Genomic DNA, 142,730 nt, shown 5'->3' with positions numbered 1-142,730 from the left:
CCCAGTGAGACACACTGTCTCAGGGAAGGAGCCTTTCCAGAATAGGTTTCATCCAGTCTATTCAGTCTTTTTAGAAATGAATCTGCTCCCAAGCTTTGTAAGTCTCCCTTTGAAATATTCGCCAGCCACCACCAGGAACTTTAGCCACCCAATCCACATCAGCACTCTTATAGCACACTACTATTTATATTGCTTCTTCTTTTAAGGGCAAAGTTTTCCATCAGGAATTGAGAAAAGAAAAGGTCTTTTTTTTTTTTTTCCAGAGCATCAAGTTAACTCTTACTCAGATACTTTCAAAAGTGAAAAAAAAAAAGGAAAAGGAAAAAAATAAAAAAAATTCAAGCAGAAAGCTAAAAATCTGTTTCATATTATGTCTGGTTTTATTGTTTCCCATTTCCCTCTCGTGATCAAAACTAGATATGACATGGGAAACCAGTGCCCTTTAACGGATTGGGTAAGAATTTAACTTCCAGCAACAGAGCCAGCATTGAAGATCATAGTCTTAACATTTAAAACCATTTCTGCTTTTCTTTTGTTCTGATTGAAGACGACATGAAAACAGAGTGAGAATAGATTTTAAATAAGACATCTTAAGCCAAAGCAGGCCATAAGTGATGAGATAGTAAATGTGTCTTGATTTCAAGCATGCTTTTTACATCAATACGATTTTCCTCCTCCATAGCCAAGAGGTTTTCTGCTAAACGTTAAGTCTATAGGTTGCAGAACAGGTTATTTATTCTAATTATGAAGAGACTTACAGATTTCTTCCCTGCTAACAATTACCACCCTCAGGGAAGAGCTACAAAACATATCTGGATGAGCTGGTCCTAAGTAGCAAAAATATATGTGTGTCTTATCCAAAGCCTTAAAAACAACAGTAGCAGTAAAATCCATTACAAACTAATGAGGAGTGACAAATGTATTAGCTCAACAAATAGCAGAGATTATTAGTGTCTTTTTGCTAGTCAAGAGCAGTAGTGCAGTTATACATGAGTTATCAGCATTGATATTCTCTTAATAAACACTGAAATTGAAGCCTAGCTACAGCCAAAAATAGGTATCTGTGTTTCTGATAGAGGTAGTTAAGAGCAGGCTTATTCCTCCCATATCAGAAATATGCTGATTTCCTAGCTGGCACCAATGGGGCAGGGACAGAGAAGGAAGCAGCAAGCAGCTGTGCTAAGATGCTGCCTAGCTGCCAAGGCAGCCGGGGAGCAATAACCTCATATACTTATCCAGGGATGGAACAGAGCTGGAGCTATCAATTCCACAGAAGCAATAAATGAGTGCAGAGCACGCCAGGGCTGTGCGAGTGCACTTGCTGCATGGTTGTCCCTATGCAGAAAGGGGCAGGGAAAAAGGACCTGCCTCCCCAGAGGGGAGGTTGTGCAGACCACTACCATGATCCCTCATCACAAAGCTACAGATATTTTTTCTCTGCTCTTCCCACTAGTCTAAGATGATGAATATGGAAAGAAAGCTCACCCCAAGGTACTTCTGCATATACCACAAGCACAACTGTTTTGAAGCTGGCAAGTGCTGGCCAGGCTCGGAGGGCTTTAAATTGTTTTAGTTTCATTCTAGAAAACTGGAAAAGGATTACAACAATCTTGTCAGTCACCTGGACAACGCTAATAGCTGCTATCATTCGTTTGGTGTTGATTTTTAATTGAAGCGATTTCACCTTAAGTTAGGGTTCAGTTCTCAGTCTGAACTGGAGTTACCACACCAGTTCAGCCCTGCCCCTTTGGCTACCTATAAAAGAGGTGGGTATAAAGTCACCCTGCTCTGTCTTGACGTTGCTGGTGGGGACACGCATGTGACCGTAGGAACATCATCCAAAGATCTTTTCAGACAACTACCAAGAATGTAAATGCATCCTAATTTTTATCCCCCAAATGGTCAGCCTTTAATTTCCAAGATCATTTCCAATTTTAAGTTCAGAAAACGGAATAAGGTTTCCGCAAGTGACAGCCAAGAGCAGCGCTAGCGCAGGCCTGCTTCAGGCTTTTAGCGAGAAGTGACACAGTCCCAGGAAATCCTTAATTGAAGCTGACAATGTGCAAAGAGCTGCTCTGGAAAGTGTCAGAGACATGGAAATAAACAAAGTATATTAAAAAATAATAATAAAAATCAAACTCCATGGCAAATCACAACAAAAGAAACTCCCCCGAGCCAAGTCCATCCTTGGAATAACATGAAATACTTGCTGGGCCCATGCCAAGGATGTCTTGGCTCCCTGTGCCCAGGGACATTAAGGCAACATGAGGGCAACAGATTCAAAGGACCTCTAATTTCCTGCCTGTTCCTCAGCTGCCCCTGCTATGAAATTATGGGATGCTGTAATAAATGGAGCCCCTCTGCCCCTCCATCAGGAGCTATTTGGCTCTCTTTCCATTAAACTGACACTCCTCATTAAAACTGTGACTTCAGGAAAAAAGTAAAAAAAAAAGGCATGAAGCAATCTGCTGCAGTGACTGCTTTCTGGCAGAGCTGCTCTTGTAAACTTCTCCCCAGTGGCTCCCTACCCCCAGAAAAATGTTCAGGACATGGATTTGAGAGATGCGAAACTGATTGTGGTGTTCCACCAGGTCACAAAGGAATTGTACAAGAAATAATTCCCCCGTGCTGTATTTTCTTATGTCTGTAATGACTGATTACGTCTTCGTCTTCAGCTTTGCATACCCTGTAGCTTTCATGAATTCCCTAGAAGGTTCTCAAGTCTGGCTTATGCTGGTCCTTGTTCCGCTCACAGTCTGTTCTATGAGTTTTAATCTATAAACCAGCTCAGCCTGGATTTGCGCTTTGTGGAAATACAAACGTTTCAAGCTGGTTTGAGAGGGACAGTTGGACTTTCTTCAATCCTTGCTGTTTCCCCCCAGTAAAATCTTTGAAAGCTAGCCTCAGCTGTGCCAGATTGGTGGCTGGGGGGGCTCAGGAGGACTGTGTTATCTCCTGCTGCAGGCTGACGAGCTCTGTATATAACACTTGCAGTCCCACCATCTGTTTTGGTGGCTTTCTCCAGTATGCTGATGTTGGCTGTTTTATCACTTGAGACAAGGCTGAAGGGCTGTATCTCAAAGCCTCTTCACAAGGGAGAACTATGAGTTACCCTCACAAGGTTTTTTTTTTTTATTTTTCTTTCTTATTTCTATCTTCTGGATATAGATTCTGTGTATTGAAATGTGAATGTCATCTCTTACATTGCTTGTGTTAACAAGGTAAGTGAGACTATTCGTTTTGCTCTATAGTATTGTTTAATCTTCTACTGCCTTGCTTGGATCCCTTCATGCAAGTCATTAATCTCTAATCCAAAACCATAATAATTCCGGGGATCCTGGTGAATATTGTTGGTATTTAACAACCCTATTATGCTTTATTATTGTTACTCCTTGGTACTGTGGTTCTTGTTAGCGCTGGTCATTAAAGGAGTTACAGGTTATGGCAATGCACTTCAAAGGTTAGCTTCCTGATATGGAGTTTCCTTTTTGTCTTTAAAAACCTGCCTGAGCTGACTTCTGCTGTATCAACAAAACACAGTTAAACTTATACAGGTTTTCTTTCAAGCTTACTCAAGAGAGCATCTCTTTGCTACGTTATACCTTCTATTTAACAACTTCCTAAGTAAAAGTGAGAAAAGCAACCAGCTTTTACAATGCAGTCTCTAGGATGTACTGTGACACCACCAGGCCCACAGGAAAACCAGAAATGTTCAGAGGGAAATTCCCTGAGGAGCTTGTGGAGGCATATTATCCTTGTACTGAGAGACTTGCGTTCTTTTCTCTTTGTGAATGAGGGTGACACCTTAGACTTTCTCTCCACTTGCAATTCAGGGCAATCATTTTAATCTATTTCACGAGAGTTGCAGTTCTCTGAGGTGCCACCTCTGCCCTTGAGCGTTGCTGTGTCACTCGGTGCTCAGCTATATTGATCTGCTTCTGTAGCTAACAGCAGGGCATGAGGAAAAAAGCATTTTTTATGGAGGAGAGGTATAACATCCTCTTCCCACCTTGCCTGTCTGCAGCCTGGAACTGTTGACCTCCAGGGCAGGCTCATTTGTGCTGCTCCCCTCTTCTAGAAGCAGAGCGAGAGCTTGGAGGCCAAATAAATAAGGAAGTGTTAGCCAGGCCTGTAATGATGTCTGCTCAGCATGCAGTGATAGTACTAAACCCAGGTAACATACTAGCTTCACTGAGCAGGTGATGGAGGCTACTGTGGAAAATGTGTTATCAGCTGATGGCGTGTTTTAACTTACAGTAAATTATAGGCTCTTGTTTTACTGAAAAATGGAAGCATAGTGGAAACAAAAGAAAGCATTAAACTAACTGGAGACAGAGTGGAAGGATCAATCATCCTTCTAATCACTAGGGGAGATTAAAACACTTTTTTCTCTTACAGCTGTGTGCACGGGGAGCAATTCTCTAACAGTCAACAGCAGAGTGCTTGAAAATCTGCAAAAAGAGTAATAAGATATCATATGTAAAAATAATGGAAGGCTTACCTTAAGATAACTTGCCTATCTGGAATATAATAACGAGCAGACTCATACAGTTTTCAAAGGTAACAAGTTTCTCACGGATTAGAGAACCTTTCAAGTTAATCTTGTATCTCACTTGAGGTATCTGTAACGAGGGGTTACGTGCTGTTTCTGACATGTTTCTGCAAAACAGTGGACTGAGGAGATCTTTGATTTGTTCTGCTGATAAATTCATGTCTTCCTTTGCTGAAGATGCACCAGAAGTCATGACAAGTCACAGAAAACTTGTTCATACGATTTCTGGCACAAAAGGAGTCCTGTGAGTGAAACCAAGTTAACGTAAGAGGAAACAACTGTCCAACTTTCTTTATTTAGTTGGAGATATCTCGGGAGTTTGCCAATGTATATTTAGATTACTTGCAAACCTGTTACATCTGCATTTGCCCTTGGTTTCATTTTCTTGGCCAGGATGATGAAGCTGATAAAACAAAGCAATTGTGGTGTCATAAACTTTCTAATTTGTCTATAATATTTAAAAAAATAATCCTTTTCCCCCTTTGTAAACAGGATTGTAGCTATATTAATGTATTTGAAACTGAATGGAGATTGGAGGATGAAAGTAATCAATTACAGATCTGGCTTCCTTTCCTTCCTCCCCTTTAAATGATTTTATTTTCCTGTGAAATGGAAATAGAACAAGCTATGTCTTTGGGACTTCAGCCATGTGTACTCTGTTTTGCCCTGTGCAGAATCTTTCTCTCAATAAATAGTTTAATTTTCGTCAGTCCTTATCTCCGTGCTTCTGCAATGGTTAAGTAGAACAGGAGATAGGGATCATCACCTTAGGTCACATGGATGGGGTATCAGAATATCCTAAAATGATGAGGTATGTGATGGGGAACCAGCATAAAGCATGATGTTAAAGATTAAAGTTTTTTTTTTTTGCAGTGGCTGTAAGGACAGATAGAGGGCAGGTGTGTTAGAAGCCTTTTTCACTGAAAGGCTTAAATCTCTACAGTTCTGGAGTTTTTTTCTGCATTTAGCTGGGATACCTAACAGATCATCTCCCTCATTTAATTCTGGATAACCACTTAAACTTCGCAGAAACTTTGCATTCACACTGGTAATCAAGAAGTATCCTCGGTTTCTAACTGATGGAAACAGTCGTGCTATGTTGTTTTGGGGTTCGGGGGTAGCACTAAGGACTGTGCTACTAGAAAAATCTTTTGCTGATAAAATTGGTAGTAATGACGAAATCATTTTTTCTCTTCTGAGACTAAGAAAGGTTTGGGAGTCTCTAGTTTCCTGTAGCAATAAAAACATCATCTGGAGGCCTAGACACTACTTAGAAGGAAAAAGAGTGGCAAAGTAATATCTTTTAATCTGAGGTAAATACAGCAAGGACATCTTTCGCTTAGTAATGGACCCTGACAGGGTTTTTGCTTTGCTTAGGACAGCCAGTTCTGGTGGTTAATCCTACCACTATCCCAAAGTAGCATTGTGAACAGCATCCTACAATGTTCTACTATGTTTTTCCAAGGGGATTTGGAATATATTCTGCTTGAATTTAAATGAGCTAAGAAGTGTGCATTTTTTTCCCTGTCAGGAAGCACACTTTTTCACCCCTTTACATCCCTAGCATGGGGTAATCTGAATAATCTGTTAATTGACTGAATAATCTGCGAGTACAATTTTATGGGCCAACAGTTAAGTCCTCACATATAAATTGATTTATTATGAGCAGCAGTGACCAAAGTAGTGAGTTTCTACACAAGAATGAGGGCATCTTTATTCTTCAGGCATACAACATATTTGAGCTTGTGTGCAGCAGTACAGCTTGCCAAGAGCATAAAGGAACAGACCAGCAAAATTTAGCACTTGATAAAGATTGCACTGATAAAAACCAGCAAAAGCAGTGAAACCCAGGAACTTCTTATCCTACAGATTATCAAAACAAAATTCATCTTATAAAACTAGCTAAGGAGTTGCATACTTTTTGGCTCCATCGGGTGCTAGATATGGAGGCTTAGACTTGGAAATGATCAAATAGTGTATTGGTCTATCTGGATCCAATTCAGGGTTTTAATCCCACATCCAGGTCCTTCTCCACTGATAATCTAAATTAAAATGAGTTTAGATTGCATGTAACAATTCACCTAAAATTGCATGATTAATGCCTCTCCTTTCCCTGGAGGAGTTCAAGTACTGGTGCATATTGTTACAGGACGAGATATTGTTGTACAGCCAGGTATTTCCTGCAAGGCTTTCCTTTCTCACTTTAATTCACTCTTTTCCTTTCCCTCAAACCTCAGTGATAGATTCTGGCAGGAATTTTCCTTTTTTTTTTAGAAGTAACTTCCTTTCCTAGAAATTCTGGCAATAGAAGACACAAATATCCACTCTTGTTTATTGGTATAAAAGTTAACTTGTCAATCTATGTCCTAATGTCTTTTAGGAACTCGTAGTACTACTTCTGTATGCTGTTTTCAGGCTATTTCTGGAGTCAGTATTTCCATTCTCTGTGGAGAGCCAAGAAGCAGAACAAAAGTTCAGGTCTATGTTAATTACCAAGTCTGAGGGAAGAAAGGTTTAGATACAGGATGTTTGCTTCTTCCCCACAGAAATTTTCTCTATTTATATACTTGCGTTCAAGAGCAACCTAATGGTTTTAGAATGGAGACTTGGTCCTTGCCCGGAAAGTACATCTGGTGTTAAATATGGCCCCAAAAAAGTAGGGCACTAATGAATGAAAAGGGAGAATGCAATGAAGTGATAGGATGACTATATTGGTGTAGCTGTACGGGTAGGTAGATATGTGCTATTTGTCTTGATTACTTGTAATCAACACAATTCATATAATATGAGAATAGGCTCATTCTGTTGACTGGCATCTCATAAAGCCACAAGCCTTTAAGTGAAGCTTTTTAAAAAAAAATAATTCCATTATTTTGTATATATCTCTCTCTTCATCTGAGAAGAGCACTTATTAAACTCTCACACAAAGCAATCTCCAGCTAAATTCCCAACACTCATTTATGGTGCAATCAACAACATTCTTCAAATTTGCTGCATTGGTCTCAAGGTTTAAAAAAAAAAAAGATAAGCTGTTTGGCATAATTCTACAGTGATCATACTCTATTTCTCCAAGAAAACAAATTTGTTTCTGAAGCATATGCTTAGGGTAATAATGTAAGGTTTGATCTATTTAATTCCATCTTGCATCTTAAAGCTCCATCTCCATTTTAGAATGGAAATGTCATTTTTTTGAGGAGGATACACTACTACAGTGATTCACAACAACAACAAAAAGATCTCAGACAAATCACTTAAGTTTATATAAAAATTGTGCATGAAGATGACTGAAAGGGCATCTCGGCACAAGTTGATCTCAGTCTGCTCACTACAGCTGGGGGGGTCAGTAAATATTTTCCAGGAGCTATGGTGCCTTCTTCCATCTTGTTTGTCTAATTGTCTATAATCCTGGATTGCTGATATTCTGAGGCTACTTTACCTAGATTGCTATATGGAACACTTTAACAGTGGTATTTTAAAAAATAACAGGTAAAAACAATGTTCTCGAGAGCAACAGAAGATACTTCTGTTTTACTAAGTGTGGGCTGGCTTTCCCAAGGTGTATTTTCCTATAATGTGTAACTGCACACTTAGTGCTGGAGAGAACACAGAGTTCACAGCCTTGCTTTCAGGCAGACTCACTGCAGTTTAACATGCTGCACAAGCTGTTCCCTATTGTTCTGTGGCAATATTTTGGCATGCGTTCAGCTGAGACTCCCAGATTCACACGAAGCATTTAAACAAGTGGCCCAGTTTTCGAAGTGCTTGACTGCAAATTTAAGCACCTAATTTAACTGTCTTCAGGGAAAATATATATATATTTGATGAAAACCAGTGCAGAACTTTTTTTTTAAAAAAAGCACCTTCACTACCTGCTTTCCAAGGTTATCCTGAAAGCTTCTATGTGGCACATGCTACAGCTCTAGGCTCCTGGAACCCTACCAAAAAGTATTATGTTCCTGACCGTATCTTGACTTGCAGGGAAAAATGCAGCCCTGTTTTAGTAAAGAGATGAGTTCTGGTTATGCTGCACCTGATCACTTAGCTTATTGCTACGGCCGCGCTGGACTGGGTGTCTGTGCTTGTGTTGTGCCAGCCCTTTCTTGCAGTGCAGCAGGAGTCAGGACTTTGTCTCCTGCAATACACCAAAAGAGCACCGCGGAGGGGAAAGCTGTTACGTTGCTTCAGGTGATGCACGTGAACAGCAGTAGTGTCTTGGCAAATTCTTTCTGTGGCCTGTTAGTGCTTCATAACTAATGACTGCAAGTGCAGTGCTCAGAGGAAGGATCCTGATACCTGGCTCTGTCATCCCACCAGGAAACAGAAGTCAGCCCTAATCTACTTGATGCCAGAACCCTGCAGCCTCACCCGGGGCAGACCTCCAGGTGTTTTGGGGACCAGGGTGATTCTCCTGTGTCCAGCCCTGTATCGCAGCTCCTCTGAGCAGCCAGATGGGTTGCAGCCCCAACAGCCTGCTGGCTGGTTCCTTTCAAACAGCCCATCATTTCTGCTGCATCCAATGCATCTCTGCAGTGCGAAATAAAGCTTCCCAAAGTCTTTGTACTCTTCTTTCAGGCTTGATAAAGACCCCACCTGCCAATTCCTTTACCTGTGGAAAATTCTAAAAAAAATCAGTGTCTTGGGTGTTTTCTAGACCACACTGTCAGCTTTGGGAGTGTCAGAAATCACTGTAACAAGGGAAAGAAAGTGCTTTTAGGCAGCAAATCACTGAAGCTGCCTTCCCCCTGCAAACATGATGAACTGGTCTCTTAAATACAGTTCCAAATCCCTTGATCTGATGGGATTTACTGGCCTTACCCAGAAAGCAGAGAGTGTGAAGCCAGGCAATGACCAGGGAGCAGAGGAAACTGCCTCAACTGCTCTGTATTAAGCAGGCTGGGGGGAGAGTGGGCAAAGGAGGTGGTGGCAAAAGGAACTTGCTTTCTAAAGTGCAGCCTGATGACAGATTTCTGCACAGCTGCTGTCAAGGGTGGATATGTTATAAAACAAACAAAAAAAAAAAACTTCCCTGAATGGACAGTTAATGAGGCAACCCAGTAGTTTTTGCTTGGTTTATTTTTGGCATCCCTGTGACTCAATGACAGATGTGTAACACTTCAGATTCACTTCCCTCATGCTAACATTACACCCGTGATCCCTTGTGTCCGTCCCCTATCAGCACAGGAGCAGCTAGGGCCAGGCCTGTGTTTGTGTTGCTTCCCCGAAACTGTGTGATTAATTCTGTACTTCAGAGAATTGAGTTTCAAAAGCCTTGAGCTAAGTGACGAGGAGGCAGGGGAAGTGTGGAGCTGAGGGATTTTTTGTAACAGATTATGATTTACTTTCCTGTTCCAGCAAGTGGAAACCCACACTGCTTCCCTGTGCTGTCTGTCTCAGAAAGGTACGTGTGCTATTCTCATGAGGACAAGCTTCCATTGTCTTACTCTGGGGCAACTTCACTGCTTATAAATAGGAACAGATGCTTCACTTGGAGCAATGAAGAACAGGTGTGGAGAACGAAATTATTTCCTCCTGCTTTAGTATTGTTTCCCTTCCTTCACACTAGCTTCTCTGTGAAGATAATCCACTTCCCTGCTGCCCAGCCACTCAGGCTGGAGTGGTGGCTGTGGGGTGTGCTCCCTCCCATGTAAGCTGCCCCGGAACATCTGGATTTAACAGTCCTGTTCTCCCCAGTGCCCAGCGGTACAAAACAGATGACTTTTTTGCAGCTGTAAGAAGGTGGCAGTGAGGGAACCTGAGTCAGTACGCTTGATTATGCAAAAGGTGTCAAGGCACAGTCGGGTTTCCTTATGCTGATAGATTTGCGCTACTTTCAGTGTAGATAGCTGCAGCTGCTGGCTCTGAGAGCAGCTGTGGCTTAGCTGGAAAGTGGGTGTTCATTTTCAGAGGGATTCCTGGGCTTCGGTACTGCAGTTCGTCGTCTAGTTAGAGGCTGCTTGTTTACTCAGTGTTCACCAGTACATTTTGAAATGATATAGAAATGGTCCTGCTGTGTTCTGTGTTAATGGACTTTATTCCTTCATGGGGAGCGGCTGTAATGGTCATGAGATCACACAAATAGTATTAGTGTTCTCACATACAGAAAGTGGGGAAGGTATAAATGACTGGTATGAATGTTTGTTACCAGAGGAAGACTTCAAGTTAACTTGAATTAAATAACTGCAAAATTGTAGGGACAAGACACTAAGTTGAACAATACTATTTTATTTGGGAGATTACCCTGTTACATGACTGTTACTGTCTGTGCTTTGTGCGTACCCTTTGATCGCTTTTCTTAAACAAAACCAGAAGGCTAAAAGGACAGGCACTTAGAGCATATATGACAACCCTGTACTGCTGTAAACAGCAGGATGTTTTTCTGTCATCCTGTTCTGAAGTTAAATGCTTAATATTTCTAATACTGAAGGCGTCCTCAGTCCTCCTGATTCTGAAATGGCCTTTTGTGAAGTGAACTGTGCTATTTCTTTTTACACCACGACTGTTCTTAAAGCCAGACTCCAGCGTTTCGTTACTATGTAACTTCAACTGTGCTCTTGCTTGTGCCTGATAACTTAGTTATTTCTCTGGAATTAAAAAGGAACCTACTCCATTAAAGTAAAGGTGCTGACATGCACAGGACTCGTTTGCAAGACAATACACAGGCACCCAACAGCTTAGCTTTTTAGATCTTCCAAATCAATTCTGGTACCATCCTAGAAGTGCTGTGCTTTCTAAAATGACTGAGGTCTCAGTTCATACTTGGCTGACACTATTGCTGTTGCAGTCAGCTTTCCGAAGCTGTGGGAGGTACACTTCAATTACTTTCTTACCTGATCTGAAGTCACTCTCCTCAGCTCCACTATGCTATGACTGCCTTTGAATCCTGGTCAATAATATGCCTGTGTAGTACTTCTTGTCAAGGTCTTCATTGTGTCTGTCTTGGTATTTTCCAGCATGCAATCTTATCTCTTTTAAGAGCTATGGGAGGGAGCAATTTTTGCAGAAGTGCTTGGAAGCCTTTTTCTGTGTCCATAGAAAATACTATCTTTACTGGTAGTTCCAGCGTGGCATATCAGAAAATGACAAAAATCATCATCTTTAGGGAAGAATAAGGAGGAAAAGCCTGCAGGCTTTTTGTATTAGGCTACACAGAAGGTAGTACAGCTTAGCTTGCCTTGCCATGAGATGCTGGGCTGCAGACAGGCAAAACATGCTGGTACTCTGGGTTAGCAAATGAGAAGTCTTTCAAGTAAGTAGATGACATTTTTAATGGGGATGGGAGGGTGTCAAATCAAGATTCATGTTCATGTTGACCAACTGATATGGTAGTGAATGAGAGCTTAATCTAAGTGAGGAGAAGGAAACTACTGTGAGCAAAGGCAATGTGCATTTTTGAGAGCAACATGAGACCTCTTGGCTTGCACTGCTTCCAAGAAATAGTGAAGTTACTTGACGTACTATTTTCTCTAAAGCTATGCTAGTGATGATTAGTACAGTGTTCACTTTTTGCATTGAAGCTTCTAGAATATGAAGAGAAGAAATAACTTTACTGATGTTGGTGGTTATTAGAAATGTTCATGGCTTGGGAGATCTGAATACTGTAATCTCTTAAAAGTCAAACTCAATGCTTCCATAAAATTTTCTTATTACTATGTCTGGGTACAAGACTAATGATACAAGATATCAGTTTCAATGCCCAGAAAGTTCCTGGATTAGTATTTAACTTCTGTCTATTTTGCTCATTGCCTAACTTCTGTTGTAAAGTATACAACTGTTCAATTAATACCAAAACACGGGCATCAATATTCTCTTTGAGCCACTTGTAAAATTGGTACAAAGATGTGCCTTTCAAATGAATGCTTCTTTCCACAGCATGAGGCATCTTCATGAGATGTCACACCCATTGCTGGCGGCCTGCAGCTCACTGCATGAACGCTTCTGCTGAGACAAGACATTCTTATGTGAGGTACTTAAAATCAAACCAGCGTCGTCTCCAAGTTAAGTAAGGTTAGCTGAAGAAAAACAATAAAATATTTTATTGTTCAATAAAACTACATATTAGAGCATAGCCTTGGAGTTTGATTGCAGGTAAGCTTGTAGAAAACATTTCTTCAGCCTGGAGGCATCTTTGATTTGAGATTGAGATCCTCCCGGCCTACTCCATCTCCAGTAGAAAGCTTGCAAAATTTTGGCCACCAAAGTTATCCTGTTTCAGAACTGGCACTACTCAAACCTTAATTATTTAATTTGCTTCAGTTTTGGACTCTAGAGTAGACTGCTTTTGATGTGAAGGGATAAGCTGTCTTTGCTCAAAAGGAAGTGAAGCCACAGACATCCTGGGAATAGCACCAAAACCTTAGCATCCCTTGGAGGAATGTCTTCCTCCTTACAAGTGAGATTCCCGATGGAGCACCAGGGTGCCACAGGGGCCAGCTGCTCTCTAAGGGATGGGGAGCAAGGAGATGAGGCAGCTGGCAGGGCAGGGGCCTTGGCCACCCCACAGAACCTGAGCAAGGCAAGCCCTGGGGTGGTAAGGGGTCAGGTGAGAGCCCTGTCACCATGCGCATCCTTGGTGATAAGGCAGGGTGAAGGTCTAGCTGGGAAGCCAGTCCACAGTGGTAGGGTCCATGGCTGGGCTCAGGCTGTGACAAGAGCTGGAAGGGAGTAAAGGCCTGGTCAATGCCATTAAGGCCCGTTGGTGCACCTGGGGCCTTGCGGGTGCAAAAATTACTTTTCTGTCTTGGAAAGCTTTGAAATGGTTGATGTGTGTCTATGCTGGAGGATGGGGGATGTTCTCAGGGTTTCTAACAGTGAGACCTAACAACACAATGACTGAGGAATTGTTTGATGAGAAATTGAAAGGGAAGCTTTGCCACAGTGCTGACTTCAATGACCAGCAGTAATGACTTCAGAACAAGAAAGCAAAAAATGCAGTTGCTTGTTTAGCAGTGAATAGGAAAGTGCTTAGCAAGAGACTGCTGTAAGAAACTCATTTTACCTTTAGCTGGGTAGCAACTGCCAAGTTCTGAATTACAGATGGGAAAGGCACTGGAGATAAGAAAAAGCAAGCTTAGTGAAACGCATGATGTCCAAATGACTAACTACTATACGCTTTCAAATAGTTATCACAGTAATTTCTGCATGGCTATAGTGTATGTGAAACAGCATTGCAAAAGGATTCAACTCCATAAGGACACAGTGAACCAAGAGTCTAGCAGTCTTTCTGGTGATAATTAGTTGTGGGTTGGACTATGCAGTGCTGTACTGAGCTTGCATTGGGACACTCCCGCCAGCTCTGCGACCTGGTGGGTAGTCATCTACCTACTACAGTCCTGTTTCAAATGAACTCTCTTGATTATCCCCCGTGTAGTACAATGAGAGATGTGTCAGAGTTGGAATAAGAATTTGGGGTTCCTAATATGTAGCCTTGTGATCTCTGAAGATCTAGTGTGCTTTTTGCTTCAGTATTGCAGAATAAGTAGAAAGCGCTGGGTCCAATGGCTGAGAAGTTAGAGCTATTAGTGGAGCTGAAAGACTGCATGGATGCCCAGTGTAATTTCTGTAGGCTGCAGAAGTAGCTAGATTGACTGGAAGAATAGCTGCTTGCAGGGTATGCCTTGTCAGGGAACTGTGGAAGTTGCAAGGGTATGAAAGTACATGGAAGACAGGCACCAGAGAACTTCTGCGGGTGCACCAGATGAATAGTGACTTAAGACATCTGTTCTGGCTGAGAAAAAGCTTTGTAAGTGTTAAGACTTCAGGGCCATGGGAAGAAAATGTGAATGGGTGCAGTAGGACTGTGTATGTGTGAAGTTCCACATGTATAACACTTTATGGGGGCATCCATATGACCTGCACTGCACTAGCAGCATGGCCTGGAGAGGTTATGGTTCAGCTCTGTTACCTGCAGGAAGCAGGGACTGCACAGGCTGTAGAGAGGAGAGTACTTCTGTAGGAGGCAGTACTTCTGACCTCCAAATGCAGGGGCTGCAGGAGAAGGAAATGGAAACCAGGTGGCTTTCATGTTCCGAAGTATGCTCTTTGACCTCTGCTGCCTGCCTAAGAGGTGAACTGGGTGCTTCGTTTCCACCTTACATGTGGGACTAGTTCTTCCTCGAATTCAGTGCTGGGGCTCATTCTCCTGCCATTGGAGTAGAAGCAGCAAGGGAAGGACATCGTACTCTGCAACCTTGCTTGCTCACGTGGCAGCTGGGAATAGCTTGGCCTTTGATATCTGTATGCTATGTAACAGACACAAAGGAGAAACATAACTAGAGCTTACAGTGAGCGTGAACACAAGGCAAAAGCTGACCCATCAAAAGAGTTTGAATGTGTTATATTGTTGGCTAGCTCTTCCAAAGGAGCCTAATTGCTCGCATTGCTCTTCCCCACCACACCCTTAGAAATAAGTGCAATATTTTATTTCCAAGGACAGTGTACTTCCTTGACTTCTTGTATTCTTCAGGTTTGTCACTTTGTTTTATTACTCCTGTCACTATAATTTCCCTTGTTCCCATTCTGGACTACAAAGTTCCAAGGAGCGTTTTGGGTTATACTCAATCGGTGCAGCCAAATCCTTATGCAGCCCCTTCTGTTAAAGTTATTGGTGCTCATTCTCACCACTTTCCAGCTTTTAACTATTCCTTGTCAGGATTACTTTTATTAGCTAAAGCTAATAAAGCTTTCCAGCAAGCATGGTTTCACTCAATCCGCAACCAATGTTTTTGTTTCAGTATCTGTACTTTCCCTACTGAAAGGGCAGAGGCATTGGAAGAGAAATGCTGATGCTTTGGCTTGGTTTCAGGGCTTCTGAGCAGAAAGTCTTAACAGTGGGATTCTGCTGTATTGGTGAGAACAGGTTTTGGTATTCTGGAAGTGGGATTCCTGTCATCTATTCCTGGAGACAAAGTGCTTTTCTTACAGTGTAGACAGAAGTGCTCAGCTTCTACCTGTTCCTACATCTTGTTCTGACCTTGAACGTGTTTACTTATATTTATCTTATTGCAAGATTTTAATGATTTAATGATCTTCCTTGAGAGTAACGTAATTCTTCTAAAGCACAGCAGCACTGCAAAATAGATAGATGCATTATATACTATAAAATCTACCAATGCTAATTACTTCTGTCCAAAAGGCAGCTGAGGAAACTGCACACGAGTATTTTTGTCTCATGACTGCAGTAAAGACTGGTCAGATTGTGTCACAGTTACGTCACTTGAGATACCAAGGCTGTAGAAGACATGAGCAGTAAGTCTGAAGTTGCTGCTGAAGTGCAGAACTGTCAAGGAGAATAAAAGCTAACATATATACTAGATTCTTAAAAGAAGAGGTGCAGGTTCTTCACTGAAACTGATCTTATTTAATCAATGGGACCCCCATCCACCTACAGGTTGTTGAAAGCAATAGAAATGTCAGTTTCCTCTCTGGAAGGAAAAGCTCTTGCATCTTGGTGCACCAAGTTTGCTCCAAGGTGCCTGAAGACACGTTTATAAGTTACTGAGTTCTAAATCGGTGTTATGCTGACAGAAATTTCATGGCTGCTATCTTATTCTCCACAGATATTGAGGTGAAGAATGTTATAGCACCACTGTACTTGGCACGCCTATATTAAAACAACACTTTTATCTATAGCCAATAAATGTCAATATCTTCATGACCTCCAGATTTAGACTATTGACCCTACACACCTTAACATTTAATTAAATCAATTTACTGTTGAACTTATGAGAAGTCCAAGTGACTGGGAAGATCAGACAGGGAAAGCATTATCCATTCTTGAACCTGAAGCGATAGGTGAACCCACAAAATGTTTCTGTTACAAGCTGCTCAGTTGCGGACCTCCTTTGAGCTTGGACAAATTGTAGAACATAACCTTTCAGGATTTCAACAATGTCTAATGTTTACATGGAAATCTGTCAGACTACCATACACTGAGAAACTGGGCAGACACCTCTAGGTGTTAATATAAGTAATGCGATGTTTTGCTGTGTTGTAGACAGGTTACTTAAATAGCAGTAATCAGCCTAATCTGGCAGGCTATCACTTGATAATGCATTTTCTATATTGTCTTTTGATAGCAAGTAAGTGCAGTTACTGCATTGCATATGCAAGCTTGTTTGAGCAAGGAAAATGCCACGTATTCTACAGTTGTGAACAAGATCTTTTATGTACATAAAAATAATTATTTTTAACTGCTTTGCTAACTTATTACCAGGTTCTCCCTCTGCTGTACACTTGACAGGAATGTCTCCATAACTGTTATCTGTGCTCAGCTGCCTTGCAATTGTGCTGGGATATTGCAATTATACATTCTCCCTTGGGAGAACTATTGTAACAGTGCTTCCTGGTCCATATCTAAGGCAAAATTAGCTTTACATAACCCTAATTGTTCAGATCTTTGATTTTAAGATAGGATGTACCCTGGGTAGATATCTGGGTATTTACAATACCTGTTTTTACATATTCTTTAAAGTGTGAGTTTTTGATCATAAAACCGCAGTGTCTTTCTGTTCTCATTTCCAAAGTGCCATATTGTCCCAGCTTGCAAAGACGACTGGCAGGAAATTTTCCCTTCCCGTTCAGTTTTCAGCTTTCCTTTGGCTGGAGGAGGACATAACAGGAATAGGATAATACAGTTTCTTGTACTACAGCCAGAAATTTGTGTTGGGGCAGATGAGAGCTGGGTACCATTTGCTTGTGGGGCTTGGGCAGACTTCTAGCTGGAGGGTATTGCTGTCCAAAGGGGAGGAAGCTGTCTGAGTAGAGGTGAATGCCAGAGTGGTAGACAAACTGTGTTCTCCCTACTTAAAAAAAAAAAAAGCTCATGGCTGCTGATTAGTAGTACTGCTCCTCTGTAAAAGTGAGAGGGCTCTAGATCATAGGGGTACAAGAGATTTGAGCACCCCATTGCCCTGGTCTGTGTTGTACGTTCCTCTTGAATGCTGCCTTCTCTCCTGTGCTGTTACTAGCTGAGGGGCATGATATTAACTTTGAATCCAAATTTAAGGGTAGCAAGAAAGTATTCCAGAAGCAGAGGCTTGAATTTGTACAGGTGTTACCATGCTAAAGCTCTAATGCTTATTTTTATGTACTTTGGGCCTCTTACAGCACAGTAGCTAGAGATATCTGGAGGACGCAGGAAGACATCCTACATGGTGCAAAGAAAGATATATACTTACTGTCAAGTCAGCTTTTCTGTACTGTCTAAGTTAGGTAATATTCATATAGTACAAACTTCTACTGGAATCTACTGGAAAGTTATATTAAATTGTCTCATACTTGATTGCATCCTTTAAATCTAGACTACATTTTTTTAATGTTTAATTTAGAGTATGTCCTGCTCCTTCTTAGATATTTTTGAATTAAAGGTCAGTATTATTGCTAATGCAGGTTAGCCTTATAAAACTGAAAGGTAGCCATACTGTCTTACATGAAAGTTCAGGAAGAGCTTCTGCAGCTGTGACACCAAGAAATATAGAGGGAATGGTAGGCTTAGATGAAAAATTAGACTTTTTAATCTGCTCTGTAATTTGCTGCTGGCAACAATTGGATGGGAGATAATTATTAACAAGATTAATGCAGTAAAGATTATAACTACTTGGATTTTTTCACTCTTTCCCTATCATGACAACCTTTAACCAACTTTTCTTGTTGAAGACCAGTTCAGTTAATAGGAAAGGTCCAGGAAGTATTCCAAGGCATGGTCCTGTTTCTTTTGTCAGTCCACTTCCTTCCTTATAACAAATTTTTCCAGCCTAAGGCAGAGCTCACCTGGCACAGGGACAAGGCCTCTTATTGTCGATAGTGATCTAAAATGCTGGAAACCTGATCATAGTGGCATGACAGGGTCAGAGAACAAATGACAAGTAAACATTCTTGTTTGTGTTTCCAGGGCCCTCAGTGAAAAATGTTCTCTGTATCTTCAGAGGGGTTATTAGCAGCTGCTCAGTTTCCACGTCTTCAGCAGGTATCCCAGAGCTAATGAAATCCTGGTGGATCCACTGAAACAAGAAGTGCTGTAACTTTGCTAGGAAAGAGGATGGTCGTCTAAGCACTGACGATCCAACAACTGGTGCTTTGTCACTGATTTTTTTTTCCCAAGAAGGCCAAAAATTCAATGACAACAATCACATTGGCTTTGAGAGAGTCAAGAAACCTTTGTTCTGACAGGTGTGTATACCAAATATTCAAGCGGCTTCAGCTGGGGAAGTCTTTTGTGTCTGAAACTTATGTTCCTCCTAAAAAGGAGAATTTTAGCACCATGTTCAAAAATAGCTCTTCCTTGTGTCACTAGTCGTAAGTTCAGGTGCAAGGTAAGGAGTTCTCTTCTTGTCATGCATGTGGAAAGAGGTACTGAGAAGCAAGATCTCAAGTTGCCTTGCCTTCTCATCATGGGTCTGAAGCAGAAAAGGGTCTGGACAACAAGTTTTCATCTTTATAGAGTTTTAAAGTCTCTCTAAATTCAGATCATGGGGTTTTTCTAAGCACGTTCTTTTTACTTGTTTCATCACCTTCTATGATTCCAATATTCTTTACCTTGGTGATAAATCTTCCTTATCTCTCTTAACCTCTGGCCCTTAAACAGGTTTTGTTAGTCTTATGAGGTTTTTAAGATTCAAAGGTTTGAGTAGTTATCAAAACACTCCATCCTTGCAACGAACTCTATAAGCAGGCCCTTTTTAATATGACCTTAATCAGGAAACTTCAGAGAGTATAGTATTAATCATAGGCCACCTAATGTTGGTGTGTTTCTAAGGAGCTCTCAGCCTTCAGGCTGGGACAGGATGTGTAATTCTTCCTATTCTCACTAATAATGGTGACCCAGTTAGGTTATTTGAGAAGGGGGTTTGTTGCTACCTCAGTAGTATCTACTTAGGGTAGTAGATATGGTGGTCTGATTTCTTGATGTGACAGAATATTTTACTACCTGGAAATAGGACTTCATCAAAACAAAAAATGGGAGTAGTCCAGAAGCTTTTTATTGTTGAAATGCCAGGAATCCTTCGTTCTGCCAAGGGGCCTGACGGGTTCTTGTGTATCCCCTGTAATTGTTAGCTGAAGCTGGTTTGACACTGGGTTCCCTGACAGCGCAGAGGCAGAAGTGGTTAATGCTGTGTCCACTACTAATCTACACCTGATGCTCATGTATTAAATGAGCATCTGAAAGGTCTGTTATTGTAATAATAGAAGCACTATTTCTAACACTCAGTGTGTGGAGTTCATCACCTTCTCTTGTGAACTGGTCTTCAGGCTCCCACGAAGACAGCAAGCCTCGTTAATCTGCAGCCACACAAAAGAGATGAGAATTTTCCTAAAATGGTCCAGAAAACACAAGATGCTGTTTTCACAGATAATGCTTTCCTTCAGACTGACAGCGAGCATGGCCTCAGGTAACCCAGTCTGGTGTACAGTGCTGGTGACACTGACATTTTCTGACAGTCTGTAGGGCAACATATAACTATGGGAGCGCTTGTGGATGCAGCCAGCTTCCTGGAGGCAGATTAATAAGAGTGATTAGCAATAATTCTTGTGGCCACAATTAAGAAGGAAGGCACTGAGGTTTTTCCTTACTGCTCTTGCAGAACAGAACTGTCAGATATTTTATGGTCAGTACGCTTCTAATTGTACGTATCTTGCTGTAATTATAACATAAATATTCCCACATGAATATTTAGGAAACGGCTTTCCTGTGGTATTGTACGGCATTTACATAATTATCACTGCAATTCTTGGCAGATTCAAACTGTCGAGTGTATTTACATTGCAGTGGAAAAGTATTTACTGATCCATACAAATGTTACATTTGCATCTGTAACAAAATACATACCTCGTCAGTTTGCTAATGAGCAAAATTATACATCTGGTTAAAGGAACTTTATCAGAGGCAGAGTTGGCATTTCCCATTTACCATTACTACATGGATACACTTCTTTCCCCCCTGGAATTTCAGTCAACTGTGAGAACATGTTATCGAGGAAATAAAGTGGTGCCAGAATTTATATGAAGTATTAAACTCCAGGCTTCTGAGCTGTTGACTTATAATAGTCACTGCCTCATTTGGCTGGCCAACTAACAAGCACAGCACTAATATTGGATTCAGAACTAGGGGAACAAAATTAACGGAACGTTGTCCTGGCTTTTAAAGGACTGAACATTTGGGGCCTCAGTACCAGTGGGGAGGTGCCGAGTGCCTGACAGGGTTTGGTACCAGAGCGCTCAGCTCGCCATTGCAACTACTAAATCCCTGACTGATGGAACTGGGTGCAAACCTGCAAGCAGGCTGTGCAAAGCCCCTCAGGTCCAGTTACTGAATGAACCAGCACTGCTCCGAAGCTGGCTTTGAGGGACCGTAACCTCAAACCTGGCAAATATGGTAGAGCACGAGTCCAGCTAGGTTTGGTATGTCTGGTTTGGAGCTGGCTGTGCTAGCTCTCAGCTCGTTGCGTGCAGAGCAATTCAGCGTCTTTGCCCTGTGTTTGCGTTAAGTGAATGCAAGAGGAATCCAAAGGACTTGGCTCCCTATCAGCCTAAATAGGGGACTTCTGGCTGCAACTCAGCGTTGTTCTGCTAGGTGCAGAAGAAAAATGATGCACTCTAGGACTCCTCATGCTAATTCCTCTGCTTTCTTTTACAATGCAGAAGTGTAAAGTGTTTGAATATTAGGGGGTCAGGTTCCAGCTACCATGGGGCTGCAATAGAAAAGACAAATGCTTTAAGATACGTTAGGTTCTTTGTCTTTGGACGTTTCCAGGTGTGTGTGTGTGAAATTCTGGACTTGTCCCTTGAATTAGAAAAGCTACAGGTTTACTTGTCATACAACTGAACTTGACATTCCTGTTAGCAGGAGCTGGGCTGCTACTGCATCAATATCTGTGAGACCTGAAATAAAACCAGCACTGCATCCACCTGAACCGATGACCCTGCTTAGTCCCAGACTACTTGCTTTACTGATTGTCTTAAGACATTTATATGATGATTCCAGTTGGATAGGTCAAAGATAGTTATCAAAATGTCTTGTCCTACTGATATGGGAAGTGTGACAGAAGTCGGGTACGAATGCTTCTTTGACATTAAGCTGCCTGAGGAAAAACATACTTTAGATCTAGGGTTTTACTTTATACCACTGTCTGCAGTAGACTGAGGTGTTTGATCATTTCAGTTTCACTCTCTACAATTTAAAACAATGCTTGTAAGTATTTTTCCACATTCCTAACACTAGTCTTCAAACTAACAACAAACTTAAAATGTCCAAGAATTGAATAACTGAAGAATGCTCTTCTATTAGAGAAGGATGAAGCTGCTTCTTGACCCCAAACTCTCAAGTTCCTTCTGTGGCTCTTCCCTTTAATAAATGCAGTTGCTTTATTCAAGCCATTAAAAGCCTGAATGAATAATTAGAACTTTTCTACACAGGAATTAATTATGTTTATCTTTTTTTAATCTATGGAGAATCGCAGAATTTTCTTCCTGTCTTGGGTAACCAGGCTTTTAAATACTCTTGATACTTGCACACTACTCCACTATGTATGTATATATATTTACTTTTAAATTGTGTCCATGCAATTGTGTATAATAGGAATTGTCTCTGAAACATTTCTCTGGGGTTAATACTTTTCATCTGTGGGCATATTCACGTGAGGAGCCTATTTTATTGATGTTTTAAAACAAAAGTTCTTCCTTCAGAACTCTTTTTTTAATACAGGTGCTGTTTATGTCTGTATTTGCCAGTGGCCTTAGGTTTATGTAATTTGGATGTGTGTTTAAGTTAGATTGACCTAACCTTTATGATCTTGATCTGAGTTTAAGAAATATTAAGGGGGACTCAGTGTTTTGGTTTGTCCTCTGAAACCCTGTGGCTAAGTCTCCTCTGCATTTCCTCCCCTTTTTATAAAAATGTCATATTTCACTTATCTGTTTAACAAATGGGAACACATCTTTGGCGTTTCAGGTGTTTTTTCTTTTACATCAGTGTCTTGGGGCTTTGGGGAAGGCCTTTTCTAAAATCTGCCCCACACGATTTTGTGCTGAGCACGTTCTGTAGATTCTCTGGCTCACAGGCTACAGGGCCACTGAGGTAGAGTATCCCCATCTACAACTTTTCTGATTGGCATATGAAGCTAGAGATGAAGTGTAACGATGAGCTCTGCACAGCAGACTGTCTGCAAAGGTTGACAATTGTCTTTGGTCTTTGGGTGGGAGGCTGAGCGTGACCTGAGGACAGATGAGATGTGGCAGGGCACAGACATAGGTGCACACAGTAAGTTTGTCAAAAACATGTAGCTGTTGCTGTCTGAAACCTTTGAAGTAAACCTTCTGATTTGGTTGTGCTTGATTTATATTAGAGCAGTCTAAGGACACGGAAGAAGAATTTCAGGTGTTCAGGGCTTTTCTTATGATCCTGAACTACAATCCTACAGTGATATGCTATTGAAGAAATTTTAGGAGTCAAAATCCTTGACTTTCTTTTACTTAGTTTTTCTTTTGGTTCATGTTCAGGGTCGATATTAATTCCACCCAGTGTCTAGACCCCAAAACAGTAGATATGGGATGAAGCTAAATTTTAAGAGGAGGAAAGTAGAAAGTAATTTCAGAAAACCCATGTTCGAGAATTAAATTGCTCACCCGTGCTCTGGGAAATGAAGTTATGCTAAGGTTACAGAGCGAGGTTTGGCTTAATTGACTGTGTTCTAATTTTCCCTCACCCTTTGGTTGTAGAAATCTGTCTCAGTTTGGATGCCTACAACATCAAGCCAGGCATGGTCTGCAGTATGAGAGCAGTGAAAGCTTGCTAACGGAGCCATGTGGTGTGCAGAACTGTGTGTATATTGTTTTTGTCCCTCTTAACCGGAGTTACAAACAACCAGGCTGCATGCAGTTCTTTTTAGGAAATATGGTTGAACATCCTTAGGTGGATGTTTTTTCCTTTCCCATTAGTTGTTTGAACGACACATTTGAAGAATTGAATGGCATCAAAGTATAGGTAAGGTCTATACTGAAAAACATATAAGCTTCTAAGTTCAATTATCCTTTTCCTCCTTTCTGAAGTAACTTATTTTTTTCTGGATAAGTTCATATTTTTTCAAGAAGGGCTACTTGTAGAAAACGAAGAGCTCAAGCTTAGATTACTAATACACTATTATCATGCTTGAGATGCTGTTGTACTTGTACTAATAAATTGTCAAAATACTTAGTATTTCTATTTCTAAATATTTTTATTTCTATGTTGCAGTCATAATAAATGAACGTAAATCTGGAGATGTGCAATCTTCTGAGTTTTCAAGTTAATGTCGTATGCATGTGCATGTAACACTTTGTTAGTGTTCAGAGGGATTCTAACTTGTGGTACAAAATAGCAAACTTCTACAAAAATTTGTCAGGGAGCAGCCTATACAAGTGTCTCAAGCATCCTGAAGTAGTTCAAATTTGTTTACAAAATCCCTAACTACAGAAAATGCAAGAACAAAATGATCTGAAAGTAGCAAGTAATGACTTTGAGCTTAAGTCCAATGATTATTATGCCTCTGTCAATGAATGAAATGCATATAATCTTCTGAAAGTGGAGCAATTACATCTTACATCATGGAGCACGTTCAGTTACCATTGTCAATTAATTCCACAGCATCTTTCTCACTGCTGCTTAATTTCATGAAGGCAGTTATTTAAGTTTCCTAGCTTCTCAGCTGTTCAAAGTACTCAATGGAAACAGCAGACATAGTTATTTGTTCATTTTATTGCAATAAGCCAGCCATGTACCCCAAAGACAAGCAGGTTCAATCACCTTTTCAACAGGATGAAAAAACTTTCCCACTTGTTGGAGCACGTGGGAGTACAGCAGTATACTAGCACGAGAACAAATCCCGTATTGTCAGTGTGTGCTGCAGGAGTGCAGTGCGTGGCCACTCTGCTGCCTGGAAGGAAAGCAATTAATGCCTTCATAATCTCACACTTCTTACTGCTTTTATTTTTTACAGCAGCCAAAATTATGACTGGGATGTTATTGTGATGAAATCATGCAGGCATAATATGGCTATGCAGTAATACGATATTTACAAGGTAATTCAGGCCCTGCTGATGAATTACTAATTTAAAATGTCAGCAGGAATGCACCCCTGCTGTGAGGTGGGGGCCACCTCTTGCATATGTTGCTGCATTAAATTTAGTTTTCTCCTCTCCCTGCCTCCCTCTAAAATGGCAGGATGCCTTTGAATTCCCCTCAAATAGGCATTGCGATGAAGACTTGGAGGTGAACGTTGCTGGGTTTTGTTTCTTGAGGCCTGGAGAGCACTGGAGCACCAGCCATCCTTCCTTCAAATGCAGCCAGTAGCTTTAAAGTGCTGCCCAAGGTGACGCTGCTGGACCTCAGCACTGGGGACTGCGCCAAGTGGGACATGCTGAACTACTGTCACCCTGGCCCTTCTGCCAGCTCCTGAGCCTCCAGGCATCGTGGTGGGCTGGGAATGGCAGGTCTTCTGCCCTCTCTCCCCTCGCTGACTGCTCGTCCTCTCTTGCTTCCTATGCACACAGCACCTGGAGCCTTCCACAGCCTGAACTTCTGCTTCTCCATGGCAAAGCCCATGGCACAGGCAGCCTCACAGCTGCTGCTTAAGAAAAGCAGCTGCTTGGTGCAGTGTGAGCTCTGCTATGGCAGTGTGGATGTGCACCAAGTGCAAGAGATCCCACAAAGTGGGACCAAGATTGGGAAAGGCGCACGTGCGTTTATACAAAGGCTACGACTTACCCTAGTGCAGTCCGAAACCGACTCTGTGCTGTCATCGGTTTGGGTTATTCAAGAGTTCTCCACATGTGGATATTTCTATGTTCTTGTCAGGGCTGTGAAAACCTGGATGTCCTTCTCAGCTGCCAGTAACCCAAACACAATCCCAGCTACTGAGATGTGCTTGCTGCTAAACGCTTCCTCACAGGCAGCGAAGCTAGCTTTGTCCGAACTTGCTCTCTGGAGATGTCAAATTCTTCCAGAGTGCGCTTGTCAAATCCGTTACAGACTCTGCATTACATGTGCAGGCATATGTGTGCTTCTGTCCTGACATGGACTGACTTTGACCTGCAAGTGGCAGTATATGGCTTAAAATGCTTCTCTTCCTTGGCGCTCTCTCTTCTGGCTCAATGACATCTGGAGGTGAGGATAATCGGAGCTCTGACTGCATCCTACTTGCTACCAGAGTCAGTCTCAGATAATCTTCTTGTCTGAACGGTGTCATACAGCTTCCTATTATTCCTAATACTGCTCAAGCGTAGGAAAAGACTTTGAATTGCTTTCTTTTCTCAAGTTGTTTTAAAGCTGATTTACATAGCAGTCAGACTTCTTTCTGCATCTTTTGAAGACTTTCATTTACCTGTGTGAACTTAGCTATGCAGTACTACTTCAAACTGCTATAATGCCTGGGTCTCACCATAAATAGGCATTGACAAATAAGTACATTCAGGCGACAAAAAACTTAATTTGCACATGTGATATCCTTTGCAAAGCTGACGTTAACTTTTTTGTTAGGAGAATAAATTTTTTGCAACACCTTTAACACATTTCTAATGCTTCCCAAGTCCCTCTGCTGACCCATCTTGACTGTGACCTGATTTAATCAGGTCCCATGGCAATGCACTGACTAAGCAGATGACATTGCTTCCTATTTTTGAGATCTTGACCATAATGTGTGGCTGCTCTTCTGTGCGAACTTGCTGAAATAGTAGTGCTCAGGACTGAGACTTGTGACAAGGGACAGAAAATGGAATTGGTGTAAGCACTGCACAGGTGTTGGTGTCACTGCCTTCTCCAGCTCCCAAGGTTGCTTATTCCCCATGGGGGCAGCCCCATCTTCAGGCAGGATAGATAGATGACTGCCCAAATTGCCAGAAGGGATAAATACTTTTGTACGGTGGATTCTGCCAAAGATTTCTTATCTTGTGTGATTTCTTATCACATGATGTGGTTCAAGTTCACCTGTGCAAAGGTCAAGAACAGAAGATTGGCTTTCTCAGCTTCCTCAGCCTGGTTTGTTTATATGTTGGTTCTCACCCGAAGCTTGAAAAATAGCCAGTGACCCCCTACAAACCTGTGTTTTGCAGATGGAGTGAGGAGGTGTAGGTTATACATCCTGGCTCTTGTTCTGCTGTCTCACTGTGAGTCCCCCTAGGACTGAACGGCAATCATAAGCAGTGCTCTTTTGTTTCCCATCCTCCCTCTGTTTTACCATGTAAAGGTGCCATGCTTCAGCCTTGTCAGCTGCAAGCCTGGTGCTTTTTCACAGTCTTTAAAAATAAATCTTAAAAGAAACTCTTCTGTTCTGTTTGGCTATAAAGGACACAAAGTTTCATATATAGCACATCATGCATAAAAATAATTGCTGCAACTGCAGTGTACAAGTACTTATTGTTCTGAGGTAAAATCAAGAAGTGTCACAAGTGAAAAATATTGCTCTGGGAACAGAAGTCCTTGCTTTAAGGAGCAGAGGAAAACAGCTATATCAGTGGAAAGCCAGAACACAGAGGGTTTTATATATGTCAGCCTTTTTATGGTACTCATCAGAATCCCTTCAGTACCTCATAAATATGAATTAATTTATGCTCATAACTCTTCTGTGAGGTATGGAAATATCCTTCTCTTCTGTTCAGAGAAGGAAAATGGGCCAAGGAAAGATCAAATGATTTGCCCAACGTTACAAAGATGACCTGTAGTAGAGCAGAATTTAAATGCAGATTTCAGGAGGCCCAGGCCACTTTTGGCCTCAAAACAGTCTTTGTCTTCATGATGATTGCTGGTATCTATCATGCAGGGAGGGGGAAGGCCCTACTTTCAGGAGGATACAGGCAGGTTTTGAATGAACCATGGTGACGAAGATGAATTGCTACATCTGGAATCTCCGAGATTTGGAGGTGTTTGTATGCTAGCAATGCCTCAGTGGGGTAACTTCAGATTCAGCTGTGTTCGCAAGGTAACAAGATTTTGAAAAGTAAATTACAATATTCCATAAATAATAGGAATTACAGATGAAGAAGGAAATCACAAGCTTAGGGTTTTTTTTAGGCTTTTCAAATGTACATCTGAACTTCAAAGCGTTTGAGAATGCCCTATTTTTAGCACTGTGGGTCTTCATCTCCCGTCAGTTTTATGGTCCTCTATTTTGGAGATGATGTAAAATGCATTCTTCACTCAGTTTGCTGACGGCTCCATTCCTGTGCTGGTCCTGCCTAAACCTTCATGCTCTGAGCACAGCAAGGATGACCCCGAAGTGTTGAGATTTGCAGGATTACTAATGATTTGCAGAATTACTAATGTTTCTGGTTTAACTTTCTCCAGGCACACCAAATGTTTTCAAGTGAGGGAAGACCTACCTTGTGCTGGGTAGAAAGCAGCTGATGAGAGTCTTGAGTTATCAATGCACCGTCAGTGCTCTGAGGGCAATTAGACACAGCTGTGGGGACAGGGAAGATGTTTTGGAAGGTGCCTTGTGCCACCTGCAAAGCCAGTGGTACAGCCCTGAACTTTTACAGTAAGCAACCGGCCAGTATCAGGGTGCTAGCACAGCCTGGAAGAAGCTCAGTGTGCATCCAGTTGTGTGATGATTAAATACACTGTATCTCAGTATATCCACTTGGAAATAGCTTTAAAACGAGACCCTGTGCTTGCTGGCCTGTTTCCTGAGCATTTCTTTCACTTTGAACTTTTTCTACCCCTTCTCTATCACAATGTTAAATCCTGTTCCTTTGCCCAGTTTCCTAACTGGAAAGTGGGTCTTGAGACCCTGTGTAGGGCTTCTGAGCTGGTTGCTTTCACCTCAGCCCCACCTCTTTGGTGTCCTAATCTGGAACGTAATGATTTAGTTTTAAGACTTCTGGGATGTACGCCCCTGTAAAGGAGGAAGCCCTCAGGGTGATATCGCCGTGGAAATTAAGTTGCTGGAAAGGTGGGGGAGAACATATGTATGTGTTACAGTGACCGGTGATGTCTGCGAGCAAGGGGGCGAATGTCATACCTGCAGAGTTGGTGTCACCATAACAAAACACTTCCTCCCGTAGGCCCTGTCCCCCACGGAGAGGTGCTGTGGGAATTCACCCCTCCAGCCTGTTGCAGGGCTCACGAGCGGTCCCTGTACAGCTGCACCCAGCGGTGCTGCCTGAGCACGGCTGAAACAAGCCTCAGCTGCTACATGCTTCCTTCTCTGACCTCTTTCTCCCAGGCATGTGTACTATGTCACATCACGTAACGCCCCGTTTGATGCTCCCTGCATAAAAGCTTTTGCTTTCTGTCACCCAGAGTGATGATAGCCTACAGGTACTTCTCGCGTGTGTCTGTGTGTGGCGAGAGGCTGAGAGATTAGGAAATCTAACAGAGCTGCCTGTTGTCCCGCAGTAACACAGAGCAAAGCCGTGCGGTGTCTGCTTGTTTCTGCACCCAGCCTACTGTTATCTGTCAGTCCAGGAGGCAGAAGGTACATTTTTAAAGTACTTTTTTCCACTGAAACCTGACAATCCAGGCTCCTGCTTGAAGATGGGGTTGCTGTGCTCAGCACCCAAGCAGAAACCTGTTTGGAAAACACGAGGCATGGGGGCATCTGGCTGATTTCTTGCGGCACCAGTTACTCAGAACTCATAATAATTATGTAAGGAGCAGGGTAGTTCTAATCCCACTGTGCCTTGGCTTTTTTCTCTGACCATCTGCGAACAGAAGTGTATCTGCCCTTGGCACCAAGCGAGGGAGGATTTATCAGGCGGTGGAGAATACACAAAATGGCCCAAGAATGGGGAGAAGGGAATAAAGGCGCTCTGCTGTCGGCATCCGTGGGGAGGGCGGGAGGAGAAATCCACCTTCTCCCAGGGCAAGAAGATTGTGGGCACAATGAGCTGTGGCTTTCCCTTTCTAGAGCGTGACCAGCCTGGAGGAATAAAGTCTTAAGGAGTCTTAATGACATCTAAAGTTGCAAGGGCAAAGTGGAAACGGAAGAAGAAAAATTAGGTGGAGAGAAAGAGGAAAATGCGTTCTAACAATGTGGAGCTTAGCAGACATCTACATGATGGAAAGAGGAAATTAATGAAAGATATGCAAACAAAATAAATGAGGAAGAAAAGGCTCATGATAGGCCTGTAAAGAAGAGTGAAACCAGAAAATCAGTGCCTCCCTTAAATGTTTTTGGAAGCTTTCTTGTCTTAATTCAGTTCCATATGCTTTGTGCTGATCCCATCTTTAGAGCTGATGGCTTATGCCTTTCTACCAAGCGTTTTTTCTCAGCTGTGCTAACAAGTTTTTTTTTTAAGGCAGGAATGCAGTGCTGTGTTTAACACAGAAAATGGAAAGGCCTGCTTTAAAGACTCCAGATCTTCTTGAGACTCCTGCCTTTGAAAAGCCGTTTGTTCCAAGATACAGACTATCGAAGGACAATAAACTAAGGCCAACTGTTTGCTGTTTGTGGCAGGTTTTATAGCCACGAGTAGATATAGGCCTATTTGCTGAGAAGCAAGAACTGCTGCTCAGGCTCTTTTTCAGCAAAAATAGGCTTCCTTACAGTTTGTGCCACAGCGCTGCCCTGCAAAAGGCATAAATAAAAACTGGGCAGTAACAGATACACTCTACGTGCTTTTTTAAAAAGTCTTAAATTCTGCTTTAAAGCTCTTCTGAGCATCCCGTGTGTATATCCAAATACAGGGGAAGCATTTGAAATGCACCAGACTGAAGTGCCTTACCACTGACGCTAAATTTACAGTCAAGGAAGATACAAGCATGCTGTGTATGTATGTCTGCTGTCAATTTGGCATCTGCTGATGTATTTTTCTGACTTGTTTCTTCTTTTGAGCTCCGAACCATTGCTCCCCCACATTGCAAGTGACAACTTAAACACTGAGGATCCTGTCTGTGCTCCTAAATAAGCACAGGCCCTGTTTCCATTTCCCTACCGCTGCTAAATTCAGTGGGATACATTTCAGAAGAGGATAGCTCTCCCAGCTGCAGCCTGCAACCTGACTCCACAAAAAGCTCTGCTATCGAACCTGAGCATGCCTAAACTGGTACCTTTGACTGTTTAAATGCAGGGTAGGATTTTTGACTGGATGGATAAAAGTTTTTAAAGAAGCAGGTGGAAACATGACAAAGTAGGAAAATTGTTTAACAATTTTCTTTCAGGGTTTAGGGTCAAATCCTCCTACCCTTGCTTCTGCTGAACAACACCAATTAGCTTCCCTGGTGTTCCCCTAGCAGCGTATGAGGAGAAAGTGAGGATGTAAAAGTCACGCTGCTACATCGTTTTGCACTAAGAGGTGCTGCTTCAGCACGAACAATGACAGCAAGTTGTAAAATCTTGTGTCTCTTCTGATGCTGGGAACCCTGAGATGACACAGCATCAGGCCAACCTGTGCCTAGGGCCCAGCATGCTGCGTGGACTTCCCATTTGGGATGAGGTTTGCCTGCGCTCTGTGCTTCAGAGTTTTTACAGGACTTTCTTAGAAGTAACACATGCAGCTTCCTTTGAAGGTAGAGCCAATGATGTGCTGGTGGCATCATGACCAGTGCCAAGTGGGTGCCACCTCCAGGCTTTTCCCTTGTCCTTAACTGATTGTATTTAAGTGTAAGGGACGTGTGCAGGACATCACAAATCTGAAGTCCAAGCAATACATCCTCAGATCTACTGTTAACACAAATCGCAATCCCCTCAATGTACCATAGGCTGGTTAGGACAGCTATATATGTTCAGCAGTCCTAAGTAGATGCAAGACATGCCCAGGGGGAAGTCATATCCAATTCTGGACAAAATTTGTAAGTGGCTTAGCTTTTGTGGAGTCTTCTGGGTAAAGAGCTGCAATTGCAAGAGGAGTATTTTCCTATCCTTCACTCTAGCTGTGTGTTGGTGAGAAGTCCCATTTGGCCAAGAATATGAAATGCAAAACATCCTGTTGGTCTCTTTTTTTCTCTCCCACTGCTGTGCAAGCACCCATCATAAGGCTAAAATCTGGGCTGCGCCGAGGCAGGTGGTAAAATGCCTATTGACTTTAACAGAGTCTGGGTTATACTTCAAAAATAAACTGCACAGCTATGCAATAAACAAATTCAATGTCCCAGATGCAAACTTGTAAACTGGTTTAAATTTGCATTACTCTGCATTTATAGCAGTACTATGGGAGTACAAATTATTCCAGTGTTTCCTATATATTGTTGATAAACAGACGCCAAACTAAATCCACCTAAACCCCAGAACTAGGGGCACGCAATTCAATTATCAATCGTGTGCAAAATGTGCAAGCTGCCAGAAGTAGCTTCAACCAAATGTGTGCCCAGAGGCTCAGTAATGGATACAGTGTTTTGATTCCTAGTTTGGTTCTGCAGCGCTGCCTATGCTTTCCTTACGCGTACATCCTTGACTTACATTCCTGCATAATTGTAGGCTCATTTCTTTGTTCCTAAAATACTTAGGAGGGAAAGTAAAGGGAAAAGTAAAATCATTGTCTAATTTTGTATGAGCAGAAGGTTTTTTGGCATAGATCTACAGTGAAACAGGCATTATTGACAGCTTTGTCAAATTTCCCATATGGACAGTTTATCCTGATTTCCAGGCAGTTACAAATAATGGGAATGAAAGATCTCTGCAGCTTGTCTGACAAGGCTGAAACAAGAAACATGTATATGGCTTACTTTGGAGAGCTTATAATTTATGGGGCCATTGTCTTGCTTTCCCAAGGAACTGACAGGTTTTCTTTCACCGCAAACCAGCTCAGGCTGATTTGGGACCACCACAAAGTGACTTTCATGAATGAGCACATGGTGCAGCCCAAGGAAAGCTTGCAATGTCAGGGAGGATGGAGCAAAGCTTTATGTTCAGAATGTGTTCAACACAGTCTTTCACCTGGTTTTGCTGTCCTACAGTCTCATTTTCAATGCACGGTAAAAGCGGCTCTAAGGAAAGGGAAGCTTGCCAGCTCGACTAGACATCTTTTATATGGTGAAGATGGCTGTGGCAGTGAAAATCTGTTTATTAAAATCTCTGAGTGTGTGTAATTATAGAGTACTGTGTGATGAATAAAGATGAAGTTGGGCACAAAGTAAATGGTCTTTTAGAGACTTTGCGTCTGCAGTAACTGTTAGATTCCTGGAAAGCTTCCTGGCTCACATGGATAATATATGAACAAAACGGACTTCCATTGATGACAAAAAAAATGGCAAAATTACACATGACCGAATCCAATGAACATATTCACCAGAGTGATTATTACTATTATTTTTATGTGATGAGGTTCGCATCATGTATTTTTTGTTTGCACTTCTCTGCTAGTGAACTCAATAGGGGCAGGAACAAGAATCTGCTGATAACTGATCTGTGTTGTAATTGTGTTGGGTCTGGTTTATGTCTAATGATAAGATTCCTGTGTTTATGTAATTCAGACACCTGAAAAGAAAAATGGGAGTTTGGAGCTGCAAGAACTGAGATTTGCACAAGAAGGGAGTTTCACTTTCTGCTGATTCATAGAAAATAATAGGGATGAGGGTTGAGAGGTTATCTAGTCCATCCTCCTAAATCAGTGTAGGCCCAATGTGTTTTGCCCAGCTGCTGTGGATTTGGGAGCAAATGAAGAGCATTTGCATACTCAGAGGCCGCTAACATGGAACTTCTTCAGTGCTCTTCTTTCAGGCTGCTGCAGTGGTCTCTTCTACACTGGCCCTCCTAAGTTTTCCTTCTTCCTCTATAATGTTTATTTAGGGAGAAAAAGGTCTAAAAATACCTTCTGTCCCTGGAAAAAAAAAATCCACTGTTGATGTTTTCACTGAAAACTGATGCAAAATCTTAGATTTCTGCATCTTTAGTCAGTAAGTTTACACCTGGATATTGGACCGGTGCATTTATGGAATGTCACAACTCAGTGCCCTTGCTAGTTGTCTTTAAGATTAGCTGTTTTTTGCTACGATAACTGGGTGGTTTTTTTTGTTTTTGTTTTTGTTTTTTTAATCTTCATTTGACACACAAGTTCTCAGTGAAGCTCAAGCTCATGCCTCACTAGTGTAAGAATAGAATAGTTCAGTTGGAAGGGACCTTCAGAGATCATCTAGTCCAAATGCAAAATGCAAGGGTACCTTGTAAGCTTTAGGCCCTATTAGAAAGGCCCACCTCCCAATGATATCAGTAGGATGTGTTTGCTGATTGTCAGGAACGTTCTCTCTGGAAGAAAAGCTCTGAAGTAGTAATGTTTGCTGCTTAATTTTAGAGAGATGTTTGAAGTATGTAGGTCAGGTGTAGACGAATAAGATGAGACGTTCTCTTGCATTTCTCTCTGACTAGACATGTTTTGTCTATTGTTTTTTCTGAAAGAAATTTTGCAAATCAAGCAACTGTAAAAAACTTAATCTTATTTTCCAGGTAGCTGTATCCCTTCTAGACCTATTACAATTGTGCTGAATCAATTGAGTTGCTGTAATTAATAGTCTGAAATTACCCCATGTTCATGATACTGCTCATTTCTTTGCTTCACCTCTCAACTGGTCTCGTATTGGAGATATCTGTCTTGTCTGCGTAGGTATGACACCATCAGAAGCAGTTGTTCACCAACACAAAATATGATTTATTTTGAACTGGAACTCCTAGAAAATTCTATGAAAACTAAAAACAGCTCTAGTAAATAACAGTAATATTTCCTTTTATACCTGTAGTCAAGGTCTCCTCTTACTCCTTACAAACCTCCTCTTGGAGCTCTTCTTCCAGTGGCCTGTGATCTCACAACCACTAGCAACCATTTTTGGTCATGCTTTCTGTCCACTGAAAATGGAGTATTCTTCATTGACACAGAAGGATGTGGTACAACCATTTTGGGGCTGCCCTGCTCTTATGTCTCCTCATTGTGAAGCTTAACTTTTCTCAGTGGCACCTCTTAAGGCTTAGCCAGGATTCTCTGCTGGCAATAAAAGCCCTGGCTTCTGCTAGGCTTCTTTCTGAAACCACTTCAATTGTCACAAAAAAAATCTCATTCAGATATCTGAAAGCCTTCTTGTCAGATTGCTAAAAGGCAAACAGTGATGTGGATCTCCAGAGCTCAACCACTGGTTGTTGCTCATCCACCCGACTATCTTGATGAGCTGTGCCTAACTGATGTCTGCAGATAGAACTAGTGACCTCTGTAGCACATGTGAAAATAACGATCTTTTCTTCTTCCTCAGAAGTACAAGTAGCTTAGAGATGTAAACGTTATTTTAAAAGTCATTAAAAATATTGGGAATTAACCGACCTGGTTTTTCATTTAAAAAATAATGTTCTTTAAAAAAAAAAAGTTGGAGCAAATCTATCAGTCTCATGCTCCTGTTGTGCAACATTACACCATTACACTTTCCATCTTATCCCTTTCCACATCAACAGCAACCACCAAGTGTGTAATCCTTAATGGATATGAGGAACTTCTCCCTTTCAGAGTCTGAAATTTGCTCGCAAGGAACTGGAATTAAATTCTCATCCACTAAGTGTTCTGTCTGTTAAAATAATTCGGTTTTCATCTAGCCTTAAGATTAACTTCTCAAGTGTATCATCTTCAGGAGAGATAAGGCTTTGATGTCAAAGCAGTAAGTGATGAATCTCTCTTGCAAAGCTAATGTGCATTTCCAGAACTCTTTGGGTTTTCCTTAATTTTTAACAACATGTTTAATGTGTGCCCTTTTATTTCTCTTCCCTAAAATTTTGTATGTCTTTGCTGGTGTTAATTTCTTTCTTGTCTTTTCTTCACTTTTTGCTTCTTTGAGGAAATCAATTCTCAAATTTTTAATTAATTCTCCTAGCACTGTCATTATAATTGGCATGACCTTTGCGGTTTTACAGTTTGGGCTGATCTAATTGGCCAAGTGACACCCTCCTCATGTTTACTGAATTCCTCTCCTGACTGTAAAACCCCATTTGTTTTGTCTGGATGACAGAGTTCTCTCAGCTGCAGTCTTTGAAATTGTTTCAGAAGACCTTTTTCTTTCTTATCACTCTCCTCTTTCTTTCAAAATAAATTGTATTAATTAGTTTTTAAATCAGAAGTTTAAGGATCTCTGTGTAGTCTCATTCTTATCTTTAAGTTCTTTACACTGAGGCTGTCCTCAATTAGGTTGTGATAGCTATTTATATCACTCCTGAATGTTCATCTCCAATTATGAATCTGTACAAAAGGCCAAGTCTGAATTTACACGGAACATACTTCAGCAGCTCTCATAATATAAATGACTGAAACATGATTAAAGAAACTAAAAGAGACCTGTGAAGGCAATTTAAGGTTCAGCTGAAGTCATTTAAGTTACTGAGGCTCTATTAAAATGGCAAAATCAGAATTTGATGGCAGAGTGGGGATTTTATCTTAAATTTGGAATCGTTAACTATTGGTCTGTAGATATCTTTTCTGTAATACTGAAAAAGAAATAAAAGCAGATCTCAACATCATTGCACCTAGTTAACAAAAATGGTTTGGTTCATACATGCAATTGTAAATTTTACAGTTTGGCTTGGGAATGGATTTTCTCCAGTTACCTAAGCTGGAAAAATCCCGTCTGTCTTTTTTCTCCCAGCTAAGTACCCATAAACCTCAGGTGACCTTCACATGGTCAGTGTTTTTGTCATAAAACATTTATTTTTAGTTGAAAATCTTGTTTGTAAATGTGGTGTAAATGAATGGCATGATATATCTGATGTAATAACTCTCTAGATAAAAGGTAGATTCAATCAATAGATGGAACACGTGAAACCAAGGTAAATATGTAAATGGAATGGAGGATAGTAAACCGATCCTTGGATTTCACTCTTGTATAAAGTATTTATATGGTATCTTTTCTTTGGATTCTATAAATAGCGTGCATTTATGTGTTGGTGTGACACCCAAGGATGGCCTACAAAGCGGCACTTCCTCCCTTCCATAAATGAACTGAAGATGGTTGATAGGTGTTCAAACCCTGTCATTGCTCTATGTGCTTAACCCACAGCTGCTCTTCCCTTGTCGATTTGTTTAATAGTGTGGAATAAGTACGTTTTCTTCAGTCAGATCCCGTGATGGATGTTGTTTTCAGGATTCCTATAGGAATCTGGAAATACCTACTGCACTGAGGGCTACGGAGAATTTTAAGCCAAAACCTGCTAATTTCTGGACCCTGATTTCTCGTGGGCACAGTTTAGGATCTGATGCTCAGCTATGTCAAATATGGGGGACCAGTGAAATACCTGTGGACATAATGTGCAGCAGTACCTGACTGCAAGCTCAGAGTTGTAATTTTGGCTATAACATCAAAATTGTGCTTCACTCTTCGTTCAGCATTTTCTGATTTCTCTCCCTTTTTGAGAGCCGCGTGTGTGTGTTTCCTTGATTAGGCACAGGGTGAGGAAATGGATCTAACTGAAGTTGTAGTAACTGGGTATCCCCAACCTACATGGCTGCATTCCCATACCTTGTGTCAGTGGGATTATGCCCGTGACAAATTGAATGCGAGTTTAACAAACATAGCCCTACTATAGAGATGTCCTGTGTAAAGCTGAAAATCTCTTCCCCTAGTTCATTAAACCACCTCCATGCTGACGAGTAGTTCAACGACGGTTTTTTCCATTTGTAAATGTTAGCTTCTTGCTTTAAAATTTCTCATCTCTAATATATCTAAACTGTAGGTCTAGTCTGCAGCCCAGAGGGAATTGTACAATAACACCCTTTAAACACTGCAGTGCCTTCCCTCTAAGTGCTAGCGTTCTGGAGTGGTTCTCTTGTGCGGGCTTCTGCAAAGACTGGGATGTTTTCTCCAGCACTTTTCCGTAGGTCACAGAATCTCTCCACTGCTCTCCTGCTGAACAAGACCATGCCAGGGTCTGGGATCAAAGAGGAGCAGCCCAGGATCTTTACATTTACGGTCAGGATTGCAATTGAGCTTAATGCCCACCTTGCTGTGACTGATGTCCTGTCAGCAGTTAAATGTAGCTTTCCTCCTGGCTTGTATAAACACTTAGTAAGGAAGGCATCCCAAAAGGAGACGCACTAGCAAAAGGTTTGAGGAATCCTGCTTTGGAGTTTGTACAGAAAACGAGACTGAGTTTCCTGAAAACGGGTCAAGTGCTCAGTATAAACTTGAAATCTCCAAATAGACTCATACAGATGAAGAATCTGATGTTGACTGTGAATTTATTGAAGTGGGTTAAAAATAAATCCGCAGGATCTGTCTGAAATATCCTGACTGCAAATGCCTATTCTGAAGGCACTACTCGTATATTTTCCCTTTCCCTGTGAAGATCTACACTTGTTTTGATTTACTACGATTGGAGCAGCAGACTAGACCAGCACACTCTGAGTTCTCTTGCAAGCTTTTTGGGACTTCTCATTCTTTCACTAGTTTACAAGTCAAGCAGGAAGCTTTCGTTAATAGTCATTATCAGTCTACCCTCCACCCTTTGTTTTCCCTGCCATCAAACAGCACAGAGCTGAGGGAAAGAAATTAAGTGCAGGCCATAATTGTGTCTCTCTTTCCATTACCTTTCAATTATCTTTCAAGTCTTTAGCATGAAAAGGAAAAGAGGGTTGTGAGACTGAGGGGAACTGGGAAGAGTTGTCCCCTTTCGCTTGGTGAAAGCAAGAGAAGCAGGTGAGATGTAACATGTATCCAGCACACCATTAGCAATTCCCATTTAGCAGCATCCTTGAGCTTGGAAGCCACTGTTTTCATTTTGTACTTACACCTGCAGTTGATTCACAACTCCTATCGAGTACCACCTTGAAAAATAAATCCTTTTCTATTCCTCTAGTGGTGCATTTGATTTCTTTCCCTTTCTTTGGGCTGAGTTTATTTAAAGCTTTCTGAGCATTGAATCTCTAGTATGTGAGTAGCCTCGGGCAGTCCAATCTATCAGGAAGAGCGAGCACCTCCAGATAATTTATTGTGTTTCTCAGATGGCATATATGCAAAAGCAGGCTGTGAAAAATATCACTGCATAAAGAGGTCATATAATTGTGTTTATCATAAAGAGGGCAGCGTGCTATGTACTCTTAATTGCCACTTCCACTGTGGTATCTTGGCACACAGATCTCTTTCTTTTCAGCAGTACTACTTGTTTGCTAGAACAGAACCTCCCAGGCAGGTAAATGGTGGTGTCACCACCACAGCAACCTCCTAGGCATTTTGTAGGTGCAGGGTTGGGGCAGGATTTCAAGCTACTGCATTTAGCCACTTGTGTTTCCTGTGCTGTGAATAGCTGTGTTGCTGGAAATGGCTAATACACAGTGAGTGTATTTGTCCGTAGTGCCTTTTTGCATGAAGCTCTCTTCAGATTTTTGGGGGTCTGCCTCTGTGTGGCTCAATGCAAACCAGAACATCAGGATTTGCAAAGTGCGTTACAGCTGAAAGCTGCGTGTAGGTGTTAAGTATTAGTAGTTCTGCATTTTCTGTAGTATCAGCATAGCGCGATCACTCCTCTGGCTCTCGTCATTTATCTGAAGCAGGCAAAAAAAAAAAAAAAAAGCAATATCTAAGAAAAGTAAGCTGAGAGCAAACCGTGCCACATGGGAGCCAATTTCAGACCATTTTCCTTTAGAAATAACTGCAGCAAAATTCTTCTTTCTGTATTTGCCTGAAACAGGAGGTGAGGCTGCACGGTGCTGAGCTTTCTGCTCTTTCACATCCAACTCCCTATTGGAAAAATAACACAAGTGTTTGGTGCAGTGGGATGAGCTCGAGCAATGCCCCTTAACAGAAGAAAGCCACTCTCTCCTAACAGCAACCGAGTTTCAGCTCACTTAGAGCTTCAAGGAACTCCTGGGAGCATCGATCCTGTGTTGTCTTCCCTCCCTGGACGTTGCCTTCACAGAGAGGTTTGGCTCTCTTTACCTACTTATTTCCTTTGGGGCACCTCGTGCAACATACTGGGAGGACACCAGAAACAAAATATTTAATTAACTCGTCTCCCTAGGACTGTTGAGGAGGTAAAGATTCTCTGAGTGGCGTTTTGCTGAATGAGATCAGTCAGAAGCAGACACATGTCCCCACCAAGGTAGCCAGGGCAACCCGTGCCATGTCCTTGTGTACAATATTGGTGACCTCCTCTCTCTCTCGGTTGCCACCAAGGCTCGGATCAGCTATGACCTCAGGAATCCCCCTAAACCTCTCTAAGTGGGATCCAAGTTAGCCAAACCCAAGAAGTCGCTGTTCAGGGTAAGAGCTGCCCATCCTGTACCTCCTGTCTGCAATTGCTTCTCCTGGTAAGGAGCACTCCTCCGGCTTCTTTCTTCAGGGTGCCTCATTGCAGGACTGCATCCTGTCCACGTCCCAAAAGGGCTCACTGAGGACAAGTGGTCTCTCAGAGTGGAGACCTTCCTGGTGACTTTGAACCTGCAGCTGAATCCACAGGGGCCGCTGTCCTCTGTTACAACTGAATAAATGAAGCTATTAAACCTTAAGGTTTGTTTTGTGAGTGATGAGAAATGGGGATGCATTTTTGGCTGCTGCCACAGCTGTTGTCCTTATTCAGTTGTTGACTCTTCCCTACAACTTACTTGAGATTTGCTCTTTATAATTTTTTTTTTTTTTGGCACCACTGAATGTGAAAGCCTGAGATTTATTTTTTGTTTGGTTTGGTGGTTGTTGCTGTTGTTTTGTTTTCTTTTAACTTGATAGTAGGTAGAGAAGGATTATTTTACCATTTGGTCATCTTAAACCAATTTCTTAAAGTTTCTCACTTTTAAAGCATGCCTTTTTAAAATTAAAAAATAATAATAATTCATTCCACTCGCTATTGAATCTTAATTTATTCAGCTGGGATTAGATCTCATTAAAGTACCCCAAAGATATTGACTGTGCTTTTGTCCATAAAGAATAGTTCCCCTTCTCTTAAAATATAATCACGTAGTGCTTATTTGCAAAAGGAACTTAAATTGCACACTGGGTGGATTCTTCTGGACTAACAGAGAAAGATTTTGGATTTCTGCAGGTGAAATAACACTGCACCCAAGTATATATTTTAGTCTGGGAACACAAGCTGAGTAAGAATAATAGGTATTTTTTCCACAGATAATGGGAATTCAAATTTAATTAAATAAAACCAAGAAAGAATTGCTAACTGCAATACGCAACATTAAATTATGAACGCGTCTGATAAGGATACATAATATTCTGGAGCATCCTTGCAATTTGCAGCTATCTAAACAGTCATTTCGTTATCAAGAGGGCTAAGCAAGGTAAAGAGAGGTGACACAGGAGCAAAAAGCTTAAGGAGAAGAGAGTAAAGGTGAAAAGAGTGAGGAGAGGAAAGTGAGTTTGGCAGCAGCAAGACTGAAGCAGAGGGAAGGAGGCCTTGACCGATTCAGCAGCTCAAAAAACCCATGCTCAAGCTGTGAAAAGCAGCCTGGTGTTGGCATCAGCAGCACACTTCAAAGACAGAGGGCAGAAAACAGAGAAGCTGTGGTGGCTCATCCCTTGCCAAGGCCAGGCTGAGGGGCTGCCCTTCCACTCACTGTAACGCTGGTTCTCTTAAGTCTCACCAGGCTAATGCAGATTTTTATTTTTTATTTTTACTGAAGCTTACGGTGAAAATAGGTCATTCCAGGAAGCACCTAGTTGTCTCACGAGCTGAAAAATTATTTTTGGATCCCAAAACTCTCAGAGTTTTCAAAGAGCGGCTGGGAGACAAACTGCAGTACGTGATCAGCTTTGACGTTGTCAGAGCTTTCTTCTTTATCAACATCTTTGAAAACCTTATTTACAAAGGAGTAGTAAAAGTTAATGTTCGATGCGTGGCTTGAATTTCAGTGCTGTCAGAGTGCTCCTTTTTTTAGCAGGCTTGCAGCTACGTCTCAAGCACGAGCATCAAAGATTCCAGGCAAGTGCCAGAAAGCAGATAATCAAAACACTTATCAGGGTCTTCCGTGGGCTCTGCGGGGGCAGGCACAGCTCCTCCTCGCCTCTCGAGCCAGCGAGATCCTTCTCCCTCCCACCCCCTGTCCTGTCTGCTTTGGGGCAGTGGCTGTCCCTTATCGTGTCCGTCTGGTGTCCTGTGCCGTGGGACTGCTGGAGGGCTAAGGGTGATACTGCTAACTGCGGGCATCTGGAGCTTTGGAGGGAGTCAGGGCAAGTGAGCAAACTTCAGATATATAGCACTTTCGTTTAGATGCATTATCACCTCTTATCTCTAAGCTATATTTAATCTAAAGGCCTCTCTGCCTTATCTGCTGCCAAATAAAAAAGGAGTCCAGATATTCTGGCAAGGTTTATAGACGGGGTGTAGAATAAAATCCAAATAAATACAGGCAGAAAAGGCTAGAGACAGCATATTGCTAGCCCCTTTTTGATTAAGTTGTTTTACTCGAGAAAACGGTTTATTTTAGGTCATTCCATCTTTTCTCTGCCTGTTGGGGGGCAGAGCTGCAGGCAGGCAGTGCTACTCATAAATGCCATGCTCCTCCTTCCACTAAATTAGCCGAAAGGCAGTGTTTCTGTCGGGCAAGTTCAACAGAAGAACGTTAGTAATTTAGATGGTATCGAAACATCCAGCACGATTGCAGGACCCTTAGCACTGACTTCTTGGCTCACTCGCATAAATCTGTAGGCTTTGTTCTGCTCCTGCATACCATGCCCGTGACTGCCCCACGTCTTCACTGCCTGCTGCTACTGCTCGGTACAAGCAGCAGAGCAGTACCCTTTTGGTCAGAACTGGATTTCCGAATTGAAAACCATCCCTCGAGAAGATTCAGCCATCTGAAAGGGCCATGAGTACGTCCCTTAGTAGTCATGAGATGCTGCTGGGAAGAAATGCAATCCCCACAACTTAAAGCCCAATGTTGGTCACCAGGGAGGGCAGCAGGTCTCTGTTAGCAGAAATTCAAGCAAGACAGGGAGAAACAACACTAAATTTTTTCCACACTTTCTCATTGTTGGTGTTTTTTTTTTAATAGGTCTCCGTAGATTTGATATAGCGTAGATGCTGGAATCACCCGTGCCTTTAGCCCGTCCTGTAAACCTGCCCAAGGAAACAGAGCAGAGCAGATGTAACTCTTCATACATCTCGCACTTGGTTGCCTGATAGTAAATAGAGTTTGCCACCTATTGTTATCTGATTACATAAAGCAAGGTTGGTAGTACTGCTAGGCACTGATTTAAGGCTGAGATATTCAAGGTCACTGATCTACCCCTTACTTACACAGCCTGTCAAGTGCTGAGGCATATTTATGGGGAAGTGGGGGAGGAAGTTTGTGCTTTTCCAGTGACTCTCTCAGACTGTCGGTCAAGGAGCTTTGAACACAAAAATAGTTTGATTTTATTTTTAATCTCATTCATTTCTGCTACTCCAGAAATGTTTGTTTCTCAGATAAGCTTTTGAAACAAGCAGTCAGACGGAGGGGGGGACCTGAGGGGTTTGCAGTGGTTTGAGGACATGGACCTTGCAGGCTCCCTTCGTTCACGCTGATCAAACACTGGTTCAAACTTCTGTTGTACTTTGTAGATTTTTATTTTTTTTTATTGAAATGAGACCTGAAAGTTGCTTTGCCAAACATCTTCATGTCCTGGGAAGAGCAAATGCACCTCTTTCCTAATCCTGGATAAAATGTTATCATAAGCGTTTCTGGAGGGTTTTTGTTGTTATTTTCAAGAAGAAAAAGATTGATAGGCAATTTCTAAATGGAAAAAGCTTGCTGAGTCAGATAAGTCCTGAAGCCAAGTTCTGTAATGGAAGTAGGAGATACAATAATTTCCAAAGTATTACTGTTTTATTCCATAATTGACAGCCCCATGCACATTGGCGAGACTTACCTCTCCCACTGGGACTATATAGTAAGAGTTAGGGGCTGGTTCTGTCAGGACAGGGGAGGAGGAGTTAGGGCAGCAAAATGCCTTTGTATACTTGAAGCAAGATGTAAACATCCAACTGACCTAAAGCAAAGAAGGTACCTTCTTATCTTGCAAAGCATATTCACTCTGGGAAAAGAAACAAAGCATCACTGATTTAATTTTAACTAAAAATATTTAACTAATAGTTATTTTCACTCCACTTAAAACATTGCAGAAGGCATTGGAATAAATTGGCATTTACCTGTACCTAGTACACAGTGATCTAATACAATATCCTTCGGCTTCATACAGTATCCAGCTGTATACTGGGATTAATTTCACCGTGCAACGTGGGAAGAGAAAAGTGGGTAACAATTCCGGCAATGCATTTTCTCTTTCGTTATTTGGTCTTTTCCATATATTTTTTCTTCAGTTCTTCTTCTTCAGTTGCCCCCCTGTTCTGTCTTAAACACACACAAGCAAGTATTGGGATCAGCTCCAAAATGCCTCTCTGTAGTTAGCGCTAATTTCGTGAGCCAGCCATCATTGATTTGGGAGCATCCGGCTATAATCAGCACCAGCGCTCCTGGGCACAGTTATGTGCACCGTCCTGCTGGAGCAGCTAATTCAGCTCTGGCACCAGTTCTGACTTTGTTAAATTCAGCTGTGGGCTGTGACTGTGAAAAAACCCTTATTTCTGAGCACAAGTTTTAGCAGAGCGTCTATCCTGCGACGTTCATTTTACATCTTTTTTCTGGCGATGGGAGTGGAACTGGGCCAACAACAACAGAACTCAGCTTTTTGTTGAAGAAGTTGCCGTAAGTGGAGGAGTAAAGTGCTGGGCATACAAACTTCTAAATAAGTAATGAAATGTGCTTGTATGACACGGTCCCGACAGCAGGTAAGGAGAGAATGGGGTCTCCTGCAACATGTTTGAGGCACAGGCAGAGCCCCGTGACTCGGCTTCCTCGCTGCACTGGAAAGGCAGGACAAGTCCTTGGTAGATGCAGGGTATTATTCTCCCTATGTGCCTCGACAGCTCCAAAGGGAAATTCAGCATGTTGTACATGGAAGCTTCTGCCCAGGTGACAGTGCTCTCTCCTACCTACGCAGACAGAAGATGTCAGCGTTATGTTGTGTAACTGGCACCGTGTTTTTCCCATACAGCTTCTGCCAAGGCAAAGTTGTTACTCATCTGTAGAGTAAAACTGTAACTCAGGGGTCTTCATCCCCTTAGACTGCTTGAGGCTTCTTGCTGAAAATGAAGTATGCAGTCTGTATGGGCATGGGCATATGACTGCTGGTGATACCAAGTGTCCAGAGGCAAACACCAGGCAGGCTTTTAGTTGGTAGCTGCCTCCAGTTGCCATTAACAAGTAGATGAAAGGACCAGCTGGAGTCTTACCAGTGCTCAAAAACCAAAGGCAGCCACACAGTGACATTTCCATGAGCCGCCCTGTTTCCAGCAAAATGATTTTTCATGTTGGTTCCGCCGTGCAGACTTCCAGCAAGGTGCCTCAGCCCAGCCTGCACAATGGAAAGAAGAGGTCTTGCAGTAGGGATTGATGCTGAGATGATCACTGACCACGAGCAGAAAAGTTGATTGCCATACAGTCATATGAGAGAGAGCAATCTAATTCAGGAATTAATTCTTAGTTAGGCATCCCGCTTACTTACAACTCTGAAGTGGCTCTACACTGAAATATGCAGTAGTTCAAAAGTAGCCAGCCCCTGTCTCATCTGATCCAAATTCTCCTAGTGTAGGATGTCTCTTTTTTCCAGACTGAAAGTTGAACAGCAGCCTGATTTCTTTGTAAGTTACTCAGGAGTCTCAAAATTTCTCTGACAGTTTAGCACGATCTGTAAATGGTTGTGCTGCATGTGAATGGCTGTTTGTAACAGGAAAAAAAACGCGTGGACAGTGGGATGGTTTGGAATTCGAGCAGACAGGTTACGGCAGTTCTATTTATTTTAAAAAGGGATTTTCTCCTTTTCATTTGGAAAGCCCCCTCTCTTCACCTAGCACCACGTATGCCAAGGCCAGCCTAGGAGTGAATCCCAGCCCCTTCCTGTTCTGCTCGCAGCCCTCATGACTGCAAACAGTACTTTGGCCTCTGCTAAGGACAGGTTTTTAAAGCACTACAATGGATCATTTTGGGAAATGGCCAGCAGAAGTTCCTGTGCGTGCATGCAGGGGCTCGGAGCAGATGTCACCAGTCTGGGAATGCTGCTGGCGTCCACCCGAGCGCTGCGTGGGGAGCAGGCTTCTGCTCTGTCCTTTTGCAAGCCTCGGAGCAGGGGCTGAAGGAGCTGCGCTGCAGTGCTGTGCCCTCCCAGGCTGCCTCTCCCTGCACACACGCAGCACCACTTGCATAACCAACGCACAAGTGACCACCAGATGGCCTTCACGGAAGCAAGGAGATAAGGTCAAGGGTTTTCTTTCCAATTCGTGGGTAGACACTGCTTCCAGTCCTGTATAATCAGATTCCCTGCGCACCAGCTGACTTCCTAAAGCATAATACAATTGACGAGTAGAAAATTGTCTATGTTATTATCCTCAGAGCACTCCAAAGGTAAGCAGCAGTCCCTGGTATTCTCATGGTACAGAGGCAGGACAGGGACGTGAATTGTTAGGCAGAGACGCTCGCCGTTCACGCTGCTCTGCAGGGCAGTGGTGTCCCCAGCTGGATCAGGTGGGCTTTGTTAGCCACAGAGCAGATAACGACCCAGCCACGATGTGCTGCAGAGCGTGTCTGAAGAAGCTGGACGAGTTATGGAGCGGTGGCTTCAAGCTGGGATTGACGCTGCAGCAATAAAACCGCTGCAACGGGAGCTAAGCTAAAGGGTTTCTACCTGAGGAGTGTCTGCACTCCTCTGCTGAGGCAGCGGTGCCTGCCCGAGTGGAGCAGTGATAAAAACCCAGCTCATCTGTCTTGTCAGGAGCTAACCATCGAGCTGTGCAACAGCCGGCACTGGCGGTGTTAAATCCGGCCCTTCCTGTGCCATCCCCTCAGGTCTGCAGAGTCTCGGCTTCTTCTCTGCTCCCACCTCACCTTCACTCTGCTGCAGCCCAGGGCCATCGGTCTGTGTGTATGCGCCCAGGAACGATCCTTGTCTGTCTTCTTCCTCAATGCCAACGGGTTGGCAGCTACCTTAAAACCGTCAGAGAACCACAGCAAAGGGCAGACTTGGAAACACGCAAGTAAATTCAGTCCATTTGTCGACTTCAATTAGATGGCAGAAATAGTCCTCAGCTCCTCTTCCAGGTTCAGGGAAAAGCCAGACCGAAATACCAATGGATTTTTCCTTTCACCTACAACAGAGACTTGGGAAATGCTCCTGTAAGTCTATAAGCATGGGCCATACCTTTCATTGAAGTAGATCACCACCGGTTTCCTGCCTTTGCCAGAAACACGCCACGTTGCACACTGCGCAGATGAGTAGCAGCACTTCTGAGCACACACGTGCATGTAAAACCACCACATCACAACAATGCTTGCTGATTACTGCGCCGTGCACACGCTCCTGTGCCTTTCAGTCCTCTGGTTCCAGCCTCTACAGACTGCGATAATGCTGTTTGCTGAATTAAACGCTGCTTTACCCAATCCCTTAATACATTTTAGAAAATGAATAACAAAAGCATTAAGCGCTTAGTTCAGAATTAGTCGGCATTTGTGATAGCTGTGGAAACTGCTCCCGATTCAGGAGGATGAAAGCACCAAGCCATGGGGACCAGCTGAAGCAGAGCTCTTCTCCTGGCTGGGGGAAGTTCACTGATCCACACGAGGGAGCATTTTTAGCTTCCCAGCAGCAGGTTTAGGTTAAAGCATTAGACCCTATACCTTTGAGCAGTGGTGTTTTCTGCAAGCACAAAGCCTACAGGTCAAGCTCTAGCAAGGCAGTCATGGGATGTGGCCCCATTGAATATTTCCCCCCAAAGAAAGTGGGGGCAGAGGGCTACGGGGGAGCAGCCAGTGGTCCCTGCAGAGCCTGGAAGAGAAATGGGGGAGGAAATGTGGGCATCCCACACCCAGAAAACCACCATCACAGCAAAGGAAAGGTGCTTCAGGAGACAAGGTGTTTCTACGATATTTCCTGCTACATGGGTTGAGAACTCAAACCCAAATCTTGACTATTAAGTGAATAAAGGTGGGGCTCCTAACAGGGACTTCGGGATCAGCTGGATTCAGAGGTCAGATCTGCTTAATTCTGGGCTATCACTGATTGCTGCCTCATAGGGTGCAATAAGGGTCTGGGTTAATAAAGCCTAGAACAGGGTCTTTAATTAAATGTTGCATTTTGCTAGGGGGCAGGTCAAAGCATTGTAGGTATTTGTACTCTTTTTCAGCTCAACCTAGAGCCCCGTTTTGGCACAAAACCAATATTGTCGTCCCAAGATGGGGCCAGTCTCTCAGATACTGGTTACAAGAGGACATCCCTCATTCAGTTCTTTGGCCAGCCAGGAAATTGCACTTTCGGTGTCTGACCTAGCCACAGCTCTCCCTCGTTTCTTTTCCCTCTCCCAGCCAAGTTTCAATTAGTGCATCATGGGCAGAGACCCAGGGTGGAAAACACAGGGGGACTGCTGGATGCAGTGGTCCTTGGGAGGCAGCACAGAAAGAACTGAGGAGAAGATGAGGAGGTTTTGCAGCTCGTGTTCACACAGGTGCACAGAAGCCTGTTCCTGCTTGCAGTAGCTGCAGTTGTTCCTGCTAACAAATCTCAGCTGAAACGGCCTGATTTTACAATTGACAAAGGCTGCTTGTGCAGTGTCTGATGGTTGAAATAGACCTAGTTTGGATAATTTTTTCTTCATTTTAGTGCACTATATATTTTGTGAAGGCATCCCCTGTAAATCTCCGTTTTGTAAGACTGTTTTAAAACACGCTTAAGCTCCATGAAAAAAAAAATCTGTTTTAATTACATGATCAATTTCTTCCTTTAGTATGCCTTTTTTTTGCATGCTGCAGACCTCTCTTTCTACCCCATTATCTTCACGGGAGGGTAAAGAGTAGCACTATTACTGCTCCAGGATTAGGGTTCTATAAATAAAGCATATAGTGAGAATTACCACATCTAAATAGGATTAGCATTATTTTTCCACTGATTTTTTAGGTGGATTATTTTTGTATAATTTATTCTCACCCATAGAAGCAAAACAGCTTCAAGCTTCTCATCCTCTTCTCGCCTTCCCCTGCCTGCTGAACGTTGTCTTGACGCAGAAGTCCCTGGATAAGGCCAGAGGCCAGGTCATACATGAAATGGGATCTGGGTCTTTATTTATTTATTTATTTATTTAATCACTGGCCAGGCCATCAGCAGAGGGAACAGGCTACTTGCCTTGTACCCAGCTCTGCAGATGGATGTTTTACGTAGTGTGGCTGGAATCCTTCACTCATTTAAAATCCAGGCTGGTGGGAATCCATTTGGGATGCTCCAAAGAGGAACCTCCCCTGGAGACAAGGACCACAACCAGGTCCTGTCTCACCACCCAAGAGGAGCAGCCCCTTGGAGCGGGTGTCTCTGCCTTTCACACTGCAGGTCACTTCCCCAGGAAGGAGGCATGGGGGCTCTCTGCTTTGTGAAAGGCCCAAACCGAAGGGGATTTTGGAAGATGCCTGTCCCGTCCCTGTGGAGGACACCTGTGTGAGCCGCACTTGCCAGTATGCAGACAAGTGAAATGCTAGTTTGCTTGTTCTGAGAGGATTAGTCCCAAAAGAGGATTGCAGATGCAGTGGGGATACTGCTGCTTCCAGGGGCAGGTGGCAGCTGGGGAAATCTTGAGGGCACCTGCCTGAAACGTACGGTACCACAGGTTCATTAGTGCCACTGTGTCCCCTGGCAGATCCGAGACATTCCAGAGAAAAGCTTTGTTAAACATTTCTGTTAAAGTGAGAGAAAGAAACTGCTCGGCTTTCTGAGGACCCAGGAGTTTTAAATGAGCTGGTTGAAGAGCTGGGTATTTCTAAGATGGATTTTAAATAGCTCTTTAGACAAAGGAGGAATCTCTGGAGCCGTGCCAATACTTACAAACAGAAGATGGTATGCCCCAGATGCTTTCAACTGCTATGTCTCATTCTGACATTAATTCTGGGTAAAATATTTTCAATGAGATACAATAAAACAAATGGAGGGGGGAATTAATGGATTTATAATTATTACTTATTACTATTTATTAAACAGCTTCAGTGGGTGCTCTCACATTTGAAACAGATTGCTAGAGAGACTATCAGCTGGGGTATCGCTGAGGATATGTTGTGCTTAGACAGCCGGTAAGGATTTGACTACATCTTACACGATGTTGTGAATAAAAGATAAGAATGCTACAAAAATCCCCCTAGCACACGTTAAAAATAAGATAGCTAACAGCTCTTCAGTCGTGGCCATGGAGCAGGTAGCTGTGAGCAAGGGTCTGTGTCTCCAGCGTAGTCGGCTGGTGTCTGCTTCATGGCCACGTGCACGTGGGCTATAGATGTATGTCTATAACGGTATGTATTATTACGGATATAACGCCACCAATATGATTGGGATGGCAGCAGGGTTGGGCTTAAAAGTCGTAAGGAGCAATGTGGTTCTCCGGATAAAGTAAGAATAAGCTAAACAATATAGTCATGAGCTGAAGTTTATTACACGCATATATAATCTGGGCGCAATTTAGACAAAAACCGTGAGGGGAGGAAATCTTCCTGCTCCCCAGGCAGTGGTGTCTCTGTGAAGGACTGGAAGCAACAGTGGGTAATCTGAGCTTGTCCTTGACAGGGCAGTCTGTAATGCAGCCCTTGGAGGTACAAACACCGGTAGCTCCAGCAGCGATGGCGTGAGGATATTGTCTGTGTGCCTGGCACTGGAGAGAGCATTAGTGGGAAACTGCGTCCGCTTCTCTCACCCACCATTCAAAAAGGATATTGGCAAGCTGAAACAGGTTCAGAGAAGAGCTATGAGGACAATTAGAAAGCTGGAAAATAATTATTACGGGCAGAAAATCCTGAATCCAGGAGCTAGTATCTATCTCATCAAATGAAAGCTAAAGGGTGAGTTATGGGCAGTTCATAAGAACCTACTGGGGAGGAAAGCTTTGGTAATGGTTCCGTACTGCAGTCTTGAAGCCAGAAAAATGGGAGTAGAAATAAGACAGAATTTAACAGTGAAGTTAAAGTTTATGGCAGCAAACTGTAAAACAGTTTTATTTTTGTTGTTGTTTTGTTTTGTTTTTCTTATAGCCACACTTAAATGAGAATCAAGATGGGGGAGTGCTGCCCAGCGGTCATCCCTGCTGGCCTCAGGAGCTACGCATCTCAGAAAACTACCAGCAGTATCTCAAACAATACGTGAGTTAAAATTGCATGATCATTCGCACGCTGATAAATACAGGCATTGGGTCAGGGCCTTACATAAAATCAGTTCTTTCCCCTGCTTTGAAAGTTGAGGAAATTGTTCTACGCTTCTCGCGTGTGTATAGAAAATAGGCACCTTTCCAGCACGCTGCCTGCTTTGTGGGATATAAGAAGGTTCGGGTGTCTGAGAACAACATGAAAAAGGAGGTGGAAAGGATTGGTTGGGCAAATAACATGGGTAAGGACTGGGGCAACAGAAGTAGCAGAGAAGCTGAGTAACTTCCTGCTACCCAGAGAGGTCTGAGAGAAGTGAAGATTTTCACAAATATGCAAAAGTGAAACGAATCCTAAAAGGAAAACAAATGAGGGAGGGATTTGTGTTAAACATCTTTTTACACAGGTGTCCTCATTCATGAGAGAGTAAGGGAAACTGCAGATGATCTGGATGTATAAGAAGCTGCCATGGAGGCAATAGAAAAGAAGAGACAAAAAGGCTGTAGAGGATACAACATGCACATAGAATAACTGTGAGATTTGCAGAGAAAATATGTAAATTACCTCATTGAGGCAGAGGGAAAGATGGAAATAATCCAAAGGAAGGGAGAACTCTACAGAGCGGTTAGGCTGCGAGATAAGAAATGTGCAAAGATGGGAGCACAGAGCAAGTGACACGAGCCTGTGGTGTGATATAGAGGTTTTAATACTGGCAATAGCTCGGGATTTCAGGTGTAGAAACACAAGCTGAGGGGCTAGGCTCTACCTCTAGGAGGTCCGCTGCACATTCCCAGGCACAGCATCTGCTTTTCTCTTCTGCTTTCCTGGGTACAGAGATACTTCTAGCACGTCATCAGCCCTGCGAGCTGAAATAGCAGCAATACACGGCACACTTGGAGAGACTGAAATGAGTCTCATAGGGCTACTCTCACCCAGACGTGGGTCAAAAGACATTTGGATCAGAATTTAGCTGGGGTATTCTGGTATTTCACTGGCTTTATCTGAGCTGACCTTTGAAGTGATTGTATGAAAACTGATGAGGATTTGTCTGAGACATCTTGCTGGAAGTTTGGGGCTGAAACTGGGGGAAAATGAGCCCAAAAGTGATCTGGAAACCTGGGTGTTGCTTGGCTGCCAGACAGGGGATTCCTCTAGAAAACTTCTAGTGATATTTGTACCAGCCTTGATGAAGCACCAGTAAAATGTGCAACAAAGGAAATCTTTCAGATGCAGGGAGATGGATTGGATGACCTACTAGGCTTTTTCCATCTTTAACTTGTGATGACTTTATGAAAGCACTTTGTCAGCTCCTCACTAACTACTGTGTACTTAGCTCTGATCAGTCCTGTCAGATTGCTGTTTGGGAGGTTAGATTTAGCTATAAATTCCTGTCTGAGTCTCTCTGAAATCCAAAAATAGAATAGTTGAGAATGTATGAGCTGAGTTATGGATCAAATGTGTCACTGCAGGAACCAAGGACAAAATGTGTGACATTAAACTGATGTCAAAGAAAAAGCCTCTACTTGACTATTTCTCTGCTCGTGGAGTACATTTTTTCAAGCACAGAGCTCTGTCAAGACATTAGCTAATTAATCCTCACAGGATGTCAGTAGATCGTTATTTACACCTCCATTTTCAGACAGAAGAAGCAAGTTTAGAGAATTCTTCCATGTTAAAACTGGAACGAGGAGCACGAACATCTTGCCTGTTGCCCCATGCTGAAGTCTCCAGTCCATACTGCCACCTAATGCCTGTCTAATATATGTGAGGAAGTGCAGCAGGTGCTTTGTTAGGAAAATGAATGAAGTAGATATCTTCTAACTATTCGCAGTGTTTACTAGTTTAAAAATATATGATATATAGAATGAAAAAGAAATTTTAAAAAAAAAAAAGAAAGAAAGAAAAAGAACAAGAACAGGTGATATAAGTCTGATTGTATTTGCATGGGAGGAATTTCTCCTGTTGTTTGTAAGAGGTTGCAGCCAGCCTTCCCGTGCTGGTCTGGTGCAGATGTGCCCCCGAGCAGCTCCGTGCACAGCCCAGGCTCTTCCCTGCCTTTCTGAACATCGCTGATGTACCACCCTGATACCTGCTGGCTGGGGCTGGCAAGGGTTTCCTCATCACTCAAGGGGCTGCATGACTGATGTTCCCCACCACGGCCAAGGTAAGCATCAGGTCATGAGCTCCTCCTTTCTGCCAGAGGGGGAAACAAGGCCAGCCTGTGAATCTCGAGTCATTTTGGAGACCTCAGGAGCCCAGGCACCTCAAGCCATCACTTGTGATTACAACAGCTGCTTTGCCTGACGTGCTGATAAGGCCACAGACTTGTCACGGGACCGCAATGTTGAAATGCTGCTCCTTCCGTAGCAGTAGCTTCTATCGCATCATCAGTCACAATGTCATCAGTTTTCAAATCTGCCACACACAGTTACGGTCTCTATTATTCACAGATTCAGCTGTAGCACAGCAAAAATGAGAGCGACACGGGCCCCCCGTATTGCCTCTAAATTGCGTGCAGCTGCTGAAGCAGCCGGATGCATCCACACTGGTGCTAGACCAGCAGCAGATAGCTCACAGCCACCAACTGGACATCTGCAAGACACCAGTGTCCTCGAAATAAAGAGATGTGACATACTTGTTGCACTGAGTTACCATTAGAGTTCACTCTCGTTACACACCTACGCTCTGCAATAGCTAAGGAAACATGCTTGTAACTACAGTATGCAATTAGGGGGTGCCCAGAGGCAGTAAAAAGCAATCACACCTCTTTTTTCTCAAGTTCTGTAGCGGCTAGAATATTCCATTAACAGTAATATTTGCATGTTCTTGTTACTCACTCAGCAATTTCCCCGTGACTATTAGATTTTATTAGTATTAGTTTAATAAATCCTGGTAGTTTGTTGTCCAGGGAGCGCGAGCAGCTTTGCCACTGAAAGAAAATAACAAGGAAAAATAAATCACTTCGTCATCTTGTTACCATTGCTATGGAGGTGAAATTCTATTTTCCTCTGGTTGATTAACCTTTAATGGTGGAAAAATCAAGACTATACAAGCAGTGTATGTTTTTAAATACAATATACTGAATGTAGGGCTTTGCTGACAAGCAGGGAAGCCTTTCATAATGAAAGCCAAGCTTTTACCATGGGAGAATATTTCTGATTGCCTTTCTGGCCATCACTCATAAATCTCTTCCTAATGTAATTAGGGATTCATCCAAAATCAGAAATCTATGCGGAGAAATGCAATCCTATGCCGTTGAGGATTTGGAGATTTCACAGTTTGGTTTTGCCCTAATTCTCGAGGAAAGCCAAACCACTCTGAGTCCCCGCTGTTGGCACTGAAGATATCCTTACCCTTGACTAACGTAGGCTGCATAGCAGGTTCTGCTCGAGCCTTCAGCCGTGGAAGTCCCCAGAATTTTTGCCCACCTGTCAGGGATGTGTATGCCAGGCAGACTAGTTTCCCTGGCATCTTTTTTCCCCAGAGAAGAGAGCTGCCAAGTGACTGGGAAGTGGGGCAGGCAGCAAACCTGCCTGAGAGATCTTTTTTTCCTCCTTCCTAAATTTCGCTGGCACAGACACACATTTGCAAAGCATTTCATGTTCAGTTAATTCAGCATTGTGTAGTGAAAAAAAAGGATTTTTTCTGCTCTGCCCTCCCCCCACTGGTTTTAATCTTACCAGAAAACAGCTGCAATTACTGATTATGAACTTTCATTAGAAAATGTCAAAGAAAAATTCGAAGCCTAATTTTTTAAAGGTAATGACTGCAAACTTTCCCACTGGAATGTTCTTACACCAAGAAATTAGGTTATTTCCCTGTTTCAGTGTCGTTTGAAATAGGCCAAATCCAGTTCTGGAGGAAGTAACTGTATTGCAGGAGAACTCAGGCTTGTGATTGCCAGTCGTGTTTTTCCAGGACAGCTTTGTATGATGACGATGACAATAATAATTAACAATAATAACAATAACAATCATAATAATAAAATCTTAACTCTGGATGGCAGTCCCATTATATTACCTTATATTACTATTTCTCAGTAATATAAGAGCACCTAAGAAAAAATAGCCCCTACCTCTGAAAACGCAGAACAAAGCAAAACTACAGCCCCCTCCAAAAAAAAGGGCAGAGAGAGGGCAGGAAAGCAGATGGAAGTTCTTGCTCAGGATGATGTGTAAAGCCAGGTGACTGCTCATGGCCAGTAGCCGTGTCCAGATTTTCTGTATCCTGTGTCAGGCTTTGTTGGCAGGATGTCGCTCTAGGGGCAGTAAGCACACCGCAGAGGTAGGGAAGAGTGGTTTAAAATCCTTTACCCTGACCCTCACTACCACACCGAAATGGAAATGAGCACAGGCACCACTGTCTTCTCCTTATCTGTTGCCTTCAGCCTTGTCCCCGCTGCCACCTGAGTTTGAGAAGTCCCTGCTGATTGCCAGCACCCAGCCGTGCCTCGGAGAGCCGCGCTGATGGAGACGGCGTGCTGCTCTTCTGCTGCCGCCTTTCCGAGTGCGCTCCCAACGAGCCAATTAAAGCAGACAGGATGGGTACCAAAGGGAAAAATTAATATTATTCTTCAGCCGCCACTTCGTTAAGGAACCCCAGCGCCTGTCTTCTGTCAGAACCACTGCGAGGTTTTTGCAAATGTGGCAGTGCGTAAATTGTGTCTGCGCGACTGCAGCTACCTTTGCTCCCGGAGCGGCACAGAGCATGCTGCTAGCTCGCTTGGTAAGTGTAACACGGGCATAAGTGAGGGTCACAATAAATTCAGAGATGCTGAAATTAGAGCACGGACTTTTTACAATCTTAATGGTGCTGCCATCCTCCACACTTTCTTGGCTGACATCCTCCTTTGCCAATTATTCCCATTCAGTTGTTCACTGCTAGACCCGAGGCAGGCTGAATTCACGAAGAAGCAAAATGCTGTCTTTGCCGAAGAGCACAGACCCGATTTCTTGCTTGCATAGTCAGGTAGCTACAGGAGTCGCTAATACATTGCGACTTCACTATGCTAAAAGTCACAGATATATTCCTCAGGAGAATATCCTTTACCTATAAGACAGTTTACTTATGTGTCCAGGATCATTTAGCACGAGGGTTACGTGCTGGGCTTGATCATTTTATCACCAGATTCATGTTGATGCTGTATTTGTATAAAGGGGTTACTACGCTTTTTTGCTTTGTTTCTAAAAAACAGTCCGTAGTAGTGTGATTTATGGAAATGGCAACATTGGTGTGTAGCCCCTTCCTCTCCCCACTGAGCAGAAGGTGGGGCAGAAGGTATTTGGGGCTGTAATTTCTACCAAGGCCTGTAATTGTTTCTGTTTTTTGCTTATGGGTAGATTAGAAAGAACATGTACTTCTACACCTGACAGAAGAAACTGAGATCAAATGATTGATCTCCTTTTTAGTGACATTGCTGCAACTACGTTACCTAGGAATGCAAAGGTAGTAGACACTGAAAATGGATCAGAACTTTTCCCAGGATGCCTTAATGAAATTGGGAACAAAATAGGCACAGAAAATAGGCACAAAAATAACCACACTGATTGTCCCTTGCAAAGCCACTCACAAGGATCAGAGCACAGTGCAAAGCGCAGGAGAAGGGAGGGCTTGTGACAGCGACAAGCTGATGAGCCTCGATCACATCAGAGAAGTTTCTTGGGATGTCCAGGTCATTTTAGAGGAAAGCAACAGGGAAAATGTTTCCATTATAGGTCATTGGTTTAAAGGTATATAATCCCAAACACCGGTGACCAAAACATATCACTGCCTGTCACGCACTACCAAAAACCGGCAAGAGCTGGCAGCCCAGCTCTGATGATGAGATGAACGCCCAGCTCCCAGACATCCGTGACTGGACTTCATTGCAGCGTCAAGCAAGCATTTGTGATTGGAAACTGAACTGAACTAGAGGCCAGTACGATGGCGCACATTACCTTCGCTACTTCTTTTCTGGAGATAGAGGACAGGCCTTCGGTCCTGAAGTCAGAAGTTCTCGAGGACACCTCACCACCTCGTTGAACGGGAACTGCGGGTGCAATAGGAGTGGAAGGAAGAAGTCCATTTCATTTGCAAGAGTGCAAGAAATCTGGCTGTTAAGAATAACACACACAGACTTTTACAAAACAAGTAAAAACACGCTTTCTGTTCCAAAATTCAAAAGCCAGTCTGGGTTTTGTCTGAAGTGCTGAAATTCAGGATATACTGACCAATTCCATCAGGGTCCAGCTATGAATGAAACGGAATGCACTTGCTTCCATCCGCATTTAATGGAATTTGGGTGCCCATTAAAGCTATTCCTTGCTTAAGCTCCTGTGTTCAGTGGAGAACAAGGTGGTTCCTCCCACAAGCTGGCACCTCCACCAGCAACACCCTGCTGTGGAAATTTGGCTTTCTGCTCTTCAGACAGAGACAAAGAAGCTGCCTGTGGCAGAGCTGCACGGGAGGGCGCTGTATTGCTCAGCTAGTCACGTAAGGTGCTGGGATCATTGCTGGCGTGCTCCAGTGCACACCTCACAAATTGCAGCTGTGCCTGCACACAGGTTTAATTAGGTGCGTACAGGACAGCGCAAATATCTCAGCGCTGGCTCTGCCAGTACCTATTCCCAGCTCTCTGACGTGGAGAGAAAGAGTAAGAGGGTTCATTTTCATAAATGGGAGCAGATGAGCCAGAAAGGCCAGCAACAGCTAAAGCTGGTCAGTGCTTCCCATGTTAATATCTGCAGTGCAGCTTGAATGCTTCAAGGTAGTAGCAGGGACCGGAGCCACGCACAGGTGGTAGGGAAGACAGGAGAGGGGAGCCGGCAATGGCACAGGGAGCCCAGGACAGGCACTGGGAGCAGAGCCAGGGAATGGCTGGGTGGCCCAGAGGAGAACAGCTGGGGGCTTCCTCCCCTGTCAAAAGGCTGGCAGGGTGACTGAGTTTTCAGTTCAGGGGCAAATCAGGAAATAAAGATTGAAATGGGCTTGTAGCTGATCTACAACAGCCTTTCGTTCCTTTCTTATTTTTTCTTTTTTTTTTTCTATAAAAAAATGAAAAAAAGAAAAAAAGAAAGAAAAAGAAAACACTTTTCAAAATGAAAACGCTAAACCTTTATGTTTCAAAGGTGCTGAGATGAAATGTTGGATTTTCCTAAAATATGTTAAATGGGGGCAGACGGGAGCATGGGATCCAACCTAATAACTGAATTCAGCTGGACGCATGTGGCTCAGACTGTCTCGGACTGAGTGCTCTATTACATTTAGCTGCATTTGCTAACAAAATTTCATCCAGGCTTGCTCTTTTTTTTTTGTTTAATAATTGAAGTTTATGGTACAAGTGTGCTCATAATGTAGTCTAGATAGGTCCCACATATTTTTGCCTGCCTTTAATGCTACTTCTATAATTCCATAAATTTGCATGCCTTTTATTTTTTATTCCTTACTACTGAAAAAAAAAAAAAAAGATTTCTGATCTGAAATAATTTTTGCTTTTTAAGAAAACAAGTTATGAAAATGACAAGTTGCATGTTTGAAGACTTGATTTTGGTAAAGACAGATGGCTTTTAAAAATGTTAGTACTGGCCTTGGTCAAATTAGACAAGTCAAAATCACCTGGGCCTTTGGTACCAGAAGATCACTGAAATACTCTACCTAAGGAGTAGAAGTGTGCTTATAATCTATAAAACAGGATTTGACCTTGAAGTATCTTCTGCAGGTAAGGTCCTTATGCCACTTCTGTTTACGTAGTATTTGAATAAAAGAGATATCAACCAACAGATGACGGCTTCAGCTCCCTAACATCTGACTCAGGTCACCATTTGCTAGCCAGGTTCTGGAAACGTGAGGAGAGTGAAGTAACAGATGCTGGATCAAGGTGGTGATTATTATGGCCAGCAGGAGGACACAGGCTAAAGATATGCTATGAAAGTCAGAAACCTCCATTTCTGTAATCATTGTGTACTTTTATTCAGTCTTCCCTGCAGCTTGAGCTACTGCACAGGTTTTTGTACAGAGGGTTTGTCCTGCTAGAAAAATAGGGTGATGACCTTCCAGGCTGAAATTGCAGGTGAATGCCTTCTGAAAAGCAGTAGCAAAACTGTCGTTAGTTTCAGCTGTCAAAAATGAAAGGCATGTCTATGGTAAATTCTGATTTATGTACGTAAATGCATCACTGAATTCATCTCTGGAACTCCTTTATCTCAGTGTTATAAACAGGTTACAATATACAAAATATTATTTTATCGCACACTACACTGTATTTAACAAAATACCTCGGAAATGCATTATATTAAAGATAAGTGTTGTTTACCTTTAATAAGGTGTATCATAAAGTAAGATGCATGTTTGTTTATCACACAGGTATAGAAAAGAAATTGATCTCTTCCCTTAAGTATTTCTGTACATCAATGCTGACAGAGCTGAATGAATATAGTTGTTTAAACAGTCTCCCAGGAATAATTCCACTTTTCCTTTGGTCTCCTTTCTCTCCTCTCTTCATGGATCTTTAGTAGCTGCTGCTGCTGGTGGTCTTTGCTTTCAAACCCTGAGCATAGGTTCCTCTGTGAAGAAGACACGGGTGAGGAGTTTTGCCATAGATTTCACAAAGGGGTTGATTTCATTCCAGATCTTCTTTCTGGCCACCGCAACACAAGAGTGAGGGTTGGACGACAAAGCCTGGGGGCTTCTGTGGAAATTCAGGTCTTTACTGTAAATGCACTTAGGTAGAGTGTTTCACAGGATATTTCCAAAGGTCCACCCGGGCGATACAAGCCACAAGTAGTCTCACAGCCAATTGGACCACTTTGCCTGAAACTGAGAACGATGAAGATCTCCTCTGAGCAGCGCTGATCCCAGCAAGTGCATTAAACCTTTGAGGTTTAATGCAGCCCTTGTTAAAGCCAGGCATTAATGTCACTGGAGTTACACCAAGAATGTATTTAGCCCAATGTACTCACAAAAATTTGTGGTGCAGAAGTACAAAATGCCAAGCGTGTTTGAAAGGTTCTGGGGCATGCGTGTGCAGATGGGTAGAAAGATGTGATTTCTTTCTGCTCTGTTTGGTATTTGTTGTGTTGGTTTTGTTGTTGTTGTTTGTTTTTAATCTGGAGTAATAATTTAATCTAGAGTGTGTAGTTCTGTTTGTCATCTTCATTTCCTACCTATTCCAATATCAAGGCTTGCTAGTTTGGAGTGAATTGAAAGTTGACAGGTGTCAGATCAACAAATCAGGAAATGGAATGAAACGGGAAGGGAAGGGATCCTAGAATACTGTCACTGTCTGAGAACTAAAGAACAAATACGGAAAATATATTTGTTTCCTATTTTTCTGAGTGAATCTTATCAACTGGGACCTATGTAAGCTGTGGGACTGATAAGCTTCCAAGTCTGTTTATCTAGGCAGCATCCACAGCATAGACACGTGTAGCACCAGCTTCAGGGCTCCAGAGGGGACGCTTTAGACTGTCCATAGAAAGTTGGTCTGGAAGCTTTCACTTATGCTAGGATGTTATTAATGCTATTAACATGGGGGGATTTTCCAGTATCAGCCTGCAATCAGATCAAAATCTGTCCCATCGCTGTGCATGGACCCTATAAATTGTGAGTGTGCATGAGTATTAACTGCTATGGAGCAGCTTTTCTGTAATGAGAAGTCTCCTCTCGGAAATGCTAAACTGTTCTGAGATAAATTCAAGGTGATCCACACCCCTTCTTGTGGGAGCAGAAGCTATCCCCAATTGCACATTATGTGCATCAATAAAGGCAACTCAGAGAGAGAAAGCCAGTAACACGTTTTATTATTCATTTTGGTCCCTAGGAGGTCTTTGCAAAACTATCTAATGAAAACGTGACTTGGCATGCTTGCACTGGATGTGAATTTGAAATCCTTCCTTAGAGCCCTTCCCAACATTGCTGTCAGCAGAGGAAAAGACTTTCGGGGGGTCCCAACAGAGGGGCTCAGCTGGAGGAAAATGCCCATCTCCGCCATCCTCCACACAGCTGAAGCGCTTGCACCAAAGTAAAAGCCAACCCTGGTGACTCCGGCCCTTAACCCGAATCTGTCTCTCACGAGCAAACTGGCTTCGTGAAGGACATCTCTTGGCCTACCGCCCTGCTCCCGGCCCGCCATTTTCTACGGCTGGGCCTAGGCCTGCTTTGGTGCCTGGCCCTTCCTCTGCTCCCTCCTCAGCTCCGCGGGCTCCAGCAGGGGGCACAGCCACCCAGCTCAGCGGCTGGGGCTGCCTGGTTCCCAACCCACCTCAGGGATTTCTGTTTTTCACTGAGAAAAATTAAAAACATCAGTTTTGACCTCGGTGGCTCGGCCACCCCCCCCGCCAGCTCCCAGAGGGGCACACGGGCTCTGCCCCTTTCTCCTCCATCAGTCCCTGTGGCACCTCAGAGGGGCTCAAGCAGAAGGGGAAACCTTTTGAAACGGTGTGTGCAGGGACATTGGCACACAACCTTCGTACAGGCACAGATCGGGAGACATGCCCTCCTTACTCAGGGAGCCATTCCTCCTGCAGTGCCTCCCAACGCTCACTTTAATGGTCGTCCCCCCCCCAGCAGGGCTCTGCCTCTGCAGCATGATTAAAAGCCTTGAGTTTTCTCTGTGTGTCTCAGTAGATAATCACGGTAAGCACAACACTGACATTATGCAACATGGTAGTAATTAACACCTTGCTGCAGTGCCTTGGCATCTAGATCTTTCTTCACTGATGACCGCAATCACAGACAAGCATATAGACTATTAACAATACGTGTATGACACTTCGTAATTTTGTGGACAATGCATGTAGCAGATAGGCAACATTATAGTTATGCTTTGTACCTCCATACCAAAAGGAAACATAACAATTGCCTTTGGAGGCTTTCCAAACTTTTAAAACTCGATAATGAATTTAGTCTCACTATATCTGTTGGTAGTTTTGGTTTTCAGAGAAAAACTGAAGCAGAGAAATACCAGAATTGTCCTGGAAACTTTACCATCAACCCATTTAGAGTCAATGAATGCAAATCTTCATTTCTCAGTTTTGTGGAATAATCATATATTGTACTTGTACTTGTCTGAAGTCTGACTGAAGTCCAGCAAATATTCTGATGATTTCAGTAATTAAGAACTCTGACCTTTGGAGCTTGGGCCATGGTCTTCTAGGTACAAAATTCATGCTCGTGAAGCAACTGATAAAGTCATTTTCCTTTCTGTGTGGTGTTGGTTTGAACAGGTGAGGTGCTCAGATAAGAAATGTGTGTATTCGCCATCCTTTCCTCAGGGAGCTAGTGAAGAACCCTGGGCAGACATTGAAAGACTCTTCCTTTCTCAGCTCCTCTTGGTGATCAGTGGTCATGCCTGACCTCTGCATGTTCAAACCTTCCTTTGACAATCATGATGATTATCAGAGTGATAATCTGATAATTGTGATCATGCTGGCAAACTCTTCTCTCATTTTTTTATTGTCCTGGAAAGGGGAGAAGGAAATGACTGGAAAAATGAGTACAGGGTCAAAGACAGTGATATATTTCTATGCATTTCTGTAGGAAGGTAGTTCTTATCCCTGGAAAGATTTTTTCCCACTGTCTACAACTAGATAGGTGGGGAAAAAAACTAGATTGCGGAGGAAACAAAAACAACAAAAAAATAAATAGATAAAAACAGCAGTTGCACATTTTATCATCCTTTCTTCATATTCAATAGTATTTAAACAGTTGTATTCACATCCCACCTTATGCCCGTAGGACAATTTATGGCTTAATCCATAATACTAGAACTCTGAAAACCCTGCTTTCCAAATCAGGATCACTTGCAACAGGGCCCTCTCTCACACTGAGTGCAGGTCAGTCAAGCCAAGCAAAGCCAATCTTACCTCCTAGTTGGAATAGTTGCCCCAGGGCTAATCTGTTTCAAGCACCCTGCTCTTACTAGTGGGAAGTTGTTTCTGCTGTAAATTTATGCTACTGCAGACTTATCCTTGGGCAACACCAGGCCGATGCAATTCACTTCACAAGCTGTTTACTTAATTTTTTTAGGTGACTTATCCCCTTTAATGAGCTGAATCAGCTCATGGAGGGACCAGGGGAGTGTCAGAGGTGGGGGAGCAGGGCCGGTGCGTGACCAACAGGAGAGCAGGCAGCAGAAACTCCCCTTCTGTGGCAACAAGGCTGGCTCAGCCCTTCCACCCAGGCAGTCTTCTCCTGCTGGTGTGGCAATCCATCGGGGTGCAGAGAGCAGGATGACCTGTTATTTCGGAACACTCCCCAGGTAGCATTCATCCTTCACATGACCGGCAGCCTCCAGAAGAGTCATTCCTGTGGCACCTCTGGTGGAACGCGAACCACTTTTGGTAGGCAGGCATTGCTCTCGTACCCAAACGTAGAGGTCTGCTTCCAGAGGTCGGTGGGCTAGGGCAGCCAGCACACCCCTGGGGCTGGCAGAATGCAAGATTCAGAGGAACAGCTGCAGGAGGCCGGGTGGGATGCTGGAGGACATCTCAAAGGGTGCTATGAGACACCCATGTCTCTGAAAGTGCCTTAAGCCCAAAGTGACTGATATGACAGCTCTGACACAGCACAGCTCCATCTACACTGATAAAACTGCCTGGGAGATCGGGTAGTACCGCGCTGGAGTAGAAGTGGCAGCGCCCACCCACAGACTTCCCTGTGCCTCTGTAATAGTAACAATAGAGTGAATGTGCAACTGGGTACAAACGCTTCCTCTTGACCCCAATGACTTCCCACAAAAATTCTGGCAGTTATCATCTTAATTTGCTCTTATTTCTTCATGTCTAATGCTAACACAGACTTTTTTTTTTTTCTTTTTTTCCAGTGCCAACAAAAAGTACTTCTGAGGCCAAAAAATACCTGTATGGTTCAGAAGATGTTCAAAGATATATTTAAAAATTAAAGGCAGACCTTTGAAATGAGATTCTCTGTGCAACTACTTTGCTATACAACTACTTTTCTCTGTGACTTTTCTTTCCTGTACTCTAAAGAGCACATAACTCTAAATTGCAAAGTAAAGTTCTTTTATAGACTATTTTTGCACAGATTCCAGATGGCACAGAGCAAGTGACTTTGCTATGTAAAGCTAAAGATTTTAAAGGAGGTGACTATAAAGATATACTCAGCTTTCGTACCCCCTTCATCACTGACTGTAGGATTAGGCTAACCGATGAAGCAGAAGAACAAGAGAAAAGCTTAGCAATCACTTCTCTTTCAGTTTTGGAGCAGCAGCCTAGCCATCTTTTTTTTCTTTTTTTTTTACTTTTTTTTTTTGGGGGGGGGGGGGTCACTAAAATGGAATATAATCAATATTTGTACTGTTAAACATTACATTGTTATATAGAAGTGCGAGACCTTCTTTTTCCCCCTTTCAAATCAGTGAGCCTTTGTGCATACCTGTATGCTCTCATCAGCCCCATCAGAGAGATTATGCAGCATAACTGATGGCTGAGTCCTGTCCTTCGTTGTTAATGGTCTCTGCATGGGATTTGTGTAGCACATACGTATTTGATTTAATAACAAGTAAGTAATAGTAATATTAACCATAACAGTTAAGTAGTAATTACCAGGAATTAATCCTGTTATTGCTTTCCTGCTGAGGGATTCCAGGTGATGGCTCTCATCTTTTAATGGACAGCAAGTGGGCTGAGCACTATTTCCAGATGCCATTACTGCCTCCGTTGCCTCAGACAGCAAGCACTGCAACGCATTCTGGCCCTGTTGAGGTCAGCAGGACTTTCTGGGACCACTGCGAGATACAGCACAAAAACCCATAGCAGAATCAAGTTCTCTATGTACTACAAGCTGTGATAGTTGGGATAGAGCCTGTGAGCAGTTTGGCAATACCACTGTTGCGTATTATTTTTTTTTTTTATGGAAGGGAGTGTAGAGAGCTGATTTATTCAGGAGAGATAGCAATATCAGTTATGCTGGCTCTGGAAGCAGATAAACCTGTACAGAGCAGAAGTAGGTGAAGAGTCCAAGCCTGCTCGATGAAACCTTCCTAATCACTGTTGGCAGACAAGCTCTGTGCTAGAGACTGAAACCGTGCAGAGAAAAACCCAACCACAAGATTTTCAGGATGCCCTGCATTTTGATATGCAGCCTCTCCATCCAAGCACCAGGCAGCCTTTTTTGATCTCTTTTGAAAATTGTGCAAGACGCAATAAAAAAGCTTTCAAGAAGTTTAGAGTGTGAGAAAGTAGGGGAAGTTAAGGCTGAGGTACACACACTCGTCAGTGCCTTTGTATCTCTCCTCACTCGTCACCCAAAATATGCACATGCCTACCCATAAATACACACATACAATAACAGCACCGATCACTTGAAGCAGTCCCTTCTGCTTCTGTGACTTTATTGTACTGCTGTGTAAGAATGAATTAGTCTTTAGAGCATGGTTGCACAGAACCCACTATTTCAACCACCCTTCCCATTTTTAACCTAAGAAAATTAAAAAGTAATATGTAGGAATGTCAAGCAAACACGTGTATTGCCATCCAGCACCAAGCACCATAAAACCTGATTCCTCTTCCAACCTTTTCTGTAGACTCAGCATGCAGACTTAGGTGGTCCAGCACAGGTACCTAGCTACAGGCTTCTGTGCTCACGTCCTTTTTGTCTTTCGCTGCTCTATCTCGCCTCCTTCCCTTAAAAAATAGATCATTTTTGTTGACCTCTTAGCAAGGAAGAGGAATTTATTTTCTCTAAAATCTACTGGTAGCATCAAACCCAGGAGTCCAGAGAGGAAAGTAAGCTTTCGGTGGTGTTCTCTCCCTGGCTTGTAGAGATGAAACACTACAGATATATTTCCAGAAAATGTAGAAAAAAAAGAAATAAATCATGCCTTTTGCCTATGAATGAATACCATCTGGGGCATCCTCAGAACTGCTACTAGTGTATGGAAAGATGGGAAATACAAATTTTGTGATTTAAATGGAAATGGCTGTAATGTGGGAGGTCTTGCCATTGGACTGCATTTTATGCACAAGACTTTGCAGGCTTTGTAACCACAAAAGGTTTTCCACTTCTTGCCACAGAACCGTGGCCCGTAGCTTAAGCACGAATTGAAAAATGCTTCTGCTGCTTGTGACTGAAGAAAATACTGAGGGTGGGGACTGAGAAGGTGAACCGTGTGAAGACGCTGCTATAATTGCCCTGCTTGTAACCACAGAGAGATGCTATCTGGCCAAGCCAAGCCATTGCCGTGGCCATCAGGAGGGGCAGATTTCTCTCTGAGCCACCCAAGAGAGCTGCACCCTGGAGTTGCTGCCTGGCCCTTAAGCTGCAGTTTACCCGTCTGTCTTCATTTCTCTTGTAACTGGCACGAGCTGCATTAATATTAAAAATATTGCAGGTGAGATTAGAGCTTGGTGGTTTCAGAGCAGTCAGGTGGTTTTTAAGTATGTGATCAAGCTGTTGTCTTTGACGACTGTAGCACAACAGAACAGGAGTATGTTGGGACATGGGTTATTTTATAGATCTGAAGGATGACGCAATAATTCTGCTTTAAATTCCTTTACGACATTTTAATTCTGGTTGGGGCTAACTAATGGTTTATTACGAGCTAATGCTGCCCAAGTGCAGCAGTTTATTCACGGGATTTGCTCAGCCTCACCACAGCCTCCATCCAAGCAACTTTCCAGCTGTCAGTGGCTGAGTCCAGGCGTAATGCAGTGGCACAACACTAACCCGATTTGCAGGCCTGCTTTGAGAGAGAGACTTGGGCTGACGATAAACAGCCCTTGGCCATTCTTTTGTTTATTCCCTGGCACTTGATGAAAGCTTTCATTTTGTTTCGTAGGACCGGTCAGGACCGGCTAGTAGTCCTAGGGAGGCCTCCCTTCTTCGTTCTTGACACCAGCTGCCATTACCTTCATACAAGAGCACCACTGATTTTTCTTCTAGATTATGGGGTACGCAGGAACCCCCAGTTTTCCATGGCTTCCATTATTTGCACGTTGTTTTGCTTTCAAGTGGAAAGGAATTAAATCCTTTAATTGATGCAGCTGGAAAAAAGCTTTAAACGCACAGGCCTCCTTCAAGTTTTTGTTTGTTTTAGTAATTGATGCTATGCTTAAATCACGATGCCATCTCTCATTGCCACTTACTATACCTTATGTTGACTTGTCAGCAATATAGCACCTCATTTCCCAGCAGCTGCTAAGAGTTTAGTCCAGACTTAGCTATACATCGGTACGGCAAACTATTCAAAATTGCTCCTTACAGCAATAGAAGCCTAATGGTTTCTGTAATAATTTAACACTATGACAGGGAGGAAAAAGTATTTGCTTAGTAATGGGAATGATGATGGTAAGGTGCCCAACCTGATTAGACAGTTCTTTGTAAATCCTGAATGATTCAGGATTATTCAACCAACTTGCATTATTCAACCAAAGGGTCTTGGGCAAAATGGAAATGGCATTAATGTCTATCCGGTATAAAACGCAGCATTTAGCTGCTACGCATTTTGTACAGCCTTAGGAGGCACACTGAATGAGGGGAATAAAAAGTCATTCTTGAAAAATGGCTATTTACTAAATGAGACAAGGAACCCATAGAAAAAAAAATACAAGTATGTACATGAACGTGTGCAGAAGGACTGACTAAGGTTGTGTGTTGTCTGTCTTTTGAACGTTTCATTTTGAAACTTTATATTCTCTCCACATCCCTTCTCATGCAAGGTATTTACAAGTTTCACTTCTAGGTACTGCTTTCATGTGAGAAGTAATTAAATTACTTTAAAAAATGGTACGTAAAAGTTATATTTCCCTAAAATAGACTATATATTTTTGTTTACTGTTTTCAAATACAGCTGATATAAGCAACTAGAAGCAGGGCTTACAAACTCCTCAAGGCCATGGAGGTTTTTATACCTTCTTCCAGTATCCGTGAATATTTGTAAATGCTGGTGAGCTGAGGTGTTAACTTCCAGATAGCCATGTGGTAGGAGGATCTCTCAGGTAGCCCATACGGGACTGGGACAGCAAGGGAAGAAGGACTCACTGCAGATTGCTTGACCTAAGTAGAAGTCCTGTGAACTATGGCAAACCTGGAGAAATCCCTGCTGTGCTTTTGAGGCTCTTCTGAATCTCAGTGGAGTTTGGCATTTTGTGGCTCTGTTTCCTGAAATGGCAGCAGCTGATTTTCCAGCACTGCTGGGACTTGAATGTCAGTGCTCCCGAACAAGCCCCAAACACCACACGGATCCTCTGCCAAGCCTGGACAGCAGCTGGTGTCCTGGAGATGCTCCTTCCAGGCAGAAATTGCAGGCGCATTACAGCCTTCAGCTTAGCTCTGTTACATCTTGCCAGCTCTTACATGGACTTTGGGAAACCTTTGGCAAGGGAGAAGGTCTTACTCAAAGCTTCTGGCTAATCTTACACTTTGGGGTTGCTGAAGTCCTTCGATGCACTCTGGGAACTTTGCATACAGGGTACTTCTGTTCTGAACAACTGTTTTCTTGGGGGAGAAACCCCAAACCATCAACTTCAACCCAACAGATACTCATGTAATAATCAGATGGGATAAGCCATTAAGCCACTCAAGTTTCTAAAGCAAAATATTTTGGACTTGCAAAAAGGGGATGTTGATATTTTTTCTCTCAAATTAAAATTTCTGGTAACTCCAGAAATTCAGTCCAGTTTAATCACTTTTTCAGAATAAGCCTTTCTGCTGTAAATGTGGAAATATATTTTCCTTGTAAACAACTAAAAGGACCTGTATGGGGGTTTATTTTGGGCAAAAAGTAGAAGCGTGGCACTGCTGCTGTCTCACAAAGTAAACAAAACAAACAAACAAACAAAAACAAAACAAAACAAAACAAAACAAAAAAACTAATAAATAGGCTTGACTCAAGAATTATTGGACAAGGTTTTGTAAGAAATCAGGAGGGTTTATTACATCCTTTGGATCTATTCATCAAGATTGCCTGCCTGATTATAAAATGTGAGTTTAAGCTTGCTAAAAGAAAGGTATGGATTTGCTGCAACAACTCTATTTTTAGACAAAAGAAACATATTTTGCTGCTCATAGGAATAAGTTTACATAATACCCAAATATTCTCTCAAAGCTGGGGTCCAGATTTGCTTGTTTAAGAGTCACTCCATCTAAGGAACCTGAAGGTGCACAAGTCCATGGGACCTGATGAGATGAATCCGTGGGTCCTGAGGGAACTGGCAGGTGAAGTTGCTAAGACACTGTCCATCATATTTAAGAAGTTGTGGCAGTCTGGTGAAGTTCCCACTGACTGGAAGAGGGGGAAGCATAACCCCTATTTTTAAACAGTGAAAAAAAAGGAAGACCTGGGGAGCTACAGGCCAGTCAGTCTCACCTCTGTGCCTGGCAAGATGATGGAGCAGACAAGATGATGGAGCAGATCCTCCTGGAAACTATGCTAAGGCACATGGAAAACAAAGAGGTGATTGGTGATAGCCAGCATGGCTTCACAAAGGGCAGATCAGGCCTGACAAATCTGGGGGCCTTCTACAACAGGGTTACAGCATTGCTGGATAGGGGAAGTGAAACTGACATCAGCTACCTGGACTTGCACAAAGTCCAGGTATTGTGCACTGTCCTGCACAATATCCTTGTCTCTAAATTGAAGGCACATGGTTTTGATGGATGGACCTCTTGGTGGGTAAGGAATCGGCTGGATGGTTACACTCAAATTTTTGCGGTTAACGGCTCAATGTCCAAGTGGAGACTGGTGATGAGTGGTGTTCCTCAGAGGTTGGTTTTGGGACTGGTGCTGTTTAACATCTTTGTTGGTGACACGGGCAGTGGGATCAAGTGTACCCTCAACAAGTTGGCCGATGACACCAAGCTGTATGGTGAAGTCAACATGCTGGAGGGAAGGGATGCCAGCCAGAGGGAACTGGGCAGGCTTGAGAGGTGGGCCTGTGCAAACCTCACGAGGTTCAACAAGGCCAACGGCGAGGTCCTGCATCTGGGCTGGAGCAATCCCAAGCACAAGTACAGGCTGAGCATGGTTTGAGAGCAGCTCTGAGAAAGACTTGGGGGTGTTGCTTGACAAGAAGCTCAATAAACGTGTGCTTGCAGCCCAGAAGGCCTGGTCTGATGTAAGGTGCTCCTGCCCAAGGCAGGGGGTTGCAACTAGGTGATCCTTAAGGTCCCCTCCAACCCAAAGCCTTCTGTGATTCCATGATTCCATGATTCTTGACGAAAGAGCGTTAACGTACACCAGCATTTGTTGTATCGCAAATGAACTTCTCCACATATCTCTAGTAAAAATATTATTCAGACGCATGAGTAATATCACCTGCAGCCTTTCGTGGTGCCTGCCCTTGGAGTAAGCACAGGCACACACTGTGATGAGGGCACTGCCACCCCACTGTTCAGCTGGAGGTGGCATTTCTCCTCCACCATGATGGCAAGGAGCAGTCCCATGTCTCAGAGCCCGAGCATTGCAGCTGTAGGAGCGCTTCACCCTGTGCTTCCAAACATCCACAAAATGTTGTCCATGGCTGCCCTGGAGATGTCTCTCTCCTTCTTCCCTCCCTGTCCACCGAAGCTGCCTGCTGGTGGACATCTGGAAGACCAACGTGGTCCTTTAGGGGCAGGTCGTTTGGAGCAGGAGTGCAAACGAATGCAGCTTTACCCAAACCCTGCTCCAACAGCCAGTTCGGTGGCTGTGGAAAGCTGATGTGAAGCTGTCCTGAAAACTCCTCCAGCTCTCTGAGCTTCCCTTCTCTGTCTGGAAAACAAGAATTCCCCCTTGGTCGCGTCTATACAGACAGTAATCTCTTTGAGGACAGGACTGCTGGACCTTGGTTCGTTGAGGGCCTCTGGGTGCAGTAGTAATAAATAATAATTTAACACCGCCTTGGTGTTTCAGTATGAGCTGTGTGTTTTGTATAAAACCCAAGTCAGATGATGTGATAAACACAGTCCACATTAGGAAAGAAGAGTTCTAATTGTCAGGGGAAAAAAAAAAAAAAGCCAAAAAAACATGACTGACAAGCATGATAGTCAAGATGCAGACATCCTGAACATCAAACCGGCTAGCTGTTGATATCCCACAACTTGAGGGCTCCAACTCATTTTTTGTCTCAGTGCTTGGGCGATGTCACGCACCTCCATGTCAATGAGAAGTGAAGTCTACGAGACTCAAGAGTGTGCTGGGCTGTGCCGGCTCTGCGCATTTATGGCTGGCTTTCTGGGCACAAAGGCTGCAATCCTTCTGCCTTCGGACTGCAAACCCAGTGGGGTCCCAGTGGGGACCGCTATTTTAGCCCAGCTCTTACAGTAAAACATGCCCAGGGTGCTGGAGGAGCTCAGCTGGAGACACCAGCATGTGGCAGATGAGGCAGGAAAGACAAAATTAAGGACACGTTGTGTGCCCTGTGAGGAAAATTAAGGACACATAAACACATTGCGTGCCCTACGAGGAGCTGAGTGGGAGATGGCTCTGCGCTTAGGGTCTCCCTGAGGCGAGGGTCCACGCTCCACAGGCCCCATTGACCTGACGGCATCCAAAAGCAGGGCTGGGGGCCCGCAGGACGTCGCCCACCCCAGGGGCAACCCCGTCCCTTGCAGAGCAGGTGCATGATGAACGGAGACGCGAGAAGGGCAGGGGGCTGGATTTTATTTTGGGGAGCTTTATTATTATTTTGGGGGTTGGGGGGGGGGGGGGGGGGGGGGCACGTGCTGCTTAACCTCATCCCGTGCTTTTTGATTTCAGGGTGTGAGGGGGTGTCTCGGGGGGGGGGGGTGAGGGGGTGTCTCGCCGTTTGGGTAGGGGGGTGAGGGGGTGTCTCGCCGTCTCCCCGGCTCTTTGGGCCGGGGGCTCGGGGGGGTGCCGGCGGCGGGGGGCGGGCGTCCCGGGCGGTGTCTGTGGTGGCGGCGGGCGGGCACTAAGACCGCGCCGCCCCCGGGCGCTGCGCGGCGGCTGCAGAAGAGGAGGAGACCGGCGGGCCCGGGCGGAGAGGCGCGGAGCCGTGCCGAGCCGAGCCGTGCCGTGCCGAGCCGTGCCATGCCAAAGCCGGGGTACCGCTGAGGCGGGGCGGGCCAGGCCAGAGGCGGGGGCTCCCCGGCGGGGGCCCGGCTCCCGAGGAGGAGGCAGGAGGAGGCAGCATTTCGGCGCGGGGAGCGGCTGCGCAGCCACCGGGCCAATGAACATGTCCGTGTTGACTTTGCAGGAATACGAATTCGAGAAGCAGTTCAACGAGCATGAGGCCATCCAGTGGATGCAGGAGAACTGGTGAGTGGCGAGCGGGCGCGCCGCGCGGCCCCGAGGCGCCGTGCGCGGCCCCGCGGCCGCCGCTAACCTGCCCCGACCCTGCCGGGCACGCGGTGGCGGTGTGCCGGCCTCCCCCTGCCTCCTCATCCTCACCCTCACCCTCATCCTTATCCCCCTCTTCATCCCCCCTTATCCCCCTCTTCATCCCCCCTTATCCCCCTCTTCATCCCCTCTCCCCCTCCTCTTCATCCCCTCTCCTTCTCCACCTTCTCCTCCTCCTCTCCATCCTTTCTCCTCCTCTACCTCCTCCTCTCCGTCCCCTCTCCTCCTCTACCTCCTCCTCTCCATCCCCTCTCCTCCTCCTCTCCATCCCCTCTCCTCCTCCTCTCCATCCCCTCTCCTCCTCTACCTCCTCCTCTCCATCCCCTCTCCTCCTCCTCTCCATCCCCTCTCCTCCTCTACCTCCTCCTCTCCGTCCCCTCTCCTCCTCCTCTCCATCCCCTCTCCCCCCAGCCCCTCCTCAAACTTCATTTGCAGCCAGCCCCCATTAACTTTCCCTGCATGGGGAGCCCCGGGGTGGCAGACGGACTGACGGACGCTTGCAGGTGGACACAGCCCTGCCTCGCTGTCCTGCTGTCACCCCCCGCGCTGGGGACCTGGCACCCCACCGTGGGCACGGGCGGTGCCGGAGGGTCCCAGGCGGGGACTTGAGGGCATCCTGCCCGTATTTCGCTAGGGTGGTTTGGATTTTTTGAGGGTAGGCTAAAGGGAACGGCCACCAAAGTGCTCCATTGGCCCGCGGGTGAGCTCAGTAGGTGGCGAGGGGTACCCAGCCTCGCTGGTGTTTTGGGAGGAATGAGGGCACGTAGATGTGTATGGGCTGGGAGTGCTGGATGCTTCCCAGTTTGTCCGTGTTCCGGGAGAAAACTGGTGTCAGAATAGGGCAAACGGGTAAAAGAGGATGGAGGGGGCGATATCTGAGCGTGTGTATTAGCTGGGTAATAACCCAGGAGAGATGCAGTTTAGATTAAAGAACACGACTAGGAACCAGGACTCCCATGTTATCTTTGGGCTCTCCTGCACCTCATTATGTGACCTTGAGAAAATTACATAACCTCTCCTGGGCCTCAGTTTCCCCAGCTGGGAGAGACCATGGGGGTAATAATGCTGAAATGCCCTCCTGGGGCGCTTCGATGACTTAGGTAGTGTTTGCGGAGGGCCTGGAGGACGTCGAGCACTATATAAATGCTAAGCAGTGCTATTAAAGCCTCCCTCACTGTCTCATTTGCTGCAGAGGTTAGCCAGCTGGGACTCCAATAACGTGAGGCTCCCACTTTCTGGGTTCAGAGGAGGAGACCATCAGCTTTGTGCTTCTGCTGTACAGCTAAAGAGGCACGACGGTCTGTGCACACATGCTTTGCAGTCTAGTTTTGCCTTCTGTAAGGGAACCGGTGAATTAGTATGTTTCATTCACCTGAAAGTAAAGAAGAGCAACCTGCCTGTGGCCCAGGAAGGTTTCTGCAAGTGATGTGGTGCTGTGCCCATTGAGGTCTCTGTAATAGCGCTCTTTTCCTGAAAATGCAGGTGAAGCTTCTTCCGAGTTTCAAGTTAAGTTGTGCGTTTTTATCTTAAGGAAACTTACTCGCTCAATGGAACAGGTCCTGTTCCAGCAGCTGATATTATAGGGGAAAACTAGCTGGTAACATGCAGTGGCTAAGGGCCTTGCAAGAAGGCTTTTCTGCATTGTTTCAGGATGACACTGTACGTTTGCCTGCACTGGCGTCGATGGCAGTCCTTGGCTTCTTGGCTTTGTAGGCATAACTTTAATGTATGCATCATTAACATAAGATGAGGTTCCTAAGTAGTAATTTATAGGGATAAACACAGCTGTTTGCTCTTTGGACTGGAAGATGGACTAGGTGGTCTAGCTTCAAAGAATACTGTGCAAGATTTTGTTCTGTAATAGTCATTTAAATTAGAATGCAATGCATCACCCTGACATGGAGGTAAACAAATTCTATAGGTGTGGCATTTGTTATTTTGCTTCTGTCGTAGAAAAATTTCTTGATATCTTACAAAGCCCCCCAAAAAAAGGTCTGTAGCACGGTAGGGGTGACAAAGCGGCCCTAGGTGTTGAACGTGTCTTCTGAATTTTGAGGAGCATCTTCGGAGCCTGACTACATCACGTATGAAGACATAGCCCAGATTTAGGCAGGACATTAATCCCTTTATGTACCCTCTGGGTTCTGGGCTGCTTAAATACTCACAAGCCCTTTTAATTATATCTGAGTGAGCCAAGAGCTGGAAAAGCTTGAACGCGAAGCCCGGGGTTAGCAGCGTGCCCCTAGGTACCAGCAGGGTTGGTCTGGGTGGATTATGGTGCAAGGAATGAAATGGCTGCTTCTCGTCGGCCAAAGCTGAACCTCCTTTGCCTCCATCCAGCCTGCTCCGATCTCCGTGGCTCCATGGGGCAAATGAACATCCTGCATACCAGATATGCCACCGATGGCTGGTACGTGAGCTTTCCTCAGCACTCCTTAGTGCCAGGGTTGGTTTCCTCACTCCGACATCTTCCTCTGGAAATGTTCTCTCTGAAGCCTGCATGAATGTGGCCCCTCTGATGGCGGAGAGGTCTCGTAGCAGTAAATGAGGTCCTCCTTGCTTGGAATCGCGTGTCCTCCTTCCGCTTCATGGAGGCTCTCGTCCTGCAGCGTGTATCGCGCAGGGACCTCTTTAGGGCTTGGGCCTAAATCAGCAGGCCGCCGTCCTGGCACTGAGGGAAAAGGGACAGCCCATGCCCCAGTGCTTCGAAGCAGATGGGTTTTGTGCCTCCCTCAGTGCTCACCTTGACATATGCCTGTCCCCGGTGTGGAGGCAGGAGTTGCGGAGCGATGCCAGAGGCTGCAGGGGCGACCCCGCCGCCTGCTGCTCTCTCAGGGTAGGCACCACGGGTCGCTTCTCTTCCCCAAGCGAGTGGTGACCGCTTTTGAGGAGGCTAAAGATCCGACGGGTCCGTTTACTCCCATCGAGCTCCTTACACGTCACGTTGTGGGGAGTCTGTTTGCCTGCGTCTGCCTGCAGTGCCATCAGATAGATAGCTCTTAATGGAAGGTACAGCACCTCGCTGATCTTATCGCGCTCGCCTTGTGGGAGTTGTGATTTCAGTAAGATCAGGATTAAGTCAGGCGTTTATTAAAATAATTGCTTAAAACGAATTCTCAGATCAAACTCTCCCAGCACCTCCTCCCAAACTTCTTCAAAGAGGGATGAAGCAAATCATCTGCAGATGGATTTTTGTTTATTTTTCCTCATCGAACTACCGCACGAGGGGGAATGCAGCTCCAGCCCCCTCGCTTCTTGGGAATAAATAAATTATCATTTTTTGCAGGAAATTCACGGCTCCGGCGGGCGTACAGCGAGCGGGCTGGCAGCGCCGCGGTCCCAGCTCCCAGCTGCAGGCCGTGAGGTGGCAAAAAGCGGCCGGCGGCGACAGAAAGCGGGTGGCGGGAGCCGTGAGCGCCGGGGTCCCCCCGCGTCGCGCCGCAGAGCGCCAGGTCGGGGTATGGGCACCGGGTGACAGTTGTTCCTGTTATAATTGTCTGGCCAATAATAATTATCTTCAGATGTCTGCTGACGAGGGGCTCGCCAATGGGGAGGCAGGAGGCCTGTGCTGACTGCGCCGAGATTATCTGTCCGAGGTGACGTCACGCGAGGGCTTGCCGAAAATCGCAGAAACTTTTCCTCTGCTGCTGCTCTGCCGGCTGCGGCAGAGCCCCGGGGATGCTGTCCCGAGCGCTCGGGTGCCCTCGGGATGCCGGGTGCTCCCTTTCCCTTTTCTCTCCTCTTCCTTTAACCCTTGGCGGCCAGCAGCGTGCTCTCAGGTGGCAGCAGGAGCAGGATGAAAGCCCTGCTTGGCTGTTCCCCAAGGATGTCGTGGGGCTGAGCTACAAAAAGTGCCTGTTTTCGTTAATGAACCTTTGGGAAAGAGTGAAGCACTGTGAAAAGCCAGTAGTTGGGTTTTTTTTATTATTATTGTTATTTTTTAAAAGCACTGGCAACTCAAACAGGACTGTGAAATTAACTCTGTGAGTCTTAGATTAGTATAAATATTTGCGTGTTTAAAAAACCCCACACCCTAGTGCAGTAAGTTGTTTTTAACCTCTTGTTGTCTGAAACTTTCGTTTGGCAAGAGTCAGTGAGTGCCTCTGATTCTGGGAGAAATTCATGTGTTGTTGTAATTCTCTTTCCAGTCAAGACTGAAAATAGACGTGGAAGAGCAGAGGGTCAGCTAATTTGGATTTGAAGATGTGCTTGCCTTTCAATAATTCACGTAGGCACCGTCGTTCTGGACAGGTTTGTTTCCTAAATGCAGAACAAGCTTCTTTCATCCACTTAAGCTACTCTTGCCTCATGCAAAAATCAAGAATGAGAGGCTGTGCCTGTCTCTCTCTCCAGGCATATGTGTGTGGCAGCCAAAAACTGATGTAAATTACTTTTTTTTTATTTTCCCTGAGTGCTTTCTAAATGCCAGGGGAGGATACAGAGGGATGCTGCAGTCACCCTGTCCTTCTCTTGTGTGCCACAGCGAGGACGCAAAGGGCAGATGATTAGCTGCTCCTGACCATGGAAGCTGTTTTACTTGAGCAAGTGCAGTCAGCTTGAGAACGCAGCCCACCTTTACGTTTATTGCAGTGCCCAAAGGGGCTTTTTGCTGTTCTTACGTGCAAACTGGCTATAAAGCTGACAGGCTGAAGGATTTCTAAGGGTCCTCCTTGCAGTACAGAGCAGCATGGGTGCCACAGGAATTAGAGAATACCTGCTTCTTCATGTTTCCTCCATCCCTTCCTGAGCAAAAGGCCAATGTACTGCAGTATCGCAGCACTCTGCCGCCCTGAAAGCACAAGGACGGAGCCAGTGGGGAGTAGCGGTACACGTCATTTCAGAGTTCAGATGATCCAGTGTTTTCTGTGTGTTTGCTTGGAGAGAGAGAAAAAAAAAAAGCAGAAGGGATGGCAGCACAAAAATGTCATCCTCAAGATAAATACGTTGGTGTCTTCTGGATTCAGTCTGCCACTGAAATGTAGGCGGTGGCCCTTCACTCGCTCACCCTGTCCCTAGAGTTTGAGCATGTCTCTCGTCATGTGGCTTCGTGAAATTTTAAGCCTCTGGGAGTGAAGACATCTCTTCTACTTTGTGTGTGAAACGCTGTGTGCTCGTGGGAATAACAAACTTGTAAGAATGGCCAGCATGAAGTAATTTAGGAGATTGTCATCATTTTCAAAAGTGAATATGAACATTTAGGAACACTTTCATTAAGGCAGAGATGTAGGATGCTGAATTACTTCGGCGTTTTTGAAAATGCAACTGGCATCCTCAACTAGGCACACGTTTTGGCAGCAGAGAGAGCAAGTGGTGTCAAGAGTCCCGGGAGTGAGGGTGCTTTTTGTGGGTGGGCAAAGGAGCAGCAGGAAGAAGCTGATCTCCCCTGGGACTGAGATGCAGAGTCCTCCCTATCTCCTCTAAATGTCTTAGCCCTGATGTAATGTGGAGAATCTCTCCCTGTGGAAGAGACTGTTTGCACCTTTATGGATATTTCTGTTGGCTTGCAGATACAGGCACGCTTGCGGAGACAGACAGACGGACCGACCAACCTTTGGCCAGACAGACAGAAAGAACCAGCCTTTGGCCTTTGCTGTTAAAGTCTGTGCAGAGTTGGAGGAGGAGGCACCCTGCACACTGGTGCGAGACTCTCCCAAGGCGTAGCTTCACAAGGATGGGCAAAGGCACAAGCTGATGTCAGCTTCCAAGGGTCCTTCTGTGCCCCAGGCATAGGCAGTGGGAGCACAAAGCCCTTGCTTAGCCCCGATTGTCCTTCCACTTTGAGAAGACAGCAGTTCACGTGAATGCAGGTGACCTGCTGTTGGCAGTTCTGCTCTTATGTTGTATGTGCGTGCCTTTGGGCTCTTCCCAGACATTGCAACAGCATCCCTTTCCTGACTTTCCTTTTCCAGTCACACGTTGGTCATGTGCTGCTGTTGTTTAGGTTCGTGTGTACTTTTCTACTGTTAGTTTTTATGAGACAGAGACTACCTTGCAGCCTAGAAATCTTCAGAAAATGTTGTCTCTAACAGCAGTGAATAAAATTTAATTGGGGGCAGCTCCATACTTGCCTTTCCTAGCTGGCACAGCGAGGTTTAACTGTAGGCTGGTAAGAGAAGCACCTCAGGCAGGCTACAGTAATTCGTTAGATCCTGATCTTCCAATGAACTCTGTACTGGTAGACATTGCCTTCTAACGTCTGGGGCTCAGGTTAAGCAGGAGATTGCTGTGTGTAACTCATTGCACGGCTAGGGCTCTTGATTGCTCCATTTGCTGCTGCACCTCATATAACTGGCCTCCTCCCAGACTGAAGTGTTGAAAACACAGTCAGCTTCATGTCCAGGGCATCTGTTGCTCCTTAAAAACTAAAGCCTGGTCACGTGCCTGCTGGTCTCAGCGGCGTGAGGTCTGGCCAGTTACTGAACTCACAAATGGATGCTCTGCCTTTGGACTCTTCTCCACGGCAGCCTGTAGGAGTACCGGGGCTAAAGGGATGCTTTGCACCTGTTCGTGCTTTATGTCCGTACTTTCTGCCCCTTGCTCAAGTGTCTCTCCCAAGCCCTTCTCAGCTGACTTTGATCTGCTGACTCTGCGCAATAAGTACAGAGATTAAAAAGGGGCGGTGGAAGTTTTGTAAGGGAAGAAGCTGTAGTGCTTCTCTTTTTGTGAGTGTGTTAGCACCGGCAGGCTGGTTCCCCTGCTGCCCTAGGGGTGCGGGTAAGCGGGACAGACCGGCAGTGAACGCGGAGACCCCTCTGCTTCAGGCTTTGTTAATGTGCAGGAGGTGCAGAGCTGGGATTTCTCTTTTTGCTGCGGGGGTAAACTTTATGAGTGCGTATGGAAGTTTCTGCAGCTTTGAGAGTGATTTTGTATCACGGGGTCCGCTGGGGGCCCACAAGGCAAGATGACAGAAAACACTATTTTGAAAGCTGAATCAAGAGAGAGTTTAGATGCTTTTTTAATGGATTTTAGAAGAGGTTAAAATACATTATTATTTTAAAATGTAAATTGGCATTGGCTGAAATGTAAAATAAACTCTTTAATGACTCAGGCTATCAACATGCGAGCTATTAGAGCAACCACATTACCCATGTACTGCTACCCAATGCTTTTTTTTCTTGCAAACAGTTTTGTCAGCCCAATTGAGTCTTGTCTCGAGCCAGAGCAGAAAGATTTTGCGTTTATTCTGTACCGACGCAGTGCCTAGCGCACATCCCTGACCGAAGCCTCCCGGCACTGCTGGTGCTGCAAGTCCTGCTGTCCCCACTCCCGTACGTTCGTGTCACAGCATAGCATCCCCTGGGCTTGCCACGGGACGCCGGTGCAGGGACAGGCAGGTTAGTGGCATCCCAGCCAGCAGCAGGGTGGGTGGTGGCACGGGTGATCGCACCCAGGCTAATTCAAGGAAGAAAGTATCACTCCACTCGGGAGCTTGGCCAAAGTGGTAACGCGCATTGCTTTGTGATCCCAAGCAGCAGTGCCACATGACACTGCCTTTCCCTGTGCCTCTTGTAGTGTGCCCCATTGCAAATCTTCAATTTCAGCCCTTGTTGACTGTTGTGGGGGCAGCAATATTACCTTTTGATTGCCATAAGGCTTAGTTGTGGACCAGGAGCACGGTGAAAGGACTCCAAAAGCAGTCTGACGTCAATCTGGCCGCAGAGGTGGCCAAGGTGTTGCAGAGCAGACTGCCGTGAAGTGATGAAATGATGGGCAGATCTTGGACGTGCCAAGCAATCTTTGACCTTCTGTGGGGAGGGCTGCTGTTTGGAGTGGGGAGGAGGAGGAGATAACACAAGTCAGCAGTTTGCCTCACGCCAGGGATCTTGGGGCTTTGCAGAGGACATGCCGTGGTTTGTGCACAGAGCAGCACGCAGGGCAGTGAGGCATGGCATGCTCAGTGCATCTCTGAGGACACAGAGAAGCTGGCTTCAAACTGAGCATAGCTGTAGTCATCTTGCACAAGCCAGGCATCCCTTACCCAGGAACAGTGCTTCGGAAAGCGCCTCAGTCCCGTGGTTTCAGTGGAAGTCAGGCACTTCTGTCATCTCTTTGCTCTTTGTGCCTCAGCTCCTCAGCTGTAAAATGGGGAGCAATTCCTTTCTGGGGATGTTCAAAATTATTATTATTTTTTTTTTTCATTTTTTTTTTTTTTTAACCATCTTACAAGGAGGTCCTGAGGTGGTAAGACCCATATGAGTAATTACATGACAAGAATTTAGAAACCATGACTGTTTTATGCTAATACTATGCAGCTTTACACTTGTCCTAGCACTGAAGAATGCTCCATTCTTGGCAGGGCTGTGGGGCAAAGTTTGTCTCCTTGATCATGGTAACCAAGGAGTAAGCAGAGCTGAGCTAATACCGGAGGGAAGGCAGTTTATTGTTACCGTGGGATTAAACTGCAAAAGTACAGACCACTCTTAATTGCAAATTTGTGGAAGGAATCGTCCTTCAGATAGTCCTATAAAACTTCAGACTATTCAACATCCTCTGATGGTAGCTTTTAAATAGAATTTTTAAAATTTGCTAGTAATTAGTTCCAGCCTATGAAACCTGCAAATGGAGTGAAAAATGAATTGACTATCATCCACGATCATGAGCTCCTCAAATTGAATGCGTTGATTATGATATCTGGTGGCCTCAGTTACCGCTGGACATGAAATCTGTAGTCAGTCCTGAGCATTATTAAGGACGAATATTTGCCCTGTGTGTATTGAGCCGTCGGTCAAATAAATACACCTAGAAAGAACAATCCTAGGGGTTTCCAATTAACATTTTAAGAGAAAGAAACAATGGGCCAAATTCATGTCAGTAAAAACACCAGGATGGTATTACTGAGGAGTCTGATCCTCTGGGTAATAAAAATGTCTGGTTTTCTTTTTTCTTTTTCTTTTTTTCTTTTTCATTTACAGCTGTTAAGAGGTACTTAGGATGGTAATAAAATCCCCTCGGTATAAACAAAAGCGGGATGCCAAAGTTGTTGCACTGTCCCATTCAGATAGCGGTTTTATTAACAAATCTTTACAAAGTCTGGCTTCTTTCTTCTGTAGCTTTCCTTTTAGCTTTAATTGGGAATTTTCCCTCTAGGTCTCCTGTTCCCTCGTGCATCTGCTGAATGCAGGACTTCTGTAAACATTAATGGGAGTTTTGTGGTTTTGAGCGTACGACATACCCAGGCAGCTGAAAGCCTTGGATTTTCTTCCTTTTTGCTCTCCCTGCAGGGGCTGGCTATCCACCTCTTTTTTCGCATCTTTGCAGGTCACAACCAAGAGAGGCGTTGTTGTTAGCTGAGAAATCTGTGGACACCTTAGGTTCGGATTCCTCGCTTTGTGTTTCTTCATTGCCCCTTGGATTGACAGCTGGTGATTTCACCGCGTTTCCTAGTTAGAAGCCGAAATCACACGGTCGTGTTAAGCGAACCACTGATTTGGGTACACAACATTGATTGTGGACCCCTGATGAAACAAGTTATTCAAGAGCCAGTTATTTTGTGAGAGCATTGCCCCGTTACATTTTTTCATGAGGTACAGCTGTTGTCCACCATCTAAAGCAGGATACTGACCCGGTTCAACCTTTTGTCTCTTGGTCACCTCTGTGCTTAAATACCCTTTTTTGACCTCATGCATGATAAAAAAAATACTATTTTTGGTACCACTCACGCCAGAACTGTCTGGGAGTGACATTCCCTTTTGCAATGGTTCTGTGTACACAAACCATCAGTTTGTTTTGTTAAATCATTATTTGTTGTTTCAGAGCTCTGTAAATACCGTGGAGTTAAATATATTATTTTTTTTTAATCTTGCTTGTGTTCGCAGTTGATGCCAATCATACTGCCTTTATGCTGCCATATTTCTAGGTATCTGATGCTAACTGAGATGCCCATTGTCCAAGGCACTGCCCAGGTTTGCTACCTTCTGATGGAGTTGCTTGGTCCTTGACTTCTGGAATAGATCAATACCAAAAGAAGAAGCCTGCTTGTTTGTGGCTTTGCTGAGCCTGCCTCATATTTCATTATGAAAGGCAGCTCTCTTTTACAAACCACATTCCAGCAACCAGCTGGAAAAGTCCTGAATAAAGTCTGTAGTAAAACTTCTGTTGGCTTCAGTGTAAGAGAGAGAGAGATCCTAAACTTGTGTGTGTTGGATAAATGTAATATAGCATCTGGTATGTAAAATTATCGTGACAATGTACATATGTTTAAATACTCATTACTGTAAGTGGAATAATTGGAAAAGATGCTAGAAGGACTTGAAGAGAAAAGAGTTTGTATCTACGTTTAGTAAAAATGCACACCAGGCTGGTAAAATGGGCAATCCAGGGAGAAATAGTAATTATAACAGCCAACATCATTTTATTGCACGGTGAACAAGCAGAGCTCTTCCCTGTGCCATCTGCAGTAGCGTGCCCTTGACCAAGAAAGAAAACAGACTAGGGTAAGAAAAACAGGATCTGTTAGCATCTCTCGTGTATTGACAGCGTAGCTGGGAGCACAGATTTCCATCTTAGGCTCTCCAAGAGCTTTTCTTGCCTTAGCAGTCCGCATGACTTCAGCCGTTGCGAAGCTGTGGAGCGTCTTCCCTGGTGAAATGCCGGTGGCTCCGGGGTGGACATGCAGGGTACACACGTTACTGAGGGTGGTCCTTGGCTTTATCGTGGTGAACTCTTGTCAGTAAGGTGAGCAGTTTTGAATTGCATCAGTTTAAGTGGCATATGCGATTGAGGGAGGCTCACGACAGACCTCAAATATCTTACCTACACTTTTCTTTTACAATTATGTTCCAGCCTTTTGGCTTGACAGGCCTTGTCTTGATGACCTTATTAGTCACAACCCGAATTTATTACAGGCAAATAGTAGGTCCGGTTCCATTAAACTAGTTCATCTGTTTAGAGGGGACGTGAATTTGGCTTCAGACTTCTTTAGCCCATTTGCCTTGCTTACATTTTCAAGGATGAGTCTTGGTGGAATTTCAGGTCGATCCTGCGCTGTTAAAATCGCGAGACTTGTTGTATTCATTGTGTTACTGTGGAGAGTTACTGTATTTTAGTATCCTTTTGCCCTTTACTAAGGTCTAGACTGTATCCTGCAGTCACATCCTAGGTGAGTTAGAGGCCTTAATGACAGACAGCTAGGTAACATCTCTAATGATAGGAGTGGTGTTTCGGCACCACTCCCGGTGCTGCTTTGAGGGCTGCTCAAAGCCATTGCAACTTGAAGTCTCACCAGGCGAGGTAGACCAGTTCCATCGACTTTCAGCTGATGTGTCTCTTCTTAGCTCCGAAGTCCTATGTGACGTTAAAGGAAAGCAAGGCTTTGATTTCCAGCACTTTGGAGAGCCCCCCGTGGCGCATACAGTAGGCCGAAGCACTTCATACAAACTTTGGTGTGTTTTCCTTGGCCGCTGGATCAAATTCTGCCCCTCGAATGTCAGCCAGCCTGTGAGGCAACAGTGACAGCCTCCCTGTCACGCATCTTGCGCAAGGAACTGGTGTCAAGGTGGGTTGCCTTGGCAGTGTTTGCTGGTGCTGGAGGAGCTTCCTGGGGCTCTACTCTTGCCCCACTAATCATGCCACGCAATCGTGGCTGCAATCAGGTGGCCCGGGCCACCTGACACGGCCTCTCCTGGGGCTGTGACTTACTGTGGAGCAGCGAAAAGGACTGATGGAGGCAGTAAACCATCCGACTGCTCCGGCTGGCTTTCCTGGAAGCCGCCATTACAGCCTTCACAAAAGAAGCCCCACAGAGAGCACGGTGTGGAGATGTCCTCTGGTGCTTAGTAGCATGGAAGCACGCATGTGGCTCACGCACCCAAAGTGTTGCACGCACACAGTCTGGGCGGTCTCTGGGTGCCCACATTGGGACAAAAGCTCTAAGCTGTGAGTGAGGAGAACATCCTCTCTAGCTGGCTCTTGCAGTCTGCCATGATGATGCCCTGCGGCCTGCTCCCCAGACTGACCCACTCGGCCTGGTTCATTCGTGCAGGGGGGAAGGCACCCCCTCAGAGAGCTGCAGGCTCGGAAGGACCCTCACTATTAGAATTGGCGTTTGGGATTCATTCAAGTCAGCGGGGGCTCACCTTGTTGTGTTGGCATTAGCTTTGAAGTCCCACGGGCTTCCTGCAGGACTAGGGATGAAGAGGAGGGACAGCGATGGGTATGGAGTAGGTGGAGATGCATGGAGGATCACTGGAAATCCACAAAGATTAAACTGCTGAGGGCTTGTTTCCTGGGGACGTGGGCTAGAGCTGGCTTGTGTGCAATCCTCCGTGCTCGAGTGCTCCTCTTCCAGAGTCAACCAACCCCTCTCCGTGTTGAACCACTTGGTGATTGCACAGGGACCCAGGTTGCCTCCGGCCATGCTCAGGAGTCACGGCCACAGGCTAGGCAAAGCCTTTGAGAGCAGAAAGGGGAAAGAGGTCAAAGTCTGGGTGTTGGCTCAGAGGAGGCATTTCAAAGCTTATGGATATGTGCTAAGCAGTTATTAAATAGTTCATGCCTTTATAAATATCGTTTACGAAAGCAAGTATCCTCTTCAGGGTATCAGAAAATACACAGATGTGAGTTAATTAGAGTCAAAGTGCCAGAAAACCACTATTTAGATTGGAAAAACTGGCGATAAGTTTGCCGGTGAGTTGAAACCCAGTGACTTTTGCAAAACTTCCTGGCCTTGTCCCTCGCCATCTCTTCCCACTCGCTGCCTTCGGCAGCTGCAGCCAGCGAGCATGGTGCTGAGGAGGGGAGAGGGCCGGGCTGGGGGCCCGGGTGACTTCTTCTGCAGGGACACACAGAGGATGAGCCAGAGCACAGGCTCCTTTGTAAACAGGCTCAGCAGAGCGTTTTATGGCCCGCAAAGCCAAGGGGCTAATTCTGAAAACTGGCAGTCTTTGTGGTGACGAGCGACACAGCGGCACGGCCGTCGTCCTCTGCGTTACCCCATCTCCTCACTCGCCTTCCCGTCTCTGAACGCGGTGTAGATTTCTTTTTTTCCTAGACCATGGGAGGTAGTGGAAGAAATCTGCAGCAAAGCCTTCCCCGAAGCAGCAGGAAGATACACAGCAGAAGGGGCGACGTGTCGCTGGGATTATCGGGGCACTACGGTGCTGTGACTGCACGCACCGACTGTGTCTGCAGTGCCTTCAGAAGAGGCTCGCCTGCTGACTCACGCTTGCGCTGCCTTTTTCCCTCTTGTTCCCTGATGTGTTGATTTTTATCGCTGCTACCAGGGCTGCGCCCCAGACACTGTGTGATCAGGGTGTTTGTGTTTGCGTCTGACTGTGGTGGGAGGTACGAGCCTTTGGAGACGAATGTTAATATCGCTCACCCGCAAGCGAGTAACAGCGACAAAATGAAGGGGCTGAAGCCCCTGCGTCGGGGGGATGGCTGGGAAATTGTCCCCTGCTCTGATGCTGTCCCCATCTGAAAGCAATTCCAGACTGAGCAGTGCAGGAGCCGTCCCGGGGCATGGCTGAGGAGCACGATGGAGATGTGGGGATGGCAGGGCCCTGCTGTCCCGCTTCTGCCATCGCTGCGCAGGGAGTCAAAGGCTGGTAGGATGCTCCTAGAGGAGCTTCATCCGGCTCCTGGAGCCTTGTGCCCTCGCAGCCCTGCGTGTTTTCCTGCTTTGATCTTCCACACGGAGCCATCGAACGATGCCACTTCAAAGGGGGTCTGCTCTTGATGTGCAGTGCTCCAGTACCTCTCAAGGCACAGCTCATTTCCTGCATATCTGCCCAAATACCGTCAGTACCAGTCATAAGCAACACCCCTAAAATCTATGAGGATCCAGGTTAACATGCAAGGACAGTTACACCTTCAGGTTTTTTACCCTTTACAGCCCAGGCTCCTAAATCTTGTCTGTGGGTATCACAGATGGTCGTGTCCATCTTGTCTTCTCCATCTCTTCTGATCAGGTCACCGTTTTTTCTCATCCACCTGTAGGTTTTCAGTCCAACTTGTTTAAGGCCAGTTTGAAGCCCATCTCATTAAGTTACTATCCCATAACTCTCTTTTATCTTTTTTTTGGTCAGATGATGTCCAGTGTTTTCCCAGCAATCCTCGTTCAAGGAATGACATTGCATGGCCAATTACCAGCAAGCTAATCAGCAGACAGCTTCTCCCCTCATGGCTCACAGAGTGTTACATGCCTGTTCGCAAGAGCTTGTACCGCACGGGGTCACCTTGCAGCAGCATTGCTGCAGATGAAGTGTGCTTTTCCCCCGTTTCCCTTTCCTGCTCATCAGCTGTGTGTCACACCAGGGGGGGACAGCCAGCACTCCCCAATGTCACCGAGCGTAATCCAGCACTAGTGGTTCCTTTGAAACCCTCCCTGTGTTGCAGCAATGGTCTCTGCGCACCAGTTCTTCTTCCTACACCGTATTTATGTACTGTTAAACTGTATTTACGGTACTGCTTATTGCAGGTGTCAGCATTGCAGGTTTAGTCGCAGCGGGGATATTTGGCATTTGCAAACAGAAATTCACGATTTGGAAATCTTAGCGCTTTTCACTTGGGACTTTTGCAAGTGCTGGAGGGCGTTAAACTCGCAGCTGCTCTGGTGTTTTCTCCTGTTAAATGTTTCCTCATAGCAGAAGTGACTGGTGGCTTGTTGAACCAGGCGCTGAAAGCCCTCCAGGCATTTCGGTGGCAACACTAAGGACTTGAGACCAGCTTTACTCGGTTTGGGATTTACTTTTTGTCGCTGATTCTGAATGAGTATTGGGACAAATATGTTTGCAAGCAATATCAGGAGGGTGTGTGCTTGTACTCCCTCTACTTTTACTTACTGGTTCTCAAAAGCAGTGCCTGGTGCCATGGACCCGTGCAGCGATGACTAAATGATGACCAGAGCTGCAAGTTCTCCATCAGATTAGTCCATCTTTTCTATCCCAGCTTCCTTTGTGTTTCTGTTTTACTTACTGGCAAAGAACATCTGGCACCACCTATTAGTAAATGATAAATTTGGATTCATTTTACCCAACCAAAGAGAAACCAGCCCCAAAACAGACAGTAGTATGAGAGCTTTAAAAAAGGTGCGTCGTCTTTATCAGCAGGTGCTATCACTACTCTGTAGAGATCTCCTCTAGTAAAATATTTCTTCGTTTCTCTCACCTAAGTTAAACAGTAAGCTTCGTCTTCATTGTGGCACTCTGTCCCAGGAAGGGGGATCTCTCCTCCACCCCAGACGTTTGGTTTAAGATACGTGGAAGTGATTGGTACCTCTTGAAGATGCTTGGGGCTATGGGCAGAGTCAGGGAAACATCCATATATTAGTTATATCTTAGGCCAGATTTTCCAGCTTTTTATTTTACAAGCATGTAGAGACATCTTAATGCATTTAGATGTTATTAAGTCTAAGCTGTTAAGTTAATTTTAATGACTTTAATAGACCTTTAGCATTCATGTTTAATCCAGTACTACTTACTGGCCTGCATGGTATGTTGATACTTTCTAAAGCTTCAGACTTGGCAGCTCTCTGAAAGAGTACTTGTATTTCCCATCTACTTGGATGAATTTCTTTCTGCTGTCGTTAGCCAACGTAGGGTACAGCTCGGCATTTGGACTACAGTTTAAAACCGTATGCACAAGGCTTCCTGACGTTGTAGCTGTAAGCAGCATCGCTGGCTGACTTTGGGAAGGGTGCCTGGACGTGTCTGCCCGGCACAGACACTTAGTGGGCATACGAAGGCTGATGGGGAGAGAGAGGGAAACAGATTTGGGCTGGTTCAAATGAGGCGTAAAACAGCACGCCAGCCAAGGAAACCTAAGAAGCTGTCCAGAAGACTGTACAGCCTCGTTCACTGAGATGAAACCGAGCTCTGGGTGATTCCAGCCCTCTTCGGGTTCCCAGGGAGAAACATCCCGCTGGTTACAGCACGACGGAGCAATTACCGGCCTCTACTTTTCTCTGGTTTATTGGAACATCTTTTCTTTTGGCATTAACCTGCTACTCCAGCAGTTCAATTGTAAGTTCCAGAGTTTCTGGACTGCACTGGAATTTAATCTGCCCACTAGTAGTTGACAGTTTCCATCCCGATTTGCAGTGATTAAGAATGAATCTAGCTCGGATTTGGTGGTACTCCAGGATTCTGATATTTTGATCTTTTAAATCAGCTTTTAAACTGAATGCACATTACATATACATCTGCTTCAATTAAAAAAAATAGAGTCAGTGTATCGACTTCAAAGTTAAAATTAGTAATGATTTCCCAGGTTATTGAGAATTACTGCTGTATCACTGCAGCTAAGCTTTCAGAGAGCATTTTCCATTTGATTGTTCATCTCTTTTGAGGGATACCTTTAGTGGTTGGTATTGGACACATGTTCAGAAGAACCTTCTATGTGTGTACGTGTGGCTGCTACACTTCTGCTACCGTGTTTGAGTTAGCAAACCCAGCCCTGCCACACTTGGCTGAGCCAAAGCTTCCACGACTGGCATAGGACAAGTTTTTTTTCTGTACCAGGAACAGCCCTAAGAGCATGCTAACTTGAAAAGGCAAGAGATTCAAATCTATATCAAGGCTTGATTCCCTCACAAAGGTAATCCTCTTATGATTTTCCTAAATGTTTTGTCAGGCTTTTCTGTGTCTTGTTTTCTTAAAAGTACGTTGGCATTAAGTGCCTGCTGACCTTCCTTGGATTAGCTTTCATTGCCTAATAACTGGAGGTAATGTGTGCAAATCCTGGGGTTTACATATTTGACTGATTTATGAGTAAATACCTTCCAGTCTTTGTTCAAATCTTTGCTTGAGTCTAAAGAGGTGCTGATGTGTTGCAGTCATGTTGCTGTTACTTGCGTCTGACAGATTTCTCCATTGACTCTTCCCCAAACGCGACATATACTTTTGCACCCAGTGGAAGCACCAGCTGAGGTATTTTCCTTCAAATCCTTACAGTTTTGTTTTTTTTTTTTGTGGAAGTTGCACTAAACCAGTTCGGCAAGTATTAACACAATTTGCTTTTTCTACTAGTCAACCATAATTCAGTACGCCTCCAGATTCCTCCTGGCAGTTTATTAGTTCATGATGGGCTGCAGCGTTTTCACTGGTTCAATTCAGCAGCTAAATTGTGTATGATGAAACCCATCTGACTGAATCTGAAGTATTCGGGACCTGCTGCCACTCTTGCATCCATATGATGTTCATTGCTTGCTCATCGCCTTTATCGGGTTATGATCTGTTCAGCTTAATACAGCTTTTGATGTTGAGCTTGTAAACAAAACCAAAAAACATTTCTGTAATGTGTCCAGGGCTTTGTGGAGAGAGGTGTCCAGTTGTACCATTCCATAACTGCCGTGTGAAACAGCTCGTCCCAGCGGGCATTTAAGCGTACTTAAACGGTAATCATATTTCTAACCCAAGCCAGGTAAATAACTACGTATTTGGACTCCTCACCAAAAGAGTGAGCTACATCTCACGTCCCAGCTTACCATGCATTTTAAAGTTCATAAAAGTTCATTTCACTGAATTCAGAGGTGGTTTCAAACCTGACAGGGTTATTTTTTTCCGAGTGAAAGGTAGAACAACTACATTTTCTGCCCTTTTCTATGTAACTTAATTCTGTAACTTCTATAGCAATGCATTACGACAGTCATTTTTGATGTCGCTTGAGTAACCATACGAGATCTGATAAGAGGTTAATTTGGGAGAACTAAAACATTTCTTAAAGCTCTGCCATTGTAGCAATGTGGGCTGTATTGTACTAGCAAAGTTTTAAGCTTCTCACTTTCATGCTTTTCTGCAGGTAGATTTAAAAGTCAGGACCAGGTTCTAAGTCAAATAAGTAGGAAATGAAGCATAAAGTACAGACTTCCAGAAGCAAAAAGCACAAGACCGTTTCAGGTTTTAATGAGATGTGAAATGTTCTCACCTTGCAGAAAAAGCTCTCCAAAGATCACAGTTGTCTTTAGGTTGTTCTGTGTACATAGTTGTACTGTCTCTACTACCAGTAGACAATACAATTACTCTTTGGTTATAAAATAATCATTTTACTGGAGACACCAGAACTTTCTGCCCTTATTTAGTGCTTCTCCTTTTTCATCCTCTACAGATGCGACCATGAAAGCTAACCATACAAGAGGTATAACAGAGCAAATATAGGTGCAATAGTCTTTCCCAAGGTGAAGGCTTTATTATAGACAGAATAAGGTGAAATCAGATAGCCAAGTCCCTGAGAGCATGGCAGCTTCAGCACATGGTGCGTGGGAACCTGGATGCTTTGCACAGGACTTTGCACAAGAATCGAGCGTAGAGGCAGACTTAGCTCTGTATTTAAACGGAAACCTTTTAGCAGGTGATAAAGTCATATGTCAGCATTTACACAAGCTATCCTTCAGCAACAACAAATTGTCATGCCCAGATTAGTGGGCCTGGAGTGCCCAATACAGAATTACAATAACGCTGTTCTTTGCTATCTATCAGTACAAGAGTGGTGGACAACTCCAGCTGTAAAGTCACGAGGACTCCGATCATCCTTTCCCAAAGCCTGCAGAACTGCAGAGAGATCAGTCTGTTCTTCCCAGCGCTTCAGTGCCTGCCTAGGGAGAGAAAAAACACAGGTTTGTGATGTTTTTAGAGGCAGTTTCCATTTTCACAAGCGTCAAATTTTGTACTTGTTTTATAAGATCGTAATGAATGGATTGGCTAGCTCTGCAGTTTTTAATTGTTGTCAGAATGATTACATATTTCTTTACTGAAGTTAGTTCTATCCAGCATAGTTTAGGCAGATTAAATAGCTGAGAAACAAGCAGGAAGACTGGAGGATGAGTCCAGGGGGGAAAACAATCACCAAACCCACCTGGTCAACATCTCAAAAGCTGAGAAAATTAGCCCTATTGCAAGGGACTCGAGACTGCTATTTTCGGCAAGGCCAGGAAAAATTTACTGTTTTCTGTCTAGTCTTTTTGGATCTCTCTTCAGAAGTCTTCCCAAGTATAAAGACTGCTGACCTAAGTGTGCCTAATGGTCAGTATAGGAAGGGGTGCATATTGAAGCCTCTTCCTTCTAGTCAAGGACAGAGAGAATTTGGAAGAGGAGAGGACAGCCTTTGAAGCATGGCCTGAACTCTTCGCAAAACATAATTAACCAGTGCAGTGCTTAGCTACCATGGTGCTCGCTGTGATTGGATCCCTTCAATGCTGGGTTTCGTGTAAACAGGAAACAATTAGAGAAGAAATGTGGTGCTGTACTTCCATTGCATTTCCTGTGCAAAACTGTGGGTTGAGCCGTTTGGGAATTTTCCCCTTAATTGCAGGCTTGGTTGTGTGAGGTGTGTTAATCACCTTTGCGTGGTGCCCCCACACACCTGCTTGGAACTGATTCAGGCAAGCCGCCTCACGTAATGAAAGGTGTTTCGGCACAGTTTGCCATCTAAAAATACTGAGGGCTGAATTCAGTCTCAGGTGGTGACGCAAGAGGAGTTGCAGAGAGATTGCACCGGTGGTGCCGGCAGCGGGAGGGAGGTGGGACACCGCAGGCTTGGCACCATCCTCCTTGCAGGCATCCCCGGAGCAGGATCTGCATGATTAGGGCTTGTGCAGGCTGTAGGTGGTTGCAGCGGGTGGTTGGGGATCCCCTGCTGCCCACCGCAGCCCTTTGGTGGCACAGGATGTGGTGTGTGCGTTGCGCAGAGGAAGAGCTCCACGTGTCATCCTGCGAGCTCTGCAGGAGGAGCTGCTCTGCTCGCCTCGGGGCTCCTGTTCTCTGCGGCGCTGCAGTGGTAACGGCACAGCTCCAAATCAGGAGAAGAAAAGACCACCTGAGGCAGGCAAGTCTTTGAAACTTTAATAAGGGGCAGCGAAGTGAAACCAGGACATCAAGACATCCATAAACCCTTGAAAGTGGAAGGAATTTGTGCATAATTAATAGCAGTAACCAAAGCAGAGCAGCAGCTGGGCATCAGTCTTGCTTGGCTTTCTTCTGGCAACTGCTTGGTATGTCCATTTTATTGACTGAGGAGTAGAGAGAGAAGAGGCAGTGTTAAATGCTATCAAACTCTTCTTGAGATGCCAACGGTAAGTATTTTCCCTGGTGAAGATCTCAGAATTGTATTGGACTTTAAGTTGGCCTCAGAAATGCGTTAGCTCAGAGAGGAGAATTTGTGACTGCATATACACAAGCCAGAAAACTTCTCTTTCCGTAAGTGTGTAGTGTTGATTCAAAGTGAAGGTTCTTGAAGTCCCTCTGTGCATCTGCAAATAAAAGCTGTAGGTTTTCTTAATATCTTCTGGATGAATAATCTCAATTATTCAACATACATAGCTGTGATGTATGGATGGATCCATAAATGCAAACTTCTGAGTGACAGTTTAAATGGAGAAAAAATGAAATAACACAGTATAACACAGTAGGGGAAATACTGCCAAAGAGTGCTCTGGAAGCCACAGAAAGGGAAAGAACAAAAACTACCATATTCTAACTTAATTATCCATGTCTTTTTTTTTTTTTTTTCTTTTGGCTGGTGCTACGTGCACTTTTCTGCAAGATGATTCTTCTCAATATTACTGATGTACATGTGTGAAGATATAGTGGTAGGGCTTAGACATTCCCATGTGAAGTGCCACTGTGCTCCTGCCCTATAAATTTTAATTAAATAGCATTTTATGAACATCCAATTGACATATGAGACTGAATAGCTAATATATCCATAGCTATTTGAAAGGATGCCTTTCAAATCTATGTGCTCAGTGGAGAACTCATCTTTTATACATAGTTGTATTGGAGGGATGGTATTTAAATTACAGCCTGAAATAATTACAGGAAAGCAAATGATTACATTTATGCATCTAACATTTTAGAAGTTCAGTCTCTTACATATATTTGCTGAATAAATGTCACCTTGCCAGATCTTGCACAATCAGGTGATGTATTCACTTGCACAATCAAGAGAAATCCAAACATGCAAGAGTACGAAGGTAAAATTGGTTTTGTAATGATAAAGCCAAAGGCCTTTATTTTTGTGCAATTAAAATTTCACCTTGAAGTTGCATGGCAAGTTGTTTGCGCAGCATTTCCTTTGATTCGTCTTACCCTGAGAAGCACACACAAAAGATGTGGTAAACATGTGCTGAGCTGCAGGGTGCTTGAACTGTTCTGGTCCTTACTTTTTCCTCCTGATGAGGCAGGACTTAAGGCCTTATACTGTGCTTTTAATTTTTGCCATCTTTTTTCTTCTTTGATATTGCTTCCCAAGGGCTAAGAACGTCTTCCTGTGAAATATTTTGGGTAGTCACCCACTTTGCAGTTTGTCATGTGTCACCGAGCTGGTGAGTGCTTTGGTCTTTGTTTTTTATAGCCAATAAAGAAGAAATCCCAGCTTTTCTTTATGTTTTTCATCTTAGGTGAAGTGCCCAGTAGAGAAAACGAGCAGGTCCAGCTTGCATTTATGGTCTCTGATTACACATAAAGGAGTTCTTGGAGGTCCTGTGGTTTCAAACAGCTTCTTGGGGGGATGATATTATTTTAGGCAGGTCAGGTTTTTCCTTCCACAGAAAGGGAAGATTGGAGAAGTTGTAAAAGAGTCTGCAAAGGAACTGCTGAGGATGCCCTCTGAGGAAAAAAAATTAAGCATTTATCTGGTGATTTTATCCAAAATCAGCACGTCAGCAGCAGAAAGGAAAGAAAATACTGAGCAGTAAGAGCTCTTCTACCTTGAAAAGGCATGCTGAGCAAGGGCTGCTGCCTGAAGTAAAATACTGTGCGCAGCAATTGTGAGTAGTGATGAGTGTGGTTATGCATTGGAGCAAATTATTATGGGAATTGGTGCATTCCTGTTGCTGGATTTCTTCCTCTCAAGAGCAGATGTCTGCCTGGAAGATATGCCTTAGCCAAGCCTAACTTCTTGGTCTCAGCGTAGGAGTTACTGGATTAAATCTAAGGACTTGCGATGTTCAGAAAGTCAAATTAGATTGTGGTCCCCGCTGGCCCTTAGGCTGGTCTGAATTTGAACCCGAAGTAACCCAGTCCTAGTAAAATCCTGATGATTCCAATATAAACACACACCAGCCAGTTTAGTAGAGGTGTGGTATGGTGCGTAGTGAGAGCAGTGGAAAAAAATGGGGCGCCTTGGAAGATTTTGCCCTTTTCAGCAGTATTTCCTGTCAGCTCTTCTCAAGAGGGTCAAATCTTTACAAAGAGCATGTACTCTTACAAACGCCTACCTAGAAGCCTCTAACAGTGTGTTTCTGGATTTTTTTTTGAATGAAACTAGGTTAAAAAAAATATAGTAATCTACCTGCCATGCACAGCTTTTCATTTCGTGTGTTATGGGTGCTGATGGTGGCACGCAGGGAGATGAGGCTCATTGCCATGTAAGCAGCTGTTGGATTCCATCCCCATCTCTTCCTTTCCTCTAACTCGCCGTAGTTCATGGGAGCAGCTCAAGTGTTTGTTTAGTCTGATACCTGCACAGTTTTATTACTTGCTGTGAGTGAAGCGATGCTTGCAGGTACCATTGCCTTGCGGTTCCCATTGGATTGTCAGGCTCGTTCACTTCAACCTTTGCCTGAATGAATCAGCCAGAAGGTGAAGCTCTGAGAAGGAGAAACTGAAAAATCCTGTGGCCATGTGCTTTGGTTATGGGTGGCAAAGTGGGCAAAGCCAAAGAACGGCATGCTTTTGGTCAAATACTGCTCCTCAGGGCTGCCACTGGGGCTTCACAAACCACATTTTCAGCTAAACTAACTCCTTGAAAATGACTAAACCACTCTGAAGTCAGTTTCCATCAACATGCAGTTTTCTGCCTGACAGGCTGAGCTGAATTAAGTGTTGCCTGTTTTGTTTTGTTTTGTTCCGTTTTGTTTTGTTTTCCAACAAGGCACCAGTTCAGAAGTTTAATCGTACCAATTTAAAGGCATTTTTGCTGATTCCTTTAGGAGCTGGGCTGGGGGCATCATGTCTGAACGCTGCCTGCCGTTACGGGCGTGATGAATGGAGGTTGAGAAAATTGTTTTTTTCGTTTCCAATTAAATGCCCTTTCCTCCAAATAGTTCCCAATATCAACATATACACAGCGTGGAGGCATTAGAGCCTTGCCTCTTTCCCTTTTGCACAGTGCCGTAGACGTCGATAGTCCGGATAGTAAATTCCACGAGCTTATCTCTCCTAAATATGTCCGTTAATAAAAAGACGGTTGTTGGCCTCTTCTGGAGCAAACACAGGCAAGTTTATGGCAGGCAGGCGACAGCAGGCTGCCTCTCGTGTGCGAGACATTGCCAGGGTCCGGCTCAGCTCGGGCAGGCTCTGCTGGTGCTCAGACCCAGCCGCCAGCGACCTGATGCTCTCTGCGGGGACGCGGGGACGCAGTAGCAGACACATCCTATATAAACACCGGCGTGCTGATTGGCGAGCAGTCAAGCACAGCAGCCAGCGGGGATTTGAACACAGTGTCTGCTCTTCACAAAACAAATCGGAGGCGAAGAAAAAAAACACCCTGAATTATTGGATATTAAAAATAAAGCAGCCAACGCACAACCTTAGCACAACATTGATATGCTGCTTAAGATGAAGGCTGTCGCTCTCAACATGAGAGGTTTCTTATAATCTGATCCACTGTTATTTGATAAGTCTGACTTTGACTTTTTGAAAGACTAGGATTATTTTTTTTTAATAAGGAAAACCAGAATCACTGTGTTAATTAGCAGATTGTTTTGGAAGCAGCCTGTTTATTTTAGTTTGTTGTAGGAGTGAAATGTGCAGTTAGGTCAGCAGAGACTAGCTAAGCCTTGTAAAGCTGCTTACGTTGTATTAGAGAACCTGTAAAGTAACGGGAGGCTCATTATTTCTTCTTCAAAGTTATTTCAGGAACGTCACCGTGAAGTGCAGAAGATCCCACTTTAGATGAAGCCCAAATACTAAAAATAAAGGAATTATCACCGCAAACAGAAAAAAAAAAAAAATCTGTCAATAGGAAAATAGTGCCATAGCTTGCTCTTTGAGGAAATTATAAATACCGAATAAAACGGCCCATTTCTGGAGAATCAAAGCATAGCATTCCAGCAGTGCTATTGAAGCAGCGCTTTTTCCTGTCGAGTCTCTGAATTAAGACAAATAAGAGTTTTGCTCCGCCGAGGTAATCCTTCTGATACCCTTGGCTGGTAATATCAATATGTGTGCAGGCTATTTGGATTAAGTATTAAAGCTGACAAACAAACCATTTGAATGCGGTTGTGCTTAAAAAACACAACACTGGCTGGCAGCGTGGCTTCCTGGCTATAAAGACTAGCCTGCCACCACGATGCAGTACCTAGTGGTGGGGTTTCTGGTTTGAGCCTTTAGTAGTATCGAGGGCTTTCCCAGAGCCAGCCAGTCCCAGGCTCAGCGCAACCAGGAGTTTATCCAAGGCGCACGGGCGTTATCCAAGGATAACGTGGGGAAAAGTGCAGTTGTGCACATTGGTGTGGGGTGTGGAGGTTTCTTAATGAATTAGTGAGTTGTTTCTTTGGCCGTTACGTGTAAGGCTCACCCATTTGTAGGAAAGCTGGAAGTGGAAGGAAAATACTGCTTCTGAATGGACAAAAAGCTGGAGTTAAGGCTGCTGGATGTAATGTGAAGGTCTGCCTTTGAAAGGTGCATGGAGTGAGACGTTAACCCTACTGCTGTCTTAAGGTTTTGAAGGTGACTAGTGGTCATAATACCTCCAGTGGGTTCCTACAAAGATACACTTTATAAGAATCTGGTTGCAAAAGGTGTAGAGCAGCTCCACTCTAAAAACCAGACTCGCTACGGGGATGTTGGCATCTGAAAAATGCAGGCATGTACAGTCCCTGCCCCCTGTGAAACCTAAGATAATTCTGCTCAATAAATTCTTCTTGGCTCTTCGAGGTATTGTATATTGCTAAGGAAACCCCAATCACAGGCATACACGTATGCATTTGTAAATAAATGACAGTGCCCAGTTAGATCAGTGACTGATTTTTATCTAAGCTGTGACTCTCCTTCAAAGAAAAAAAAAATAGCTGTCTTATATAACGTGACTTTTTTGGGGAAAAAAAAGAAAGTGCAAAACTGAAACCTAAGTCTTGATCATTATTTTAAAAAATTCATGGAATACCAGCCCCTTACAAGCATTTCATTCATCTTCCACCTGCACACACAGGCATTCGAAGACTGTAGGCCATAACTACATTTGGAAGAGCGCTTCTGTCATAGTGTCAAATCCGTCCAGGCTTGAGGTGACATTCGGCAGTTTTCATTTCATTTTCTATGGCCGAGATGAATGGTGAGGATTTGTGAGATCTCTCGCCAGTGATCTCTTTTAGAAGATAATCCAGTCCTAGTAAAAGTGTATTCTTAGGAGCCTACAGACAGAAAGGGAAAGATAAGAGAAAGGTAAGCTAGGGAGCTGCATTTGGGTTCTAATCAGCAAAATGACAATATTCTTCATCTGCCTGAAGATCAGTGCTTCAGGGACTTGTTCGGGGTTCATTACGTGGCCACATTTTGAGTCAATATAGAGGCAGCCGTGAGCTGGCAATGCAAGGGAATATGGTGCTGGAGGTATCATACCATTAGTGAGACACACAGCCTGGGTTGAGACCATGTAGGGTCCTAAGAGAAGGGTTTCCAGCCTGGGTATAGTGCTAGAAGCTCTGTTTGTGTTATTATGTTGTGCGTACCCTACCTAAAGCTCCCCAGGAAAATGGAACCTGTCCCACTTCTGTAAGTCCTTGAGCAAATCATTTTGCTGCGAGTCTGTGAGGAGGTAGTGGTCATTCGCAAGGCTTGCACCCATCTGCCGTCAGGGTGAATTTGTTCCTTTTGGGATGTGCTTATTTATGGGGTAGCTTGTATCACTACCCGAACAGAAAAGCATCATTTTTTGAAAGCCTGTGGATGCAATATGTGCTGGCCACTATTGAACACCCCGTGTAACCTTTTGGTTTGCTTTACTGGTGACAGTGAACAATATACCAGGAGCTTAGGAATAACACATTTTGCCTCTTAACTGTTTGAACCTAATGAGTGACTGGCTAAAACTTAGAAACATCAAGCGTGATCTTTTATGAGTTTTACTGTTTATCCAGGAAGACCTTATAGCGGCCTTCCAGTGCCTACAGGGGCCTACAGGAAAGCTGGGGAGGGACTCTGTCATGGAGTGGAGTGACAGGATAAGGGGGAATGGCTTTAAACTAAAAGAACGTGGATTTAGATTAGATCTCAGGAAGAAATTCTTGACCATGAGGGTGGTGAGGCACTGGAAGAGGTTGCCCAGAGAAGCTGTGGATGCCCCATCCCTGGAAGTGTTCAAGGCCAGGCCGGATGGGGCCTTGGGCAACTTGGTCTGGTGGGAGGTGTCCCTGCCCATGGCAGGGGAGTTCAAATTAAATAATCTTTAAGGTCCCTTCCAACCCAAACCATTCTGTGACTCTATGAGTTATTTTCCAGTTTTTCTTTAGGAGCATGCTAAAAGGAAACAGTCTGCAGCAGTGAGTCAGAGAGGCTAATTGTATCTTGCACAAAAAATCCACAAGCTTTTTCAGTTCAGATTATTTCTCTTCTGCCTTCGTTGAATTCATTGCTGGTGAAAGGTTCTGGGTAAACAGTCGTAAGGACTGAATTTTTTCTGACCACAGCTATATAAAAGTAGCACGCTACAGTGACCTTTCTCTGTTTTGCTTTTCTGCTGAGAGCAAATTGTAGGACTGTTCCTGGCTGAACATGGGCTTAATGCTACCAACTCGTCTCACGCAGATTATCAAATAGTCTTCAGGTAATAACGACCTTTGGTCACTGTGGACATGGGCCAGATCTGAACTAACAAGCTGTGGAGGCAAAAGGATCTATATCCCATTACAAAACCTCTCTCTGGTCTTACTCATTAACATTTCAGTGGCAAAAGGTCAAATGAGTTATTTCATTAATAGTCATGAAACTAATTACATTGAAGTGCATCTGTCAGTAGTAAAGGCAACTGACTTCTGTGCTTCTGAATAAATTCAGTCTGCATTAGGAAATGTTATTCTGCCTCTAAATGAGAGAAATACATTGCAAATCATGAAGAGGTATTAAAAGGGAGAATGCAGATGTGTCCTAAATGTGATGTGCTCGATGCTGCAGTTCCCTAATGCAATCAATTAGTGAAATGAATAATCAGAAGTGTGTTTGAGTAGGGGAGGAGGGTCTTGGATGATACTTTGTGCCTTATCTCCTACCTCAGACACTGGAAAGTCAGCAAGATAAAAAAGGCTGGGGGACAGGGTTGTCATTGACCTGGATAAAATCAAACTCAACCCAGCACCAGAACTAGTCCAGATATGTAGAAATGAGACATTGATATATTGCAGAGATCTGACCAGAGCCCAACAGGTGTTTATTCAAGTTGCTTCCATGGGGTTATGACACCTGATTATGTCTGAAGACATGGTTAGATTTTCTTTGCTCAAGATCACAGGAAGCTTACGATGGAGCAGCTCAAGTTTCCTGAGTGCTAATCCCACAGCCCAACGCTGCAGTGACTCCGGCTTGCTGAGAGCATGTGAACGTGTCCACCACATTACTCCCATACCCAGGATAGCACGTCAGATCAGGTCTGGTCCCAGTGCCACCGCAAGGACCGCTGTTTACTGTTGCTGTCATCATGTAATGCGAGGCCTCTTCCTTTTCCGTGTCTTCCTGAACCTGCACGCACCCCACGGGCAGCGGTGGAGGCACACGCAGGGAGGTGCCTGCTGCCTGTAAGAATGGAAAACGAAGTCATCTGCATTGCGTGGTCAGTTATGGTCCAAGACGTGTTCAGTGGGATCAGGGAGATGGCCTGTCCCTCCATGTGTGTGTGCAGGTAGTTGGGAGAGCAGCTCCATGTGAGGCCCAGGACTAAGTGGAGGGTGAAAGCGGTATGAAGACAATTCCAAGCCATTAAGCTGTTCCCTTGCACTTAGAGGCCGAGGTTTGGCTGAATTTACCTCAAAGAAACAGTTCTTAGCTAAGGATCATCAGAGGTCACTGTATTTATGATCCTAGACCCTGTGAGAAATTATTTGCTTTACAGATCGAGTCAGTTATGTTTATCTGTTTCCTGGGGTAAGCAAGTAAAAGATGACAGAGAGAAGGGGGAAGAAGCCATAAATCAGCTTCTGCTAATTCTTGCCACTGGACAGCATTCTCCCACAGAAGGAACTCAAAAGCAAAGATGGGAATGTGGCCAGCTCTATGTTTGTATCACTGTCTCCTGTCTCTCCAAATGCACTGTCCTTTCTGCAGATAGGAAAAAAAAAAAACATTAAAGAGTGTGAGCAGTAACAAGGTTACACAGGTATTTAAGGTAGATGAACCAGTCTGTAAAGTAATTATGGCATGAAGTCAGCTGCATTTACGAACAACCCACTGTTGTTAGGAAAAGTACTCCATATGAGTGTACAGTACGTGTGTATGAGTATGCAGTAAAAGTAACTGCTAGTTAGACTGTAAATCTGTCCGGATTTAAATGTCTTCATGTGTCTTATGATGCTGGCTTAGAGTTCTGCACAGGTGTGAGAAGTTAGGGGAAAAAGCAGATTTCCCCCTTGGCTTTGCTGTCTGCTGTTTTTGTGTTGTCAACAGGCTCTAGCCAAACACATTTTTGTTACAGACGTGTTGCAGGAGACTATGTCTCCCAGGTTTAAGAAGACTAGGCAGATGTTGAAAGTCTCATCGTGTATTTATTGTACATCTGGGCAACTCAACTGAGATACTTCAAGAGACCTACAGTGAAGTTAATGAGGTGGTACGTACGTATGTAACGTGCGTACTATATCCAATGAGCTGTTGTTGGAAACCAAAGGTGAAGCTCAGTCACCTTTGCTCCTAGTAAGCTCTGCGTCTTCAGACATCCTCCGGAGTCTTGTTGCAAGATAAACCTGTGCTAGACTAACTGTAATGAAGGAGTTGCTCAGTGCATATTCACAACACTGGCAACCTGGCACCGGTGCAGGTCTTGTACCACTGCCAGTGAAACGCACTGTAACAGGTTCAGCTGGATCGGACAGGCCAAAAATGAATAGAAAGAGACATTTTTTTGTTTTTGTTGTTGTTGTTTGTTTTTCCTTAGTAGAGAGCACCTTGCTCTTGCTTCACTTGGAACGTTTCTTAGCAGCCTTGGGTCTCCTCAGCTCATCTGGAGCTGTAGGCAGGACTTGCGGACACCACCTGCGTGCAGGCAGTGGGAGTGATGCAGCATGATTTCCAGCGAGCAGGAAGGCAAGCAGCAGTCATACCCCTTCTTCCTCCCTGCTAATGACTGTCACGAGAATACAGTTTGTGAATGGCTTGCATTGACTCCAGGTTACCAAAGCCAGAATGTGGTCAGATGCGTAGTTCCCGTCTTGAGACACCTTTGTTTAACTGACCCTTGCAAAAAGGAGTTTTTAGATGAGGGACAACTTTTTCAAATGTTTCTTTTTCACTTAATAAGCGATAGCAGATACAGTGAACACATCCACACAGGGAAGGGCAGTCTTGCCAACCAAATCAGCAAAGAACAATATTGAACATATAAAGAGAGATTTCAAGGAACCTCAGGGAAGGGGAACAGACGTTTTCAGCTGATGTCTGCCCATGAAGAGGTCACAGAGAAAGAGAGATCACTGCAAGTTAATCCCTTAGGAAGGGTTGTTTAATCAAGGAGAGGTACTAGGTGAGGGACCTGGGGGAGCAGGAAATCAAGTCACATTGTTAAAGCTATCGAGTTTTGCTGTCTGAGTTAGGTGTGGCAAAGGACAAAAGCAACATCCACCAGCTAACACGCAGCTTTCCTGAAATGCTCTGAACTGGAAGGGAATTTTCCATTAATGCCCCTGAGTGCTGGACCAGACCTAAGCACTTCTCTGGCAATGGGAGAAGAGTGTGAACTCCCAGCTCCTCTGCAGTTTCACCATGTATTTTGGCAGCCTTTGGCCTCCTCACTCTGTTATTTCCCACTTGGCCTATGCAGATAAAGAAGACAGGATACGCATTTGTTTGTTATTTGATAGGCAGCAGAGCTGCTTTGCCTGTAGCATTTAGGTTTGGCTTGGAGCTGCTGAGCTGTATTTCCCAGCTGTAGAAATAGATCTTTATGCCCTGAGCAAGGGTTGTTCCCACTTTCCCCACCCAATAAGTTGCAGCAACCTATGCTACTGCAATTTTTTCTTGATGTATTTACTGCCGCAGATGGAGGACTCTGCAAAAGCACGGAGTGTGCTTTTTCTGTGTGTGAATTTATGGGAACGGACAACGGCTTGGCAGCCCCACTGCCCGGGCAGTGCAGGTTTCTCCTCAGCATCTCGGCGCTGACCTGGGCTGACCCGACCCAGAGTGACAGAGCAACACCGCTTGTTCCCCTCTGCTCCTCTTGATGGCCACTGTGGAGGTGGCCGAGGTTGCCATGTGCCGTCAGGGCAGTGCTGTCCTCTGTGAGGTCCCTTGGGAAGCGAGATGCCCGAAGAGTTGTCGGCATCGAGTGGTCAAAACTTGTGGTCGCCAAGACTTCCAGCCCAGCTCAGGCTGTTAAAGATGGATGTCTGTAATGTCCGTAATAGCCAGGCTCCCTTCTCGCTCCGCTCTGCACACACAGTGTAGGACCGAACCCTGAACTCTTTGCTCTGGCCATGTTCTGCGGCAGTGCATAACCGCTGATGCAAACCGAGACAAAAACCAAACACCTGCTCTAATTACAAATGACATATTTGCTTGCAACGAGCTAGCAAATAGTTTATTATTTCGTTACCAGAAACACGGTGTTGTCAGCCAAATCAGTGCACTGATGCAGCAAAGCGCTTCAGTGAAAGAAAATAAAAGCCGAGGAATCCAGGCACGGGCACAGCTCAGGCAGGTTTCCCAAGCGAGACGTTTCAACACTGCATTTGTGCAACTAAGCTGATGCGGAGCACTGAGCAAAGTCGCCCTTAGCTCGGGGCGGCGCGGGGAGGCTGCTCCTGGGCAAACCCCGGTGCTTCGCTGTGCCACCAAGGGACATGAACCAGCGGGGAGAGGGAGGCACAGCCCCACAGGAAGAACGTGCTGCTTTTATGAGTTGGACCCACAGGAACGTGGCTCTAACTTCATTTGTGTTTGGCTGTATTTATCTCTGCAGACCCCTGGCTGGTGGCAGGCCGAACTGAGTTTGGTGTCAGGCTCTTCTCTCAGGTGACAAGTGATAGGAGGAGAGGAAATTGTCTCAGGTTGCACCAGGAGAGGTTTAGAGCGGATATCGGGAAGAATTTCTTCGTGGAGAGGATGGTCACGCGCTGGAGCGGGCTGCCCAGGGAAATGGCGTACCCCATCCCTGGAGGTGTTTAAGAGATGTGCGGACGTGGTGCTAGGGGGCACGGTTTAGTGACGGGACTCAGTAGGTCAGGTTGATGGTTGGACTGGGTGATCTGGAGGTGCCTTTTCCAGCCTCGGTGGCTCTGTGGTGCTGTGATCTTGCTCAGCAAGTCCCAGCCCTGCAGCCTGGTGGGGGGTTTGCGTTGGCACAGCTCGCTCGGCAGTGAAGGAACTGCCAGAAGGCGAAGGAGAAGCATTTGCAAAGTAAAGCTGCTGGGTTTGTGTGCTTTGGGCCTGTGACAGGAGAGAGGTGAAACGTCACTACCATCCCATGCACCAGGGAGCCTTTCCTCTCCTGGTCTGCTCTCCCAGAGACCGTTTTCAGCACAGTCATCCTGGACATGAAACTCGCTTGCAGGCCCAGGCCCTGGACCAGCAGCATTGGGTAAGTGACCTGCAGGGTCCCGCAGCCCCGCGGCTGGTCCATAACCTTTCTCACAAGCTTCCCAAGACCCATCTTTGATGCAGGCAAACACTTCAGCACTTAGAAAGCAGAGTCTCCGGGAGCTCGGGTGTCCCTATGGCTGGGAATCGCCTTCCAGCCTACAGGCAGCCCTGGCTGGCGTCTGCGGGTTTGTGCTGGTGCCAGGGAATGCACGCTTTCCTCGCCTTCCTCACCTTCCCCTTGCACGGGAGCGAGCTCAACCTGCCAGGCTTTGCTAATAGACATGTTGCAGGGACGTGTTGCGAGAGCCTACCTAAGGCATCGAGGGATCCTTATTTATTTATTTATCTTTATTTAAAGCCTATGCAGTTCGTGCATGGTGAGGGTCGGGGTAGTCGTTCAGATCAGCCACCCGTTGTGTTTGTCGTGATAGCTTTGTCCCAGCCTGCATGCTGGAGACTGTCTCGCTGCTGCTTTGTTAGTTTATCATTTAATATGAATGCAAAAATCCTCAATCATGTAAAACACTCGCTCGTTCCCCCTCTCCCTCCCAAATTAACCAAGGCTGAAAAATAACACTGTATTTAAGCAGAGGCAGCAAAGCCTTTTTCCAGTCTTAGAAATGGAAATGACTTGTGTAAGGCAGCTGTGGTATTTTTTTTTAATGCAGGGAAGCATGTTTCCTTTTCATTTGTTAATTGTAAAAGCAAATTCGCCAAGGAGAGCCTAGTTAAACAAGTCTGGCGTTGACTAGAGAGAAGAAAAGGCCCTGCCTTTGCTCTGTAGCTGGCTGACCTGACTCACAGCCACGCCACGGCGCGTGTGTTTCCTAGGGCTGTCTCCAACGCAGTCCCCTTGGGTTTGGGGAGCCCTGGACAGAGGAGAGTTTCCAGGAGAGCTCACGCTGCCCAGAATGGGCCAGCATGCAAGGATGAATTATGCCAGCATCTCTTGGGACATCAAGCCTGTATTCTGGCACCTTTCAGTTAGACATTCTCATTTTGGCTGCAGGACGTATGCCACCCCTAAAATGGTTTAAAGTGTCTCTGTATACCATGGTGGGAAAGAGAAGCAGCTGCCTGAGAATATTTTCTCCATTGGATAATTACGGTCACGAAATTCAGATAAGGCCCATCATTGCTGGCTGTTTATGTTATTAAGGTGGAAATTCCTTGGTCCCTGGGAGCTCCCGGCTCTCACTGACTGACACCTCCTGTCACCTGCAGATTTTAGCAGGGCTGACAGAAACGATTCTTGAGCCTTCTCAGAAGGGTTTAAGCCCACCGTGTGAGCTCCAAATTTAGCCAAATCATTTGAATATAGTTTTACTCAAAAAAAAACAAAAAAACAAGTTTTCAGTCTTCCTTTGAATGCAAAGTTAGCATTGGTTGGTTGAATCTAGCTGGTTGAATCTACTACCTAGGGCCAGACTGTAGCATGCTTACCTATTTGGTTAGTGAATCGATTTTCTTTATTATTTAACAGGATCACTTGGTGCATTACTGGTCGTATTATTAGCAGTATTATTTGGTTGCTATCAGTACTATAGGTAGTGTTTAACAGGAGCGAGTGGGAAGACAAAGTGGGACTTATCCTTCCTGCCATCCAAGCAAACAAGAGCACTGTGGAGGAGTTAGCAGCGTGTCACAGTGCTATGGGGAGCGTGGCGTATACCGGCACACTGTTTAAATACACCTCCAAAGGAGAAGGAAACACCGGTTTAAGTAGTAAGAGCTGGTACGGCCGTGACTGGAGTCAAAGTCATCCAGTGCCTGGCCGGTGGCCACGTAACACCCTTGTTTTATGTAGGGCAAAAGCTACCGGGGTGGGGCGGGATTGGAAGTGGAGGCCGCAGCGTGCGCCCGGCACTCTTCAGAAGTGTGGAGGAGAAGCTCAGCCACCTGAACGTTTCGTGCTAAGAGGCCTTTCTCCTCCACACCTCCCTCTGCATGGCCAGCCACATCGGCGATGCCGGCTAGCGAGAAGCGGCTTTTGCATTTCCAGGGGTAGCTGCGAGGCGCAGGGACACCCATCTATGTTTGTCAGTCGTTGTTGATCCAGAAGCCAGGCAAATTAAAATAAATGGACAAAATAAAAACTGCGGTGGGAAGGAAAGGTAGTCACTGTCACGGGCTCTTAGAGTGGGAATAAAACCTTTCCCCTTGGCGGTTTGCGTTTGAGACTGGCTGCCTTTCGGAAAACATGCTGTAGTGAAATCTTGGTGCAAACACAGAGTAATTGTGAAACTCTCCGCTCTGCATTTATACTGCTCTTAGACCTGTTAATCTCAAAGCAGGCTACAGGTGAAGGGAAAGAAATAGAAAGGAAAGCAGTAAGCATTAGCAAACTGCTCTAGGGTGTCAGGGAAGTGGAAAAACTTGTCGAATACACGTTGCTGCACATTTTTCTCTGGGCGCTTGTGGCAGGCGTGCAGTTGCATTGATCATTGCCACCCTCAGAGATAGCATTTGCCTTTCCCAAGGAGAGAAACTTGAAAAGCACGCTGCTGTTAATGTGTACGGAGCACACGTGCACAGAACCAGAGCGCCCGGCCTCTGGAGGCAAGAGGCACCGGTTTGCTGGTGCTCTTGTAAAAGCTATGTGAAAGAACAGGGTAAGGCTACGACGAGAACAAAAGGGCATTGTGCTATACCCTCTTTGTGACATAAACATTAATTTAGGAGTACCCTGGCTCTTTACTAGAACAGATTTCTTTTTTTCTTTTTTTTTTTTTTTTTAACCTCTTTAAAGACCAGCCATAAGTTAGCAAACCTGCCTCGGAGGGAAGTTTGAGAAAAACCCAACAGTTACAGAGGGAATCGGTGGTGCACTATCCGATTAGCAAACGGGATTGCAAAAGGAATATGTTTGGAGATGTAAAACAAATTTTGGTTATGTGACCTTTGGGAAAACACAAAGGTCGGATCATTTATTTAATTTCCCTACCTTCTTGGGAGACCACTTTTTGTTTTAAAAAATCTGAAGTGGTATCACTGACATGCTAACAGGTTTTTGTATCATTTACAGTAACTGTTGTGGTTTTTTTCGCCTTAATGACCATGGTCATTAAATTCTGACTGTTACGTTTAAATTGTTTAAAAACAGTTTTATTTCCTTCCTTTCGTTCATTCGTCCGTGTGCCCTGAGGAGCTGGATGTCAAATACTGCTCCATCCTGGCCAGGCCCGTTTTCCTTCGTAGAGTATCGTGTGTGCAGCCACTTCCATCCTAGCCCAGGTTCACATCCACGCGTTCTCTCCTTTGGGCACATCCCGTTTTAACAGGCCTTCTCTGACCAGGACGTGCGCCTCTTCGTGTGTACGTAACACTTTAACGTTACACTTGCTAATCCTCTAGCAACCTGGGTTCTTTATGCCGCGATGGAAAGTGAAATACTGCTAAGCAGTTTAGCATCCCGTCTAATTAGGTGAGGCGGTGACTAAGGGCAGGGAACAGCCTTGAGGGTGGAAGCAGAAGGAAAGACGCAAGCTCTTTGGCTGGGCAGAGCTGGCGGGTCCCGTCACCTCTAATGGGGTGCCTGCGCCAAGCGTGAAGTTTTAGGCAGGGGTGGAAAGCCAGAACAAGCCGTCATAACCATATTGCTGACAGGATATAGATAAGCCATATTAATACCGTGTACTTTGTACTGCCTTGTGCCACTCCTGCTGCTTTATGCCTATCGTTGCAGGCTGGCTCAGGACTGCAGATAGGATGTTTGCAGTAAAAGCCCGGAAAACAGCCTGGCTATGGGATTAACTGAGGAAGGGGTGCTGGGGATCGCGTGGTGTTTGCCGTGTCCCTGCCCCATCGCCATTTCCACCACAGGTTTCGACAACGTCGTCCTGACACTTGCATTTCATCTAAATTGGGTCCTGAGAGCTGTGACCATAATGAGAAAATTACTTCTTCTGGTTTTCCGTTGGCAGTATTTGTCAGGGTGTTTTACATTTACTTCTCAACTAAGCTTATCTGGGTTCAGACCAGCTTCCCCCTTCCTTTATCTTTTCAACGGCCTGTTTTAAAGGTACTGATTTTACTGATCTCAAGTAGGCCGATTCTGGATTTAACGAGGAAGCTACAGGTCACGGCCAATGACATGGGAATGGTGATGGACTGAAAGTACTAGGAAATTTGTTAATGTATTACTCCGGGGACAGAAGCCTCCACTGGGAATAAAAAGCATGAAATTCTTACATAAGTAGCGGTGGAGTTTAGTTCATGAAAATGTCACTCAGTAATGATTACTTAGCCCTCTAACGCGTTCCCTGCTGGTGGATGGGTGGCACCAGTGGCAGCCCGTGGTGTTGTAAGGAGGCAGTGACGTGTAAACCTGCCTCGTGGCTACTCCGAACTTCTCCCTGTTGCAAGTTTTGAGCACTGCTGAAACACCCTTACGTTTTCCCCGACCTGCTACCCAGTTGGTAAAGAGGAGGAAAAACTATTAGGAAGCGTTCTGTGTTTTAGAGAGGTGGCTGAAAAGATTTTGGCAAGATTGCACCGTTTTTTCTGGTCTTTGCTAGTTTCCTGTCAGTCAAGAGTTAGGTCTGCACCTTCTCCATCGGTGTCCTTTGTCCTTGATCTCTCAGCAGCAGACGAAGGTCAGATATCCTGAGATTTTATTAGATACATCAAGCAGTCCTTGACATCATGCATCAAAAGGTACTGCAGGACTGCTCAGAGCAGGTAGATGTTCTCCAGGTGACCTGATTTTTCTTCACTGGTAGATAATGGAAAATATCCCTTCATTTCTTTCTCAAGAAAGAAAATGTACTTTTTTTTGTGAGCTCCATTCTCTCCGGCCCCCCCCATGGGTCAATAAGTATTTACAAGGTTTGAAAGCAAGACACTTCACTCTGCAGCTCCATTGCTGGGATGTCACTGGTACCAATATCCCCTTTTCATCAGACCTAGGCCATAAAATGGCATCTCTGGCTTGCTCAGATCCCTCTCTCTGGGTCTAGGTCTTCAGATGGGGAGGAGTAGGCTGGAGAGTGTATATTCTATTTTTCTGTGCTTTTCAGGCATCCCCTCAGTTTGGCTTCCTCGAGGACAATTTAAATTTTGCCAGCACTGAAAGAGTTATGAAGTGATCCTGTCCAAAGGTGGTCATCGAGCCAGAGATATAAGGGCTTATTTGTACAGGACTCACGGCTGCCCTGTTTCTACAGTTACACGCTGCTCCAGAGGAGAATCTTGCACGTCTCTTCTGGCTGGGAACCCTCTCAGGAAAATCAAAACGTTTTTTGTTTGTTTGTGTTGTGCAATCCACTGGCAGCTGTAGCAACATCATTTTGAGGTAGCGTTGCAGAAGGCTGGAAGGGAGCAACGTTTGCTGGAATGTCTTTTAGGACAGACAGACAAACAACACGCTGCTTGCTTGCAATCACTTCATTTTTCCTGTTTCATTTTGAACTACTTTTTCCTTTTTTTTTTTTCCCCCACTTCAGTATCTTTTGAGATCCAACAGTTACTATTTCCACAACTATTGCATTTGCAAAGGTAGCGAGACCTGACCCCACTGCGGTGCACAGGCATTCCTGTGGATGCAGGGGCAAAGGTAGCGTTAGTAAAGTATTCTTGCTGATGCATTATTTCTAGTGTTGTGTTGGGTCCTGTTAAATAAATAAATATCTGCCCCCAGAGCGGTGACTCAAGCAGCAGTTGCCTATACAAATAACCTTCATGACTTGCTTAAGGGGTCTTCCTGCATCTGAAGGCCTTCCGTTGATGTACTACTTAAAGTATAAATGTATTAAATGTCATAGCCATTGATTCATTTGATCAGATAAAAAGATCAAATGAGTAAGGCGATACGGAAATCTTGTTATTTTCAGGCCGTGCCTCTATGACATACCTCCACGTGCATCATCCTTAACTGCTTCCAGGTGAGACCTGTGTACAGCGTGGCTTTAACTGGGAGAGATGTAGGTTAGTAGTCCCCGAGTTCACTTGTAGTTGAGTTTGTTTACTAGCTCCAGGTTTTTACTGTAGAGGCCAGAGTTAAAATTACATTGACGAAATTAGGAGTGAAAGTACTGTAGCTTTTCATCAGAGCTGCAGTGCCTGTGACCTGCATTGGTGTCCCTGCTCTCTGCCACCGCTTCAGCAATTGCCTGAAAGCCCCAGCAAATCCTGGAGAAACCCACGGTGGGCCCAACGAGACACTGTGCTGCTATTACCTCTGGTAACCACAGGTCTCTGCATTAATTTCCATTGCTGGGTAGTTTCTACTCCATGTCTGTGCTAGGTAAAAGCACACAGGTGATCACCATCACCCACCATCTCCACCAGGTGGTCCCCATTCAAAACACAGCATAGAAGTGGAGGAAATCTGGGACAGAGCCAGAGATGAAGCTGCTTTGCCTTCAGTGATAGCAAACTTTTCCAAACCCCCAGTTTTGAAACTGTCTGGTTTCAAAACCCTCAGCTTGGGGGATTGTTTTCTGAAGTGCTTTCCATTTGAGGCATAATTTTCTTTCATGACCATGCCGATACGGCAACGGGCACAGGACCCCAGTGGGAAGGCAGCTGTGGGAGAATAACAGCCCCTGCCCAGGCTTCGTTCCCCGACTCCCCTTCCTTTTGCCGCTGGCAGAGGGGGTGCCTGGGGAGCTGCCCCAGCCGCAGGGGGAGCACAGCCCAGCAGGGCCCGTCATGAGGAGGCTGAAGGCCCGCGTGCTCCTTGAGAGGCAGGTTTTGGAGATCAGGGGACCAGCTGATCGTGCTGAGATGCGTCCCTGTTCACTCTCATAGCCCATTACGTCAAAGAGCATCATCGGTGAGTCACCTACCAGTGTGTCTGACTGTCGTCCGTGCTGCTCTAAATATAAATGTCAAAGGATGTTTAGCTGTGGGAGTAAATCAGACCACCTTGGCGTGTGCCTATCGGACCCGTCTTCCTCTGCTACGTTTCCCACTTGCTCCGTTACGAGGGCTGGCATGGTCGATAGGAAGCGAGGGCAGAAGTGCAAATCAAGCCCAGGAGCACGGGTTGTGTTTCCATATACAGATCCGACGCATCCACACGTTGCATCTCTTTGTGCTGTGCTGTCAGAGCTGAATTTAGGAAGAGGGAGAGAAAGGTTTGCTTTGACAGCGTTTCTGAAGTAGACACCCCGAGAGACTGCGAAGCGTTTTCGCACCCTTTTTTTGTACGTACAGAAGGTGTGATATTTAAACAAGCATCAGAGAGAAAGCAGCTTTGCCAAGGCTACCAGGCGCTGCTGGTGGACTGCAGACGTGGATGTGCTGTGTGATTTACACTGGTTTCGGCTGAAGCACTGCAATTAGGCTCTCAAGTTTGGAGTTTCAGTAGTAAACACGGTTGGCTGTAATTGTTTTTTCTTGAAAGCTGTGAGAAACGGGTAAGAAAAGCATCCTATCTGTCACCTTACAAAGCATCCTGCATTTTTCTTATCCTTTTTAGTAAAATCTATTATTTTACAAACGCAAATGAAATGCTGATGAAGAATGTCAAAAGAAAAACATCAGAAGCCTGAAATTGCCTGTTTCCTTGCCAGAAGCACTCTGCTCTGGCAACTGCAGTGTTGTTTTTTTTTTTTTTTACCTGTTGTGCTCCCATAACAGCCTATGATGCAGAAGTGGTAATGAATTTAAGAATGAGCTCTGCTGGTGCAAGGTATATATGTCTTGATAAAAAACGTTTCTAAAAACCTATAGAAGGTAAATAGAGGTGGATAACACTGCTTCACTTTACTGTGCCCCTGCTGAATGCTGTTATGGGGATAATCCTGTGTTATGTTACAGATCATTATGTTAAAAGATCAGCAAAGGTTGTCCTTTGAGTGTTCTTACAAGGTTTTTCCTTAACCGTTAAAGAAAATGCTTTGGAAATATTGTATTTTATGGTATATACCTATGTCAGTTTACTCATGAGCGTCAGAGAACGCTACAATAATGACTCAGGCTGCTATTTTCAGGATAAATAAATGACAACAGTGCAGCTGGGCTGCAGCCCCTCGTCAGAGGCACGGCAATATTCAGGGCTACCTCTCTTCGTGTCAGAGGTGCCAGGATGGCTCGTGCTGCTGTGCACAAGGCTCACCGCAAGGCCTCGGTCTGTCATTTTTGAATGCTGTGGTATTTTTAATACGTACAGTATTTCACAAATCATCTTCTTCTGCCTCCCTCTTCTCAATTAGGTTTCTTTTCCTTTTCTTCTTTCCTGTCTCCGTTGCTCTTCTAATGAAGGATTTGAGCTTCTAAAAAGCACATCAGTGCACAAACCTCCGTCTGTCAGGATGCAATAAAACACAAAACCTCTCTTCAGTGTTCACTGTAAAGGGAGAATCAGACATGGTGGCCTGTGGCCCCGATGGTGACAATACTGCCTCTCCCTGCTGTGGGATTTTTGGAAGACGTGACCGAGGCTCTGTGCAGTGTGGGCAGCCCAAGTCCTCCGTCAGTGTGCCCCTGGGTGCAAGAAGGGTGCCTCACATTTTCAGCCTGTAGCTCCAAAATCTGCGGTCCCCTTTTTGCAGTGATCCCCAGACCGAGCAGAGCATCCTACAGCTTCTCTAGAAAATTCCCCTGCCTCCCTTTTGGGGGAACAAGCTGGCACCTTTAACTGCAAAACATGGAGTTGTATTCAGTATAGATAGTACTTAGTCCCCGAAGTCTGAAAATGTAGGAAGGTGGGAGACAACTGTGAGAAACAGAAATGCCAGGAAAATGTGGAGGATTTGGCAGCCTTGTCTTTATGTCTACCCTGCAGCACAGCGTTGACGACAAACACATGAATGTGCTAGCGTTGAAGCTACTGGATGCGAGTCTGCCACTGAGTTACTTTGGGGGATTTTTTTTTTTTTTTCTTTGAAGTTTCAAGGTTTAGTTTTTTTGCTGGTGTTCTGCTGTGTTTAGTTTCTCTAAACTGTAGTAACTGTAGATAGTAGTAATGAGATGTTGCAGTGCAGCCCACTCCCCGCGTGCAGCCAAACCTCGCGGCTGGCACCACCAGCACAGCGCTGTTTGCTGGGGGGATGCCTTTTACCACCGCTGCAAACGGCGCTGAACTTGTTAGAAAGCTGGTAGAAGTGAACTCAAGTTTATCTGTTCTAGTTAAATGAGCTGTCGCTGTTGTAGCTGTGTAGCTGTTGACCTCATTCAACTGACTGAACGCCGGGAGTCTCCTCCTGTCCCGTAGCCCTTCAGTTTTGTCTTAGCAGCTGGGCAGTTCAGTATGAGCAAGTTTGGAGCGGTTCATCGCTACCCAACCTGGTTAGCAAACATTTACTCGCCTCCAGCCGCACCAAACTGCAGTTGTGCTATCAGATTAATGAATTCTTGAGAGTGTTTGTGTCTTTCTTTTGGGGATGCAGAAAGAACCAGCACCTCCTGGTGCAAAGCCATAGTCTGCTGATATTTGTGTATATAGTTACAGCTTTTGTAGAGAAAAATGTGTTCCTAAATATATAGCCACCCAGTCAGGGCAGGCCACCTGCCTTAGAGCTGTGCATTAATGGTGTATTAAGTATTACTCAGTGTAATATAGTGATGTGTGGGAAGGAATCCCAGACTGAATCTATTTTTGACCTCTAATCTACAATGAGATCTGCAATGAGTTACGGCACCAGAGTTCAAATGCTTGCTGATTATTGCTGAGCTGGGCTACTAGCAGGCAGTTTTAAAAATAAGGCTTGCAATTTTACCAGTATCACTGAAGTTCCTCTGCAGAGCCCTGCTTGATCTTTCAGCGTATTCACTGGATTTCTTGAACTGACCATTGCAAGAGGGCAACTCTACTCAGCATCGTCGCAGCTCAATGGGGCTGTTGACCCCTCGCTGGTGGTGCTCCACTTCTCGTGGGTCTTTTCTTACTGGGTTGCGATGCTCAAGGTCTTTAAGTGTCTTCTTGGAGGAAACAATGGAAAAGAAAGTTGCCAGGTAGCACAAAATATGGTATGACAATAGTGAATGAGCCACAAAAAAACAGTCAGTTGGTGCAAGTATTGACCGTGTTGTGTTTGTGGAGGTGTGTCTGGACAAAGGACCCGCGCGGGCTATGCTGTGTCTGTAATCTTCACAGAAGAACAGTCTACACAAACTGGGACAGATGAGGAACCAAATTTGGCTCTCCTTTTCCAGGAGAACTACAGTTTTGCTTGCTTTGCTTTGCTACGTGCAGGCATGTAGGTTGGTGCAGTAACAGGTGTCTCTGCTGGGCTGCGGGAATGTCCTCAATAGTTTCCTTTCACAGAAATGCACGAGCACGCAGCAGTTACCTTCTGACTGTCTGGTACTAATGCAGCACTTGACAGGTGTTTTTTTGTTTTTGTTTTGCAGGAAGAAATCATTCCTATTTTCAGCACTGTACGCTGCCTTTATATTTGGTGGTCGGCACCTAATGAACAAGCGAGCAAAATTTGAACTGCGGAAACCACTAGTGCTCTGGTCCATGAGCCTTGCCGTCTTCAGGTAGGCGTCTCTTCACACCCACGGCTTTTGACAGTAGTCCCTGAAAAAAGTTTTGGTTTCTTCAGATGCAACAGTAGTGCTAGTAAGGCAACGAGCTCACCCAGAAATGGACTTTTTTTTAGTTCTGCTGTCCAGGGCTATGTCCTGATCCACTCCTCACCATTGAAATGGTCCTCCTTGGCTTGCTGGATCATACAGCATTAGAGAGGAGAGAAATCAATGATGTTGAAGAATAAAGTTTGGGGAAAAAAAAAAGTGAGGACAGGAGAAAAAGCACATATCATTGCAGTAAATTTACCACGCAAACTACAAATGGAAATAAACACATTAAGATGCTAGTCTTGTTCTCATGTGCTAGTTGGTATTAGGTTTATATGGGTGTATTTATGGAATATTTAGTCAAGACTCTGATCTCCATTACAATGAGGTAAGCCTAGACCTCCCTGACTGAGATCAAAATCTGGCTTCTGGGTATTCCATCAGAAGCAAAGAGCTTATGAATATAGCAAAATGGTGGCTCAACAGGGAAAAGGCTGTGTTTTATCGCTGCACATCTCTCTAGTTCTGTGTTGCCCCTGTACCATCAGGTTCGATTCTTCTTAGTTCCTAAAGTCAGGAATAAAACTGACCAACCCAAATTCCACTTTATCTGCTTAATATATTAATTTTTAACAAAACAGAACATCAACAAACAAATGAACAAATACTTTTAAAAATAACCTTTACAAACACACAAACTATTGATAAAATTTACAGTACACACAAGACCTGAAGATTATCATTCATTTCAATGCCTGTTGGGAGTGTAAGTTACAGTTCACTCTACAGTATAGAAACCATTTGGAAACCATTATCAAACACTGATACCCAGATCATTTTCTAATACCTTTATAATAATTACTGACTATATTAGTTCACGGGTGCATAATGCAGATTTGCTTACTGAGCAGCTGTGAATGTTGAATGAGTTTTTGCAGGAAGGGAACAGTTTGAGCTGAGAGTTGCTACAGAGCAAAATGAGGAATGGAGAAATTTGTTTCCTTTGCCTTGTTGTATTTATTTCCTTTCATGTCCAAAATTGTTCTGTCACACTGGCTCATCCTAAAACTCGAACAAGGGAAAATAAAATGTATTTTAACTTGTCTCATTCAGCTAGGACATGCTACCAGTAGAATTCTAGACTATGTTGGCTTGATTTTAATAGTTCATAGATTCCTAAATATATATATATATATAATAGTGCTGACCAAACTTTGAGCATTCTGGATAACTTTGAGAGCAGGTTCTAATACTGAAAAAATGTATAATTTTTGTTTAGTGGCATTTGGTGCTGTGCTTCTGGCTTTGTGTCTAGTATAGTTTTGCTGTTAGTGTCCTGTACACAGTTGCCATCTTTCGCTGAATTTCAGCAAGTGTTGAATTGCTTCCCAGGTGGCATGTCATTTGTGTATCGCTTTGCAGAGTGATTTGTAGCCAGCTGGATTCCAAAGTATATATTCCAATTACGCTTTCCTGTTGAGCATAGCCACCAGAAAGCAGCTGACGTTTGCAAAGCAGTTGTAGTTTAATTCCCGATCTACAGGCAGGAAGCATGATTTCAGAACTGTCCTTTGCAGAGGGTCACTAGCATGATTTTTAAAACCACACTACTTTGGGGTGGCTCTGTGGCTGACGTGCACGGTGTGGGGCTTTTAAGCAATTTCACTAATTAGTTACCAACCAAAGTCAAAGCAATGCGCTCATCAACAAACAGCAGCAATATACACTACATTGTGAAAGTGCTGTGTAGGTGGACTGAAAACATTCAGACTGAATCAACACGTTCATTACTTGCAAACTGGAGTTTCCCATCAGAATCAAACGAAATATCCATCGCACGGCCTGCAGCAGCTGCTGAGGGAGTCTGGCTAAGATCTAAAACGTGGACATCATCTTTGTGAAGCTGCAAGCTGCCAGCATGAACCAACCACAGAAACCACCTTCTCCTGGCAGCACAGGCACCTGCACTGAGCTCTGCTTCTGAAGGTGAGAAGCGCTTACCAGGAGGGTGCAGCCTGGGAGAGATTCACCCCTGTGGGATTTGCTTCCTACATCAACTCAAGTCGTACTGCTCCAGGGATGTCCCTGAGCACTGCAGAGCTTTCACCCTTCCTTCTGCACATCAGAAAATGAGATGGCGGGGGTGGAAAGGAGATGGAGGAACCCTAAGTGTGAGACATTCAGACTACATGGAGCATTTAAGCTGCTGGATTTGCTTTTGGGGACCGGTGGATTATACGAATGGTGCAGCTGCACCTATAAAGTTGTGCTCTTCTGAGGGCATGGTGTTTACAGCGAGGCAGAGCATGAAACCTCCTTAGCTTCTGCAGTAACATGCAATCCCGTACAAAACCAACCCAAACACAAGACCCCTTCACATCTTAACTGGAAAAAAGAGGAAATGCACTTCCATTAAATTTTCAGAGAGAATTCAAAGAGAATTTTCATTAAAACCTGACATGGAAAGTTGCTATAAGAAGTGTTAATTGGAACATCTGTCTCCTGGCGTTTCACCATGGCTGTCCTTGCTAGGGCCAGCAGTCACTCCCAGCCTTACAGACTCTGGTAGCCAGCTCTACTAGACTTTGAATGCCATCAACTTCCCATGTAACTTAGGTGTTACTTTCCAAATAACCCTTTTTTTTTCTGGCTCCTCACATGACTAGGTCTTTCATTTACATATACTTAGTCTGAAAGACATTTCTGCTTCCTTTGAAGGTCCATTTGGATAGATTTATATGCTATTGTTCCACCTTCAGACTCACTATAGATCCAGGAAAATACTCCTCAGTTTTAAGTCTTCCCTGCTAGCTTTTGAAATTCTATGACATTTACAATACCTTTCAGAAATTGTAAGTATTGTGTCTGCCATGAATGGTTGTAATGAGGAAGAAAAACCTGCCTGGAGAGCCCTCAGTGTTCTGTCTCAAGGTCAGAGTGAGTCTTTTTTTCAGAGTCCTTGTTTATCTCTCCTCTAACACTTTTACCTTTTTACCTACTTCAGAAATCATCAGAAATAGTAACATTTAGCAGAGGCTGGAAAAATGTGTTCTGGACTTTAAAAAAAAGGGAAATTGCCTGCCAGGCAACGACCTGGCCCTCCTGCACAATGAATCCTGCCCGCCTTGCTTTTGCCAAGATCATTTAAATGTGGTAGCAGCTCTGGTAGGAAACTTGCCACGCCTGTACACAAACAAAACAACTACACCACCCTACCGAGCTTGCTGAGCATTCAGAGTGAGTTTTGTGTCAACACTGGCAGCCAGCAGGATTTGTGAGACAGAAAAGCAGCTTTATTTCCCTTTGGAAGCTATCAGCTAGTTTCGAACATTTTGTCTCTGGGATAGGGTTACTGCTGCTCCATGAATACCTCTGTAAAGGCAGCAACACTAAAGCTTGCTTTTCCCTTTGAAACCACTGTGAAAACACGATCTTTTAAGTCGTTTGTTGAGAAATTAGTTTGGGATATTTTGGGGGGTTGTTCTTTTTCCTGCTGGCAGGTTTGTTGAGCTGTTTCAGGCACTGAAGATTTGTTGTGTGACATGACGTGGCTTTGTTTTTGTTTTTCCATTTCATACACTTTAATTGAGTGTTTGCACCCATCCTGTTGTGCACTGAGGTTCTGCTGGAGCAGCTCTGTGCTGTTCCATGGCAATGGGAGCCCCTTGTTAGGGAGCTGACACAAATGTTCCTTTCTCAGATTGGTAAGACCTCAAGCAAACTGTTGCTGATCCATCTACACATCAAAGTGACTGTCAGTTCTGTATTTCTGAATATTTCCAGCGGTTAAAAACCTGCAAAAACACAATGAATTTGAATTGCCAGTTCTATGTACGTGCCACTTTGAACATAAAGTTAGGGTCATTCATTGACACCAAAGAATTTCTTACTTAGAGCATATCAAAAGTGTCCTGCTGGCATCTCTAGGAATCAGCAGAGCTGCAACCAGGACTCTCGCAGGAGGATACAAAGTCATTAACTCATGTTTTCATTGCATCTCAGCTGGATTTGTGTAGCTCCTTTAATGGGCCTTAGAGCCTGTGTATGGGTAACATTGCCACCCAGGAGCTCACTCAGGGGAGCTCCTTCACACAAGGCAGCAGCATGGCACTGTTTTCACTCACTCTCCATCCTTAAAGGGCTGCCAACAGAAGAATCAGGGTCAGGGCACTAACTAATAATAGCAAAATGTTGTTTTCCCTAAGGAACGTGATCACGTCGATAGAGGAGAGAAGGAAGCTAAAGCATCCAACGTGATGCTGTTGTATGTAGGGAGAAGCTAAACCTGACCATGACTGGTGCCGCGACAGGTGTGATTTGTCTTTGTCAAGCCTAAACCACACACTCATAATATTGTTATCATCATCTGAGATCATGCAGATTCCAATCCAGCTTCAGCTGTACTTTGTAGCCACGGTGAAAATCAATTCACTTCAGCACAGGGTTTGCAGGTATCTTTCTTCTTGGGAAATACTTTGTCTCAAAGTAGTAGGAGTGGTATCAATGGCCACTAGCTGCTTGCCACAAAGCCTCAGAAGTGAAATATCTCAGCAGCAACATTTCTTGTATTCGAAAGAGAAAACCAGAAAGTCTCACTGGAAAAAGGTGACTCACTTTTCTTTCATGAGACTGCTGTAATGGGTTTGTTTCTGCAAGCACAGCAGCATTTTGTGGAACGGTGTGCACTTGTTCTGCAGAGAGCTCCCAACAACATAACCCAAAAGAAGAAAAAAAAGAAGGAAAAAAAAAAAGAAGGAAAAAAAAAAAGAAAAAGAAGACTGAACATAAGTTTATGAACAGGAGTCCAATTGCTTGGATTTGTGACTCTGAAATACATTCTAGTTATCATGCCTTATACATAAGAAAACTGATCAACAGTGATTCAAATTTATGTCCAGTCTCAAGGTCCGCCATTCACAGAGCCTCGCCATGGAGATTAAAACACAACTTAATTTCATATGTTGCTGAGCAACCCCTCAAAATCTTAAAATATTCTGAAATTTTACATGGGTCCTGAAAGTACGTTCACAGAGAAAACGAACTAATGAAAGAGCAGTATTTGCCAAATAGCATTAAGACTAATAAGTGGCATTTGAGGTGAATTATCTTCTCTCTCACACAGTTAAAAGCAAGAGAATGCCATATGAAGTATTCCCTATATTTGCAAAGCGCTGATGCATATTTTCAACAAGACGTGGTTCAGAACCCAAATTAATAAAGCGCTTAATATATACCTAACAATTTATTTCATTTGGGCCATGTTCACCGTTACAAGCTTGCCTGATTTTTTTATGCGACAGATATTGGATACATCTTTTTAATTACCATTTTGGAGCAAAAGTTGAAAACTGGGTGAACAGCAGTTCAGAATGGTTGGAGAGAAACAAAAATCCCTTGGATGATACAGAACAGTTTAAGAAGAAAAAAATATTTTCTGTAAGCTAAACTGTAATCGCAGTAGGGAAATACAAACAGTGCTATGTAGGGTGAATTTATAAATTGCAAAGAAATGCTGGCTGGCATTAAAAATACAGCGTAGGGGTGATAAAAACGTATGGACTAAGAGCAATAAAGTACTGTCAAGAAGACATACGTCCAATATGTACCTTATTTATTCTAAGTAAGAAGAGCATCCCATGACAAATATCTTTATTCCCAGAATTGTGCTTGATGCCACGTGACAAAAAGATGCGCTCATCCTTTTCTGAAATCTCATCTTTTCGTTCGCTCTGCTGTTACAGCTGTGGCCTATGTTGTGCCTGTCAAAGTTACTTTGAATATAAAAAAGTTTTTACTGTTTTTACCTTATCAGGCATGATTAAAAGTAAATCAGGGATTCACTGTGAGACCTGGCTGATGCTAGTTTAAAGGAGGTATGGATAGCATTGGCTAAACAATTCCTGTGGAAATCTCTTTTTTCAGTGCTAAGCTGGGCAGCCTTTCTTTAAAAAGTTCTCCTTTATTTTTTGTCTATTTGCTTTTTTGGGGATTTTTGTCGTTGTTGTTGCTGGAAAACGGAAGGCCTCAGCAAAGTAAATGCAGTGCATTGTTTGGAAACCAGCTTCTGCACTTGCTTGGCCCTATTCTGTCCGCTCTCAATCGGCGAGAGATCTGTCAGTCTGTTTGTCACCTTAAATGATATTTTTCCTGTGAAATCTTCCTGCTCCGGACCACAGGAGTGCCCTGCTCAAAGCACGGCCTCCTGGAAGCGGACTTCTCCTCTCAATTTTAAATTAAGGAGGGAACTGTATGAGGGAGAAAGGAGCCTCGGTGCCTGGCTTGTGTCCTCCCCGCTGCAGGTGGGGAAGAGGAGAAATCACCAGGGAACAGAAATCTCCGTGTGATGTCTTCTGAGTGAGTCCCCGACAGCTTATGCCTCTTGGATACAATGGGAATGAAGTGCTGAGAGGTGGGAACTCGCCCGGCCTAGCAAATCCAGCACTTCAGCCGTGGCTGGGTGCGTTAACAAACACAGGCAGAGCCGCACACGGATGTCAACCCGCAGTTTACCAAAGTCACCACCACCCAACAAATTCAGCTGTTCCTCTGAGCAAATGTATTTACTGTTTAGCAGCTGCGGGCACTTGGAGATCTCAACTTCTCTGGACGCTCACAGGAGCGCTGCTGCAGGGAGGACGGAGCGAATAAGGAAGACGAATGACTCCGGGCCTGCGACTGCCATTTAATTTATGGATCTGAGCAGCTCATTACAGCCATATTACAACTTTTAGCTTCTTTAAGCCTTCTTTATTCTGTCAAATGCTAGTCTTTATCTGTAACTTAGATTGAGTTTGATTTGTTATCTGCCTGTTTTACAGCTTTAGTGATTGCTAGCTCCATTGGTTGGCTTGATTCTCCGCTAAATCTTTTACTTTATTACATTTCGGCTTTATTTGCCCAGGATAATTTCAAACTCCTGAATACATACATTTCAATGCTATACATGATGGTTACTCTACCATCTTGATACATTTGATCCTGTAAGTATCTCTGAATTATCCTGCAGAAATAGATACGTCACTTTTTTTAGATTATCATTTAAATCACTGTAATATTACAGTTATTCTAGAATTTTCTTGAGATAATGTTTGATGCTGACAATAATTTTGGTAATGACACAGGAGCAAGTGCAAATGCCCCTGAAGCATTCATTAAGGATCGCTTAAGAGTTACACTGTGCCTATGAATCCTCATGGGCTGCTTTAGAAATCCTTAGATGGATTCCTTAATTCTTATGAGATTTTGCACCAAACACAGGGCTTAAGCTGAAAATTGATATATTTTTTTTTATTTTTAGCAGTTTAGCCACAGTCCAAACTTGCTGAAATAAGTATCTAAGAACTAGGAAATGTTTCTTGACAGAAAATTACCTGCCCAAGTATACAGCCTTCACAGGATGCTGGGGCTCTTCAGCTCCAACAAGAGTCCAGTTATTATTTAGCGATGGAAGAGTGAGTTATTGCTTGAGAAATGATAGGTTTCATCAAGAAATATTGTTCCTGCAAGTTCCTACCCCCTACGTGCCAGATGATCAGGGACTAGCGTCAGGTAACAGCGCATCGAGGAGCACAAGAATGAATGGTGGGTAATTACTGTTGATTAGGTTGTAACCAACTCTTTGGAAGTCAGGTGAAATGCAGGGATGTGTGGGTAGAGCTGAAAAATTATTTTTCATTCGTTGCAAGAAAACAGTTACGTGTTTTTCAGCAGTGTGTGGTTTCACTGGTGTCCCTGTGAGCAAATTTTGCTGTTCTCTCATGGTTTTGGGGTGATGATTGAGTACCACTGCCCTTCAGCCTGACCACAGCTTCTTTATCTCTTTATCAAAGCCCAACGGGCCTTGCATAGCCGCTGAGTGCTCTGTGTAAGACTCTCTACCATTTTTTTAATGTCAGCTGCTGTAAAGACCACTTGCAAGAGTCTGGTCCTGGCATTTGTTTTTCTGCTCTGCTTCCTTCCAGCAGCTCACAAAGTGTGGCTGCATTGTTTTCGTACTCTGCTCCTTGGGGTTGCCTGAATATAGCTAATCCCAGTCATAAAGAAGGCAGGTCCGGGGGATCAAACTGCATTTCCTGGAGGGGGAATTTGGGTTTGGTGAGGAGGGACTGGGAGACAGTAGCTGTGGCAGATTGATCTTTATCCACACGTAAATAAGCCTGCTGAGTAGTAGTCGCAGCAATTGGCAGAGCTGTTGAGCTTGGCACTTTAGCAAGGGAGAATCAGATGGATTTTACTCTGCTGTGGTGTTAACGTGATTAAAATCTCCAGATGACAGTGTCCATTCATCTGGAGCCCTGCAGAGATGTCACTGTTTGGGATGCTTAGTGAGGTCCCTGGAGAGGGGAGGAAATTAGCCTTTTTTTTTTTCTCCTTCCTAATTTTGTCAATAAAAAGGACAAAGAGATGGTTTTAGGAACCAGGTGAGATGTGACTAGGAAATGTGATGATGAGTGGGAACGGTTGAAGGGAGTGGCCCCACACAGAAGGATTTATTGCAGGGGAGAGAAAGAGACTGATGCAAGGAGCACAGTATCTGCCCTCACTTGAAACCATGGAGTGAGCTGTCACTTTAACATACCTCCAATTCCTCCATTCCCTCCCAGTAATTTATCACATGGGAAAGTGATAACCGCCCAGGCCTGTATGCATATGCTTATGGGTATATAAACTTGCACAAATGATATATTATTTCTTAGAGCCATGTAAAATATTTGCACAATTTTTAAATCAGTCTGAGCTGGCATGGCTTCAGGTTTTGGTCCCCACTGAAAACTCAAATGATTTGCATTGAAAAGCTTGCTGGAGAGACATCTGGATCAGATACAGTAGAAGGGTCTGAAATGCAAGGTTTGTGTGTTCAGTTCAGTGTTGGGGGGCAGAGATGGAAGTCTCTCAGATTTTGCTTTGGGATTTTGATAGGACCGAGCCCAAACCTCAAAGTATGCGTGAACTTATGCAAAGAAAATTCTTCTGCCAAAACCAGGGATAAAAACTGCAAAGATCAGCACAACTTCTGCTCACACACGTGGTACCGAGAGCTAGAGCACCCCATCATAATGCACTTTCAGTACGGCTGACCGCTAAGTTTTAGGGTAAGTGAGTGCCACGCTGAGACAAGCATATGTTATTCATCACCTCCTTTTCTTAATTTTTTTTTTAACAATACTGTGGATGGACCCCACCCTGAATGGGACTCCATCACCTTTAAGACGGGTGAGAGACTCTGTGGGTAAGCTGTGAGACCCATCTGTTCTCCATCCCAGTCAGGAGATGGGAGAGGCAGAGGAGCAGCAGGACAGTAGGACCTCAGAAGGAAGGTTTCATCAGTGGGACTTCGTGAGAGGACTATAGGTACCTTACAGCCTTTCAGATACGTGGACTAAAGGAAATGAGTTCTATGTTCTTCTTAAAGCATGAGACTAACACAAGTGTTCTTCAAAGGAAGGTTTCATAATCTTTGAAAACATGCTTTGTGGGGTGTTCAGATGTCATAGGAAAAAGGGACATCATGGGACCAAGGTGGTTTTTCCATTTTATTTTTTTTTTGTTCCTGCCAATTGCAAGAGAATAATTAATGGTCCCAAATGATTTTGTCAATAGGCTAGGCCTTGGAGAACACAGGTGCACAAGGGAGTTACTGTGCTCAAAATTATCTGCGGACAACAGAATAGTGGTAACCGAGCACAAGGACGTCTAAACACAGTTGCAAAGTAGTAAAGTATGGCAGCAGAAACCTCCTTTCTGATAGCGCAGTTTTACACTAAAATTTGGTTTTACACTAAAACCGCTATAGACAGAATAAGTGCATAAATTGTTACCATGGTTTATCAGCACCAGGGAGGAGTTGGTAACATTCTCATATCTGTGCCCAAAGTTAATTTAGTTAAAACAATATATGGCGAAATTATAGCTGGTGTATTTTTTTTTTCAGTGAAATGCAAACAACATAGATCAGAAACAAGTTCAACTTAGGTGCATGGTAACGTCATGATAGTTCTAAATCCCAAACGTACAAAAACCAAGCATTGCAGTCTTCTGCAAAATCCCAAGACTGACTTTAAAATACAGAAATTTTCCTTTTACAGTGAGAGTTTCTCATCCATGCAGGTTGCTGCACCTGTGGTTGGCTCAATTATGTCTTCAGGCTTCTTCCTAGGCTTGGATAGAAGCATTTAGAAATGAGAGTCCCACAGTATCAGTTGCTGTTGCATGGGATTAAATATCTGCATTTTTGTAGTTTTATCAACTGAGGTCATTAGCAAAGGAAAACATGAATTTTTACGAATGTCAGCAGTGATTTTTCCACCCCACTAGTGTGTTTTTTTGTACCTGCCCCTGTCACAAAGAGTTGGGCATGGCTTGGGATCCACAGCAGGGGGGTGGTTTTAAATGCCTGATTTTCTTTTGGAGTTCACTGGTGCAAGTAAAGGAGTCAGCAAGGAGCATTAATACAAAACAATCACAATAATTAGAACAATGGCAGATATTCCACAAGGGAAAAGAATCCCAATATTTTCTCCTACCACAGGGCAGGCTTCTGGGGCCTGGTCTTACATAAATTTGGGGGGCAAGACAGTGACAGAGAGATAGAAGTAGGGATGCTCTTAGAACTCATTCCATAGGCTCATGTTCTTTGCAGCTTGTGTCCAGCTGCATCAGATGAAATCCTCACTTGTATTTGTCTAGTATGCCAAGAGAAAACACAGGGAAAGCAGGAGTATGACTGAGTCTTTTGCAGACATGTATTGATTGCTCTTACCTGGTCTTCTGGGCAGGGCAGTGAGTAACATATCAGATGTGCAGGTGATGAAAATGCGAAGTTAAGAAGTGTGTGTCTAGAAACTGTATATCTTTTTTTTTTTTTTTTTTTCTATAAACTGTTTATCTTTAAAGATATAGGTATGGCTGAGGTAAATGAGACAGAGAGTAAGGGACTTGAAGGTTTAGAGAGTAACATTAAAAAGTGGAAAAAAAAATCCATAGCAGGTCAGAAGACTTTCTCTGAAAACTGGAATGTTTAATGTTGATTTAATAATACTGTATTCACTGATACAAAGTGAGGTCACACCTCTTCCTGCTTTCATCAAATGGACCTCATGGACAAGGCACTGAACCACAACTTGTGATGTTGCACATCATTTCTTATCGTGGCTCAGGCAGAGAATTTTTTACAGGACATTTAAATTTCAGTTAGCCTTACCTCTTCAAAATGGGTCAATGCTTAGCCACCTTACAAGGCTGTTACAAGAGTAAACACCATTAAGGACTGTGAAATATTCACAATGCTAAGAGCCTTGGAGATGCCAACACAGGTAGAAGAAGCCTGGAGGAAGTTAGATCTGAACCCAAATTAGTTAAGAACAGCTTTGTCCATGACAGATCTTTACATGAGGACATCTGACCTAAAGCAATTCTTCGTCTAGATACTGTTGAGGCATTAGTAATTCTGGGATAGTCCAAACTGGTGGTGGTAAATCACTTGGCTGTTGAGAAGCAGACAAGACCAAAATTTTGGTACAGTAACAAGGAAGGTCTGTGCTGTGGAGAAAATGGAGATGACTTTTCATTACGAGCGGATTCGATGACGAGACAGGATCTTGTAGAAGATACCTAGAACAGTTCTGGGAGGTGAAACAGGGTTTGCAAGTGTTTGACAAGAACAGTCTCTGCAGGGTCAGGTCTCTCTTCATCACTAACCTTGGCATTGCTCAAAAGCAGCTCAGAAGTGTTGAAGGACAGCCTAATTATGTTAATTTTGTTTGCCATTTTTTCCAAAAATAAGAGTTGGACTAGGTCCATCAGCTGTAATTTGAACAAGTGTCTCTCTAGGATTTCAAGGTAACTGACTATTTAGAAGTCTTCTCTTTTAAATGCTTGTAAAATGACTCATTACATTAGAGTTAAGAGAGACCAAATATGTAGTCAGTATTATTATTTTTTCGAACTTTTTTTATAATTTAGAAGAATACATTATCTCTGTGTATATCCTTCACTGACCAAGAGGCTGATTCATTTAACTGAAAACTGTAACCTTCAGTTCAACAAACCTAGCAGAATATTTTTAATCACCAGGTGCAGACATACGAAGTTGTTTCTCCTAGTCAGTTATTAATGTATTGAAATAAATTGCAAAGATTTCATAGATGCTGTCCTTGTGCCATGTGGACCATTTAGGATGTTGGGTGCCAGATCCTTTTCTAGGCTTTTCTCTGAGATCAGAGAACATGTCCTATTGTGCTGACTTAGCCATGACTCTCACTAGCTCCTTGAGATCCAGATAAGATCCATTAATTCCACGCAGGCCACTGAACAGCAGCCAGAAGATCTCTCTCAGTCATTGCCCACGTTTCATTTGTAATTATCGATCGGTTTCTTACTGGATGGTTGCTCACTCTATTGTAAAAATACCAGGATTTTACAATCACAGATAGGCCTAAAGCAGCCTTATAGCATCTACACCTGTTTAAATACAAGAATACATTCCTGCAGTCATCCACTGAAGTTTAAGGGCAGTTAGTCAGGAAATGTATTTCTTGCTCAGCCTTTGCTTCCGTATTTCAGAAGGGTGGTATTTCTCAGCAGGTCTCACTGGTCTCCTCCCTGCATGGGAACGAGTGCCATTTCTGTCTGGCAGACTCTTGAAAGGTTATCGTCATGTTTTTAATTCTCCCCCCAGCCTTGAAACTGTCTGGCATGTTTACCCACAAAGGATTTGGGAACAATAGGCTTCAAATGGGCGCCCAGTCACCAGTGAAAACCAGTAGGTGCAGTCCCAGCCGTAATATCCTTTCCTTGTTTCGCACCACCCAGGTAACTGCTTTAACATGGAAATTCCCTTTTATTTTGGCTCAGCTTTAACAATAAATTACCCTCACTGCAGCCAGATGAAGAAAAAACATTTCATTTTTTTTATTTTTTTTTTTTATTTTTTTTTTTTTCACAGATTGAGGGCAGGCCCCTATAAACCTCCTGATTTAACTAGTAAAATTTTGTTTGAGGGTTTTCTGGTCTTTGACACAAAGACTAACAATTTCCCAGAACACTCTGCTCCTGCAGCACCTGAAGCCAATGTATAAAAACTAGCTAATATAAAAAAAATAACTCTGTGGCAGGCTTAGAAAAAAACTTCTGCTGTTTTGCAAGACGAGTGGCCCCTTCAACATTTGCATCCTCATGAGGCACCTCAGTGTCTTCTGGGTCATCCAAAGCTACTGTTCCTTTTCGCATGGCCAAAGCAGGTTTTCATGGGAAATCTCCTGCAAACAATTTAATCTCAGGCAACATAAGCCTTTAGTTTTTAAGAAAGCTGTCACCCAGCCCTTTCCCTGCTGTGTCATCTGCTTGGTGGGTATCATTGATCGCCTGGTATGCTGGCACCATGTTTCATGAGACTACAGAAGGTGAGTGATTTGAAAGAATCTCACCCTTACCAAGTGGAGAGGAAAGCTCTATAAATACTCTCAACTATTAAAAAAAGCATCCCGGTGATGCTGCAAAATTGCTTTCTCACAAACTTATTTTTAGGACCTAATCAAAGAGCACAAGAAGCAAACAGGGCTGAAAGATGTGAGCCCTTCCTCTACCTGGAGATGCAGCCACCTGGGCACATGCTGCTTGTTAATACCAGGGGGTCCTGAGGTTTTTGTCTGGTTCAGATTCAGGGGCAGCTGTCCAGCTGGGGAGTTAAGAATTCGTCTAATGAAGGTGGCTTCAGCTGTGTTTCATTTCAAGAAACTTAGTTCAGAAGGTTGCTTCTCTGGTAGGTGCTTTCTCTGTTTGTTTTATCCTGTATCTGTTTACATTTTATGTGTTTTCTGTTGCTCAGCTGAGCACAGAAAATATCTTTTGTTGTCTTGTACAGTAACTGACTCCTCTAGGTGTGTTTTCAGGCTGCCCACCTGAGGGGAGTCCGTGCACCCCATGCACGTCCTCCACACCAGCAGCACCACAGCGTGTTGCTGTTGTGTAAGGACGGCAGGTTTTCAGTCAGCGGGGCACAGAAAGGCCATTTGATTTTGTTAAGAGACCAGCTCCTTAGCAGCAGAAGGGGAACTCGATACGTCCAGTACTCTTGCTGAACAGGACTGAAAGCTGAACGCAGCTTGATTATCACAAAGAAGGGTTAGAAAGCACCGCATTCTTCAGCGGGGCTGACCTTTGAACATCTCTTTTTAACACAGAATGCTTCCTCCGTAAATATTTTGCATGCTAAAACAAGAAAGAAAAAAAAAGTGGCCTTCTTTTTTGTTCTCACTGTCACACAGTGCCAAAGAAGGGCTGGAACACCGGTGATGCCGGCGAGGAAGGCCTGCGCTGCTAGGCCTGGGTCTCCTCACTTCAGATGTCACAAGGGCCACATGCTCTCAGCCACCCCCTTGTGTGGGTAGGACATGGAGGTGACACCTGCAGGGACCCCGTGAGGCACCACAGGAGCAGGCAGACAAAAATTTGGAGTTTGGCTTTCCTGCAGCAAGGCCTTGCAGCTCTGGGTGCCGGGCCAGCACGGCCATGTGCAGCAGTGGGGACCAGGAGGGCCTTGCTTGGGAGTCCGTGTTGTAATTCCCTAATTTTGGGCAGGATGGCATGGTCTTGCTTGCCGTGGGCTCCCTGCTGCTCTCTGCTGGTGCCACATGATGGATTACAGCACAGGAGGGCACACTTTGGAAAACAAAAGACGACATTCCACTTTTGACACCAGGCTTTGCCTGAGTCTGCAGAGACAAGGCCGGTTCGCACAGAGCATTCGGTCAGCTTATTTGGGTTTTCTCAGACACAAACCTGAGCGAAAGGCTTCCACTGTGTGGTTATCACAGCACTAAAGTGCTTTCAGAAAATGATGTATTCTGTGCTGAACTTGAACTTGTCCATGGCTATGTGCTGAAAAATGAGGGCGTGGGCTTGTTTCTAGATGTGAAAGCAGAATATCAAAATGAGTAGGAAATCTGGGTAGGACATTACAGAACGCAATAATGCCATTGCTGTGGGATAAATGGAAGACTGCATTTCTTTAGCTTTCTTTGAATATTTTTTTTTTTAAAGTTGCAGTCACATTCCCTGCTGATTGCTGCCGTGTTGATCCTGGGCAGGGGTGCCAGTAGCCAAGTGCAGGAATGTACCTGCATGAGGAGGAGCATGGCCAAGCCTGCCACAGTGACAGCCAGGTTTGGACAGAAGACTTGAACTACCTGCCACCCTCTCAGGCTTTTGAAAAACACGTGCTTCACTCCCTTCTGACTTGGAGTAGTGGATAGCCTTCAGCTGCTAGTGCCTACTTTGTCCTCCTCTGCAACATCAGCTAGCTCCTGACCCTCTGTTTCCCTCCTTCATAACTGCTGTTCTAACCCATATGTATGATGGGTTTTGAGGCCCTCATTTGAAACTGAGTTTGCAAGGAAAAAACTTTAGATTTTATCTTACTCACGGATATATTTTGATCACATTATAGACAGTAAAATATCAGTTGGGCGTTCATTAGTCTACCAGAGCAGCCACTGCCTGGAGGGAGGCGAATGTAGGACATTTTGAGTCTGAATAGATGAGAAAGCTGCATTAGCCAGTGCAGTTTGTTTCTGATCAGTCTCTCTAGTTGCAAAAGGCTGTAATTGTACAGTAATTCACTGCTACCTTATTTCTAAAATCCCTGCGGATGATTCGTGCGAGACAGACTGCTTTGGTAAGCAGTTCATTTCAATACCTCACAAAGGCTACAGCACAGAGCAGGGCGAGGACAAAATGAAGCAGAAGTGATTTACTGAGCAAGCCGTGTCATCACTCTGCTGCACATCATGTCTTTGCAAGATAGAAATTTGTTGGTTGATCTTACCTTACAGAGCAAACAAGGTTAAGTGGCAGAAGCATAACAGGCAGCAATGTCTCTGCGTGTCCAAGGCATATTTGCAGACTTGTGTTCGATCTTTTTCTCTCTCCAGGGGCGTGTGCTTGTCGGCAAGCCGGTGTTTTGGTGTGCAGCACACCACATAAACAGCTATTTTCCCATGGCACGTATTTAGGTAGTTGAATCAGTTGCTTCCAGTATGCCACCCTTGTGAATTATGCTAAAACCTAACTTGTTCTTTACTGATAAAAATTTCAGACCAGATTGACTCACACCACGTAGAGAAGTAGCCAGAGCCACTTCTTCTGGAGTCATGGACCTAGAGGATGCCACCATGCCATGAAATTACTCCTGCTGCAATTAGAAAAGTGTATGCGTGTGTACACTCCAAGGAGAGCGCTGCAGTTGTTGCTAAACAGAAAGACAGGAAGAGTTACATCCTTGCAGTCCCAAGGACAGCAGAGTGAAACTGTGCCAGCCCCACAAGGCGAATACTCTTCTGCTCTCATATCAGTCCAGATTAAGTCCACGGCCATCCACACTGAGTCACCTGCACTTAAGTCAATGTCTGCCTGTTGCTTGAACCAGTGCTCTTATCTGAGCATGTGCTCACGGCACAGAATTCTCTTTGGCTTTAAAACTTCAAAAATATATAGTATTTTAGAACAGCAGTATAGTTTCTGTGCAAGCGAAGGCCCATTACTTGCAGCTATTTGATTTACTAATTTAAAATTTCCTATTTTTTTTCCCATTTTAATGTCAGCACTGAAGTATTTGCTAATGAGAGAACTAGGTTACCAGCTGTGTATCTTTAGCTATTCTGCCCAATCTTCCTCCACCCAGTTTTGCCACCACCCAAAATGCAAGAGCAAGCAGCAGCCTGCCCTGGCCAAGTTGAGGAGTTCACTGCCTCAGGAAGTGATCAGATCACATCTCTGTGAGGATCTCCTGTCTTCTTGGGAACGAGAAATGCAGCTCCTGGGAAAACACAGCATGTGTGAAATGCTAAAGAGAAGACACAGAACAAGTTGCACCCAGTTTCAAAACTCCTACAGCAAGCTTGGGCACTCTGCACAGTGAGAAGGACTGATGCCAGAAAGACGTGAGAAAAGCATGCACAGACAGCATTTCTGGGAGGGAAAACCCCTCCGTGGAGAAGATGCACTACGGGCTGCGTAGATGCTCAGAATACTTCACTCTTTCTCTTTTGTGCAGGGCTGGATGAATCCAAAATCTGTATGTGAGAGACTGCAACTGCTGTCTTGCCTAAGCATAACTAAGCATAATATATGCATAACTTTGGGCAGTGCTATTGGGAAACCCAGACTTACCTGAACTTCAGTAAACCTGTACCACAGCAGGATGTTTTTTTTTTTATTTACACATAGCAGAGGAGGACTTGGCTGGCAGTAGAGCCCACAAGCAAATACCACCATACAAACAGCAGCTAATAATAGTAGCTTCTTGGGAGAACTGAGCAATGTTGACTGTTGTCTGAATTTCTTGATGGCGCAGTCAGACCTGATGCAACAAAACGTGGTGCAGGAGCCAGGACATAACACTTCTCCCCATGCACAACATGGCTTTAGAGCCTCCTAGCGTGGTGCTCCACTCGCTTGCAGAGTACATGCAGTGGACAGGAGCAAGCAAAGGGCATTGCTTCTGCTACCAACAGTCAGGCTGGTTATATTAATAATGCAGATTTGGAAATCTAAATACTTTATGCAAATAAAATATTTGATCAATATATATTTGATCAATATATAAAATATTGATCAATAGTTTTTATGCTCAGCAGCTGTACTTGAACCGTCTACTCTGACCGAGTAAGAATTGCCATAGACCACGACTCTGAGGCTGCCTTGATGATTTTAAAAATCATTTTTTAAAGAATACTGGCTTTACAAGACAAGGACAAGTGATAGAGAATCGGCAGCTTCAGATGAAGTGTTCCTTTTTTCACCTACTTTGCGTATTTGATAGCTTGCATTGTCCACACGTGTCAGCACACATCAGTGTCAGGTGGCTTGGTTGGCCTGCTGCCATGCGATACTCACAAAAGACACCGAGGCAGAGCAGGAACCAGAGAACTCGTGAGTAGGACAGGGCCACAGAGAAGTTAGAGGGGAGATAAGATGGAGCTGAGTAGAAGCAGAGGGATGTATGATATGGGCATAAAGATATACTCAGCCCCAGAGGAGCTTGGGCCTTTCTTTGCTCCATTTTTCTGAAAGTTTCTTGTTTCACCCAGTATTCATCATGATTTTTGAAGGCCAACCAAACCACAGTGTTAAATAATGGGCAAGCATGTTCTTGCTGTAGAACAGCAAGGCAATTACTTCTGCAAAGCACCTCACTGCTGAGACAGAAGCTCCTTACGTCAGCTGGATGTCTTTTGTTATCTGAACCTATCCCCTCTGTAATTGCACCAATTAGTATCACTGCAAATCTCATAATGTTCCGTATTTACAAAACACTGTTACCTTGCATCTGGCTTTGATGAGGTGAGAGTGAACCTGTGCTGTTTACAACCATTCAACCAGTCAGCTCCTCTGTTAGCCATGACCCCTTAAGAGATGAAGCCAGCACATGCACCAAAACGCTAGCCCTGACCACAGCACCCTACCGCAGTCTGTGCATCCTACCTGGGCTTTTCGCTGTTCCTGTGGATGTAATATGCACAAGGAGAGACAGGAGAAAACTCAGGAAATCAGAGGAGGGAGTTGGTCCTGGATGACAGCTGATGACAGCTCTTTATTAACTTGTTTCTTGTAGTCTTCCAGCCACCAGCATCAAAACTCTGCACGTTGTTTGCAGCTGAAGTAGGGGTCTCCGACTGTGCTGAAAACTGAAGGCTCGTTCCTGTAGTAATGAAATAAAAACCATTGATGTTACTGTTCCAGACTTTCAGCAGGAAATACTTTATTACTGCAATCCACTTTGCACGTATGAGTTCAGAATAACTTCCTAGAAGCTGGCAGAGTTACTTCAAGGCTGTTAAGCTTATTATTTTAGCACATTTATGACTTCTTTTTTCTCATAATGACTTGAAGTGATGGCATATAGATGTCAAGTATCTACTCAACTTTCTTCATTTTCTCTTTTTTTTTTCAAGTATACTTGGTGCTGTTCGAACTGCTCCTTTCATGCTGTACATTTTGATGACCAAAGGCCTGAAGCAGTCAGTGTGTGACCAGAGTTTTTACATTGGACCTGTCAGCAAATTCTGGGCATATGCATTTGTGCTAAGCAAAGCACCCGAACTAGGTGAGTAACCTCTCTCCCTTTTTCTCTCTCCACGCCTATTTAGAGCAGAACGAAGAGAGCATTCTCTAGATGCCATCAGGCTCAACGCTATTCTTTCTCCTCTGCCTCTTTCAGTCCTCCTGGAAAATAGCTGGGTCTTTCCCATTGTTTTGAAACTGCACGTTTTCAATTCATGTGGCAAAGTGTAAAGCCCCTCAGCTGGTTGCCCTAGCAATACAGGGCAGTCTCAGGTACTTATATATATAATCTAGGTTGCTCCAAGTCTCCACAGTGTGACTCATTTAGACAAACCTTCAAAGCTGAAATTACAGCTCAGCTTTCTGAGTTTTCTCCTAGCCTTTTTCAGCATACCTACGATGATGCTGGTTTCATGTAACAAAAACATGTAGGTCCACGTCCTCAAACGTGAAGTTCGCTAAGCTCCAGTGTATTTAAAGGACTGGGGTCTGCCTTGTCACCAACCTGTCAATTAATTCACGTAGCCCACCTGCCAGCAATGGATTTTATCTATCTGTAACAGCAACGGGACATCAGCCATTGATTCACAGCAGCAAGGCATCCTGTAAGTGGCAAAAGGCTTTCCCATTCCTCCTTAGAGCTCCGGCTGGTGCACATTTTCTTCATCTGCAAGTGGCCATGGCTCAAGGGTATTTGGCTTCCCTACAGAGTAAGAGCTGTGGGAAGAATGAAAACCAGGAAAAGCTAATAAGTCTCCATCGAGAAACCGTAGTTAAAGTTGTAGTTTGAATTCCAGAGACTTTTTTTCAAGTCTACAGCAGTTTGCCAGGAATTCACCACCACCCTTTTTATATCTGAGCCTGCCAGTCAAGCACGCTTCATATGCTTTGTGTTTTTGTGTTTGTCAGTAGCAGGAGACACAAGTCCAGTATTGCTCTGAGCTGGGCTCTCACGCTTTGCAAGTTCAGCCATGACCTCTGTAGGTCCAGGCTCAGCCCTGAGGGACTGGTCAACGTTATGGTCATGATGCGATTGATGAGAAAACATCACATCCCTTTTGCTCTCCATGAAACTTTTGTGAGGACATGTCCTGATCCCACAGCAAAGGATAAGTTGGCATTTCCCTCAGCATTACCAGGCCTGGCCGATTGCTTCTGAAGCCATCAGTGATTACAGACAGATCTGAATAGCAGCAGCAGCAGCCACTCACCCCATGGATATTGAAGTGAGGGCTGGGCTAGAGCAGCTGTGTCAGCAAGCGGCTTCGAGTCAGATCCTACCTCCGTTCTGCAACATTCATCCTTAAATATACGTGTGGGCGTACAATTATGAACAGTAACGTGCTTCCTCCCTAAACATTGAAAGCTGTGACTGTCTCCAAATAGAAACCAGTTTCCCACAACATCTCTGGCTTTTCCAATCCCCATTCCAGTGTGATGTGGATTTTTATAGACTGCTGTTTCTCCAGCAGTTTATTTGGAATGATACTTACTATAGACTTGCCAAAGCCAACCTCATACCCTGTCTGCAGGTGTTCTTATCCCACAGCTTATTAGTGTAAGAAAGGATTGTTTTAATGGGAAGGAGGAAGGGGTGATTTAGCAGCCCTCCAGCTTTCCTTTCAGAGGACACCCTTATGAAACCTCAAAGGGCTGCAGAACTCACCGTGTTCAGGTGTACAGCAAAAATAAGTCTTTACCTTTCAGCAGAGAATTTGATTCAGCAAATTACAGCACGGCAATTCATCAGCATAAACACAGTGAGGGGACAGACACCGGTTGTTTTGCTGTGTCAGAACCCTTTGGTTTCCTGCTGCTTAAAGTACTGCAAAACCACTGAAATCGAGTTTGGTTGAAACTAGAAAATGTCAGCTAGAACTGCACGTCAACAATAAATTGATCATGTGATTACTTATTAAAATGTGAATCAACATCTTGCAGCTAATGAGATAAACAGAAGCATTATGGCTTACTGCAGACCTAGTGCAGACAGTGCAGTTTCAGTTCCAACCATCACTGTCATTCATAATTTGGATTTTCAGGGATACATATATGTAGAAATAAGGCCCCGGATTCAAAGCTTAGGGATCTTTTTAGAATCACTGTACAACAACAAACAAATAGCATACATATATAGTGTATCTATTTGGGATGCTGAGTGCAATCACAAGAAGCAGAAGAAAGAAAAAGGCAGGAATCTGGAATAAAATCTACTTTTCTACAACAGTAACACAAATTTGCAGAAAAGGATATGCATTTCAACGTGAACAAATTACTTTCTAAAAGCATTTTTTCTGGCAATTACGTACCTTTCAATAACACAGGTTGAATATGCAATAGCTTTTTGCATAGTAACTCAAAAGACGCTGTTAAATTTAATTAGGATTGGTATGCAGGTAGGCACTTGAATGGCAGGACACTGCTGCTTCCTCCTTGGGTTTTCTGCTCTCTGTTTTGCTCTTCTAGTCGCAGTGTGTGATGGACAGTCTGACAGCCTGAGGTGATGCACGTACATCCACCTGCGTCACTTCAGGCTTTCACAGACTGTGTTTACAGCAAAAGACCTGTGGAGTCTTCAGACAGGGGTTGTCCACACAACAAAATGGGGATACTCTGGTTTGGCATAAATCACAGAGAAATAAGACCCGAGTAGGCTGTCAAATTAGACAAGCTCTGAGGTCAATAGCTGAGGTGTTTTTTCGTGCTCCAGAAGTGTATACTCCAGAAAGAGCAATGGGAAGAGAGCCTTGCAGAATTCAGAAACTGTGGAACTGTTCAATATGTTTCTCATTTCCTCCCCTCCCTTTTTCTTCTTCTGTTTTTTTTTTTTTTTTTTTTTTGTTACAGGAGATACAATATTCATTATTCTTAGGAAACAGAAGCTCATCTTCTTACACTGGTACCATCACATTACTGTGTTACTTTATTCTTGGTATTCCTACAAGGACATGGTGGCTGGCGGTGGCTGGTTTATGACCATGAACTATGGAGTGCACGCCGTTATGTACTCTTACTATGCCTTGCGGGCTGCTGGCTTCAGAGTCTCACGCAAGTTTGCCATGTTCATCACCTTGTCGCAGATCACCCAGATGCTGGTTGGTTGTGTAATCAATTACCTGGTCTTCTCCTGGATGCAGCATGGCCAGTGCCATTCCCACGTGCAGAACATCATCTGGTCCTCTCTCATGTACCTCAGCTACTTTGTGCTCTTCTGCCATTTTTTCTTTGAGGCCTATATCGGCAAAACGACAAAAGCAAGGAAGGTTGACTAGTGGTAGAAATGAGACAGAAGCCATAGCTCAGGGTCATCAAGAAAAACAAAATTATAAGAAAAGAAATGGCACAAGGATACACATATATGTATGGTGCAGATCAAACATGGCAGCTTAGGGAAAGTTAGCTTGGTTTAACCCAGTAAGTTTATGATCCTACCATGGTGAGGACTCACTGAAATCTACTCTATCTCAAAGGACTGCTGATGAAAGACTTCTTCCTTCTTGTACCTGTCTGCTCTCGAAAAGAAAGGAGAAAAGGAGAAATAGAAAAAATAAAAATAAAAAAAAAAGGAAAGAAAAAGAAGAAAAGAGAAAAGGAGTAATGTTGAGGGGGGAAAAGTACATAAAGTAAGCTTCCCCAGGATGGAAGAGAGACTTTTATTATGAAAATCGAGTTTCTAAATCCTTTCTAATAGTTTTTCAGTGTTAAACTTGAACAAAACAAAGCAGAGAGGTGACAAAAAAAATCTATCTACGATACCAGTAGGATTGCAAAATTAAAATCTTTTCCGTAAAAGGTTAAAACCTTTAGCCAAAACAAAACCCAAAGGATGTCACATACACCTGTGTAGATGTGGTTGAACATCATCGTGGTTGTGAACGGAAGCGAAACGAGATTGATTTCTCCGCTCTGTACTGTGCCAGGGGAGCAGAGCTGGAAGGCAGTCACCTCGCTTGGGTGGCAGGAAGGAGCAGTACTCGTACAAGAGCTTGATGTGAAAAGATGCACTGTTGCAATACATATCTCAGCGAGTGCATTTTCCAAGTGCATTTTTCAGCTAAAGGCAAGGAATTTCTGCAGCAGGATAAGTCATAGAGGGTTAAATCAATCAATATTTGCTTAATTACCAGGGGCTAATAGCAGATGAATGTTCAGGAAGGAGGGGGAGGCGACTCCCCGACCATGATTTTTAAGAATTATCCGCTAATCTCAAATTAACCCGCAGCGACACGGAATCGAATGGGGGAAATGAGAAGCCAGCCTAGCTGGCGAGCAGCGAGCGACGTCTCTACCCGCTGATTTCAGAGCAGAGCCAGCAGTACGACGGATGCTCGCCGTGCGCTTTTGTGGATCTGGGAAGAGGCAAGGCAACCTGCCAGGCTGGGCAAAGATGTGCCAAGAGCCCTCCTCTGGTCATGTGGAGATATTACTACAAAAGATGCTCGGAATAGGTTTTTCTTGAGATTTGTATAGGAAATCGGTCTGAATGGAGTGATCTTGCTGCAACGGCTTAGCTCTAATGTCCAGAGGGAATCGTCCTTCACTAAACGTGTATCTCTCTCTCTGCAGAGTCTGTACTGTAACATCAGACTGACCACTTAAGAAGACCCTTTTCTTCTCTGAAGTCAGCTACAGAAATAAGGAGAAACGTATTTCACTCTGAACCTTAGAGAGCTAGTTGATAACAGCCATATTCTCTCAAAGACGAGTAGATTGCATTATCTGTGATATTCCAGTCCTTACGAAGCCAAATAAAATGTGTAAAAGTTCCTAGTATTTCAAAGACGCAAGTATGTAAACTTGATGTTAAATGTGTTAATGTAGTACTCTAAATTGTATCAGTTAGGTAGCTTAACTAAACAATTAGAAGAACTAGATCAACAAAATAGGGACTGCTGTTCTGCGTAGGATATACACACCTATAACTACACCCATATACACATTCTGTGAATTGTCAACAAGAAAAAAAGCCCAGTGGCAGAGAATCACGTTTCCTGGCTAATGCAAAAGATTGTCATTATCTTCCTTGCTTTAATTTGAGATTGTACAGTGCAAAGGGTTTTGTTTTTTTTTTTTTTAATTATGATTTTTAGCTTTAATTGTGCTGTCATTCATGAAACAGAGCTGCTTTAGTATCTTGTTAAGAGATGACAAGGGCTTTTGGTGTCTCATTATATACAAAAGAAAAACAAATAAAGTTACATTCCATGTTATGTGAATGGTCTTACAAATCAACAAGCCTCCATAGGCTGAAATCATAATTACAACAAGCAGAAAATAAGTTTACATTTGTGTTATTTAAGTTATTGATGTGCTGACGTTATTTTTATGGTACACAACAAATAGCAAAATGTGATATTCCGTAATGAAGCTATGATATTCATTAATAGGACTACTGTATACATGGAAATATTAGACAACGCCAATTAAATGTGTAAACCATTTTGTTTTACAGCTTGGGAGTAGATAATTATAATGCTGAATAAGCCTTTTTCCTCACGCTTAATTTTGCCCTGGCTAAGAAGCGGGTTATGAAGACTGAGTAACAGTGGGAAAAGGCAAAATTAGAGTCACCTACCTTTAGATGGGAAGTGTTGGTAGAGGCCCCATTGTGCCATGCACAGAGCTGCACACATCCCCTGGTAACTGGAGGCTTGCAGTTAACAGCTTAAAAAAACAATAAACATTACAAGTACGAAGCAACTCGTAGCTAGGTAAAGAGCTGCAGCCAAAGTTGAGCAGGCAGAAAACAGGGTGGGTTGCTCATGAGTGCGCAAACAACCCACCATGTTTCATACACCCTTTTCCTTAATTGCATAAGAAACAAACAAACAAACAAAACAAACAAACAAAACCAACCAAACAAAAAAAAACAAGCAGACAAAAAGCATTCTGTGCGTACCTGATGGAAACGCTGGCGATGCCGACACTGCCTTCAGTGGAGCAGGCATTTCACCCTCCGTTAGCCCATTCTCCAAAAGCCCTCATGGGTGCCTCTCTACTGTTTGTTCCTGACCTGCCCGCCTCCCTGCGAGCCTCCTGGGGGGCTTGGAGGTGTCCCCAGCCATGCCAAGGGCCCTGTCCCTTCTTTACTGCCTGGGCAGCGGCTCCAGTGCAGGGACCGGCCCACCAGGCCCCCTCCAGACGCAGTACAGATGTGCTCCAGATGTGCAGGGGAAGCCGGTGCTGAATTCAGTGGGAGTCCAAGGGGAGGACAAGTCCGCAGGCGAGCACACATATAGGGAAGGGGCAGCAAGATCAGACACGTAAGGGACAAATCAGGGTTCATCTCCCATCACACTAGAAATTGGGTGTCATGCCGCCATTTGCCTCAGGAGCTGGCATCCCAGCACCCACAGCTCTGTGCCCTTGCCGTCCCATACCATAGGGATCGTCCTCCAGTGTTTTCCACTGGAGTCAGATGTGGCAACTGGCATTATGGAAGCTGAGGGAGACCAAAGCCAACACATACTGGTTTCCTTTTTTTTTTCCTAAAAAAGTGCATGCATGATATTTAGACATCACATCTAACCCACTCACATGTACTTGAACAGCACGGCAGCCAACCCTAAGGCAGTGACACCTCCATAATATTCCAGCTGTTCCAACCTAAACACGGCTAATTGGGTCCTCCTTACTTCCCATGGCTTGAGCCTTGGGGGGGGAGATCACACTTTCACACTTTTCTGTCCCCTGGCAGGACTCTTTTTTTTTTTTTTTTTTTTCCCTACTGATTTTCAGAAAAGCTGCAGTTGTGTTGCATTCACACACACCTTGGGAAATGCAAACTTCACACGGCATACCAAACGTTATGGGGCCAGTGGCAAGGAGCACAAATGCTGGAAACGCTGTTAAGGGGTGCACTGCTGAAGTCAGGAAAGTTACACCGATGATAAGGTCAGTCTGCCAGGGCCAGGGTCTGTGTTTTGTGTTCTGACACATTAATCCAGTGCACTGAAATAAAAACAGTGCGGTTGGTACAGGTTTGTGCTTAGGCAGTTGTGAGCAATATTTGGTTCTTCCTGAGCACTGCTTCTGTGCAGTGAACATTTAAAGGAAAATATTTTCAACTAGTTAGGGAAACAACGCGAAGTTGGGTAATTCGGAAGCCTCCTCAAGCTGTGCCCGTGATGAGAAGGAAAGCCCTCATGCTGACAAACCTTGACTCAGAGTCACAAGTGATGTGTGTCTGGGATCACTGATAACACGAGTGGCTGCTTCCCAAAGACATCTCTCACCAGACTTCACAGGAAACGAATAAAAGCATTTTACTCACCAGATAAGGGCATGAGCGTGCAGAAGGAATCACTCAGAAAAGCCCAGCAGAGTGGCAGGGATAAAGTCCGTTCCTTTGGGAGCGCAGGCTGCAGGAAAGCGCAGAGGAGAGCTGCTCGGTACCCTTGAGGAAGCTTTTCCAGGCTCGCCCCTCACACCGACCGCTCCTCCTGCGGCGAGGCTGGGCTGAGTGGAGACAGGGCTCTGCTGGGAGGAGGCTGGAGGCAGAGGGACCCTCCTGCGGCACGAGACCTTGCTCCTGACCCGAAAGCTGTGGCTGGTTCGGGGGAGCAGAGGCTTGAGCGCATGTTGGTTTTCTCTCCCTTAAGGAAAAGCTTGGGAGAATGGGTTAGTTGGGAATGACGACACCTCGGGGATCAATAGCAGGTTTTTGGGTATCAGGCAGTATAAGGCACCAATTACTGTGACCGTGAAACAGTAGCCTTGTAAGCACGTGCCAGATATAACACATTAGTGCAATCGTATCTCCAGTATTTGCACGCTGTGCTTCAGAACGAATAACAGAAGCATTTATATATAAATCATAATCGCAGATACGCTCTGAGTTACAAAAATGGCCTTGGTCAAGGAAGACAGCTCAGCAGATTGCAGACCATACCACGTTAGCTCAGGACCTGGCCGAATACCTCTGGAAATGAGGTTGTTGGTGAGATGCCCAGTGCTTTCAGAGAGCTCTGCTTTGGCCCATCCCAGCCCAGTGGCAGGGGCGATGCCAGACCTAAATCCCCCTGAGTTTGGTTAATGGTGACACGAATCACTCGGGGCATCACTCAGACCCTGATGTCAGTCCTTAGTCATATTTTCCAGCCTCACATCCATGAGTCCTCTAAAAGAGAAGAATTACAACTCATTGTTGGTCTGTTTCCACGCTTTTACTTCAATACAGTTTCCATTCCATTGATTTTATTAAAAGCAAGCTAAAGGACAACTCCCTGTCCTGCTACCACAAATGCTCCACTGTGGTCAGTGCAGCCATACACGGGCACAGAAACCTTTTGCTTACAGGGGCAAGGGCAGGATCAGTGCCTTGTTGCAGGCTTTATTTTCTAGCAGAGCAACCACCACAGAGTAGAATACGATTTCTTAAATTAAACACAAATAGATCAGCTCTGTACAAGAGCGCTACAGCTAAGGGGGACCAGGGGCCTCCCCAGTGCATCATAAAGCTTGATAAAATGCTGCATGAAGTGCGATTAGAGAGTATTTCCCAATGGGTAAAAAATAATATTCCCCTGAAACAGCAGCTTCCTGAGAAGTTTCACATCTGTCCGGCTCTGGAGAGCTTCAAACAGGCCTGTCTGCTGAAGAAACACAGCTTTGATTGACTTATCTGCTTTCTCAAAAGAGCCACTACGTGCTTTAGGCTTTAAGGAGCCTTAAAGCTCAAGCTAGATTTCTGTTCAGAAAAAAAAAAAAATAAAAAAAAAAATACATGTACAATAGCTAGGAGAGAATAGTATGAGAAATATCTTTATTTTACCATTTTCAAATGGCTATTTCACTACATAAAAGGAAGTTTTTATTTTTATTTTTTTTGGTATATTGATATTCCAAATAAAATTTTAACTTTTGGTTCAAAACAAAATACCTCTCTGTGTTTTATTAATCCGTAACACCCACTCAGATCTCCATGCTGCCATCAAGTCCAGCTGTTGAGGAAGAGGAGCCGTTCCCTGGCTATGGGACTACAACGTGGCTACTCTGCCTGTCGCTTCCCAGCAAACCTCTGCCCAGTTCATATTTTCACGTGCCAAGCAGAAGCATTATCTGCTTTTTCTTTGTGTTTGTGTGTGTGCGTGACTCTGTATGATCTGAGCGTAGCTCAGTCAGTGCTTGAATGTCCTGTTTATTTACACTTACACTTTGGAAATCCTAATCTCTGCATTTCCCGTAAGAAACAAAATCCGAGCCCTCACGTGTCCCTTACTGTGTGAGCATCACTTTTACCCAGGCATGTTACCAGACCCATCGCCGTTCCCGGCCCTCGTGGTCCCTTCCCGCTGCCCATGGATGTTCTCCCCGGCGCCTGGGAAGAGCAGATCCTTGCCGAAACGCCCCCATCCCCACCGCAGGCTCCTGAGCAAAGGCACTGTGAGCTGGAGGTGGAGGCAGGAGGGCAAAAGCATGGGGGGAGCCCATGATGGGCACACGTGGGGCTGCGAGATGAAGAAATCGTTGCTTAAATCCTTCCTGCCACACAGCCTCAGCCACGGCACCCAGCACTGCCTGCACCTCCACCAAGCCAAGGGGCAGATGATGAAGAAAATCGCACTCGGGTTCCCTGTGTCCTACCTGGATAAAGCCATTTGGAGCCTCTGGTAAGAGTGAAGATGCAGAGCGTGGTGTTGCCTGTTCAGATCACGCT

The 142,730-nt window shown here is 44.3% G+C and overlaps 1 protein-coding gene and 1 long non-coding RNA gene across 5 annotated transcripts; one reads left to right on the top strand and one right to left on the bottom strand.

The window, feature by feature from the left end:
* Positions 1–50,510: 50,510 nt before the first annotated feature.
* On the top strand, positions 50,511–139,086 carry ELOVL6 (ELOVL fatty acid elongase 6). 4 transcript variants are annotated; one of them, XM_066996441.1, is made up of 5 exons: positions 71,482–71,804; positions 90,299–90,435; positions 113,843–113,974; positions 132,964–133,115; positions 135,920–139,086. In XM_066996441.1, exons 3-5 carry the CDS (start codon positions 113,904–113,906, stop codon positions 136,342–136,344), a joined length of 648 nt encoding a protein of 215 aa, XP_066852542.1. In that variant the 5' UTR covers positions 71,482–71,804; positions 90,299–90,435; positions 113,843–113,903; the 3' UTR covers positions 136,345–139,086. The 4 variants fall into 4 exon arrangements, with proteins under 4 accessions (XP_066852539.1, XP_066852542.1, XP_047922342.1 ...); XM_066996438.1 differs by lacking the exons at positions 71,482–71,804; positions 90,299–90,435 and adding an exon at positions 50,511–50,611; XM_048066385.2 differs by lacking the exon at positions 90,299–90,435.
* Positions 129,837–133,904, bottom strand: LOC136790760 (uncharacterized). Its single transcript, XR_010831294.1, has 2 exons — positions 133,603–133,904; positions 129,837–132,710 (listed from the first exon to the last, which is right to left on the bottom strand). It is a non-coding gene; the product is annotated as an uncharacterized lncRNA (long non-coding RNA).
* Positions 139,087–142,730: the final 3,644 nt, after the last annotated feature.

The sequence above is a fragment of the Anser cygnoides genome, chromosome 4 (genome assembly GCF_040182565.1).
Source record: "Anser cygnoides isolate HZ-2024a breed goose chromosome 4, Taihu_goose_T2T_genome, whole genome shotgun sequence".
In the NCBI taxonomy this organism is placed as follows: domain Eukaryota; kingdom Metazoa; phylum Chordata; class Aves; order Anseriformes; family Anatidae; genus Anser; species Anser cygnoides.
Note: the sequence above shows the minus strand (reverse complement) of the source record. Positions and strands in the feature narration are given on the sequence as shown.

Coding starts and splice junctions, on each gene's coding strand:
- ELOVL6 (XM_066996438.1), top strand. CDS start 50,514: ATGAGAATCAAGATGGGGGAGTGCTGCCCAGCGGTCATCCCTGCTGGC. Junction 50,612..113,842: donor AGCAGTATCTCAAACAATAC/GTGAGTTAAAAT, acceptor TTTGTTTTGCAG/GAAGAAATCATTCCTATTTT. Junction 133,116..135,919: donor AAGCAAAGCACCCGAACTAG/GTGAGTAACCTC, acceptor TTTTTGTTACAG/GAGATACAATATTCATTATT.